The sequence below is a fragment of the Silene latifolia genome, chromosome 11 (genome assembly GCF_048544455.1).
Source record: "Silene latifolia isolate original U9 population chromosome 11, ASM4854445v1, whole genome shotgun sequence".
Lineage (NCBI taxonomy): Eukaryota > Viridiplantae > Streptophyta > Magnoliopsida > Caryophyllales > Caryophyllaceae > Silene > Silene latifolia.
This window is the reverse complement of record NC_133536.1, coordinates 20,842,584-20,986,762: the sequence shown is the minus strand read 5'-3', so window position 1 is coordinate 20,986,762 and position 144,179 is coordinate 20,842,584. Positions and strand designations below refer to the sequence as shown.

General features: G+C 38.9%; 5 protein-coding genes and 4 long non-coding RNA genes across 11 annotated transcripts; 7 read left to right on the top strand and 2 right to left on the bottom strand.

Annotated features, from left to right (window-relative positions):
* Positions 1 to 2,808: 2,808 nt before the first annotated feature.
* Positions 2,809 to 4,701, bottom strand: LOC141612875 (uncharacterized). Its single transcript, XR_012529205.1, has 3 exons — positions 4,531 to 4,701; positions 3,598 to 3,666; positions 2,809 to 2,886 (listed from the first exon to the last, which is right to left on the bottom strand). It is a non-coding gene; the product is annotated as an uncharacterized LOC141612875 (long non-coding RNA).
* Positions 4,702 to 31,249: 26,548 nt separating this feature from the next.
* On the top strand, positions 31,250 to 42,269 carry LOC141611336 (putative late blight resistance protein homolog R1A-4). The gene is made up of 4 exons (XM_074429856.1): positions 31,250 to 31,465; positions 31,548 to 31,630; positions 37,397 to 40,526; positions 40,821 to 42,269. Exons 3-4 carry the CDS (start codon positions 37,450 to 37,452, stop codon positions 41,932 to 41,934), a joined length of 4,191 nt encoding a protein of 1,396 aa, XP_074285957.1. The 5' UTR covers positions 31,250 to 31,465; positions 31,548 to 31,630; positions 37,397 to 37,449; the 3' UTR covers positions 41,935 to 42,269.
* A 30,328-nt stretch (positions 42,270 to 72,597) lies between these two features.
* Positions 72,598 to 74,983, top strand: LOC141613070 (uncharacterized). The gene is made up of 6 exons (XM_074431807.1): positions 72,598 to 72,744; positions 73,084 to 73,164; positions 73,271 to 73,533; positions 74,415 to 74,607; positions 74,709 to 74,813; positions 74,900 to 74,983. Exons 1-6 carry the CDS (start codon positions 72,598 to 72,600, stop codon positions 74,981 to 74,983), a joined length of 873 nt encoding a protein of 290 aa, XP_074287908.1.
* Positions 74,984 to 76,631: 1,648 nt separating this feature from the next.
* LOC141612841 (uncharacterized) lies at positions 76,632 to 77,359 on the top strand. The gene is made up of 3 exons (XR_012529204.1): positions 76,632 to 76,774; positions 76,902 to 76,937; positions 77,041 to 77,359. It is a non-coding gene; the product is annotated as an uncharacterized LOC141612841 (long non-coding RNA).
* Positions 77,360 to 81,687: 4,328 nt separating this feature from the next.
* LOC141612838 (uncharacterized) lies at positions 81,688 to 83,187 on the top strand. Its single transcript, XM_074431587.1, has 6 exons — positions 81,688 to 81,754; positions 81,842 to 81,928; positions 82,027 to 82,158; positions 82,253 to 82,359; positions 82,567 to 82,714; positions 82,826 to 83,187. Exons 1-6 carry the CDS (start codon positions 81,692 to 81,694, stop codon positions 82,832 to 82,834), a joined length of 546 nt encoding a protein of 181 aa, XP_074287688.1. The 5' UTR covers positions 81,688 to 81,691; the 3' UTR covers positions 82,835 to 83,187.
* A 907-nt stretch (positions 83,188 to 84,094) lies between these two features.
* Positions 84,095 to 85,524, bottom strand: LOC141613069 (protein FAR1-RELATED SEQUENCE 9-like). The gene is made up of 2 exons (XM_074431806.1): positions 84,391 to 85,524; positions 84,095 to 84,172 (listed from the first exon to the last, which is right to left on the bottom strand). The coding sequence occupies exons 1-2, from the start codon at positions 85,522 to 85,524 to the stop codon at positions 84,095 to 84,097; spliced, it is 1,212 nt and encodes a 403-aa protein (XP_074287907.1).
* Positions 85,525 to 97,535: 12,011 nt separating this feature from the next.
* On the top strand, positions 97,536 to 103,159 carry LOC141611334 (uncharacterized). The gene is made up of 3 exons (XR_012528593.1): positions 97,536 to 97,771; positions 98,537 to 98,698; positions 103,035 to 103,159. It is a non-coding gene; the product is annotated as an uncharacterized LOC141611334 (long non-coding RNA).
* A 7-nt stretch (positions 103,160 to 103,166) lies between these two features.
* LOC141611335 (uncharacterized) lies at positions 103,167 to 104,765 on the top strand. 2 transcript variants are annotated; one of them, XR_012528595.1, is made up of 3 exons: positions 103,167 to 103,302; positions 103,401 to 103,460; positions 104,522 to 104,765. It is a non-coding gene; the product is annotated as an uncharacterized LOC141611335 (long non-coding RNA). The 2 variants fall into 2 exon arrangements; XR_012528594.1 differs by having other exon boundaries at positions 103,167 to 103,320.
* Positions 104,766 to 107,944: 3,179 nt separating this feature from the next.
* LOC141611333 (putative late blight resistance protein homolog R1A-3) lies at positions 107,945 to 127,997 on the top strand. 2 transcript variants are annotated; one of them, XM_074429855.1, is made up of 5 exons: positions 107,945 to 108,029; positions 108,130 to 108,222; positions 109,609 to 109,946; positions 110,022 to 111,134; positions 126,642 to 127,883. In XM_074429855.1, exons 3-5 carry the CDS (start codon positions 109,609 to 109,611, stop codon positions 127,762 to 127,764), a joined length of 2,574 nt encoding a protein of 857 aa, XP_074285956.1. In that variant the 5' UTR covers positions 107,945 to 108,029; positions 108,130 to 108,222; the 3' UTR covers positions 127,765 to 127,883. The 2 variants fall into 2 exon arrangements, with proteins under 2 accessions (XP_074285956.1, XP_074285955.1); XM_074429854.1 differs by having other exon boundaries at positions 109,609 to 111,134; positions 126,642 to 127,997.
* The last annotated feature ends 16,182 nt before the right edge of the window (positions 127,998 to 144,179 follow it).

Here is a 144,179-nt window from a genome sequence, read left to right as displayed (position 1 = left end):
TCTCGTGATGCATCATTGAAACTTTCTTTGGAACAATTGCATTGAAGCTTTGATGGAGAAGTCTCATCGGAGTCTCTTTGGAGCAAGTCTTGGTCGCTTGCCGGATCGACTCTTGCCGGATATACTTGAGATAATTCTGCATCCCTACTCGCACCTGCAGTCGGTACCTTGGCCTGCTTGACTCTGCTGAATTGTACTCTGCTGTCCTTGTAGACCGATTTCTGGCTCTCCTTGGTTCTGCTGATCGGGAAGTAGATGTAAACTGATATTTTACTGATGTAGACTCGTGGACTCCTGTTAGCAGACTTTTCAGCAAGCGGACTCCAGGCGGATTTCTGCTGGAGGATGCTCAGAACAATTGGTGGACTCTAGGAACCCGATGGCTGACGTTGGGATCTTGACGGCTGGTGGTGGGAACCAGACGGCTGACGCTGGGAGCCAGATGGCTGGAGCCGGAATCCTGTTGGCGGATGCAGGGAATCAGACGGCTGGTTCTGGAATCTGGAAGCTGGCTCTGGGAGCCAGACGGCTGATGCTGGGAGCCTGATGGCGGATGCCAGGGAGCATACGACTCACTGGGGACCGGTGGCGGATGTTGGGATCGCACGACGCTCTCGGGAACCGTAAAGCGGATCTTGGGAGCCGACGATCGAGTCCGGAAACCGACGGCGACACCTTTGGAGACCAGACGCGTGACACTAGGAACCAGGTGGCGATCTTTGGGAGTCGATCGTCGAACTGAAACTCGGGACGGTGGCTCGGGAACCGAGGAAAGCGATCTTTGGGGGCGGGACGGTGAATCCTAGGAAGCACTTCCCACATGTCCTTACCATTCTCATTATCCGGTCACCAAGGGTGAATCGGTGGTCGGAACATCCGGCACAAGTTTCTTTGTGCATTTACTATGTAGGGGATACCTGCAAAATATTAGTAGCGCGATGTATGTGCATGGATAGACTCTCTAATGTATGAGGCAGACTATATGATGGTTAGATATGCTGTAGACTATCATATGTCGTGAATGCAATGTCAACCATGACTATATGCTCTGTCTCTGTGGTTTCGTTTGCCAGGAGTTTAGTTCCCATTTTTGATTTGCCAGGAGGCTGACCTGGTTCCAGGTACACAGCCTCTGCCCCTGGTGGCAGATGTTTGATAAAATATTTTACCCATGACGTAAAATATTTTATCACTAGGGTTAGCTTACTGGAGCATAGCTTCATTGAATGTTTCTGACTAACAAGGAATGTTGCGTTCCTTGTGGTTCCAGACGTTTGAAATCCGTGTGTGCACCCATTGATCTACGACATAGCTAGCTAAGGAATTACTGAGTTAACGTTAAGGTATGGGTGGTCTTAGTATGCCGAACCCTGCGCGCTACCTCGGCGTATGCTCTCCATGTGGCTTGACTTAAGATAAACGTCTTCGTGACCTCACATGGGGGGTGGACCCTCAAAGTGTGCCTCATCGACAAGCAACCAACATCAGTGTCAAAGCCTTTCTCCCTAGAAGCGTGGAAGATAACCAAATAGTACAAATACCTGGTGCTATCTCATGGTGTTCCAGAGCAACATCTGGATCCAGGAAGCCACAGCGCGTACCACTTGGGTTTTTAGAAATTATTTTGTTTTAAATAAAGAGGAATAAATAAAAATAAAATAAAACAAAAACAAATTTTGAAACTCAAAAGAGGACTCGATAAAAGATATTAGTAAAAAGGTTTTTGCTTCATGGACTGTCGAAAGGTACTCTGTACACTAAAGTTTTAGCATTTTGTCAGACAAAGTACGGTCGGGGATTATACAAGATTTGACCTTGCATGGTCATCAATCTGTACACCCTGTTATCTGGCGCTTTCAGCCTGTCATTGTTCTTTCCGATTGCAAGCAAATTGGTTGCAGGTAACTTTGGTGCTTTACATATTTCACTTTGGTACATCGTATGATTATAATCCATGTAGTTATCGTATGATTATAATCCATGTAGTAATGGCATGTTACCACATATAACCTCATATGCATATTGTGAATTATGGTCTGTATTAATTATGGATTCATTACCATGTTAATAAAGGTTAGGCAGACATCTCATCTAAGACCCCGTTTGGATACTTGAATTTCATTTTAAATGACCAATCTCAAATTATAAATGTGAAATCATGAATCTCAAATTCAAATTCTTTGTTTGGGAAACAAGGGATTTGAAATTTAGAATTTGAAATCCAATTTTTATGTTTGGCAATACAAAGAATTTGAGAATCCAAATTTGATCCAAACTCAATAGTTAACTCATATTGCAAGGTTTTTTAGGCTAAAATTTTCCGCAATACAAAATAGAATGCTCAAATTCGGTTTACAGTTTCAACTAGAATGCTCAAATTGTCCAACTATGATCAAATTCGGTTTACAGTTTCAACTAGAATGCTCGATTACGCTCATCAAGACAAAGCAAAATCCAATCTAATTTTTGATCACTCGGAAGGTCTTTGAGAACTTGAAATTTCACCGGCGCCTCCACGAACATATTTACGGCTTGTAGAATCTGAGGACGTAGGATGCCAACAACTTTGGAAACCTCATCAAATACCTCTTTTCCTCCCAAAGTTGGAGTTGATTTTAGTCTAGCTTCAACATAACTTTGGAGTGTGTTAGCAACTTGAGTAACCGCATCAGCTAGACTATCACTTTTTCGCTTCTTTTTGGAGCTTGTTGAAGTAGTATCGATGCTAGAAGTCGAACCATCACATGCTTCCTCATCTATCATAGTAGCACCCTCTTCATAGTGCTCCCCTCCATCACCAACAGCTCTATCAGGTCCGAGTAATATCGATATATCATCCCAATGCTCGATATATTTATTGGCATAAGATGAAGCAGGTGGGTTGGCCTACAATGAGTATGCAGAAAAAAGACACATACATACATGTTAGTCTGATAAACAATGAGTATGCATTAACTCTAACAAAGCACTCTGTCAGTTCTTAGACAATTTCGTCTATACAACAGCTTTAAAAGTATAACAGCTACAAGCTATGCTACTATCCAACAAGAGATCAGACCAAAAACTCAGACAATGATGTTAGCAAACCAGGGTACTCTATATTCCATAACAGGGAGAAAACAAATTGAATATGAGGGAAATTGACAGTGGATAATCTTATTGACGCAGCAGTCAGAAAGAGAAGAGTTACAATTAGAGAAGACCTACCATGAATTAATGACCAAAATATTTTTCAGGAAGTTAAGTACTGCATAGTACATAATTTACCAGCAAAGTGAGTGTGTAGAAAAAAGACATACATGTTAGTCTAGAAAAAAGACAGCACTGCATACTTGATTATACAAGAAGATGAAGTAGGTGGTTTGTTATAAAGATGAACAGAAGGTTATATAACATTTTTCAGGAAGTTAAGTACTGAATAGTTGATGATGCAGACTGTTATATACATCAGAACACTGTTATATACAGCAGAACACTGAGGTTCAGAACAGGAGCCACTGCAGGCAATGCTACTGCTATCCTCAGAATCATCAATGTACAAATACCAACCATAAAAGCAAGCAGTACAGAAAATAGAATAGAAGGCAGACGGATTACCTTGATATATGTATCCCATTCATCCTGATCGTCACGTGATACTAACACCATCTTTCTCTCCTCATCCCACTTGAATTTAGTTTTGGTTCTTATCTCCATGATAGTTCCATAGTGCCTTCTCCAAATCCTGACACGATTCCTCACATTTTCAGTAGTAACGGATACATTTAGCTTGCTTCTTACCTCATCTACCACCGCTTGGTAGGCTTGAGGCTTCCAATCCCCATCTCCCTTGTTTCCTTGACTTACTTGATTATACAACACCGAGATTAAAGCTGACAGGTACAAGATTTACCCCAAATTGACTAAACTGGGCAAAAATTTGAGGAAGATTTGCCTAGAGTTGCATAACTCTCATATTCATGTCAATGTTATTTACACTTTAACTAACCAAAACTAAAGCCGAAAAGTCAATTTCATCATCAACACACATGACCAGACAACTAATTCAGCGACGAAACTAACTCAAACTCTATCATCTCTTTCGTTCATTTACACCCAGAGATGATAGAACCTCTTCTCAAAATCTAACTCATCCCTATCATACACTCTAGCCTCAAATCAATGTTATTTACACTTTAACTAACCAAAACTAAAGCCGAAAAGTCGATTTCATCATCAACACACACGACCAGACAACTAATTCAGCGACGAAACTAATTCAAATTTCATCTCTCCATCATAAAAACATAAAATGAACGAAACAACTATAAAGAGGCATGGGTTCGTCCATTTCTCCATTATATCAACACTCAAAAATTGAATATCATCCATTCAATCAACTAATCAAACTATAAACTTCAATACACAAAAAAAATCGAATATCTGCTATTCAATGAACAAATGAAACGATAGATTTCAACACACAAATCATAATTTAGCAGAGTAATTAGAAACTTAAACCTAGAAAAATCGAAAGAGGCATAAACATACTTGAATTGCTCTGATGGATGTCGATGAGAAGAAAAACGATGATTATAACCCAGGAAAAATCGCAGGCTAAACTTTGTCGATGAAATCGCAGGCACGAACCCTAGAAATTGGGGATGAACTTTGTCGATGAAATCGATGTTGATGAATGGCGATGATGGAGATGTGAACTGTGGGCTGCGTTGTAATTTGGAATACGGGGGGTAAGGGTGTGGATTTGAAATGGGCTAATTTATTAATGTTTAGAATTTGATAGGATTTCTATCAAATCCAAATACAAATGTTGCTATGAGCCCAAACATTGTATTTGAGCCAAATCCGTATTTCCAAATGAAATGGCCTTTGCCAAACATGCCATAATTGGATTTGGTAATTTAAGGTCAGCCTATAAAAGATACGGTTAATTATTTGTTTCGGTATTCAAATAAGATAATACGGGTTTAGGTTTTGGTTGCATGCTTTGCTTTGGTAAGATGATAGTGACGTTAAGGAAATTGGTATGCTGCTATAAAATAGTGTTTTGGTTACCTATGAAATGGTTTGTAATTTGGGCTACACTTTGGTTATGGTTATTATTATATATTTATAATTGGACAAGTGAAAATTAAGAATATATACTTGTATGATCTATCAATTTTACGGACTTACATGACTAAGGAATTATTTTGATATAGTTTTTGTATATTATCACTGATGGGGCATATTCTGCACCCGCTGACCGAGTCAACATATTGAGCAAGGTCAAAGATATCCACAGCAAGTCAACATATTAGACAGCTTAGCCGACGCAGCCTGTCGGCCCGTCACTTGGGTCTCGGCTAGGCAACCAGCCAGCCGGGAGACATATCCGCGTACTCATATCCAAGACCCCTCGGCATGGAGTCAACCAGGTCCGCCGGCCTGCCATGGGTCTCTCGGCCGAGGGTAGATCAATCTTTCCACCTGCTAAAGCCACTTGGCCACTTGGCCACTACGTGACAAAAGGTGAAAGTCTATAAATACTCCTCAACCCTCATTGAGGAAAGGATCCGAAGATAATCAATTAAACACACTAATCTGGTATAAACTCCATTATCTCTCTACAATATACTTTGTGCCAAGTAACACACAACTTAATCCCTTTAAGTTTACTGACTTGAACGTCGGAGTGAGTACGCTCGGTACCCAGCCGAGCCCTCAGTTTGTTCATTATTTCAGGAGAGGCCGAAAGGAATAGTCAAGCAAAGTCATCATTCTACAAGCTTACGTGGTAACAAATCTGCTCTGGAATTACACCCGGAACAATTGGCGCCGTCTGTGGGAAACCATACTAAAAGCTAGTCAAAACCCCTTACAAAAAAAAAACACAAAACAAAACCCACCCAGCAAGCTAAGAAGATGTCAAAACAACAAGAGGTAATTGTGAGCGACGAAACTGCATTCTATCAGGATGACACAGTCCATAATTCCGAGATTGGGCAGTCCCCCACCGGCCGAGTCATTCAACCGGCATTCGGGATGCCCATACTACCAGAAAAACCGCTGCCCACCGGCCAAGTCACTATCATGGGACATGTGGTCGACGCAGCCAAACTGAAGCTGTTCCTGGACCTGATGGGTAATACGCCGATCACCCCCGCCGCAACGACGGTGACGGCAGCACACCCACAGGTGACTAGGGCCCATAAAGTAACTCCGATTAACTTGACCGGAGCAATACAAGGAGCTGGACATGCAAAGACGCCGGCGGTGCCCGTGGTGTCAGTGGCAGACCAAAGTCTTTCCCCACCTCGCGGGAGGACAGCGTCGCCGCGGCGCCAACGAGGCCACCCCCGGAGAAGTGAAGAAAGAAGCCCGACTCTCCAAAGTCGGACAACGAGAAGCCCTTCCCGCCACGGGGAGAGAAGCCGTACTAGGAATGCGAGGAGCCGATCGCCACATGTCATTCGGCACGTGGTCAGACAGCCCCTCAGTGCCTACGTCCTCGGAGTCTCCGTGCCGAGCAAACTGAAGCTGCCGTCCCTATCGTACAAAGGGGATAACGACCCAACCGACCACGCTGAGGCTTTCGAGTCTTACATGTCGGTGTGGGAACAGCCCGATGAGGTATGGTGCCGAGTCTTCCCAACAACTCTGCATGGGATGGCCCAGAGTTGGTACAAGGGGCTACCTGATGGTTCGGTATACTGCTACGCCGACCTAAGGGATAACTTCATAGCCCAGTACGCCTGCAACAAGAGAAGGGCCGTGGAGACATCGGATCTCCTCACTATCCGACAGGGGGATGACGAGTCTCTACGGAGCTATGTGAAGAGGTTCGACGCGAAAGCTCAGCAGATCCGGGAGCTGAACACTGAATTGGCGGCCTTCGCACTGATGAAGGGCCTCCCGAGAGGCGAGCTCAAAAACGAGCTCATCAAATGCGAGGACCTCAACCTAGACTCCGCCAGGAGGATGGCCGACCAGGCCGTGAAGGTGGAGGATTACCACAAGACCTGGGTAGGCCACAGCGAATCTGGGCACCCAGAGAGGAAAAGCCGCCGGGAGAACGTTGATGAAGGTCGCCGTGACGAGAATAGGTCACGGCCTGAGAGATTTAACAAGAAGCAGAACTCGGCGGGCGCCGGGGGGAGTTCGGGACCATACACCCAGAAGCGGTACCACGGTCTCACCCCCTGGTCAAATCACCGGCCGAGGTCTTTGCCCTGAGCAAGAATGAAGGGCAGAAGTGGGCAAGGCCCCCGAAGACGAAGGCGGAGGGCGACACAAGCCAATTTTGCGATTACCACGGCCAGCCCGGCCATAAGACCGACGACTGTCGGCATCTGAAGAACGCCATCGAGGAGCTGATCCGAAAGGGGGCCCTCAGCAAGTACGTAGCCGGGGCCCCGGAAGCGAGCTCCGACGGGCGAACAGAAATCAGTATTCCAGAGAATGGGAGTGATCCAGGTGGTTATCGGAGGAAACGAGAACGGAGGGTCGGCTAATGGGCACAAACGGCACCTAAATGAGCTTTACCAAGCCATCAACTTTGTGCCCACCATAGCGATCCCCGCTTCCACCGTCCCCGACATAACCATCGGAAGGAAAGACTACGAAGGAGTCGTAGCCCCGACAAACGATCCCGGTAGTCCACTGGACATATCCAACCACTTGGTTAAGAGGTGCCTAATTGATACAGCGCCTACACGAACATCATGTTCAGAGAATGCTTCCTCAACCTCGGCCTGAAGATTGAGGACCTGAGTCCCTGCACCAATCCACTGTACAGCTTCTCTGGGGCCGGCCTGGTGCCCCTGGGGTCAATAAGGTTGCCGGTGATGTTCGGCGAGGCGGATGCGGCCAAGAACGTTTTATCTGAGTTCGTGGTCATTGATGGTTCGTCCGCCTACAATGTTCTGATAGGCCGGGTTACTTTGAGCGAGGCGGTCTTTGTAATGTCCATCCGGGCCACGACATTGATGTATGTCTCGGACCGGGGGAGTCACAAAAGCTCGTCTCAAAGGACGAGAGGGACGAAATTGTCAATGTCCAAATATCGCCGAGAGGGTGTAACATGCAATCCCTCAAAGTGGCGAAGAAATCGGAGAAGGGGAAGAGCCCATCCTTACGACGGGAGGGTGATCCGATGAGCACCAACAACATCGGCATGGTCGAGGGAGCCGAGACCGAACAAATAGAAATTGACCCGGGGACGCACCGTAATCGTCGGTGTCGCCACTGGAGCCAAAATTCAGAGCCGACCTCCTGGACCGGTGAGGAAGAACAAAGACGTCTTCGCATACTCGGCCGCCGAGATGCAGTGTGAGCCGAGAGGTGATCGTTCACAAGTGAACGTACTCTCCAACGCTCGCCTGTCAAGCGGAAGATGAGGAACTCCTCAGCCAAGAAAGATGAGGCCATCAAGGCCGAGGTAGACAAACTGTTAGAGGCGGGCTTTATCATGCCTTGTACTTACCCTGAGTGGCTAGCAAACGTTGTAATGGTAAAGAAGTTATCAGGGGGGTGGAGGATGTGTGTTGATTTTACAAATCTTAATAAAGCGTACCCTAAAGATTGTTATCCCTTGCCTCGAATAGATAGCTTAATAGACGCAACGGCAGGCTACACTATGCTGAGCCTGCTCGACGCCTTTTCAGGGTACCATCAGGTATTCATGACCGAAGAAGACATGCCTAAGTGCGCATTCATCACCATACACGGCACATACATGTATAAAATGATGCCGTTCGGTTTGAAAAACGCTGGCGCAACTTACACTAGGCTGGTGGACAAAGTGTTTCAAGATCAAAAAGGGCGAAACATCGAGGCTTACGTCGACGACGCTATTGTAAAAAGCAAGTCTGACAGCGAGCACTTGGCCGACTTGAGCTAAACATTTTGTTCACTAAGGAAATACAAGATGAAACTTAACCCAATGAAATGCAACTTCGGTGTCCGGTCAGGTAAGTTCCTCAGCGTGCTTGTCAGCGCCAGGGGAATTGATGCCAATCCAGAAAAAGTCCAAGCAATACTGGACCTACCGGAGCCGAGGAATCGAAAAGAGGTTATGATGTTGACTGGGAGAATGGCGGCTCTCGCCCGTTTCATCTCTCGGTCAGCCGACAAGAGCACCCCATTCTTCAAAGTGTTGAAAAGGAATAAAGACTTGGTGGGGGGGAGGAACAGAGCACGGCTTTCGTGCAATCGAAAGCTCATCTTCAAACTCTCCCGACCCTGTCCGGCCGATCTTCGGGGAGACGCTATATCTGTACATAGCGATTACCTCGGCCACGGTCGGCCGTAATCATCGAGAGAAGAAGACAAGCAAAGCAACACCCAATCTACTTTGTCACCATACACTTTGTTGCCGCCGAAAGAAATTACCCGCCGATTGAAAAAGCGCCTTTCTTTGTCGTCGTTGCCGCAAGGAAACTGAAACCTTACTTCGACGCACATCCCGTGACGGTCTTAACCGACCAACCATTGGAGAAAGCATTGGAAAAATTTGAGCAATCCGGCAGGCTCATCAAATCGGTAGTAGAGCTATCCGGCTTCGGCATTCAATACAAGCCGAGGCCCTCGATAAAGGGGCAGGCACTTGCAGACTTCCTAGCCGAGTGCACATATCAAGAAGAATCACAGCCCGGCGTATGGGAAGTATATACCGACGGGTCCTCTACGTCAAACAGCTCAGGAGCCGGCATCCTTATCATCAGCCCAAACGGGGACGAGTTTGAGTATGCCTTGAAATTTACCTTCTCGGCCTCAAACAACGAATCCGAATACGAGGCGGTGATCACTGGAGTCGAGCTAGCTAGAGCTGCCGGGGCGGAACACATTGTGTTGAAGACAGACTCACTATTAGTGACCAATCAAATCAGAGGAGAGTATGAGGCTCGAGACGATGGGATGGTAAGATACCTGGAAAGAGTAAAAGCTGACACAGCAAAATTGAAATCTTTCCAAATCCAATGCATCCTCCGGTCTGAGAACAACCGAGCCGACGCTCTCTCAAAACTTGCCAGTTCAACCATCAAGAATGTCACCAACCGTCTTTGGTGGATATCGGGAATGCTAAAAGCATCACTGAGACCGTCGGCATGGTGGGCGACATAGAAGCCGAGACAACGTGGATGACTCCGATAATGAAATACAAACTGACAAAAGAGTTACCGGAGGACCGCAGTCTCTCTCAGAAGATAAAAAGGATCGCCGCAAGGTACTTGGTATTCGAAGGAGAATTGTATAGAAGGTCCGTAATAAGGCCACTTTTAAAATGTGTCGGCCCCTACGCGCGGGACTCATCTTGACGAGAAATTCACGAAGGCATCTGTGGACATCACATGGGGGCAAGAACGCTAGCCCACAAAGCTCTCCGAGCCGGCTATCGGCCCACCATGCTTGAGGATTCGAGCTAAGACCAAGAAGTGTAAGAATTGTCGGATGCATGCTCCGTGATACACGCACCTTCCCGAGACTTGCAACCAAGACTTAGCCCCCTACCATTTGCACAGTGGGGGATGGATTTATTAGGGCCATTTACGACGGCCTCCGGAGGAAGGAAGTATCGATCGTCGCCGTTGACTACTTCACCAAATGGGTCGAAGTGTCGCGGTACTGCCAAGACCACGGCCTGTAAGAAAGGTGATTTGGGAGAACGTCATAACTCGGTTTGGTTTGCCCCAAGTCATGGTATTTGACCACGGCCGAGAGTTTTGGAGCGACATGATAATGAACTGGCTAGAAGAGCTCGGCATCAAGTTTGCATACTCCTCCGTCGCCACCTCGAGCAACGGACGGGGGCGGAAGCGACTAATAAAACAATCCTAAACGGGTGAAAAAGAAGATTGAAGATCTAAAGGGAAGGTGGGTGATGAACTACCGGCGTCTGTGGTCCCTTAGAACCACGGAGAAAGAAGCAACGGGATACAGTCCATTCCACCTAGTCTATGGGTCTGAAGCCGTCCTACCAATTGAAGCGGCGGTGCGAGCATTGAACGCAAACCTTTAACCTGATCGAAAATGAGGAAGGCCGAAAGCCTCCCTGGACCTGGTCGAAGAAAGTCGAGACACGGCACGGCTCAACTTAGCCGTTTACCAAAACAGAATGAGAAGAGCCTACAACCGAAGGGTCCACAAAAGGGACCTAAGAGTAGGAGATCTACTCCTAAGAAAGTCGGCCGCCACCAACAAAGGAAACATCCATGGCAAAATGACGGCCAACTGGGAAGGACCCTACAAAGTGGTTGAAGAAATGAGGCCGGGTACATACCGGCTGACAGACATGGAGGGAATGCCTCTAATGAGCCACTGGAACACCGACAATCTTAGAAAATACTTCATATAGCGGCGGAGGTGTCCGAGACCATTGTGGGCACCCCAACACTTGATTATATCTAAGGAAGAATGTTCCAAGTTTTCTATCAAAATGAAGTGTCCCTCCCATAGTCATACCAAGATATTTACAACAGCAGTGAAAACGTAAACTCGATCACCTCGGCCAAAGCCGGGGGTGACGAGGGAAACGCGACTTGCCCCACAGCAGTTGATCCAACATGCTTAGGAACGTATAAGTACGGTTGAGAAACGCAAATCGGACGCCTCGGCATGGCCGAGAGTGAAAGAGGAAGCGATCAACACGTCTCTGAGATGACGACGCCTGTCGCGCCAGTAACCCCGATTGCCTCGGCCAGACCGAGAGTGACGGGGACACAACGACCGATACGCTAACATGTTCACAACGGCGGTTGGGAAACGCAAATCTGACCGCCTCGGGCGGTGGAGGAAGCGACCGACACGCCAACATGTTTAAAAACGTTAAGTACATTTGAGATACGCATTCTAACTGCCTCGGCCAAGCCGAAGGCAGAAACGGGAAAAAGCGCTCAATTAATAACGAAAGAAGACAACTCAGACAAAAATGAGAAAAAGACCTCGGCCAAGCCAGAGGCAAAATAAACAAACTCTTATTAAAAATGTTTACAGGTAATACAAGGAAGAAGTCGACGGCCGTCCCCATAGGGATAGCCTAAACACTACCTACCAAAGTTTACAAAAAGAAGGAACAAAGAAAAGGGTACGGACATAAGACATGAAGTGCCAAAAGATGGCAGGGAGGAAAGGCTTAATAATTGGCCCCCGAACAGCTGAAGCTATCCGAGATGCCGGGTGAACCTGGTGACGACCGCCCGTCTCCCTATGCCTGTTGCTGCTCGCCACCGGCGACATCAGCAACATCATCTTGGATGGGCGACTCAGAAGCCGACTTGGCAGCTTCAGCTTCAGCGGCCTTTGCCCTCTCAGCTTCCTCCCTGGCCGCCTTCACCTTTTCAGCATGGGCCGCCTTCTCCGCAGCCTCCTCAGCGGCCTTCTTAGCCTCTGCCTCCTCCGCGACCTTTGCATCCGCAACGACCACCTTATCATCAAGCGCTGGTCGAATTTTTGCCACGGGAAGGAGGAGTCGGGAAAGAGCTCTCGATTACTTCCATGGTAGCCTCTTCGGCCTGGTCCCGTATTGGGCGCACATGTTAGGGATGACGTCGGCTTGGAGCGTCTCAATGTCCTCCTCCCTCCGGGCGAGGATAGACCTTGTGTTCTGTGTGCCTTCGACCGAGCCAAATACGAGAGACTTCCATTCTTCCCTCTTCTTAACAAAGAAAGTCGAAAGCGGGTTGAAGCTTGTCCGGCTCCTCCCAGACTTAGCGGCGTCGGCCTCCGCAGCCTCAACCTTGGCCCTCGGCCAGGACCACCTTCTCAAGATCCTCCCGAGCTTTCGCCGAGGAAATCATTTTCGGCGGCCTGGGAGTCCTTCTTCGCCTTCTCGGCCTCTTGCTTTGAAGCATCAAGCTCAAGCCTAAGCCGTTCAAGCGCAGGGGCAGCTTCAGCCACGACCTTTTCTTGCTCCATAATGTGAGCACCGGCCACGTCAGCCCACTTCGCCAGCATCTTCCTAATCTGGGCGGGAGAAGGCTTCGGGGAGGAGGAGACAACGGCGGCATTCTTATCAACCGTCTGCGCAGGCCGCTTCTCTAATCGCCATTCAGAGGGACCGGTAGACGGCGGCGGTTGATCTACAAAAAATTCGGACAAAGCATCCATGTCAACATTCATGGACATACCAGAGAGCCTGTCATCAGGAACGCCTAATGAACCAGCTAAATCTGAGCCACAGGTTAGATTTGTACCAGGCTTGGCCTTCTTGGTTGGAGGACCCATTTCTTTGCCGGCCTCGGTAGCAGCAGCGGCAGCAGCAGTCGCTGTCTCTTTTCTCTTACGTAGAAGAGGAGATTCCTCTGCAACGGTGACCTCCTCATCGACATCAACAACGACCACCACCCTCTCCTTTTGGACTGCAGGGATCAAAGGTTGAACTGAAGTTGACGCCGTCGCCGCCGTAGACGTTGCTCTTGGCTTTCGGCGCGGCACGTTGCCGGCGATCTTCCTCTGAGCCGCCCCCGCATCCAAAACCTTCAACTGCTGATCCATAAGGTCGTTTGGGGCCGGTCTGCGATCACGTGTCGCGGCCTTAGGATGCAAATCAACAACTTTCCCATCCTTGTCAAGTCCCAACCTCTCGAGGACGTCAACAGACAGTTCCGGGCCAAAGCGGTCTGCAAAGGAAACGAAGCAAGAGTTAAGTAAAAGAAATAAATCAAACTTCAAAAACAGAAACATAAAAAGCAAAGATGGGCCTCACACCGACCCCACTCACCCTGTTCAAGGGCCGGTATGAGGCCGACGCGGCAGAGCAGCTCATCCTGAAGAATGATCTGCGTCGGGGGCATCCATCCCTTCGGCGTCCCGTCCTTCTCAGCCTCAAACAGCTGCATTGCCCGCTTCTCATCCTCGTTAAGATGGACCCTGCTAGCGTCCATCTTAAGCTTACTCCGGGAGACATATTTCTCACGCTCCCCCCGACTCTCACACCGCAAATTGACGCGGTGCTGGAAGGACCGGGGCAGTGGATAATCCTCCGGGACCTCGACGTATACCCACCGCGCCTTCCAGTCCTTGCAGGAAGTAAGCTTAGAGACGGTGATATAACCCGGCTCAGTCTGTATGCTATACCACCCCGTGCCACCTTGGACGTTCTGTCGAAGGTGATGAAGCCGGCGGAAGAGGTTCACCGTTGGGGCCTCCCCCTTAAACTGGCATAGCCACACGAAGCCAACAATCGTCCTAATGGCCAACGGATGCAGCTGTGCCACTGCGACGTTCATTGCTTTAATTATGGCAGAAACGTATGCATTCAGAGGAAACCGGAGCCCATACTCCAGGTGTCTGATGTATACGCCGATACAACCCGGGGGAGGGCAACAGACGGCCTGACCCTCTCTAGGAATAACAATCTTATACTCCCCGCCGAAGGAGAAATGATGTTCAAAAGTTGAACAGCAGCAAGCTGGTGAACTTGTTCGTCCAAGCACGATCAGGACCGATCTTACAGGCGTCACCATGATCCAAGAGATGCGGCCTCTCTTCATCGGGATGAGCCCTTTCCTCATCATCACCATCATCATCAACATCATCACCGCCATCATCATCATCATCCTCGAAACCCTCCAGAAATTTGGGATCAACCTCAGGAGAAGGAGAACTAGGGCTCCCGGACCTTATCGGGATGGCGGCCAGTGCCTCCTCTTCATCAGGGCGCAACGGGGAACCCCCCGGCGCAGGATTACTAGGTCCGGCATCAGCAGAAGACATGACAACGAATATTTAACAAGAAAAAAGATTGAAGAATTCGTTTGATTACCTTGGAAGGAAATGTTACACCGAGTAACGCTTCGAGAAATTAGAAAGAGAAAGGAACTCTGCGAAAGAAGAACTAAACGAGAGGAAATTTTTTGAAAATAAAATTTGGAAAGCCAAAATGAGGGGCTAACTGCCCTATTTATAAAGCAAAGCCCACTCAATCCGACCAATCAGAGCAAAGCCCATGAAGCGTCAACCAATCAACGCCGAGCCACGTGTCAAGCATGCAGCCATGGAATGTCAATCGACAAACAGTTACGAAACTTCTTCAACACGCTCCTTGACAGAATGTCAATCGACGTATCTTCTTCAACACGATCCTTGGTATCTACTTGCCAAACGGCCCGCTGTTCAACCGAGCTTGGCAGCACCGGCTGGGGGCAATCAAAAGCACACGGCACTCACAACCTCGGCCCCGGCCAGCGCCCTTTTCTTTTCCACATTTGATGCCCTTTACACATCCATGTGGAGGGGGGATACGGTACGGCCTTAGCAGAACCAAGCCGAGGAAGAAGAAGCCGAAGAAGAAGAAGCCGGGTTACAAAATTTTACTTGCGCAGAATACGCTCAACACTCATCGAAGGTCCATACCACGGCATAGACTACGCTGGGGGCAAATTGATGGGGCATATTCTGCACCCGCTAACCGAGTCAACATATTGAGCAAGGTCAAAGATATCCACAGCAAGTCAACATATTAGACAGCTTAGCCGACGCAGCCTGTCGGCCCGTCACTTGGGTCTCGGCTAGGCAACCAGCCAGCCGGGAGACATATCCGCGTACTCATATCCAAGACCCCTCGGCATGGAGTCAACCAGGTCCGCCGGCCTGCCATGGGTCCCTCGGCCGAGGGTAGATCAGTCTTTCCACCTGCTAAAGCCACTTGGCCACTTGGCCACTACGTGACAAAAGGTGAAAGTCTATAAATACTCCTCAACCCTCATTGAGGAAAGGATCCGAAGATAATCAATTAAACACACTAATCTGGTATAAACTCTCTTATCTCTCTACAATATACTTTGTGCCAAGTAACACACAACTTAATCCCTTTAAGTTTACTGACTTGAGCGTCGTAGTGAGTACGCTCGGTACCCAGCCGAGCCCTCAGTTTGTTCATTATTTCAGGAGAGGCCGAAAGGAAGAGTCAAGCAAAGTCATCATTCTACAAGCTTACGTGGTAACAAATCTGCTCTGGAATTACACCCGGAACAATCACTAAAGGTTAAGTCACTTGTCAATTAAGAACTTGTGTTTTCAGATTTAATAATTGGCCAATCGGATTTATAATAACGGGTCTAATATTTTAGGTTGTTTGATCGACACAATAAGTTGCCAAAGTAACCTCTATTGTGTAAGTTGAATGATTTAGAATATCATGACTACAGTGTGTGATTGAGTTTCATGCGGATAATGGTCGGCCCAAAGGAAGACTATTATTTGGCCGAAATTCAGTCATGCTTGTGGTGGTAAGTATGTAACAATTGTAAGGTTTCCATGTGAATATTAAGTCGGCCCAAAGGAAGGCTTAATGTTTGACAGGAATTTATTGTTAACTAGTTTTGGAACCCGTGCACTGCACGGGTGGTAACGAAAAATATTATTAAAAGTAAAACTTACGTATTTTTTTGGATTTAGTAAATTACTAAATTTTAGAAAATTTTACTTTGTCTACACATACACATTTAATAAGTTTATGTTGTTTTAATTTTATTCGAAGTACCCTGCTTTTTTTCTTCTCGACTTCTTACTTTATGAGCGATGAAATTTGAAAAGTGGATATAATTTTTTTATAGATTTCATAAATTGTCTATTTACGCAATATACATTTAATTTTACTCATTGTTTTGGAACACGTGCACTGAACAGGGCCTAAGTGGTAGTAATCCGATCCCGGCCCTACCCCATGCATGACCCCTAACCTTTCTCGTAACCTTATGCGACTTCCGACCCCATCATTACCCACCCATCGTGACCCCTCTGATCATATCACGACCTCCCACCATCAACACCGCCCATTAATTCGCCTTTTAAGTCGCCAAATACTAATCTTTTTTATATCTTTTTTTTTTATTATTATTGAGTCATTAATAACACGTGCCTCTCAACATTGTAAATCGTTTTTGTCAAGCAACACAGTTAATTTGGGATAATTTTAAAATAAGAGATTGAACAATAAAATTAAAATTGATAAATTATATTTTTTGCTAACACCGTATTTACTCATTACCTTCAATGTCATAATGTTATGTATTAGTTGTTAGATAATTTTTTAAAGTCACTCCAGCTTCATGTTAACTATATAAACCGTCTCCAATAATGAGAAACCATATAACCCATTTAGTCTTACTAAGCGGGTTCAAACTTAAAGACTGTAACAAAGAATTAACAGGCTCCAAATTATTACAAATAACCAATAGTAATCGATCAACAACATTTCTTTCGTCCCCGTCCATTGTTATGTTCAATCATTTTCTTTTGAATTTTTTTTATCATAGGTAAATAAATAATTAGAACACAGGGAGTAATGTATATAATCATAATAACTATTCTTATCACAAAAACTCGAGTACCCACTCCCTAGTTATTTAATATCGACTTTTAAATATTATAAATTATATAAGAGATAAGTATACAATAGGTTCGGATTAGGAATATACGGATGATTTACACCAAAACTTGGTTGAAATCTACTTATTTCAAATGATTTATGTAATTGCAAAATTGTTGATGTTATTGTCACATATAAAAAAGTATTATTTTTGTTACATGCTAATCTTACTAAACTAATTGTAATAACGGAATTATCTTAAACTTTAATTGATTTCACATGAGATTGATGTAAGTTTGGATATAAAATGACTAAGATCTTATTATTTTGATTAAGTACATACGGAACTAAAGTAAAGAAAAAAGCATGAATAAAGTTGAAATGAACTGAATTTAATTTGAATGTGATTGAACTGAACTTATGTTGAAATAAATTGAACTATTTTAACATCTGTCTTCGCTTCAACAGGTGGGTTTAATTTGTCTGTCACCGATAAATGTGATGTTCACCAACCTGCACATGTAACAAACTTGACATAGATAGAATCCTTTTCGATACGTTAATAAAAGACTTGTTAAAAATGACAAAGAATATTGGCTATGGACAAATGGAGTTAATAACAAATACAAAGTATGTAAAACTATATGAGTTAGCCAACCCGAGCGCGACCTATCCCTTCCCATTCCAATTTCTCCCTTCTCTGTCGTTCCTCAACGCCTTCATCGCCGTCGAGTGCGTCGTCTTTTGCAATATGATAGATTGTCTAAGTCAAATTAAAATAGAATTTGTAAATTATTAGTAGAAATAAAGGGGTATAAAACATGTGAAAGATACTATCTCTTTTTGAATGTGGTTTGTGTTGTGATGATATGGTAAAATGATAGGATGTAGAAATAGTTTCGTAAAATAAGATAAAACTAATCTCTTAAAAATAAAGTAGGGGATTAATTTTAATCCATAAATGTAAAAGTTTGGTAATTTTTTAATTTTAATCCATTAATGTAAAATCTTTGACTATATTCTTTCCGTTTTTTAGGGGATTGATAGACCTAAAATTATGTAACAATATTGTTTGTAGAATATATTGTAGAATATTTTTGGTTTATTTTGAGCGAAAATGTGTAGAATTTTTTTGGTTAATTTTTGTTTGGTAATTTTTTAATTGTAATCCATAAATGTAAAATCTTTGACTATATTTTTTCCGTTTTTTAGGGGATTGATAGACCTAAAATTTTATAACAATATTGTTTGTAGAATATATTGTAGAATATTTTTGCTTTATTTTGAGCGAAAATCTGTAGAATTTTTTTGGTTAATTTTTGTTTGGTAATTTTTTAATTGTAATCCATAAATGTAAAATCTTTGACTATATTCTTTCCATTTTTTAGAGAATTGATAGACGTAATTGAAGCTTTGATTTAGGAATTCGAAGATTTTTTTTAGTAATATTTGGTAACTCATAAAATACTTAAAAATGGGAAGAAATCATATATTTATGAGATATTTTTTTTGTAAATCTTAAATTTTCAACTTCATGTGATATGATTGCAAATGTTAATTTTTTTTTTGGGTTTTTCTATACGGTACCCTTCAGTTTTTTCAAATTCTATATGATACCCCTCGATTTTTAAATTTCTACGTGATATCCCTCGATTTTTAAATTTCTACGTGATACCCCTAAATTTACCAGTTAAATCCAACTGTAACCTTAAACTATGAATGTCGTTAAGTATCTACTGTATTAGATTTTCTAATTAAGTGGAAGAATGACTCTTATACCCCATGTTTAATGCTTAATCCACCTTCTTCCTCAATAAACAAAACTAATATTCTCTCTCCTACCTCCCACCATTTCCACCGTCAACACCATCAATAGTTCAATACCCACATTCCTTAACAAATATTCTCTCTCCTACCTCCCACCATTGAAAACTTATGTTCTTTCCACTTCACAACAATCCATAAATACCAACATCGACATGCTTGTTCTTAACATCGACAACGCCACTACCTTCAATTATCCCTATCAACTACCAAAACCATTTTTCACATGAGACAATAAAAGCTGTAAAAAAGGGGTATTAGAAGGAGCACAAAGGAGATAGACAATAATTGTTCACATAAGGAAATAAAAGCTGTAAAAAAAAGTAGGTATTAGAAGGAGATAGAAAATAATGAGCAATGATGTGATGGTGGTGAAGAAGATTTTGAAGGAAGAGGAAGATGATTGTTAATTAAATTTGTTTTATTGATAAGATTGTGTTAATTTGGGTTCAGCAAACAAATTTGACGGAAAGATGACTATTTAAGAGAAAAGATAACGGAAATTATGATAGAAGGGTACCATGTAAGATTTTAGATAACTCCACGGTACCTTGTAGATTTTCAAAAAATGAAGGGTATTACATAGAAACTGAAAAAATACAGGTGTAGTACATAAAAAATCTTTTTTTTTTAATTAAAAAAATGACACGTGGCGTTTTAAGGGGATGTGACACGTGGCAATCAAAGAGGCAACCGGTTGTTGCTTTAATATAATATATGATACTTGATCACTACACCAAGATGACCACTTACAAGTTAATTTTATGTCCAAAGACTAAACTTAATGTTGTGCTAGGTGTCTTGTGATGATGGGGATGCCAATATTGAATCTGAAAATCAAGTTAAAGGAGTGTCATTATTTTTATGACACTCATAAGGATTATGCCCATAAAGTTTTAAGGTGAATAAATTCAATTTTTTGGTCTAGTGTGTGTAGTTCATGCGAATAATGGTCGGCCCAAAGGAAGGTCATTATTTGGCCGAATTGCATATACGTTGGGTAATAAATATGTGACGATTATTTGGATTTTCATGTGAATATTAAGTCGGCCCAAAGGAAGACTTAGTATTCGACGTGAGTTTATCGTCAATATTTGATTACAATTACTAAAGAGTAGAGTCCTTAACTAGTTAGTATTTATGTCCAAAAACTAAATATTAGTTTTGCAAGGACACTTTAATTATTTGAATTTATTCAAAATACAAGGATATTGTTTTGTTCATTCAATTGACATTGATGCTCATTATATCTGTCATATTCGGTTACATTCTCAATTCGGATGAGACCATTTATTAAATGAATGGTAAGAGAATGTAAATACATTTATTTCATATAATCATATTATTATGAAGTATATTTTATGTGGCATTTTCGTGATGTTATATCAATACATGACAAATTTCGTGTTTTAAGTTGGTATCTTATCGACTTTTCAATACTCGATTACTCGTAAGTCGTAAACTAAACAAACTATTTTATAATTATTCAAGTAATTGTAGCGACTAACCACTTAAATTGAGTTTGTAAGACGATATTAGTGAACCTCATTTTAAGTGATGCACATATAATGTGTTTTCTTACTTGCCGGTAACTCATTTGTTAGATCTGAAATAATATATTTATACGTTAAAACGAGTTGGAGAGTTAAAATTGATGCTTATATCTTCACAAAAGAAAACAAGATCCAATACGCCGGTTGCATGGGCTAAAATAGACAAAAAATTAATTGCTCAAATGCATGTTCATATAAGATGAAAACGAAAACTAAAGAAAAAGGGGAGTGATAGAGCGACATCGGGTGTTACCGAGTTCGGTAACACTCTAATTAAAAAAATTGGAAAAAATAAAAAATAAAAAATAAGTTTTCGTTTTTGCGCCAAAATCATAGGGATAAAATTGTAATTCACAATCTATTATATTCATAAATTAAAATACAGTATAAAACATACTAATAAAAACTAAATTATACATGGCCTAATCATACATTCATAGTTTCATACGTTTATCTTCATCAAATAATAACTGTTCCGGGTGTAATTCCAGAGCAGATATTTGTTACCACTCGTAGCTCGTAGAATGACGTCTTTGCTTGAATCCTCCTTCCGGTCTCCTGAAACGATGAACAAACTGAGGGCTCGGCTTGGGGCCGAGCGAACTCACTCCGACGCTCAAGTCAGTAAACTTTGGGATAAGTTGTTGTTACTTGATTAAATGTATATTGTAGAGAGAAAAGGAAGATAATACCAGATGAATAGTGATTGTTAGGTTAAATTGTGGATCCTTTCCTCAATGAAGGTTGAGGAGTATTTATATACTTTCACCTTTTGTCACGTAGTGGCCAAGTGGCCAAGTGGCTAGCAGGTGGAAAGACCGTTCTACCCTCGGTCGATGGACCTATGGTAGGCCGGCCGAGGGTTCTTGGATATGAGTACGCGGATATGTGCCCCGGCTGGCAGGTTGCCATGCCGAGACCCAGGCTAACAGGCCGATGGGCTGCATCGGCTAGGCTGTCCAAGTCGTTGACTTGCTGTGGACATCTTTGACCTTGCTCAATATGTTGACTTGGTCAGCGGTGCAGAATATGCCCCATCAATTTGCCCCCAGCGTAGTCTATGCCGTGGTATGGGCTCCGATGTATGTTTGAGCGTATATTCTGCGTAAGTAATTTGTAAAAAATTTTCTGCATCGGCTTCTTCTACTGCATCGGCTTCCTCTACCTCGGCCTGGTCTTTCTTAGGCCGTACCATATTCCCCCTCCACATGGATGTGTAAAGGGCATCCGATGTGGAAAAGAAAGGGACGCTGGCCAAGACCAGGGTTGAGAGTGCCGGTTGTTTTTGATTGCCCCCGGCCGGCGCTATCTAGCTTGGTTGATCATGTGGCCGGCAGAGAACGGATGCTTGGGAATTTGTTGAGGAAGGTGAATAGGCGGAGAGATGTGAACGGGCGTGTTGAAGACGCTTGGTCACTGTTGCATTGATTGACGTTCAACTGTTGCAACGATTGACATCCCGTGGTTGCATGTCCGACACGTGTCTGCACGCTGATTGGTTGACGCTTCATGGGCTGTTCTCTGATTGGTCCCTCTTCATGGGCTTTTCCCTATAAATAGGGCAGTTGTTCCGTGAAATTGGCCACCAATTTCATTTTCTCCAAAATTTCTTCTCTCTAAACTTTCAAGGGCTTCTTTGTCTTCTAATTTTTAGAGTTGTTACTCCGGCGAGTGTTTTTCTTCAAGGTAAACAAACAAATTTTTTCACTTCTTATTTTGTTAAGTATTTATTGCTATTATGTCTTCTGTTGACGCCGGGACTAGCACTTCTGCGCCGGGGGGTTCCCCGTTGCGTCTTGATGGGGAGGGGATACTAGACGCCATCCCGATAAGGTTTGGGGGCCCTAGGTCTCCTTCTCCCGAAGTTGATCCTCAAATTTTGGAGGAATGGGAGGATGACGATGATGTCGACGATGACGCAGACGATTTTGGTGATGATGTTGAAAAGGCTCGTCCTAATGAGGGGAGGCGAGACGTTATGGATCACGCGCGCGCTGTAAGGTCCGCCTTGACCGTGCTTGGGCCCATAAGTTCGCCAGTTGTTCCGGCGAGACGTTTTTCGAGGGCCACTTCTTCTTCGGCAGGGAATACAAAATTGTTATCCCTGAGGAGGGTCAGGCCGTCTGTTGCCCTCCACCGGGCTACACCGGCGTATACATGCGGCACTTGGAGTACGGGCTCCGGTTTCCGCTGAATGAGTATGTTATGGCCATTATTAGGGCCATGAACGTTGCCGTTGCCCAACTGCACCCGTTGGTTGTGAGGACCATAGTCGGCTTTGCCTTGCTTTGTCTCTTCAAGGGGGAGGCCCCGACGGTGAATTTATTCCGCCGGCTTCATTATCTCCAGCCGTCAATCTCTGGCCGCGTCGGTTGGTACAGTGTGCACATGGAGAAGGGTTATGTCTCTGTTGACAAACTTACTTCTTGCAAGGACTGGAGAGATCGGTGGGTGTACGTTAAGGTGCCGGATGACTATATCCGCCCGCTCCTTTCAAAGACCAAGTGAATTTGCGGTGTGAGACTAAGGCGGAGCATGACAGATGGGTCACCCGGAAAAAGCTCAAGATGGATGCCAGCAAGGTCCTTCTTAAAGAGGATGAGAAGTTGGCGATGAGGCTTTTTGAGGCGGACAAGAGTGGGGTGCCGAAAAGATGGATTCCCCCAACGCAGATCATTCTTCAGGATGAGCCGCTCTGCCATGTCGGCCTTATACCGGCCCTAGCACAGGGTGAGTGGGGTCGGTGTGAGGCCCATCACCGCTCTCAATGTTCCTGTTTTTCGAACTTCGATTTATTTCTTCTACTTAATTCTTGCTTTATTTCCTTCGCAGACCACTTTGGACCGGATTTGTCTGAGGATATCCTCCGGAGAATGGGGCTGCACAAAGACAAAACCGTTGCTAACTTGCATCCCAAGGCTCTGACCCATGACCGCAGGACGTCGCCGAATGATCTCATGGACCAGCAGCTGAAAAGCTTGAATGTGGTGGAGGCCCAGGCGAAGGTTGTTAGTAACATGCCGCGCCATACGCGAAAAACAAATCCTTCGGCGGCGATGGCGTCGACATCGGCTCCACCTCCCATCCCCCCTGTTCAGAAGAAGACGGTGGAGATCGTTGATATCACCAATGGGGATGACTCCGATGAGGAGGGGTCTCCCCTTGTCCGTAAAAGAAAGGAGACAGCCTTTACCGCTGCCGTTGCTTCTGCTGCCGGCGAGGAAATGCGTCCTCCGGCCAAGAAGGCCAAGCACGGTACTGATCTATCCTGTGGCTCAGATTTAGCCGGTTCATTAGGCGCTGCTGATGACAGGCTCTCCGGCATGTCCATGTATGTTGATACTGATGCTTTCTTTAAATTTTGCAGATCAGCCGCTGCCGGCCGCCGCTCTTATTGAGCAGCAAGTGGAGGAGAACCCCGCGCAGGCTGGTGATCATAACGTCACCATTGACTCTTCATCCCAGAAGGCTTCCCTTTCCCGACTGCAGGCTAGTGATCGAAACGTCACTGCTGACTCTTCATCCCAGAAGGCTTCCCCTTCCCAGCTTGTAGCGGAAAGCGCGAGGTTGATTAAGAGGCTGGCGAGGTGGAACGAGCTGACCGGTGCTCGTATCATGGAGAAGGAGAAGGCCGTGGCTCAATCCGCTTTTGAGCTTAATGCCACTAAGAAGGTGGCCGCGAAGGCGAAGTGGATCTCCTCAATGAGCGAGAGGCTTAGGGGGGATGATCGAGAAAGCGCTCTTGGCCGAGAGAAAACTCGGGGAGGACGCTGAAAAGGAGGTCCTTGTTGAGAGAGCCAAGGCCGAGGCTGCTGCGGCCGAAGTTGAAAAGTCGCTTTGGCGAAGTGTGACCTTGTTCGAGGCACGCCGACCTTTATTTCCAAGAGAGGAATGAATTCGGGGAACGGTTTGAGATCCAGGGGAAGGTGATTCGGAGCAAGGAAGCCATCATCAGACAAAAGGAGGATGACATTGAGATGCTCCAAACCGTCATGCTCCCTAACATGTGCGCCGAATTCGGGATCGGCCGAAGAAGCGCCGGGGAAGTGATTGGGGAGCTCTTCCCTCTTGATGGTTCCTTTCCGTGGGGCAAATTTAACAAGCTGTTTGACGACAAGCTCGAAGCTAAGGAGAATGCCGTGGAGGAGAAAGCCAAGGAGGCGGTGAGGGTGAAGATAGAGAAAGAGGCGGCCGAGGAGGCAGCAGCCCTTGCTGAGAAGGCTAAGACGACCAATGAGGAAGCCAAGAGAATGAGGGAAGCTGAGGCTGCCGAGGCTAAGGCCGAGGCTGCCAAGCCGAGGTCGCTAGGAAAAGCTATTTGGGTTGCCCATCGAAGAAGATGCTGCTACCGCTGCTGATGGCAAGCAGCAACAGACATAGGGAGACGTACTTGTAACTTTTGTTTTTCTTTCCCTTGTTTTGTTGTAAAACTCTTGGTAGGTTGTGTTTAGGCTTATCCCTATGGGGACGGCCGTCGTCTGCATTCTCCTTGCTTGTAACCTGTTTATTACTTTTAATAAGAGTTCGTTTCTTCTTCCTCCGGCTTGGCCGAGGTTTTTACCTCACTTCTTTTTCTTGCGCTGGTATTTGAGCGTCTCAATCTGTACTTAGCGTTTTCACTCTTCCTCTGGCTTGGCCGAGGTCTTTTCTTGTCTTCGTCTGAGTTATTCTCTTATGTTATTAATTAAGCGTCTCCTTTGTTTCTGCCTTGGCTTGGCCGAGGCAGTCTAGAGTGCGTTCCTCAACTGTGTTTAACGCTTCTAAGGCGTTTTGATCGCTTTGCGAGTATCAACTGCGCTGGTCGTGACCGTCGAGGTGTTTGTTTCCTGAGGGTGGTTGCCATTCTTGCCGGTGTGACAGTGTGAGCCGGCGTCTGCTCCTTGTTATTGACTGCCGTGGCGTCTACCACTTGGGGTGACTGCGACGGCGTCAAACCTCTTGGGGTGACTGCCGTGGCGTCTACTTCTTGATGGAGACGGCCGTGGCGTCTACCACTTGGAGTGACTGCGACGGCGTCGAACCTCTTGGGGTGACTGCCGTGGCGTCTACTACTTGGGGTGACTGCGACGGCGCCTACTTCTTGATGGAGACGGCCGTGGCGTCTACCACTTGGAGTGACTGCGACGGCGTCGAACCTCTTGGGGTGACTGCCGTGGCGTCTACTACTTGGGGTGACTGCGACGGCGCCTACTTCTTGATGGAGACGGCCGTGGCGTCTACCACTTGGAGTGACTGCGACGGCGTCAAACCTCTTGGGGTGACTGCCGTGGCGTCTACTACTTGGGGTGACTGCGACGGCGCCTACTTCTTGATGGAGACGGCCGTGGCGTCTACCACTTGGAGTGACTGCGACGGCGTCAAACCTCTTGGGGTGACTGCCGTGGCGTCTACTACTTGGGGTGACTGCGACGGCGCCTACTTCTTGATGGAGACGGCCGTGGCGTCTACCACTTGGAGTGACTACGACGGCGTCAAACCTCTTGGGGTGACTGCCGTGGCGTCTACTACTTGAGGTGACTGCGACGGTGCCTACTTCTTGATGGAGCGCCGCTCTTGTCGGTATGACGATGTGTGAGCGGCGTCTGCTGCTTCCTAGTGACTATGGGGAAAATGAACGTTTTGATGGAAGACTTGGACGGTTTTTCATTAGATAAAAACATGCGTCGGGGTGCCCACAACTGTTTTGGACACCTCCGCCGCTACATAGAGTTTTCCCGAGATTACCAGCGTCCTAATGGCTTATCAAAGGCACACCTTCCCGATCGGCCGCTAGTTACATCCATGAGGTCGCCCTCTGTTGTAAGGATAGACTTTTCCCTTTCTCTCGATTTCTTTGACACTTTGAGGGATTGCATGTTGCATCCTCGGCGGCCTATCGGACGTTGACCACTTCGTCCTTCTCGTCCTTGGAGACGAGCTTATGCGCTTCCCCCCCGGTCCGAGACATACATCAGTGTTAGGGCCCGGATGGACATCACCGCGTCGGCCTCGCTCAGAGTGACTCGGCCTATGAGAACATTGTAGGCGGACGAGCCGTCAATGACCACGAACTCGGCTAGGACATTCTTAGCCGCCTTCCCTTCGCCGAACATCACCGGGAGTCTGATTGACCCCGGTGGTACCAGGCCGGCCCCGAGAGAAGTCGTATAGTGGGTTGGTGCGGCGGCTTAAGTCCTTGACTTTCGGCCGAGGCCGAGGAAGCACTCCACGAACATGATGTTCGTACGCGCGCTGTGTCAATCAGGCACCTCTTGACCAGGTGGTTGGATATGTCCAAATTGACTACAAGGGGGTCATTTTGTGAGGAGCGATGACTCCTTCGTAGTCCTTCCTTCCAATGGTCATATCGGGGATGTTGGAAGCGGGGATCGCTGTGTTGGGCACAAAGTTGATGGCCTGATATAGCTCGTTCAGGTGTCGTTTGTGCCCATGAGCGGACCCTCCGTTCTCGTTGCCCCCGATGACAATATGGATCACTCCTATCCGTTCGAAGACGGATTTCTTACCTGAACTGCCGGCGTCAGTCTTTTGGCCTTTGGCAACGTACTTGCCGAGGCTCCCCTTCCGGATCAGCTCTTCAATGGCATTCTTCAGATGTCGGCAGTCGTTGGTTAAATGGCCGGTGTGGCCGTGGTACTCACAGTACTGGCTCGTGTCACCGTCACTTTTTGGCTTGGGGGTCTCTCCCACCTCGGCCCTCGTTTTTGCTCGGGCGAAGACCTCGGCGCCGATACGACGAGAGGGGTCTTATCATTATACCGCCTCTGGTGATACGTTCCTGAACTCCACCCGGCGCCCGTCGAGTCCTGTTTCCTGGCAGACTTGTCCGACCGTGACCTATTATTCTCACGGCGTCTCTCATCGGACCGTGACCCGTTGTTGTCACGACGTCTTTCATCCGGGTTGTCCTCCCGGCGGCTCTTCTTTTCTGAGTGCTCGGCCTCGCTGGGGCCTACCCAGGTCTTGTGATAGTCCTCTACCTTGATGGCCTGGTCGGCCATCTTCCTAGCGGCGTCCAAGCCCAGGCCTCCGCATTTGATGAGCTCATTTTTTAAGTCTCCCCTTGGGAGGCCTTTCATCAGCGCGAAAGCCGCCAGTTCGGGATTAATTTCTCGAATCTGCTGGACCTTTCCGTCGAACCTCTTCACATAGCTTCGTAGAGACTCGCCCCCCTCCTGCTTGATAGTTAGGAGGTCCGACGTCTCCACGGCCCTCCTCTTATTGCAAGAGTACTGGGCTAGAAAGGCGTCCCTTAGGTCGGCGTAATAGTATACCGAGCCGTCGGGAAGCCCCTTGTACCAACTTTGAGCCATCCCATGCAGAGTTGTTGGGAAAACTCGGCACCAGACCTCATCGGGCTGCTCCCATACCGACATGTAAGACTCGAAAGCCTCTGCGTGGTCGGCTGTATCACTTTCTCCTTTGTATGATATGGGTGGCAACTTGAGCTTAGTTGGCACCTGGACTTCTAGGACGTAGGCGCTGAGGGGCTGTCTGACCACGTGTCGAACGGCACGCGGCGATCGGCTCCTCGCATTCCTAATCCGGCTCCTCTCCTCGTAGCGGGAAGGACTCCTTCTTCGACTCGGACTTCTTCTCCAACTCTGCTGAGTCGGACTCCTCTGGCTCCTTTGGGGTAAGCCTCGTTCGTGCTGCGGGGACGCTGTCCTCCCGTGAGTGCGGGAAGGACTCAGGTCTACCACGCCCACTTTGGGCTCCCCCGGTGTCTTGACTGGGTCCGCTTCTCCTAGTGCTCCGTTCAAATTTCTCGGAGTCACATTTCGGGTCCTGGTCTCCTGGACGGTTTCTGCCGCTCTTGTCGGCGTGACAGTGTGAGCAGGCGTATTACCAATTAGGTCCAGGATCATTTTCAGTTTTGCTACGTCAACCACATGTCCCATGATGGTGACCTGGTTGGCGGGCGACGGCGTGTCTGGTATTATTGGCATCCCGAACTCCGGTTGGATTACTCCGCCGGTGGAGGGCTGCATGACTCCAGAATTGTTGAAGGTATCATCTTGGTAGAGTTCGGTTTCGTCGGTCACGACAGCGTCTTGTTGTTTCGACATCTTCTTAGCTTTTTGGGTGGGTTTTTTTTTTTGTTTGGGAATGAATGTGACTAGCTTCTAGTATCGCTTCCCCACAGACGGCGCCAATTGTTCCGGGTGTAATTCCAGAGCAGATATTTGTTACCACTCGTAGCTCGTAGAATGACGTCTTTGCTTGAATCCTCCTTTCGGTCTCCTGAAACGATGAACAAACTGAGGGCTCGGCTTGGGGCCGAGCGAACTCACTCCGACGCTCAAGTCAGTAAACTTTGGGATAAGTTGTTGTTACTTGATTAAATGTATATTGTAGAGAGATAAGGAAGATAATACCAGATGAATAGTGATTGTTAGGTTAAATTGTGGATCCTTTCCTCAATGAAGGTTGAGGAGTATTTATAGACTTTCACCTTTTGTCACGTAGTAGCCAAGTGGCCAAGTGGCTAGCAGGTGGAAAGACCGTTCTACCCTCGGCCGATGGACCTATGGCAGGCTGGCCGAGGGTTCTTGGATATGAGTACGCAGATATGTGCCCCGGCTGGCAGGTTGCCATGCCGAGACCCAGGCTGACAGGCCGATGGGCTGCATCGGCTAGGCTGTCCAAGTCGTTGACTTGCTGTGGACATCTTTGACCTTGCTCAATATGTTGACTTGGTCAGCGGTGCAGAATATGCCCCATCAATAACAATCGCTTGTTTATCATCATCAAATTAGTCATACGTTTGTCTACATCAGATCATAACAAACACTTATTTATCTTCATCATATCATACATTCATATGTCTTATCAATTTAACAAAAAAGGAGAGAATTCAATTGTTAAATGACGATTGCCAAAGAATATTGTTAAAGGACAATTAGCCTACGATAATTTTCTTCAAATGTATCTCACCTCATAATACACAAACATCATGACCTTAAGGTGATTATGCGCTAATACCAGTAATTTGGAACCATTCATTATTCATATATAGATATGCATATATTTTTTTTGGCAATGATAAAAAAAGGTTCATTACATAGTGCTTAGCCGACTCTCGGAGCCAGCCTTTATTAGATATGCATATATAAATATGTTTTTGGTTGAAGATTAAGCAAAACTTTTTTTTTTTTTGGTGCGTAGATTAAGCAAAACTTTGGTGATGAACTTAATTTGCTCCACCAAAAACGCATGCATATCTTTCAATATCAGTTATTTTAATTATTATTATCAATTGTTGTTACAATTAATGATTATTGTTGATTTCCTGAATTACCCTTTGCAACTAATTACTTTGAAATTCGAATTTCGATAGAGGTAAAGCAAAATACTCAAGTAATTTCCAATAATATCCCGGGTGTCGCTCAATTTGAGTAACACCCGGTGTCGGCATCTCCAAAGAAAAATAAGGGCATAATATATACTAGTACATAATAAGGATGAGATTATTAGACTACCATCTACTTAAGTACAAAGGAAAAACGCTGAAAATGAGAATGTAAAAAATTGATAATAGACGCATCCAGAAAATACATGTAAATAATTGACGGACCGTGCCTTCCCTAATCTTGCAAAACTGGTCCGATCCAAATAACATGACCTGAGACTCGAAAGTGAGCTGAATTTGCTTAGCCAAATAGACCCAAAATCAGAATTGACCCAACCCAAACCTTTATTGAGCCAAATACCAATGTTGAGCCGACCAGAAACGACTTGACCCGTAATTAACTCGATCCGAAATGACTTGATGTGACACAAAAGATTCAAAACGACAAGAACTAAGTCATATTAATGCGATGTATTATATAAAGTCCTTATTACAGAGTAAATAATTAAATTTACAAAATACTGTAGTGTTTCTTAGTTAAAATAGTACACTAAATAAAGTGTGTAACAATAACCTGAAAGTAAAATCTAGACAAAATGACTCATGCCAAAAAAATGACCACATTCAAATCTACCCAAATTCAAAATAGGTTACTCGAAATTAGTCTGAAACCCAAAATAATCGACCTAAAACGAACTATATAGTTTTTGGAGTATCCCCTACCGACGGCTGGGACAGTCTCTTTCGGGGTATTGAAGATAATTTAATGAGTCGACCACTCCCAAGTTTGGTTTTTTCATTCGCAAGAGTCAGAAGTCGAACCCCTGACCACTTATTTAAGAGATAAGAACTTTGGTAAAACGAACTATATAGTAAACCTGAAAAAACGTGAGTCATAGTAGCTCGACCCGATTGAATCATGTGCCACTGCCACAGTGCCACCTCTACCTCCAGTTAATAGATCCTACAACCAGTTGTACCCAGTTGTATGCTCTAAAACTCGAGCTATATAATAAAGTTTTCGACTTTTGTTTTAAAGAAGTCGAGCTATACCATAAAATTTCTGAATTCACCCACTTAAACATAAAAAAAATTAACTTTGAAAGCTCAAAAAATTACACATAAGCTCGATAAGATATAACTTGGTTGTATGATGCTATTGTACCACCGGATGTATAGTGTTATTTGTGCTCTACCTCAGTACCTCCACAGCTCCACCGAACAAGTAATGTTATAACGTGGGATCTGAAGTCAACGCCTAATCTGAATCTCGAAAGTCAGGTCGTAATTGTTAGGTCATATATTTGCAATTGAAAGTCTTATTTTAATAATTAATCCTCAGCAAATTAAAGTTGGATGACTATAATACTCCCAACAATGGTTTCCTCTATTCCTCCATTATTACAATCAGCTTACATCTTTTGGATCCTCAAGATTAATCATCAGGTATTTCATATTATTGTATTTCGCTTTTACAAAGTTTTCCATTACAAGCACCTTCATATTTGGTTCTCTTTTTAATGTGTAGGATTTATACTCTGCATGTCAAATTTGGTACTTCAAATTGGATACCAAGTTCTTGATCCGCTCAAGGTTCCGTATCTTTCTCAGGTTAGCCGCATCCATCCACTACCCTCTGCAAATTCTTGTTTTTCAATTGTGTTTTTATCTACAATCTACATTATCGGAACGTTTGTTTCTAAAATAGGATGAACAACTTTCAACCTTTTTATTCCATCTGTATTAAAAAAACATTATATACGGTTTAATTAGTCCTTAAACGAATATTATTAAAAAACGGGTTAGAGTAGCGTGTTTCAAAAAGGGAACAACGTCATCCCCATGGCATGTTTCCTGTATTGGAAAATGACATAACGCTACTACTGGTATCGTGTTTGACTGTTCGAAACAGTGGATCCCGGAATTATTTTCCGTGGTACCGGCCCCTTTTTTCAATATATTATTCGTAGCCAGATCTGCTAACAGGTCGGATGGGCGGGTCACAAGATGGCTAATAACAGGTTCGGCTAGAGTGTGGGTGAAGTTGACTTTGGATTTGGAGAATACGGGTTCTAGGTTGGGTTAGGATCAAAATATAGGCAACTGATAATTAATTTTATATCACATAGGGTTGTTTGGTAAACATTAGATTGAGAAGTTTTTAGAATATTGAGTTATTTTAGCATGTTTAGTCAATGGTTGGGGTGCTTTGTAGAGAGCATATTGAAATAGTAGATTTAGGTGCAATCTACTCCCTTCTATTCTACATAACCGTCCCATTGTGAAAATGACACAAGAATTAAGAAAGTGAGTTTAGTCCACACAAAACGGACAATGGGACAGTTATGTGAATAGACGGAAATGGAATTGAATTTGGACCACACAACACTTACCAAAAATAGACAATGGGACAGTTACCCGACTAGACGGAAATGGACAATGGGACGATTATCTGGAATAGGAGGGAGTACTATTTTATACAATAGTTGTGTTGGTAAACCGTAGTTTGATGAAATTTTAGCATATTCAAGACTATTAGCATGTTTGACTTAACAATTTACTAAATTACGTGTTTGGTAAATGACATATTGAAACAATAGATTGAGCTCCAATCTACTGTTTTCCAATATGTTACTCCCCAGCATATTCATTTTAGTAAATTGTAAAAAATGAATCTCTCTATAATTACACATGTATACAACATTCTATTAAACTAAACCCACTAATTACCAAACACTTTTACTAAATCTACTAAATCTGCTAATTGTAATATACTCCTTCCGTCCCGGTCAATTGTTGTCCTTTGGTTTTGGCACAAATACCAAGGAAAGAGGAGATAGTCAATTACTATAAATGACAAGTGGAACAAATTGAGTGTAAATGATCAAATTGCTCATCAAGTTCACTCTTAAGATAGAAAGGATAACAAATGGCTGAGACACCCAAAAATGGAAAAGGATAACAAATGACCGGGATAGAGGGAGTACTAGTCAAACATGTCAATCAAATCTGTCATTTGTATTTGCTTGACCAAATTTGCTTCTGCTAGTTATTAAGTTATAGGGGGTGTTTGATAAAGAGCGGATTGATAAATTTTCAGCATATTCAAGGCTATTAGCATATTTAACTCAGCAGATTCTTACATTCCTTGTCACCTCCCTCCAAGAAGATATAGAATCATCAACAAATAGAAAGTGAGATATCCTTTGACCACGCCAACTTAGTTTAATGCCCATGATTTTTCCAAGTCTCTCCTTATTAAGATATTATGTGAAAGAACCTCTGTACATAGGACAAAAATATAAGGAGAAAGATTATCTCCTTGCCTTAAAGCACACAGAAAAAGTCATTTTGGGATAAGAACAATGAAAGTCTTATTAATTTATCTTAGAATGTGATCATTATTCAGAATTTCCAAAGAAGCATAAATAACATCACCCTTGATAAAATGACGACGACGATAATAATAGATAGCAGGGATACCGTTCGGACCTAGAGATTTCAAAGGTGGCAGGGATACCGTCCGGACCTAAAGATTTCAAAGGTCCAAGCTGAAAGACTGCAGCCCTAACCTCCTTAGCAAAAAAACGGTTTATCCAAATAGTCAATATCATCCGTGTTAAGGGAGCAATGGATCACGTCAAATAAATTTGATAACCTCGACCAAAAATCTTTGTAGTTTTCCACATTATGATACACTTTCTAAAGATTAGAGAAATACTTCAGAAATGTAATAGAGATCTCACTTCTGTCAAACCTCCAACTTCCATTATCCGAGGTTTTGATTCCATAGATGTAATTACTCCCAACACGGCCTTTGACCCAATTGGAAAAATATTTTGAGCACGTATCACCATCAATAGCCCATTTAATCTTAGCACATTGCTTCCACTATAATGCAGAATTTTTAGCAAATTCCGTATCTTTTAGCCGCGTTTGAGAATAATGGCTAAGTTCACCTTCATTCAGAACACTTTGCATTCCTTCTTCAAGAGCATCATCAAGATCAGACCATTTAGAAGACCATTCTTTCCTCTTATTTAACGACCATTTTTTCATTGCTGAATGAGAACGAGCTAACTTTCTCATTAATCTGCAAGAGCACGAGCCAGCAGGGGACTTTTTCCATTCAGATTGAATAATGTTCACACACTCTTGGAGCAAAAGAGCTTCTAAAACCCAGCCAAATACCTCCCTTGGATCCAGTGGCATCTACCCCTAAGCCTTTAACAAAGCCAAAAGAATGAAATAAAGGGTCGACACTATTTACGTTACATTTAGTTTCCATAAGAAAGATAAAATCTAAATAGGTAGACGATGTAATCGCTCTAACTTTAGGAATTGTAAGAGCGAGCGAGTTATTTAAACCCCTACGATTTCACCACAAACACGTCATGGCGACATAGGAGGTTGGATAAGGTCAACCTCCGCAACCCCTGTATCATAAGAATTAGAAGATGAACAGGACATTTCGACATCAAAGATCCTCATGCAAAAACTCACCTTACGCACTATTCTCAGTATGGAGACTTCAACAGAAGCCATATCAATAGTAGTAATAGTCAGACCCTCAGGCGAGGGAGCGTCAGAAATGAAATAATATCCTGCTGGTCAACCACGTAATCAGCTGTCCTCTTACAAACTCTCTTATTCATTTCAGCCATGAATTCCTTTGCTCCATTCAAATATGATAATGCAATGTCAGGAATATTAAGTTTCAGGTTAGTAATAGCCTTCTTCTTAACTCCAGCTTTAGTATTAGAAATATATTCTCATCTCAGATCCATCGAAGAACATGAGAGAATAATCAGAAATAAAGGAGATACCATTGTTTGAAAGACACTACGTATGAACTTTATTAGCATTAGTATCACCCTCTTTATAAGAGTAGAAAGTTTGCAGATCAGATTGAATATTGACTTCATTAGATAGATCTTCGACTTTATTAGCATTAATATCACCCCCTTCATTAGAGAACTGATATCATTAATATTAGCCTCGTAAACATTCTGATCAGAAGCATTCTGGTCATTCACAACATCAACGAGCAAAGAGTCTTCAGAGAAATCAGGAATTAATTCCCCATCACAATAAATTCCATTACCAGGAAGAGGAGGCTGATGAGTGATGATTATAATCTGTGTTGAGGTCTTCTTCTCTTACCCTACCATTACTTTCCAAAAAATGATTATAAATTGAATTCTGAATATCCTGAACATCATCAATAATAGGCTGACCTTGGTCACTATCACGAAAACCTTCCTTCTGAGGATTGCTAAGTGTATTGTGATTCAGTTTTGCACCATTAGTTTTTGAACTCGTTGCTGCTTGTGCTCATGTACAACTGAAAGGCCCGAGAAAGGTTTTTCACCTTGTGTAAATATCATTCCAGGTTCAATACACACACTCCTTCTGGGGGTTTTACTTTGAATCTTTAACCTTATGTTGGAATCATGCACCGGAATTCGACACTGTCTATTTCTAGAAGTAAAAAAATTAACACCAGATGGACCTGCATATAAATCCAGGTGAAACATGTAATTTGACCTTACCCGAGAAATTACAAACCCTCTTTCCGCTACCTTCTCGCTCTAATGCTTTATTAATTCTGACTTCAATGTTTCTTCTTGAATCCTGGCACCCCTGAACTTTATACCCAATCCTCCCACACCTGACGCAATATTTGAACAAGTTTCTTATCCTCAAGCACATTAAAAAAACCAGGACAAAGAGGATCAGACAGGCCAACTTTACCAACTTTTTTAACAGAAACTTCTCCGCCCAGCATTTTCCCAATCACAGATGCAACATGCATATTAAGATATGCAAATGGGAGGCCACAAACTCTCATCCACAACCAAGCATGGGAAAGCCGAACATCTCGTGGTACGGAGTAAGGTTCCCAATTTTTAAAAACCATTAAAGCCTCATCGAATGATCGAATGAGGCTACACTCTTATTCAAGATATCTCGATGATCAAGAGGATTGGAACAATGAAAAACATATATGTCCTGCATTTGAAGAAATATTAACTTGCCCGGCCCTTTAAACCCCAGCTACCAGAGATGAGCTACCAGAGATATTCTCCCTACATTTATCAGTCTATAATCGACAAAATATCCACGAAAACATTTCGTCTAGAAGACCTTAGATTGTGATATCATATTTGGGTCAAAGCCATGCATCCCATTACTCATCCTAAATCAATCAAAATACACAAAGTACTGTATGAGTGAACATTCATTGAGTTGATTAACTAGAAGATGATGCATGAAAGCTTGATTGAATTAGGCGACAAACTGATTGATATTGAAGATATTAACAATATTACTTCCTCTATTAACATATCACAAGATATTCATTAGTCTCTTCCTCAAGCAATGTATTATTGCATTTCTACTGTAAACTTAGCAAGTAAATATTATGTATATTCTCATAGCATTAGTATAAATACCTTGTAATTATCATTCAATAAAATCATTCTTTCACAATATCAAACCCTTGTCTTATATGGTATCAGAGCCAGTGTGACCGAAGGTCACGGGTTCAAATCCTGGCAACCTCAAAACTCCTCAAAAACTCGAAGTGGAAACCCAGCACACGGTACGGGGGAGCCGGTGCACAACTAACCACTCTTCAAACCCGACGGGCATTTGAGTGAGAGAGCGTAATAGGAATATTTATAATAGTTGGGCCTCAACCATCACCTTAAGGTTTTGGTTGAGATGGTTCATCTATCATGGTATCAGAGAAACCCAAAGGATAAGGAATTAAATTAAAAAATTAATAAAACTTCCGTGAGACAACTGATTGAGAGAACCCGCAGAACCAAAATAGCACTTTAGCTGATCAGTAGCAGCAGTGAGTAGCAGTAGCAATAAGCTGTTAGTTAGAGCAGCAATAAATCTGTTATCAGTAACAGAATTAGTTAGCATAACACGTCAGCATTAGGTGTACTCTAACAACCTATAACTAACTCTGTGTACCAACACTCTGTACACACATAATAATTAAGTCACTATTCTATTTTGTCTTGTGTTCTAAAGCTACTTTTATCACTTTCCCTGGCAAGATTTAGATACGACGGAATAATACAACCTTATTTGGTATTATTGATAATATTGTGATATGATATGAATACATAAGACCTGTATTTATAGTACTGGACTACTGACTCGGACCTTAACCCTGATATTCTCATAATATACCATATCTCTTATTTCCTTCCTTCTTAATAGAAACACACCAAGCGAAGTAATAAAATCTAAAACTACATTTCAACAAATTCAACGTGACAAAACTTTACACATTTATCGGTGCGATAGATAATACTCCGTAGCTGTTGGTGGTAACTATGTTTTCTTATTCATGCGCAGGTGATAGCCTGGATGTAGTATCTGATGCTGCCTGACATAAGAGATAAGGAAAAATGAGCTTATACAGGAGAATATTGCGGGACTTGGACATAATAGAAGCTGATGTCGAGAGATATTTTGGATCTTCCACGCAAGATCTCGAAAGTAAAATCGCGTCGGTCAGGCATGGGTTGATGTACATCATACCATATTGGGATTCGCGTCTTGGGGAGACATACTCTCTTAGACAACTAGAAGATTTTAAGGATGGTAATGAATTCATTGATTATTGGTTGCGAAAAGTGGACTGTAGCACCGAGTCCTCCTGTGAAGGAGGTGAGTGTCTCTGGCACACGGCTGATTACTTTTACTCATGTAGCTACCCCGAGGATGGGAAAAATGATTGGGTGAAAGGCGTAGAGAGAGTACTGGAAAGTCTGGAATCTGTTGAGCATGTTGATGAAGTAACTCTTTCAATGTCAGATGAGTGTAGAGCCATTAAACAAGGACTTGGACTCTTGCTATGTTTTCACAAGTCGATGGCGAATTGGAGCTTAGAAAAGTTGGAAGAAATTAGGCCACTGACAGATGATATGTCTAGGCATATGAAAGATTATGCCCAGAGAGTTATGCTCATCTTTAAGCTACTGCCATTGACCAGCGTAGATGGAAAGAGCGACATTTCTACATTGGCGGAGGAGATAACAAATTATGTAAGCTACTGGCGGAACATTAGGAACAGCAGACTCCTCAATATAACCTTGGAAGACAGATGTGGACCCGAGTATGAGACTCTTGTTTGCCTCACTGATGATCTGCAATACCTTCTGATCAGACTACTGGACGATCTCCCTTCCCAAATGGTATTGGACATTAGACGCTTTGTAGATGAATTGGACGATATTCGATGTGTACTTAGTCCTACATGGATTAAAATATTTGTGGAGGGTGACATATCTGATTTCATTGCAAGCGATATATATAACTGCGCAAATCTGGCGAGTCATGTAATTTCAGATCTCAACACACACGATCAAGAGAAGATTGCTCACATTACAGATGTTGCCTGGAAGATCTACATGAAATACAATGAAACTACCAGTTCAATTGACGATTTCTTCAGATATGCGAGGCTGATATTGGAGGAAGTCGTGTTAAGTAAAACTCTAGCTACCAGATATGTAAGGGAGCTCAGCGTACTCCACACATTTATCAAGGACCACGGAAGTATAAAACTCCAGGATAAGTATCAAGAAATTGAACTAATCTTCTATGACACTTGGATGCAACTCTGGTCACTCTGGTTAAGAAAACTGAAGAGTAAAAAGGAATTTCTTACTCTAACTCTTGACATCTTCAAAGATATTACAGCAAACATGCTGCAACTGGACTTGATTGAATATTTAGTCCAGATGCCTAAAGCTAATGAGCTTTTGCGTGATCTTCGCATATCTCTCGTCACAGCGGAAGCTGATAACCTATTTGTAAAGTTAGTTTACTCCCTTGAGAAAAATCTAGTGGAAACTCTCACGACGGAGGGAGTAGGTGATGTGGTTGAAGATGTAGAGGTTGAGGTTATTGAAGCAGCACACAATTATATCTTATTTTTCAGGGAATTTAAAAATGATGGTTGTTCTGGTCTGAAGGAAGGAGTTGACGGCTTCAACGCATCGCTCAGACACGCTTATGATGAATATATCAAGTTGCCAAGCATGGAGTTGTCCATGTCTGATTTCGAGTTCTGTGATATGTTACTGAATTTGACAGACTTCATGGAAACCGATACTCACATTTCAGATCAAATTGGAATACTCCATGATGATTTATCTATTTGCCTTTCTTTTCTTCAACCTTATACAATGAGGCACGCTAAACAAGAGGAAGTCAAGCAGATATGGACTCAGATTATGAAATTGGGTCGCAAAGTGGACAACATGATACACACATTTGAGGAGTTTCCTACATGGTATAACAAACTACGAGTTTCTTATGTCTCAAGAGAGGTTAAACTTATTAAGGAAACTTTGCCGAAAATTTCCATGACTGAAGTTGAGGGTCCAGATATACATGCTGAATACCAAATGGGAAAAGGCCACGCAACTGAGGATTCCAAAGATGAAGTCAGTTTTGAGGAGGAAGATAGACTGAGGACACAACTTACCACAGGGTCACGGAATTTGGAGAAAATATCGATAGTTGGTATGCCTGGTTTAGGCAAGACAACCCTAGCCATGCGTCTATACAAAGATTGTGCCAAGTTTTTCAATGCTCATGCTTGGTGTTATGTTGGGCAAGAGTTTCGAAGGAAAGAGCTTCTCCAAAACATCATTGGTCAGATTAGTGAGCGACCCAGCAGTGAAATCAATGTCATGGGGGTGGAAGATTTAGCTACACTCTTGAAGCAGTGTCTACGTCAAAAAAGGAACTATTTCATAGTCTTAGATGATGTATGGGATGTTGCTGCTTGGGATGCTCTTTGCAAAAGTTTTCCATCCAGCGACAATGGAAGTAAAATACTAATAACAAGTAGGTACAGCATCGTCGGAGAGAAAGTTTGTGGTGATAAAAATGTAACAAATGTTATAAAACTCAACCTCCTAACTGCAGACAAAAGCTGGGATCTATTGCAGAAGAAAGTATTTGGGACGAGGAGTTGTCCTAAAAGATTATGTGAAGTCGGGAAAGGAATCGCAGAGAAATGTTGTGGGCTGCCACTTTCAATTGTTATGATAGCTGGAGTTCTTAAAAATAAAAATGAGACGGAAGATGGTTGGAAGGAAATTGAACGGAGCCTGGATGGTCACCTCTTAACCGAGGGTTCTAGTACGCTAGAACTAAGTTACAGACATCTACCAGTTCGCATGAAGCAATGCTTTCTATATTGCGCAGCATTCTCTAAAGGTACAGAAATCCCTAGGTCGAAACTGATACGACTATGGCTTGCAGAAAGATTCGTAAAGACTTCTTATGAGCAGGAAAGTTTGGAAAGCGCTGCAGAGAAGTACTTGCACGACTTAGTTGACAGAAGTTTGCTAATGGTTGCAAAAAGTGGTTCTAATCATCAAATTCAGACCTGTAGGATTCACGATTTGCTGCTAGATTTTTGCATACAAAAAGCAAAGGCGGAGAAACTTCTATTCACAATGGACAGGTATGAGCTATTATTCCCCCATTTTCATTACTTAACATGTCTCTCCAATTCATCTACTTTTGGGAAATATCGTTTCAATAACAAAGCCGCTATATGATCTGAGATCCACCGCATGAATTATAGTTTTTCAGATATGAGATTTATATTAACTAGCTCGTCCGTGACTATGAGAAAATAAAAAGAAGCCGTAGTGCTCACAAATCAAAGCAGTGAAATATACTCGACTGTTCCCCTCTCATTCATGTACTTTATACTGTTCATAGTCTTGCATTGCTTATGTGTTTTACATTCCAGGTTGGATGATTTGGGGAGTTTTCAACAGCGTGGTCGCGTATACTTTTGCTCAATTGGCGAACACTTCGAGAGAGACATATTTGATAAATTATTAACACCTCTAAAACCGCGTTCCTTGATCTGCGCTGTGCCGTTATATGTACCATGGGACACCATCCCGTTTGTGTTTAAGAATTTAAAATCACTTACTTTGCTGGATTTAGATAAATGCGAGTTTAATGATGACCTTTCTGCAATTGTAGAAGAACTGACATTGTTAAGGTACTTGGCCTTAAGGGGTTCGATGACAAGAATCCCATCAACAATTAGTGGTTTCTTGAACCTTGAAACGCTTATTGTGAGAGGAACCCGCGGTGAGGTTGAGGTTCCTCACACCATTTTCAGTCTGAGCAAATTAAGAGAGCTCCTGGTGAATAAACGTGCACGAATCTGTATGCATCCGAGTAACGACAACTCTGTAAGTAGTCTCCAAAACTTCTCTACCCCTATTCTTTCAGGGAGAATTGCAGATCAGATAATTGTAAGGTTACCAAATCTTCGAAAGCTAAGATGCATAATATTGGAGCCATTCGACTGGTCTATTCTTGATCGCCTTTGTCACCTTGAATGTTTGAGAGTGTTCTATCAAAGCTGGAGTCCATTTTGTGGCAAGTTTAGATTTCCCTCGAATCTGTACAAACTAACACTTTCTGGATTTAAGTCACCCTGGTTGGAAATAGAAAAGATTGCTGTTATGCTGCCTCGGCTTGAGATCCTCAAGTTACAGTTGAGAGCCTTTGAAGGGGAACAATGGAACACAACGGCGACCTTCAAAAACCTGAAATACTTGAGAATGGAGGGGCTTAATATTAAAGAATGGGAAGCATCAGATGATAACTTTCCAAGTTTAGAGCGATTAGTTGTCCGCCGATGCAAGTCGCTTCATAAAATTCCGGAAGAATTTGGAAGCATTGGAGATTTAATGGGCATTGAAGCACACTGGTGTGATGCCTCTCTCGGGAAGTCGGTTCTAAAGATCAAGAGGGATCAGATTGATGGAGGTAACATGAAGTTCGAGGCCATAATCTATCCCAATGTGATCGACCTTAGCGATGATGAAGATCTTAGTGAGTAGGTAACTCCCCGTTTTCTCAAGGAATCAGTAACATTCAAGAAACAAACATTACAATCAAACTGATCCAAGCAAAAACTTCGTGCGATTCTTGTTTACGAGTATTTTATAGTGCTTGAAGTTTCCCATTGCTATCTGTAATTTCACATGACTGCTTCATGTCGACAGATTTTCAAATTAATTTCGGATTGAATTCTGTTTTTGTATTGTAAACTTCAACCATTGTTTTATCACTCTATCCCAGTTTTACAGAACCATACAAAGAATTTGAAGCATAGATCAGAAGTCAGAACCGATAATGTATTTGATTAACCAAGAGTTTTGGTTTATGACCTGACCATGGTATTGATTAAAGCAGTTATCAGCGTATCGCTTTCAGATAAAAAGCAAAAGGGAAAATGCAAGCGACTTGATCCCAAAACTAAAGTGACCATCACGCATCGAGACATGAATGTTGGCGGATGGATTTTATCATCATAAATTTAAAAAACGTCAACAAAATGTATTATAAATGGTAAATGTAAGAATTAGACAAGTCAACACAATTCTATTTTTATAGAAAATCAAATTTAGAAGAAAACTTAGTTCGTCACTTAAGTCAGGGACTCAGGGGTCGGGTACCAAAACTATTTCATAGTATTAGTGTATACTAGTCTAGATATCGCGCAATGAATGCAAGATATATGTAGACTTTTTACTTTTTACTGGATTACTTGTAGATTTTAGATTAATATTTCATTAATTTCATATTTCAGCTCATTGAATTGTATTTTGATTTGAGGAAAAAAAAGTTATTTCAAAATTAATCAAGACCGTCCCTCCCCAACCTTGCAAAACTGACCCATACTCGAGAGTGAGCTGAACTTGCTTACCCGAATATGACCCAAAATCAGATTGACCTAACCCAGGCTAGACCCAAAGCTTTATTGACCCAAATAACAATGTTGAGCCGACAAAAAACGACCCGACCTGTAATTGACTTGATTTGAAATGACTTGAAGTGAGACAAAATGATCCGAAATGGCAAGTACTAAGTCATATTAATATTATTAATATACTTCATCCGTTCAATTGAGTTCTTTTTGTATTCCGTTTTGGATCGTTCCATTTCTTTGTTTACGTTTCCTTATATGAACATCCTTTAATCTACTAAATGACCTAAATTTTCCCTATTATTACTTCTCTTTAGTGATTGTGACATTAAAGTTGTTAATTTGGTAATCCAACATATGCAAACATTAGATACCGCACTTATTTGGACTTTCTTAAAATTTGTGCAAAAAGTAAACGTAAAGAACTCAACGGAACAGAGACAATATACATCAAAGTAAAAGTTCATTTGATACAACAATCCCTATTAAAGAGTAAATAATTAATTTTGCAAAATAGTACTCCGTATTTCTTAGTAAAAATATTACTAATAAAGTGTGTAACATACTAAACATTAACCCGAAAGTAAACCGAGACAAAATAACTGATATTCACAAATGACCTAATCCGCAATTACTCAAATCCAAAATAACCCAACAAAAGATCATTCAAAATTAGCCGAAATCATAATGACCCGACCTAATGCGAAAGTATATAGTAAACCGGAATAGATGTGAGTCATACCAAAATCATCAGGGCCGTCTCTGGGGTTTTGGCGGCTCTGTGCGAGATTGTAAAACGGGGCCCAATTTGTCACATATATTTTTTTTTTTGAAATCAACAGCCCGAGGGCCTTACTCAATTACTAATTTATCAAAACGAACAGCAGAGTTTGCAGACGATGGTAAACCATCATCCCATACAACTTTACCCATAACACGAGGGAAGCAATGAGCTAAAGCATGAGCTACACAATTATTAGTACGAGAAACATGTAGCCAAATGACCGACTGAAACTTGGAACTACACTCGAGGATGTCTTCGATGATCAAAGCGAATCCACTTCGTCCCGTCTTTCGTTCCTTAAGAGCTTCGATGACTTGCAAGCAATCACTCTCTACTTCAACGTGTTGTATCCCTCACCTCACGGCCTCCTCCATTCCATCCAAAATAGCACACGCTTCCGCCATGGGAACCTCCCATTGTTGTTCTCTACCCACAGCCACACCCCACATCACGACCCCATTACAATCCCGACACACCACTCTTGTATGCACCCCTTCACCTTCCTTCACTCCAGCATCGACATTAAGCTTGGCAAAGCCGTGTCTTGGTACTTTCCACCCACCATCCTCCTCCTCCCCCTCTCTCGGCCTCCCCACTACAGCCCTCACTCCCACTCCCTCACTGTCCCCCACCCCCTCCAGCAAAACGTCCCTAGCCCTCCTAATCACCAGCTCCGGTTCAACCTCAACATTGTCGAAGATGACTTTGTTTCGGTGTTCCCAAATAGCCCAACATCCAACCATTAGTTTGACACTCTCCGTCACGCACAACTCTTGCCAGCAAGCTTACACCCACTCCTTCACATCGCCCCCTTGTTTTTCCGTGACCACCTCTATTCCCAACCCATCCCAAACCCATCGAGCCACCCCACAATCCCGGAATAAATGTAAACTTGATTCAATAGAAAACTGACAAAAAGGACAGAAAGAAGACTCACCTCCGATTCGCGACACAATATTTGCCCTCGTAGCTAATGCTTCGCTACACAGCTGCCAAAAGAAGAGCTTCACGCGAGGCCAAATCGAAAAACTCCAAAGTCTATTCCAGAGCCGCTTCAATCTATTTCCATCCGAACTATCCGTCAAGTCCCCTACTTCACCAGCCAGCATCTTATATGCACTCCGCACCGTATACAGCCCGTCACGTTCCAGCCCCCAATACCAGATATCACGCGGTCTATTGGGGCTAATCCGGATATCCCGTATACGTTCTCGCTCAAAGTCCAGAAAGAAATGGGTCAGCTTCCCCTCATCCCACTCATAACCATTCGGCATCAATAAATCCGCGACCTTCATCACCTCATTCCCCGGTCCACATGGCGAAATAACACGTCCAGTATGTGAGCTTGGAATCCACGCGTGACCCCATACATTCGTGTCCATCCCATCTCCAACTCGCCGTCGAAGTCCCTGTTCCATAACTACTCGTGATTCGAGAATACCACGCCACGTATAGCTAGGATTGTGTCCAAGCTCAGCTGTCATAAAATCCCCAGTCGGGAAATACTTAGCCTTTATCAGACGGGTCCAAAGGCTATCCGGGTTAGTTATAAGCCGCCAAGCCTGTTTACCAAGTAAAGCGAGGTTAAACAGCTGAAAGTCTCGGAATCCCATGCCACCAACACACTTAGGCCGCGCTAATTTCCTCCAAGCAACCCAATGGATACCCCGTTTGTTCTCATCGTGTCCCCACCAGAAACGGGCAAGAATCGATCTCAATTCATCACAAAAGTTTACGGGAATTTTGAACACACTCATCACATAGGTAGGGAGCGAATTGGCCACAGCCTTTATGAGAATCTCCTTACCAGCCCTAGACATCATCTTCCCGCGCCACCCTTGTAGACGTTTGCAAAGTTTATCCCGGATAATATCCGTTATAACTTTTTTAGACCGACCAATCACCGTAGGTAAGCCCAAATACCGAGCTTGCTCCTCGACTTGTACCACACCCAGCCTCGTCGCTATAAGATCACGCCTCCCCCTATCAACCCTACGGCTAAAGGACACCGTGGTCTTGTCGAGACTCACAAGTTGACCCGACGCTCGCTCATACTTTCGCAAAATATCGTTTACTACCGAAGCATCCTCCACTGTAGCTCGTGTAAAAAATATACTATCATCCGCGAAGAGTAGATGAGAGATGGTAGGGGCCGAACTAGCAATACGGATCCCACGCAGCACATTATCCTCCACAGCCCTCCTGATCATATTAGACAAAGCTTCAGCGCATAACAGAAAGAGATACGGAGACAGAGGATCCCCTTGACGCAGTCCCCTAGCCGGACGAAATTCTTCAGATGGGGAACCATTGATGAGAACTGAGAACGTCACCGTCGATACACACTCCATAACCCGATCAATCCACCCTTGGTCGAAACCCATGGTGTACAACACTCGGCGTAAAAATACCCACTCCACTCTATCATAAGCCTTGGCCATATCAAGCTTAATCGCCATGTATCCCTCTCTCTGTTTACTATTCTTCATGTGATGAAATAATTCAAACGCAGTCAGAATATTATCAGAAATCAATCGGCCCGGAGTAAAGGCGCTTTGATTTTCTGATATAATATCCCCAAGGAACACTTTTAGACGGTTAGCAAGAACTTTGGATACCAGTTTATACGCCACGTTGCACAAGCTTATCGGTCTAAAATCACGGATTTTATCAGGCGCCTTCTTCTTCGGGATTAGGACAATATTGGTTTTGTTCAAACTACTCGGGGATATCTCACCACGCAATATGCCGAGGACCATAGACACCACATTAGGACCAATAAATTGCCAATAAGATTGATAAAAAAGGCCATTCATACCGTCGGGATCGGGTGCTTTCAGAGGATGCATTTGGTTAAGAGCCTCCACAATCTCAGCTTCGCTATATTCCGCACGCAAACCACGATTCATATCAGCTGTGACCTGCCCCTCAAGACCGAGAAGCACCTCATCGAAATCAGTGGGCTCGGCGGACGAAAATAAGTCCTGAAAATACGAAATAGCAACTTGTGAGACCTCCTCTTTTCCAGCCCGTTCTCGCCCTTCATCATCTATCAACATACCAATAAAGTTCTTTCTTTTCCTCTCCCCTGCTTTATTATGAAAAAACTTTGTATTTCGATCCCCATCCCGTAACCATAGAGCCCGTGATCGCTGTCTCCAGTACTGTTCTTCCTGCTTATAAAGACCAGCTATTTCCGCAATTAATTTCCTCCTTCGCTTAACAGCCTCCTCCGTGCGGTCACCTTCATTTAAACGGGCTAATTGTTTACGTTTAACTTCTAAGGACCGATTAATCTTACCAATGCCGATCTTCTTCCATGCTCGTAATTCCCGAGTGCAACCACGCAAAGCCTTCACTAAGTCCCCATTTCCCCGCTCCACCCCACGGATTACGGCCTCCTCACACCCCTCTTCCCCCACCCAAATTTGTTCAAAACGGAACCTAGCTCTCGTTTTACTGCCAATTTCACGTCTGTCAAAAACCAGTTTGAGTGGTGCATGGTCAGACCATTCTCTATCAAGGTTAAGCAGCTTCGCATACGGGAAAAGATCCTGCCAAGAATGAGAACAAAGAGCCCGGTCTAGACGGCATTGACGGTTATCTGTGCCGGCTTGCCCATTATCAAAAGTAAAGGCATATCCCTCCCACGGTACGTCTCTCAGCTCACAGTCGTCAACTGTCGCTTGGAAATTGTTCATTTGCCATTGAGCCCGGCTCCCCCCCTTCATTTCAGTAGAAAACAGTATCTCATTGAAGTCCCCCACGCAAACCCATGGTAAAGAAGATTGACCATGAAGAAGACGTAAAAGCTCCCATGAGAGATGACGGTCTGATACAGCAGGCCAACCATAGAAGCCCGTGATTCGCCACTCCTTCTCCCCCTCCCGTATATGGAAATCCATATGATGAACCGACGCCGAAACAAACCTATAGTCCACCTCCTTCTTCCATAAGAATGCAATACCCCCCGACCGTCCCATACTATCCACCTCAATCCCATGATATCCCTCCAATTTCTCTCTCACCCTCCGCATATCACGGCCACAAAGTTTTGTCTCGCATAAAAACATCATGGCCGGGGCTTCCCTCCGTACCAAAGTACGCAGGGCATTCACCGTGTCGGGGTTTCTAAGGCCCCGACAGTTAAGACTTAGGAGATTCATTGGTCCTGGCGGGGTTGAGCTCCCTCAACCTCCGCCTCAGGTACTAAGACGCCCCCGTCTGCAAGAGTCCTCATCCGCTTCTCGCCTCCATAGTCCACCTCCTCTCCCTTTCCCCTCTTCGCTCCACTTAACGCACCCATATCCCCAGTCTGTTGTCTATCTCCCTCCCTAGCCAACTTCTTCCATTCTCGCCTTTTACCCCCCTACCGATAGTTTAGACCCATCAGCCTTTGACCCCCCATCCAATCCACTCACACCAATCCCCGACACCGTGCTCCCTGTTTCCGCTTCCTCACTCCCCCCTGCCTTCCAAGTCTCCTCAGAACAACGACCCTCCACCAGCTCACAAACTTCAACAGGATCTCCCTTGCTTCCACTTCCCGCACTCTCCTCCTCGCCTATCACCACACACTGCCGCCCAAGCTGCTCCTGTCCAGACTCTTCATTCCCCACTTCCTTCTCCTCTCCTCTATTAGGCTTTCGAGCTTTCTTCAGTTTAAGATCAATAGCTATCGATTGCAAGCGCTCAATCATCAAGCTAATATCCTTTTCCTCATCCCGCTTTTTCTCATCATCGAATAACCCATTCAAATTCCTCTTCGCCTTACCACCTCCATCAGCAGCTTTCGTTTTCGTAACCTTCCAAGGAGAAGCCCTAAGCCATTCCCCAAAGGGGAGCTCATCCTCCTCGTACGGTCCCTGTTCGCAATCCTTCTCCCCATGTCCCATAACACCACACCCATAACAAAAAATAGGCAATCTTTCATATTTCACATCAAAATTCACCACCCTGCCTTCCTTAATCATAATTGGGATCGTAGCTTTAAGAGCTTTTCGAACATCATGAATGACTCGAATACGAACTGCCCTACCGAGCTCGTTGTATTGTCCCTGGTCAGTCTCGATAAACGTACCCAAAGTAGCCCCAATTCTTCGTAAATTGACCTGGCTCGTCCTCCCCGATATAGGAAGGTCGTAGACTCTAGCCCAAATAGGGAAATGGAATAGAGGGACATCAGTGAGCTTACCAGAGCGGTTTGGTTCGTTGAAACACCATACAAACTTCTCAAAGTGCCAAGGTTGTCCTTCGAGAACTCGTGCTTTATCCCTTTCCCCTTCGAAGCGAAAGACGAAGGTCTTCTCCTTCGCATCCACCACGTTGCCCAGAATCGATTTTGAGGGATTCCATAATCGAACCATAGTATCTATGGCTGCGCGCACATTTAGAGCCCTCGATGTCCATAACTTCCCTACCAGAATCTTGCTATCATCAATCGAACTCGCCTCTTCCTCCCATACAAACACCTCATGCCCATCTTCTTTGTCGAAAGAAATCGGCCCTTTGTCTTTTCGATTTACCTCGCGTGAAGAACTCATCCTTTGTACCTGCATAGAAAACAAACCTACAAGAGAAAACAAAGTGGAAAGACCTCTCACACGATCACTGATCGTGGGAAAGAGCCTCGATCGAGAGGATGAACCCTAAGATTTTTAGACGGAAACCCTAGGAACCCTAGACTCGAGTCCATCTTAGTTCAATTTGTCACAGATATTTGGAAGACCTTATTTAATTGCCGACCTTAAATTCATATAATAATAAACTAATAAAGGTATTGTTGTTTAATTGCTTTAAACGAAATATTACAAAAAAAAAGAATTTATGTAGTAAGAAAATTAAGCCAACACTTTTAGGGAAAGAGAAAAAAAAGCATCAACAATTAGAATTCATTAGACAAAGAAATAAATCAAATACCCACTTGAAGTCAAAGATAAATGCAATGGATAAAAAGTAAACAGCTGTGGGCCCTATAGCTAGAAAATTAACAAAAATGCCTTAAATGGGGAGTCGAACGCGGATTAACGCTGCATCCAGCCATTCAGCATAGCTTAGTTCAATTGCCACTGAGGGGGTGTTTGGTTCACGCGTGGGTATGAGTTTGGAATCAGGAATCATATCTGGGTGATATCAGGTTGGAACTTAATACCTCATACCTTGTGTTTGGTTCAATTTTGGGAGTATGGGGTTAGAAATCAATCAAAGCTAAAAAATCTTCAAAATACAATATTAAAAAATAATAATTTTTATATTATTAAATCATGTAGAGAAAATTTAATCAAATAAATATATAAAAAAAATTTACAATTGTGTTTTTATCACTTTTCAGTATTTCTAATTTGATACCATGCGTATGAATCTCATACCCACCCCTCTCCCTGGATATGAGAAACCCATACCTCATGGGGTTTGAGGTATGAGTATGAAACCTGTTTTGGCAGGATTTTTATTGATCTAGAGCGTCCTGCCAGGGATTTATATGTAGGGTGATCTAACTCGAATAACTTGCCTGATTGGTATAATTAAATGTAAAACAAACTAATAAATAATGACACAAGGATTTATACGTGGAAAAACCCTGAGAATAAGGGAAAAAACCACGGGCACCAAGCCAGGAGTGATTGTTACTATGATTCTGGATAGCCTGACAGAGTATTGTTATATCAGGCGTGACAGGCGAATATATTGCTTAAGAATACAAAGAATATGAGTAAAAGTGATGGTCTTTCAGATAATCCTTCTTGTCTTCTCTTCCTTCCTATTTATAGGTGGTTGCTTCCAATTGTCTTTGTCTTAGTTTAGGTTTTCTGGTAAATAGGGAGTGTGCCCTATTTACCCGGAGATGGTTGCTTCTTTCTTAGCCGTTGCTTTGACTGCTCCCTATATCTTTGCTTTCTGGAATTGGTCTTCCTTTTTTGTAGGGAACATATATAAAAGCGCTGTTTGTTGCCTGCAGTAGCCTGGTGCTTTTCCTTTTCGTTTCTTTGGTTATCTTTCGCCTTTGTCTTCTATCAACTCTGCTTGGTGCCTATCCGTGTTGAAGTAATGCCCGATTTTAGATATCTTTTCCTGGAAGTTGTCCTTGGTCATTACCAGGCTATACCGATCGGCGGGATAATTTAGGGCCCAACAATTGCCCCTTATCCGCTTATTCCTTTATTGGGTCCGGCCAGGAATGAGGAGATAAAAATTTGGGCCAGGCAAGTGATTTGTGCAGGGACTTTCTATCGGATTCAGAATTTGTGTTTGATTCAACTTCTTGTAACGGTTACTTACCATAAATAGGGTAGGTTCACAAAACCCTAGGAGAGTCATGATTGATCTTAACCACTTGCTTTCCTAGCCGTTATAGTTTTGCGGCTATAAATATCCTGCTTATTCCGTGTATGTCTTCACATTCCAATCTCTAATTTTCTTCTTTCTCTTTCTAAAAAATTCTCTCTTTGTAAAAAATTCATTTCCCAGAAAAATAATATATGGCTGGTGGCGGGGAGAAAGACAATGACTTCAAAAGCTCGCCGAGGTTGAAAAAGTTCTGTTGAAGTTGAAATGGTTTCTCCGAGGTTGAGGGGGTCCCGATGTCATCCCCGAGGATGATGTGGTGGAGGTTGTTCCTCCTCCAGAGATTCTGTCTATGTCTTATAAGGGGGTTGAGTATTCTCCTAATAAGGCTTTGGCGATCTCTTTCCATGAGGCTAATCAATTGAAACCCGCTTTTGAGCATTATATAAAGGCGGGGGTCTCATTCCTCATGGGGTGAAGTTTGGATTCCGAGAATGGTCCTATCAGGGCTAATTGGAGTAGCCCGGGTTGGTTCTGTATTTTTGAGTGGGCTTTCAGGGGTGGTGGTCAACTTCCCCTTTCTCCTTTTATGGCTGAGGTGATTAGGGCTATTAGGGTTCCTCCGTTTCAACTCATGCCAATGGTTTGGAAGATTGTCCATTCTATTGAGCATTTATGCTCTAAGCATAAGTTGGTTATTACCCTGGATGATTTTAAGAACGTCTATCACCTGAAGAGTCATTCTACTGGGAGGTTTAATTTTCGAGTCAGGTCAAAGATGGCTCACCTGATCACCAATTTTGATTCGGGGGGATGATAAAGGTCGGGCTCAAACTTATATGTTTATCAAGGCCGACTCAATTGCCCCCGACTGGACTATCTTAATTACCCATTGTTGAAGGAGGTAATCTTTCTTTCTGCATTATTTTTTGGTTTGGTAATAATATTTTTGGAGAGTTTACTTACTTTGCCCGTGCTTTCTTTTAGTAAATGACTGGGTGAATGATCCCGATCTTTGAGGGTGGTGACCGGATAGCGGCGTTTATGGCGTTGCTCGAACAGGGAGAGGGCTTGGCTGCCATGGGGGCAAGTGCTATGCCTCGTTTTAAGAAGGCTAAGTTGAGCACTTATAAGCCTGTGAAGAGCACTAAGGTTCCAGGGGCATCTTCGTCAGGGAGTAAGTTCTTTTGCTTGTTTTGTCATTCTATTTCCTGTATTGGATTCATGCTTATATTCTTTGATTTAGAAACTCGTCGTGCGGCTACCGGGGCTTCTGCCAGAATTGCTAGTTTTGGTCTGTCTTTGGTGAAGACAGGGGTTTCTCAAATTACAGGGGAGAAGTCAAAGAGTAGTGAGGCAACGGGGAGTGATAGTCTTTGTTCAAATTCGGGAATCGTGCGGGGGCTCGGTTGGTGTCGCTGAAAAGATTGTGGATGAAAGTGATCGTCTGAGAAGAGGAAGAGAGTGGATGAGTCTTTGGGAGGAGTTCATGAGGTCAGGGGAGTCGGGGCTCGTATGGATGAGGTCCAGTTTGCTAAGGATCAAATTCAGGCTCGGGCTTTTGTGTGGTTGATGATCCTTATTTCAAGTACCGGGCAGAGGAAGCTTTCGCTCGTGCTTTGGCCGCTATGTATCGTTCCGGGATTATCTTTGCCAACCTGGTTACCATGCTTCGGGAGGTATATATTTTTTGTCTTTGTTTGTTGTGGGTTTTTGTGTGTGTTTTCTTTTTTGTGGCTTAGATGGGCATTTTCTTTTGTTTTAGAATGTTAATGATGTCTTTGAGGAGTTCTGTCAACTGGAATCGGTCCATGGTCTAAAAAATGCCTTGGATTTGGAGGTACAAATCTTGAAGAAAGATCTTTGACAAGTTTAAAGCGATTTGGAGGTGTCCAAGGTGAGAATCATTCGTTGAAGGAGGATAATGAGGCGGGGAAGGCTCGGTTCTTTGGTGGAGTCTGCTGCTGAAATCGCTCGGGATGCCTTGAAAGCTCTTGAGGCTAAGTTTGATATTGCCCGGGGAAGAATTGAAGGTGAAAAACAGGCTATGCGGGAGCGATTAAAGGTAAATGAGGAGTTGGCTGTAGAGAGGGATGAGGTTCAGGCCAGGTATAAAGATCTTTGCATTGTATTTCTTTGGCAAGGGTCGTGTGGATGCTATGAAAGAGCCTCTTTGCCAAGTCGAGGCCTTTTGGAATCCCGATCGGGAATTGGTGATCTCAATATCACTTATCCCGAGCTTTGTAAGTTGCATCTTTGACGAGGAGGTGGACTCTCCTCCATCCAAAGAGAAAAACAGTGATGGTGAAGGAGATGAAGAAGAGGAGGCTGCTGATGAGGGGATTGGTTCTGCTACTGTGTCCAAGGTGGGCTAGTTTGATTTTTTCTGTTTGTGGGATTTTGTGTTGTTTTGGCCTATTCAGGGGGGGATGTTCCCTGAACAAATAATTTAGGATTTGTTTTGGTTTTTGTTGGTTTTGCCTGGATAAACGGTGTGTTCTTCCTGCCTGGGAGGGGTGTATTCCTGGGTAGGTTTTAATATATATATCCTTTCCTTGATTTTCTTCTTTTTTTTTGACCGGGATTTGTACTGTATATTCATGTGATATTTTTGTTAGAGTAATGCTGTCGGGAGGGCTTATGGCCCTCATTCCGTGTTTATAGGAAATGGTGACTTTATCTGCCTGTCAGGAGGGCTTATAAGAATGAGGGTGGTTGCCGGTCAGGAGGGCTTATGGCCCTCAGCCTGTCAGGAGGGCTTTTTTGACAAGTACTATGGTCTATTCCACCTTTGTACTTGTCTTTTTATGTACTGAGCTCAGTTTATTTTTCGGGTTAGGCGGCGGTGCCAAATTAGAGCATTTTTAGAAATCTTTGTTCGGGTTGGGTGGAGTGGCCTCAATCCGAACATTTGTTTAAGCCTAAAGTGTAACATATAATAAGTGAAAAGAAGGCGTAAAACAAGTTTTCAGGATTTGAAATAAAGTTTTGGATAAAATTAAAAATAACATGTAAGCAACTTAGCACATAGCAGGTATGAAATAGTTTTAAGTGGTAACTTAGCACATAAGCGGTATGGAATTTAGCACATGTATATAGGGTGGGTGATTTTACCTGCTTCTCAAATATGAAATAGTTTTAAGTGGGAAATGTTCCAAGATCTGGGATCATTTCTCCTTCCAAAGTTTGTAGCCTGTAAGCTCCTTGTCCCACTATTGAATCAATTAAGTACGGGCCTTCCCATGTAGGGGCTAGTTTGCTTGCGTTCTTTTCTCTGGTGTTGGGGAAAACTTTCCTTAGTACCAGGTCTCCTTCTTTGAATACTCTGATGTTGACATTCTTGTTGTAACTTCGGCTCGCTGTTGGTAGGCGGCTATCCCGACTTTGTTTGCATCACTCGGTTCTTCCGTTAAGAGTAGGTTATCTTGTAATAGGGGCATGTTCTCTTCTATTGTGTTGCCGCTTACGGTAGTTGGCGCATGAATTTCTGCTGGTATTATCGCTTCGTAGCCATAGACCAGGGAATATGGTGTTTGGCTTTGTGGTCATTTGTTTTGGGTGTGGTCTGTCGCCCATAGGACTAGGGGAGCTCTTCCGCCCATCTTCCTTTTCTTCTTTTGAGCTTTTTCTTGCAACCGATTACTACTTTGTTGCTTGATTTCGCTTGGCCGTTGGCTTTAGGGTAGCCTGGTGTAGATGTGACTAGATTGATATTCCATTGTGCATGAGAAATTATTTGTTCTTTTTCCCACAAATTGTGTTCCATTATCACGAGACTATTTCGAAGGTATTCCATATCTGCATATGATGTTCCTTTTGATAAATGATATGACATCTTTTTCTTTGACTTGCACTGTAAGAGTCGCCTCTATCCATTTGGAAAAGTAGTCGGTCATTGCTAGCATGAAGACTTTCGTCCGGGCGCCCGAGGTAGCTTCCTACTATGTCCATGCCCCATTTCATAAATGGCCAGGGGGCCGAGATGGAATGTAGTAGTTCTGATGGTTGATGGATATAAGGGGAATGGATTTGACAAGCTTCACATTTTGAGTGTATGCTATGCGATCGGCTCTCGGGTTGGCCGAAGTAGCTGTCCGAGAATTTTGCTTGCCAGGCTCCTTCCACCTTTATGATTTCCGCAGTATCCATTATGTATGTCTTCTATGACCTGGCTGGCTTCATTTGGTTCCAGGCAACGTAAGTAAGGTCCAGCCTGAGACTTTTTAAACAAGGTGTTATTTATAATGGTATAAGTGGATGCTTTGATTTTCAGGGCCCTTGCTTCGTTTTTATTTGTAGGGAGTATCCCCTGTAGGAACCAATCATAGTAAGGTTTAGTCCAGGAATTTGTATCTTCCTGGATAGGGCAAATTTGTTCAGGCCTTTCTATGGTTGGTTCCAGCAGGTGGACGATGGGTATTTTGTCAAACACAAAGCAGGTGAAATTTGATCCCAGGCTGGCTAGGGCATCCGCCTGGGTATTTAGGTCCCTTGGTATTTGGTCAATGTCAAAGGTTCTGAATTTTTTGCAAAGGTTTTTGACATATTCCAAATAGAGTATCATCTTTGAATCTTTTGCAGCATATACTCCTTTAACTTGATTGGAAATTAAAGAGAGTCGAGTTTTACCTTGAGGTTTGCTACACCGAGTTCTATACATACCTTTAATCCAGCAATCGGGGCTTCATATTGACCTCATTATTCGTGGCTTTGAACTCACAACTAATAGCTGTGCAATCGGGTCTCCCTGTGGTGATTTTAGGACTAATCCTAGGCCAGTGCCTTTCATATTTGTTGCCCCATCTACATGGAGAGTCCATTCTGGTCTACATTTTTTGGGTGTCAAGAAGATTGACCTCTTTTATGAGGTCTGGTTCTAGGGTAGGACTGAATTCAGCCACGAAGTCTGCTAATGCCCGAGATTTAATTGCCGTCCGGGTTCAAAGGTTATATCATAGGTCTTGATTTGTCTTGACCATTTTGCCATTCTCGCTCGATAACTCGGGCTTTCTCGGACAGATTTGATAGGCAAGTTGGTTCTTACAACGATTGGGTGGCTTTCAAAATAAGGTCGAAGTTTAGTGCAGGACATTACTAAAGCAAGTACATATTTTTCAAGTAGGCCATACCTGGTTTCTGCATCTAGGAGACTTTTACTTACATAGTAGACTGGATGTTGTTGGCCATCAATTTCTTTGGTCAGGACTCCACTTACTCTTTGTTTTCGTGTGAGATAGGTAGGCGTCGGGGTTCTCCTTTGTCGGTTTGGCAAGTAGCGGAGGTGTAGTCGGGTATGTTTTGAGCTCTGGAAGGTGACTCGTGTTCAGGCAACCATTTGAATGTTTTGTTCTTCCTGAGTAGGTCATAGAATGCCTTGCATCTTGCGATGATCCGGAAATGAATCTATTCAGGGTCGCAACTCGTCTGTCGGTTTTTGAATATCTTTGGTCGACTTGGGGATTCAGTTCTAGTATGGCTCTTATTTGTTCTGGGCTAGCTTCTATTCCTCTTTTGGTCACCATGTACCCCAGGAATTTTCCTGAGGATACCCCGAAATGGCATTTGGATGGGTTGAGTTTCATATTGAAATCTTCTAGGATTTTAAAGGTACATTTCCAAGTCCCCGACATGATCTTGACTTTCTTTGATTTAACTACCATGTCATCAATATAGACTTCCATGGTGTCCCCTATTTGGTCTTTAAACATTGTATTGACCAGGCGTTGGTAGGCCCCTGCATTTTTCAGGCCAAAGGGCATTCTTTGTGTAGCAAGATATGCCCCTTTCCGTGATAAATGCAAAGTATGTTCTGATCAGATGGGTGCATCTTGATTTGGTTGAATCCACTTGAGGCATCCATGAATGTCGGGAGTTCGTGTCTCTTTGTAGCATCCACCATTGCGTCTATGTGTGGGAGTGGAAATGGGTCTTTTGGACAGGCTTTATTGAGGTCTGTGTAATCTACACAAACTCTCCACTTGCCATTCTTCTTTTGAACCACCACTACGTTGGCTAGCCAGCTAGGGTACATGACTTCTCTTATCATCCCCATGTCCAATAGTTTGTCTACTTCTTCATTAATGATAGCATGTCTTTCAGCGGCAAACTTTCTTCTTTTCTTTGGGGAGGCTTATAAGACTCATCAACATTTAGTTTATGTGTAATAATATTGGCATCTATTCCGGTCATATCAAAATGTGACCAGGCAAAACATGAAGATTTACCTCTAAGAAAATTTACTAATTCTGGCCCGATATGATCGGGGACATCGATCCTACCAGTATGTACTGTCAGGGTACTCGTGGTCTAAAATTACTTGATCGGTTTCCATTTTGGTTTTCGCCACATGAGTTGTCTGACAGTGGTACTTCGTAATTGCTAGGCGAGGGACTTACCTGTCTTGGAAGGCTTCGGTGACTCAAGTATAACATTCCTGGGCAGATTTTTGTTCACCTTTAATGGTTGCTACTCCCATTCTCGTTGGTATTTTGATGCATTGGTGATAGGTGGAGGGTATGGCTCTTACGTTGTGGATCCATGGTCTTCCCAATATGGCATTATAGGATGACAGGCAGTCCAGGACTCCAAATCTTTCATATGAAGATACTCCTTCCACATATGTGGGCAGGTGTATTTGTCCCAGTGTGTTTCTTGTTTCTCCACTGAATCCTACTAGGACATTAGACTTCTTTATGATTTGGCTTTCATCAATCTTCATTGCTTTAAGGACATCAAGCATGATCGGGTTTCTTGAACGCCTCCATCTACCAGGATTCTCATGACACGTGCGGTCCCTATTTGCATGGTGATTACCAGTGTCATGGTGGAGGTCTGGAATGCCCTGCATATCAGTGTCGTCAAAAGTAATTTGAGGTAAATTGATAGATTTAAAAGGAGATTTCATTTTTGACTCCCTGGCAATTTTCTTAGCAGTTGAACTGGTCAGGCCACAAATTTCCGATCCTCCATTGATGAATTTGACTTCATAAATGGGTGGTGCAGGGGGTAGGTCACGCTGTTGCCTTTCTGTGTTTCTTCTTGTTCCGTCATCTTCCCTGTTCTTTGTTTGCATCAAGTCTTTCAGGTATCCTTTCTTTAGCAGGTAAGCCACTTGTCTCCGTAATCCCAGGCATTCTTCTGTTGTGTGACCTATGTCCATGTGAAATTCACACCACCTGGTGGTGTCCTTTCTTGAGTTGGGGTTGTCTGACTTCTTTGGCCACTTGACAATGTCTCCCATATGGTCAAGCCTTTTGATTAATCCTGCAATGTCAACAGAGAAGTTATATTCCTGGACAGGAGGATAAGTATAGGAGTTACCTCGTTGTTCATGTGTATAGTTGACTTCGATCCGTCGGGTCTTGTGTAGGGAGATGGCCTGGAACCGCTTCCTTTGTTGTTAAAGCTTTTCTGTTGGTTTTGTCATATCCCGAGTTGTTGTCGATATTATCGCCTTGTAGCCTTTGTCTTCCTCCGCCTGATATAGCCTATGGCTAATGCTTGGACATCTTCAAAGGTATGACAGGGCTTCATGGTCATTTCATCGTAGAAGTCCTTTGTCCGGGGTAGCCCTTGCACGAAAGCTTCAACGGCTGTTCCAACATCACATTTGGGGATTGAGACTTTTTCTTTGTTGAATCTTGTCATGTATGATCTGATGGATTCTCCAGGCTTCGTTTAACCTGTACAGTCACTTGGATCTCTTTTCTAGTTCCCTGCTGCTGGCAAACTGATGATTGAAAGAATTGACCAGGTCAGCAAAGGACTTGATGCTTCCATTTGGCAGGTTTATGTACCATTGCAAGGCAGGTCCATTCAGAGTTGTTTCAAATCCCTTACACATGCATACTTGACGTAGTTTACGGGAATTGATCTTTGCCAAAGCATCCTTTGCTTGTAATAGGCAACATGGTTTTGTGGATCAGTGGTTCCATCATAGATTCTCATTGAGGGAATCACAAATTTCTTTGGCAGGTCTATCTTTGCTATTTCATCCACGAAGGGTGAATCGGCATAGCTTTCTGGATTTGCTTCTTCAATTGGGGTAGGAACTCCTGGGATCTTTTCAAATCTCTCGTGAAGTTTTTGGATTTCCTGGAGCATAGCCATCATAATGGCCGTGTTAGTCTGATCTTGGAGTTCTTGATTTTGGAGTTCTCCTGAGTCCATTTCTTCTCCTGCTTTGGATTTTGATGGAGTTGGAGTACCAATATTGGAGAAGTCAATGTTCCTTATGATGGAGGAGAATGGTGTGCAGGTGGACTTTCAATTTTGATCCTGAAGCTTTTTCTCCCATTTGTATCTTTAGGTGGATTTCGATTCTTTCAATTTTGCCACTTGACTTGGCAACTGGATCATTTTTTGTTTCAGTTGTTCCATCTCCAACAACTGTTGTTTGCAGACATGACTAATTGTTGCTCAATGCTATCTCCTGCCATTTTTTCTTAGTTTTTTGTGGTATTTGATGGTGGGCTTTTGATTATTTTTGAGTTAGATGTCCCACGGTGGGCGCCAATTGTTTTGGCAGGATTTTTATTGATCTAGAGCGTCCTGCCAGGGATTTATATGTAGGGTGATCTAACTCGAATAACTTGCCTGATTGGTATAATTAAATGTAAAACAAACTAATAAATAATGACACAAGGATTTATACGTGGAAAAACCCTGGGAATAAGGGAAAAAACCACGGGCACCAAGCCAGGAGTGATTGTTACTATGATTGAATAGCCTGTGAGTATTGTTATATCGGGCGTGATGCGAATATATTGCTTAAGAATACAAAGAATATGAGTAAAAGTGATGGTCTTTCAGATAATCCTTCTTGTCTTCTCTTCCTTCCTATTTATAGGTGGTTGCTTCCAATTGTCTTTGTGCCGTTTAGGTTTTCCTGGTAAATAGGGAGTGTGCCCTATTTACCCGGAGATGGTTGCTTCTTTCTTAGCCGTTGCTTTGACTGCTCCCTATATCTTTGCTTTCTGGAATTGGTCTTCCTTTTTTGTAGGGAACATATATAAAAGCGCTGTTTGTTGCCTGCAGTAGCCTGGTGCTTTTCCTTTTAATTTCTTTGGTTATCTTTCACTTTGTCTTCTATCAACTCCGCTTGGTGCCTATCCGTGTTGAAGTAATGCCTGATTTTAGATATCTTTTGCCTGGAAGTTGTCCTTGGCTGTTACCTGGGCTATACCTGATCAGGCAGGATAATTTAGGGCCCAACAAAACCTTCATTTTTGTCAAAGAAACACATGGTATGGATTTGGTTCATTCCAAACCCATACCTCATACCTTTATTCGGTGAACCAAACACCCTGATTCATGTACATGCATTATGGTTGTGTGTACAACGTTAAAACTTTTAACTTCTTCTTGCAATAGAGATGGCCCCCAAAATTTGGGGGCCATGTGCGCCCGCGCGAGTTGTACATCCATTCGGGTCGGCCCTGAAAATCATGTGCCACTTTTACCTCCACAAGAGTCCAATTTCTCTCCATTTCCTAAAAAGAAATGGAGAGCAAGTTCCTATAATGGTCCAGATCGCATTTTGGCAATATCTAACGGTTCTAAATTTACGCATAAAAATAAATGGGAAATGAGAATAAAAGGGTAATTATTATTTAAATAGACTAGTATTATTGCCCGATTTCGCCCAGGCTACCTCTATTTACCATTAATTTTTTTTCATTAAATAAAATTACTTAAAGTTGCATAACTCAGAAATTTATCATTAATATATTTTTTATAACATATCCTAAAATTACGATGAAATAAATCTTGAGACAAATTCGCTACTTCCGCTATTAATATTTTATTCTTATTAATGAAACAATAGTAATAACATTTCACTACTTGCCACTAGTAGAAAAAACCCCTATCACGACGCAGTTATCGTGGCGGTTCTAATAGAAACGACACAAAAAGCCCAATAATTTGGCGGGAAGGAAATATTTTTGTATGTAGGAGGTCTATAGTGGCGGTTAAAGTAAGAACCGTCGTGATAATATAAGTGTTTTATGGCGGTTCTAAATAGGAAACGCCACCATAGCTCAATAATGGCGGTTCTATTAACAACCGACGTTAAGAATGACGCTAAAAGTTAATACAAAGTTATAATTTTTTGGGCTAAAAACCGCCACGATATGTTTTTGTGTCGGTTCTAATTAAAACCGTCTTTAATAGAAAAATTAAAAAAAATAATTAAAAAGTCAAAACCCTTAGCGCTGGGTTCATTCAATCAACCGCCAAAATATACCGCTGTTTCTTCGTCTTCTTCACTTCACCGCCAAAACCTCGCCCCTCACAATTCAACTCTGACAAATCCAAAACCTGCTTTCCTCACGCCGCCCTCTGACATAGTATTGATTAAGTTCCTCAAAACTTGTTGCTTCCGTTTACACCGACTATTGTTGGACTCAATTCAATCATCAATTCGAATTTAACACTGGTAATCCTATTTGTTCGAACTCGCATCCTCTTTATACGGTTGTTTCCGTCTACACCGCAGAAGCAACGATACAAAGGCACAGCCCTTTATCCGCAACAACTTCAAAGGTACTTTTGACCATATTTAATTGCAATTTACAGTATCTTCATTTAAAAATTCACTATCATCAAATTAATTGTTATTGTATTGTTGTGTTATTGAATTATGAATTATTGAATTATACAAAGTAGCATCTCCATTAGTATAATTGGAATACTTGTTTTAGGTTGGTAAAATATCGAGTTTAAAGTCGGGTATTTGCTGCCCCTTGTTCGTTTCAGTATTAGTCGTTTTTGGGGCTTATTTTGTGCGACTTGTAATGTGTTGATCGAGGCTGTTAAAGGGTTTGAAGGGTATGAATCTAGGATGGGTTCATTATGTTTAGAGTTGAAATATAGGCTGGTAACATCCCCTGTTCAATCATGAAATATAGGCTGGTAACATCCCCTGTTCTAGTCGGGTTCATTAATACAGAATACATTACTAGTTTAGCGTAACGATCACAATTCTCTACGGTTAAATAATCGCCAAAATCATGATTGGACAAGATTATTAGGGCTTCAATGAAGCAAAGTAAATGGCGATTATTAGGGCTTCACCTGAGTTATCAAACATTCAGGCCTCTGCAGTAGTCCTTCAAGTCTGGCCAAGTTTCGTTGCTGCCAAACACTACTACAAAAATAGGCCACAAGCATGGTTGAGTTTTAGAACCGTCTTCTTTGTAAAAAAAACAAGAGCACGGTTGCTTGTATGAACCGTCTTCTTTGTACCTGTTGAACTGTGCTATTTTGCCTTGTTGAACCGTGCTGTTTGCCTTGCTAAACCATGCTCTTATGCCACCAGATCCCCTGCCTAATTGTCTTTCACCGTCCTCTTTCAACATAGCTTTTGTAATAACAATTTTTGTTTCATTTTAACCCTAAACAATATTACTCAAAGATTTTATAACTCTTACAATTTGATGATTTCACAACATCTGAATATGCCAAATCAATAAATATCAAGCCTCAATTATCCATAATGTAAAGATCAAATCTTGAGGAAAGAAATACAAAGTAATGTTTGAACTCAAAATATAAAAATATTGGGAAAATATACACTCATGGCACAGTAACTAATTACAAACTTGAGTCCTTCAATCCCCAGCCGTACATCTAATTGCGAACGGAGCCTGAATACTTTAAACCTCATCATTACTTACTGTTGCTTGTGACTCTAATTTATTTCTTTTGCTTGTGGTTCTACAAATATGGGCATGCACACTTGCATAATGTAGGTTCCCCTGTTAAATTCATATTGAGGTGGTGTTGTATAAGAGAGAACACAATTCAATAACAGACAATGATGTATTTGGATTATAAATATAAGTGAGCTAACCTGAACATATCACGACACTGATTGTAATCGATCCACATGTTTTCCATCCACTATCCCTGAAACAAGTTTAAAATGCTAGATAGATTAAAAAAACACTAGTAAAAATATAAAATCATCGACAGTCATACAAATGACGAGATTACCTAGTCCAAGGTCAACAAGAAACAACTTTCTGTCATGAGTAGTGGTTGGTTGACTAAGTAAAAGTTCTCTGGTTACAGGTCCATGTATAATTTTGACATTGGCACAAAACATGACATCCTATAGAAAGAATGCAAGTAATATTAAGTTCAGAAGCCTTTCCCCTGCCAACAAATAATATTTCTACATTCCCATCCCTCTAAAAGTATAGTTTGGATTGAGAATGAAAATGAGTGTAGTGATAATAACTTTTTATATAGCACACAAGGATATGAATTTGGGAGCTTTATGAGTCATTGAAGATGGAAGTATGAAACACATTTTGGTAACTTGATGTCATTAACTAATGCAGAAAAAATGTAGCATATATTAGACACACTTAAAATTTCAAATTCGGTGCAAAATAAGAGTGTTCCTTCGGCAATTTTCATCTTCTAAAGAGTCGCAGCATGATGTGAATTATATCTTTAGTTTAAGTTGGGTGCTGAAGTAAGCAACCTCTACAAATCAAGAGTTTGTAGTGTAAAGAGGCATAATTTATATTCCTCAACCATGAGTCCTTCAACAAGTGTCAGAAAAGGCAAGAGACTATATTTCTGAAGGCATGATGGAAAGCCGAGTTCTTTACGCTGATCCAAATCAGGAAGCCACTTCTATTAGGTGTATATCAGTTAGTTTGTCAAGTAAACCACTTCTGAGATGGTCATAGGAGAACAAAAAATTAATTTTTTTTCCTACACACTCAACATATGTGAGGACAGATACATTCAGAACAGTGAAATTATTTAATTAACAGCAGGTCGCTATAAGCATGCGGTTTTATGAATCACTCAGAGATCATGCTTATTCAAAAAGTTCCAATTCTATAATTCTCCAGATTAATTTCTCGATGGAAACCAAAATGTTATCCACAAGTGCATAACAAAAGAATTCTCATCTTGGTAGCTTGCAAACATTATTCAAAATTACTGAAATCATAAAATTAACCCATAACTTACTGAGAATGCTCAAATCAACCAAATTCTCTGCACAAATGGAAAATGTATTGTCCTTCTTTCATCAACTAGAATTCATTTTAACCCCTTGAAAAACAGAATCTGACAAAGTGACAATCAGGATAGTGAACTTTTAATAACTTGTTAATGACTTTTAATAACTTGTTAATGACAATAAGAATATGAACTTTTAATCCCTAGAAAAACCAAATTAAATATGAAATACACCTTCGGAACTTTTAATAACAACAAATTATTCCCTAAATATTGGTCCTATAATTAAAGCATAGTGAACTCAGTAACTTAATGACTTATTTTGATGTAGTGAACAACATAAAATCAGAAAATGAACAACATAAAATTGAGGGAAACTTACCCAAAGTTGATGAAGACGATGGTTGGACGATGGCAAAGATTGAGTTATATGTTATCTGCTTCATTGGTATCATATCAACACAGCTACACAGTACTTTTCAGGTATCTACTGTACAAAAACCCCAATTACAAGAGAATACTCAGTTAAAATTTTGAAGCCATGCTAACTCTTTAGGCGTAGAATTTTTAGTATTCCTTCCCCAGAACCTTGTTTTCACCAGAGGGACAGAAATCTGAACCTTGTATTCCTTCCCCAGAACTCTTTAACCTCTGCTTCTCTTCCATCTCCATCTCTGCTTCTCACCTTCTCTATTTTATTATCTTTCCTTCTATGTTTTTCTCTTCTTTTTCTTTTTTCTCTTCTGCTCTGTTTTCCCATTTTTTTTTAATTCTCTTCTCCTCTGCCTTGCCTTGTAATTATGCTGCTGGTTCTTCTCACATTTTTTTTTCTTCATATAAAGAAACTCCTACACTATTAAATAATTCTTACTAATTTCACAATACGTATGTTTGAATTAATTATAGCATGGATCGAAGTTGGATGTATGGAAAACGTGATTTTGAATATCTTAAAAGGCTCAATGAATTTATTACTCAAGCTGTTGAACATCAAAGACGACACGGGGATGATGAACAACTCATCTGCCCGTGTAGCGCATGTAAGAATCGAAAGAAGGTGAATTCTGGAAGTGAAATGCGAGATCATTTGATATTAAAGGGATTTAAACCAAATTATACTGTGTGGATATGGCACGGAGAGAAAGAGAATGACAATCGTAATTGTCCTAATGCCGTAAATGTTCAGAAACAAGTTGATAATATTATGGTTGATTTTGAGGTAACTGGAGAGGATTGTAATAACAATGAGGTTAATGAGCAGAGTGATGATAAGGATTGTAATATAGAGGCTGATAATGTCGATCAGATGATGGATGATCTTGAAAAAGATTTTGTTGATTGTCCGGAAATTTTTCAAATGCTTGTTAGTGATTCAAAGAAGCCGTTATTTCCGGGTTGCTCTAAATTTACCCGTCTATCAGCGGTGTTGAAGTTGTACACCTTAAAAGCTGGGAACGGGTGGAGCGATAAGAGTTTTACTGCTTTATTGAAACTCTTGTCCGATATGTTGCCGAAAGGTAATGAGCTTCCCACTAACACTTATCGATGTAAGAAAGTGCTCTGTCCCCTTGCTACGAATTATCAAAAAATCCATGCGTGCCCGAGTGACTGCATTTTGTACCGTAAAGACTACAGCGACTTAGATGAGTGCCCACGATGCAAGAAGTCGAGGTATAAGCTTAAAGAAGGTCGTAAAAAAGGGGGGCCTGCCAAGACCTTATGGTATTTATCAATAATACCATGGTTTAAGCGTTTGTTTGCAAATCCGAAGGATGCAGAGTATATGTTATGGCATGACAAAGTGAGGAAAAAAGATGGCAAGTTACGACATGTCGCTGATGCTCCTCAGTGGAGAACATTTGATAGAGATTTCCCGGAATTTGGTAGTGAACCTAGAAATTTAAGATTAGGGCTTTGCACGGACGGAATTAATCCCTTCGGAACTCAAAGTACCCAACATAGTACTTGGCCAGTAATGTTGATAATTTACAATCTCCCTCCTTGGCTTACTACAAAGAGCAAATACATTTTATTGACCATGTTAATATCAGGTCCTAAACAGCCTGTGTAATGACATTGACGTGTATCTAGAGCCACCTTTGGTAGAGGATTTGAAAATGTTGTGGAATGTTGGAGTGGAGGTGTTTGATGCAGCTAGCGGTTCAAAATTTCAAATGCGTGCTATGTTGTACTGCACTATCAATGACTTCCCTGCGTATGGTAACCTCTCGGGTTATAGGCTGAAGACCGATAAGGGGTGTCCTGTATGTGGTGATGACACACAGGCCGAATGGTTGGAGCACTCTGGGAAATATGTGTACATGTGTCATCGTCGAGGGCTTGACCCGGACCATCAATATCGCAAGAGGAAGAAGGCATTCTATGGTAAAACTGAACACCGGTCAGCCCCTTTAGCTCTAAGTGGAAAAGAGTATCACGCACGGGTTAGAAACATCAGTACAGATTTTGGAAAACCGTACAAACCTCCACCAAATGGTGTATATCACACAAAGAAGTCCATCTTTTGGGACCTACCTTATTGGGAACATTTGTCAGTTAGGCATTGTATTGACGTCATGCACGTAGAAAAGAACGTATTTGATAGTATTATTGGGACTTTGTTGAATATGCCTAATAAAACTAAAGATGGTGTGAAAGCGAGACTTGACATGGTTGCTAGGGGTCGTTCCGAGGTAAATCCAATTCAGAAGGGGAAGCGTACCTACTTACCCCCAACTTGCACGACATTGTCCAAAAATGAGAAGAAGGTGGTGTGTGAATCTTTAAAGGGAGTGAAGGTGCCGCATGGATATTCCTCCAACATAAATAGTCTTGTTTCTATGAAGGATTTGAAGTTGGTGGGATTGAAATCTCATGATTGCCATGTTTTGTTAACCCAGCTGCTGCCTATAGCTATCCGATCTGTTTTGCCTAAGCATGTCAGACAAGTCATCACAAAGCTTTGTAAATTCTTTAGTGCAATAAACGCGAAAGACATTGATCCAGATTCTTTGGATGATTTACAAGCTGATGTTGTTGTGGTACTTTGTGAGCTTGAAATGTACTTTCCAATTAGTTTCTTTGACATTATGGTTCACTTAATTGTTCACCTAGTGAGAGAGATAAAACTTTGTGGACCGGTATTTCAGAGAAGCATGTGGGCGATGGAGCGAGAGATGGGAACCTATAAGAGACGAATGAAGAATCGATATCGTCCTGAAGGCAGCATTATTGAAGCAACAATTGCTTCTGAGACACTTGGATTTTGCCAAGATTATTTGAATATTGTGGAATATCTTGGACTTCCTACATCTCGGCATGAAGGAAGGCTTGAAGGGAAGGGTACTTTGGGAAGAAAGGTCATTACCGTTGAGCGTGCTTTATTTGACAAGGCACATATGTATGTTTTGCAACACATGACGGAGGTTCATCCATATTTAGAGAAACACATTGCCATATTGAAAAGACAGTATCCAAATACACATGAAGCTTGGTTAATAAGTGAACACAATCGATGTTTTGCAGAGTGGTTTAAAGAAAAGGTAATGACGGAGTTGTCAAAGAAAACACACGAGGTAAGTGACAATTTGAGATGGTTAGCAAATGGACCAAAGACTACCTTATTTTCTTATGAAGGATACGATATCAATGGGTTTCGCTTTTACACAAGTCGCCAAGATCGAGAAAAGAAAAGTACAATGCGAGAATAGCGGAGTCTTGTTGTTGCATCATCGTAGAATATGTTGGAAGGGGTAAGCAACCGGTGGACATAACACGATCGTATTACGGGGTAATTTTTGATATATGGGAGCTTGATTATGTGGATTTTTCGGTGCCCTTATTTCGATGTAAATGGGCTGATTGTGAGAAAGGCATCAAGGTTGACGAGATGGGATTTATTTTGGTTGATTTCAATGTTCAAGAACATATTGATGATCCTTTTATACTTGCATCTCAAGCGAAACAAGTTTTCTTTATTCAAGATCCTTTGGAAAATAACCGTTCAGTTGTCCTTTATGGTAAAAGGCGCATTCTCGGGGTGGATGGTGTTGTTGATGAAGAAGAGTACGACGAATTTGATGAACCTTCTCCTATTTCTACAAACTATCAAAATGTGCAAGTAATACGTGATGAAACTTATTTGCGTGAAGATCATGATGAGGGAATATGGTTTGATAACCCAAAATAGTTGTTTTTCTTTTTAAAAGATTAGATATTCATTTTATCAATAATGTTTGGTACATTATATATGTCCCTTTCCTGAAATGGCAATTTGCTGTTTGCTTTCTTGGACTTTCTTGTAGCTTAGGATATTAGGATTGATGGAAAAATAATATGGAGACATAATTTGAGCAATTGCCTTAAGAACTCAGGTCATTTTCTTGATGGTTCAGAAATATAACATTTCAGGATTCAACCTTGTCTTCAAAAATTCGTATCTCTTGATCCAGGTTGAAATAAATGGCTTGTGATGGCTTGAATGAAAGCTAAGGATGTTAGCTTCCATTCCCAGAAGGAATTAGCCCTTGAAGTAGGGGTGTTAATGAGACGAGACAGCTCGCGAGCAACTCGAGATCGGCTCGGCAAAAGCTCGGTCAAAGCTCGGCTCGTGTGAGATCGGCTCGAGCTCGGACTCGGCTCGAGAGCTTAACGAGTCAAGCCGAGCAAAGGCTGGTTCGGCTCGAAAAGCTCGTGAGCGGCTCGAACTTGTGTGATTATATAAGATATTGCTCATATTTTATAAAAATATTTTATCATGATTATATCTTTGTATCACGTATATCAAATGTCTCACTGATTTGTCAAATATTTTACATTTAACCTTCGAACCTTGTTATTGAAAATATCGGAAGAACAAAAATCAAAAAATTAACCATTATATATAGGCTCGATTGAGCTCGAGTTTGGCTCGAGCTCGCGTTAAAGCTCGCAAGCTTGATATCGAGCACATTTTCTACAAGCTCGGGTAAGCTCGAGATCGGCTCGAGATCGAGTTTTAGTTCTTGAGCACAAGTCGAGCAAGGCCAAGCTCGGGCTCGGCTCGGCTCGTTAGCACCCCTACCTTGAAGTGGCCTAGAACTTGAGATATGATTTTCTTACTAAGAGCAGGTCAGAAACCAACATTCAGCATTCGTCTTGAACAGCTGCAGTGACTTAGAAAAATCATAGCTCATAGCTTAGGAAGGTTAAAAATGCCCAACATGCATCAAACGAAAGCTAATGATGTTAGCTTTTCCTGACAAAAAAAATTACCCAGAAATACCCAGTAGATTTTGAGTTATTCAAGTCTGAACACAGACATGTCAGTTTCAGAAACAGCATTGCATTCAATCGTGACAGTCTTTGAAGGCTTATTGTGAAAAATCCACAGATTGAATCTTGTCGATTCCAACTCCATAGGAAAGTAGACTTCTTCAAGATTTTATCCATGTAAGGAACAAAAATTTTCACCGTCTAAATCCTGAGATATGGCCATTTGAATTCGGACTGATATTCTGAAACTATTTGGAGTATTTCAGATCTGTGCGATTCATTTGAAAAATGCATTTCTCTCAAGATAAAATAGCTTTTGGTCCTATTCCAAAGCTCATAGCTAGTTAACACCTTAAACTTTCCAATGATATAAGAATCAAAGGTTTTGCATGAATAGAACTTTAGATATTGAGCTTCAAAGTCAGGTCTGTTGGATTTGATGTTTAGAGTGCAATGTAGAAACTTGTTTTTCTTCCTCTGAATTGCTTTCAAATGTGGCATTCCCTTGGGCAGTACCATGGACTATTCCTTTGGCATGGAAATGAAGGACCCCTCACCCTAGCTCCTGCTGCAGGTGTGTTTAATGAGTTTGGTCAGCCAGAGCATTAATTGTTTGATAACTCCGTACTCCGGAGACTTGGGCCTTGTTTGGATAGAAGGATTCTGAACCTGAAACTCAAACAACCATAATTTAAAAATGAGATGAACTATAATCTGATTGTCTGATATTATTAAGAGGTTAAAAAATATAGAAATTCGAAAATTTGGGCCTGATGTCACTCTTAATTTCAGTACTCAAGTCTTGATAGTATGAGTTGAACCTTCATCTTCTTCAGAGCTTTGTCCATTTTTGCCTTATGATATGCTCAACCTTTATTTATTTCAGGTACTCGACATGAGTCAAAACGAGATGACTGAAAATGAGATGAGTGAAAATGAGATCAATGACTCTCGTTCGGAGCAAAAGACGAGAGGCGTCACTACCGGAAAGCACTTAAAAGAACTAAATCCAGAAGACCTATGTATTGACTTTAATGAGTTTGGTCAGCCAGTGGGGCAATACCAGGCGCCATTTGTCACTGACATCGGAGTTTTAGTTCGAAATATCAAGATCACATACAATGATTGGAGAAAGGTACCACTGGCCGAAAAAGAAACAATTTGGCAAGAAGCAAAGGTATAAAGAACAAATTTAACAACTTGAATGTTTATTTAAATTCTGAGCTTTGTATATGGAATATTATCATTTGGATATTGTTTTTATTTTTCTGTTGCAGATCACTTGGAAGATTAAAGATGACACGAATAAAGAGCATGTTCTAAAGATGATGTCAAAAGCATTCAAAGAATTCAGGTGTACGTTAACACGCACTTACATTACCAAGACCATGAAACATAAGGATGGAAAAGTGGTCGGGGATACTCCTGTTGGTAAATATGATCAAATCAGGGCAGATGTTTGGGAAGAATTTAAAAAGCAACGCATGGATAAGAGCTTCTTGGTGAGTATGATTTATAATGTAATTAGTCTACTGACCAGTGGGATTTGCAGTCAGAAACCTCCAATGTATCTTCTTCTTATTTCCTGTGATTAGTCTACTGACCAGTGGGATTTGCAGTCCTATCCTTTGCTCCACTTCTGTAGTCAGCCTGCAGCTATAATCACAGGCCAGAAATAGATGTTCAGTTGTTTCAGTTTCTCTGTAACATAGGCAGCACAGTTCGTTTTCACAGCACCCCCATTTGTACAGTTTTTGTTTAACATTCATCCCATCATTCATGATGAGCCATGTGATGATGGAATGCTTAGGAATATTCCAACTGTTCCAAACAATTCTGGACCAATTTTGAGCAGGGTAGGAGGTCCTAAGACTGTCATACCCACTCCTGATTGTGTACCCTTTAGTGTTAGCAGACCATACAGCATTATCATACCCTTGCTTCAGTGCTTCCTTCACCTTGCAGACATTCTTCCACGACCAATTTGCATCCTTATTTACCTCCACATGTTGAGTATTTGATTCATTTAGTCTACCGTGATAGTTTTCATGAGCTGAACAACACCTAGCATTTATTTTTGTGGAGGAGTCTTTATTCAGGTATTTAGGATTATTATTATGTATTGGCCTTCTTTCTTGTAAGCAAAATTGAATGGGCAGTGGCTGTAATTTTCCTGGAGATGAGCTTGTTTCATATTTGCAGAGTCATGTATTTGTTGGCCTGTATCTTGTATCTTGTTTACAAAAGTAATTTGTGTAGTGACACCAAATTATATGTGACCAAATTGTAGGAAAAAAGTGCCAAGGCTCGAGCCTCCCAGAGACATAACAAACATCCACATTTTTTGGGAAGAGCCGGATATGCTGCAAGGAGAGAAAAATGGTTTAAAGAAGAACTTTCGCAAGAACTTAAGCAGAAGAAATTGGATAATGATAATGTTGATCCCAATCTTGTCAAAGAATCAGTTAGTTTAGTAACTAAACGCATCAATGAGCGGGGTTATTTATGGATTAAAGCACACACCCCATCATCTAATGCTCCTCTACCTCACACACAGAACGTGATAGAAGAATACGTAAGTAAACTTTATTGTTCATTAATTTAGTATCATTCTATGCTCCATTGGTCATTGGTAAATAATTAGCTAACACACACAAGCAAGTTAACCTGGTACTTTCACTGAAACTTATATTTAATTGCATGTCATGGTCCTAATTAACTTTTTGAACTATATTCTTAGAAACATTGGAAGGAAAAGGAGCAAAAAGGAGAGTTTGTTCCTACAAGATTTGAAGATGCATTGGCCAAAGCATTAGGAAACCCGGAACACAATGGCAGAACAAGAGGAGTCGGAGGTTTTGTTGGTCTCCGAAGTTTTTGGAAAACCATCAAGCCAAGTACTAATGGAAAGAAATTTTCTGAAGATGAAATTCAATTGGTAATTGAGAAGGCAAAGACGGAAGCAAGGGAGGAGTTTAAAAGACAAACCTTTGATGAGTTGAGCGTGATGATGGAGAAGAAATGGGCGGAAATGATGGGAAAAAAGTCTCAACTAGATGATGTTAATCTTTGAACGTTCATTTACGGATCCATCAACGCATCAAAGTGATCCAATCAGTCAGTCTACTCATCAAATTACTACTCACCAAATTGACCCCTTTGTTGAATTAAAGGTAATATCACCACTTGGTGTCGCTTGATGATGTTGCTTCTGTCTAAACCAGTTGCTTATGTTTGTTTTTCAACTTATTTTAGACTCAAACCTCCAGGTGGTTTCACAGGAGTTGACAATTAAAAACCAACTGTTCTCATATAAAATTTGCAGGTTACTAACTTGCAGCTAACTTTCTAATCTGTCTGTTAATGATTGTAGGAATCGGTTTGTTGTTGGCTTCTTTGTACATGTGAACGAGGAGTTCACCATTGTTCTTTGAAGGATTGGTTTTCCCATGGGTAGAGGGTAAAATGGTACACAACAAACTATTAACCATGGAGAATGCTCATGTTTCCATCGATAAAATCATACGAGGGGATGTACCACTTCCGTTGCCATGGACTGGATTCACAATGGTCGGTGATGCACAGGGTAGCTTTGCTCAATGGCCCAAATCATTGGTTTTATTAGATGAAAATGAGGTAATCACTATATCATGGATGAGCTCACTTGCAATTTATAGTGCCATCAGGTCCTAAAACTAAAAGTGATCTGTGGATATGACATAGTCATTCAATTGTGTAAGGCCAATTACGTTGTAACATGTCGGGCAGGCTGTGAACAGTTTATTGCATCGTCTCATGTCAGACAACCATGGCTGAGTAATTTTTGAACTATGTCAACATGTACTCTGTCTAAAGTAGAACAAGCCTTTGTAAAGCGCAAATGTAAGAAATAGGTTTATGATAATCCCTCTATTATTAATGTACATACTAATGAGTTAATTCTACGTTGTCCATGTTTTTTTTTCGGTTATTAAGGTCAATTATAAGACTCGAAAGTCCAAGAGGAAACACAACTCCAAAGATGCGGGGGATTCCGCTAATAAAGTTCAAAAGCAAGTAAGTATCATCATTCCTTACTAATTAATTACTATATCATGGATGAGCTCAGTTTGACTTGTTTTTATTTTAAATGATAACTCCGTTGAAAAGGCTATGGTAAAAGGTAATCGAGGCGTCATGTGTTGAAGAAGAAGATCATGTTAGACCTCTAAGCGTGGAAGAGGTTGAGAAATTAGGTTATTTTGGTCGTTCTTTAGAAGAGAAGTTGTGTTCCTTATCCAAAAATGCTACAATCGAGATGGTGATAGATGATTCCGTTTATAATTACCAAGAAGGTAGCGCAAGGAGCTTTTTGACGGTTATCGAGATTAGGGAGATGTTGAGAAATAAATGGCTAAATGTTGTTATGCTTCAAATTTGGGGAAGGTATGTTATATGTAAAACCTTGTATTATAATTTCGTATGCTCTGACTTTTTTTACCAGTCGTTATGTATCATTCTTTGTTCACTCATTCTTCGTTTACTAATATAATCGATGTAGTTTCCTATATCAAAGTGTTTTGAAAGCAAAGAAGGAGAACCGACAAAAGTAGTTGGATACATGTGTCCGGTGAAACTTTGTGAATATATACATAGGGGGCGACAATGTGAAGATTATATTGCTCATGTTTGGAAGAGTCAAGAAAAAAAGAATTATATCATTGGCGCATTTCACGAGAGGTAATAATTTTATTTGTTTTTAATTTTTTTTTTCTTGCTAAGAGGTAAGTTTCATTAATAATTAAAACCAGCATAAAGCTTACAGTTTGTGCAGATAATAGGCAATTTTAATTTCCTAACAATTGGACACTACTTAACCATTGCCTATCTCTACTCATTAACCCATTACATAGCTCATATTGAAAACTATTTTTTAGCAAATTCTGAATATTCCTAACTACACAGTCAGGCCTGAGGAGCTTTGCATTCAATCGTGCTTCATTCCTCTGAATCCAGATGTTGTACCAGATAGCGAAATGCACAGCCCTGACCACCTGTTTCTTTACTCTGGACCATCTCTTCTTCTCGAATCCGTTTTAGGTTGTCGTACCTTTAACCTCACACCTGACCCAGTTATGAGCGGCTTGATAAAGTTGTAGTTACATGCCAACTTACATTAGATGAAGGTGTATAATCCAGCCATTGGATGTTCAAATTTTCCCATCGCCTTTGCACATAAGCCTTCCTTAAATATTTGTTTTTAATTTATTAATTTATTAATATATGGCTTATTAGTAGTAATTCTAACAATGAACCTATATGTGCAGCAACCATTGGATGTTGATCGTTACATGCTTGGGGTTAAACACTATTTATATTTTGGATTCGGATCGAAAAAATCCAAAGAGATTGGAGATAAAAAAAAGACTCCACAACGCTTGGTTCATACATTGCGCTCATGGCGGAAGGCGTAATTTCAATAGAAAGAATAATAAACTCGTAATAAAAGACGATATCCTGGTAAGTGAAATATGAACTCATTTTATATTCTAATAACTTTAAATTATAATTACATTTTATATGTTACATAATTAATATCATATTTTTTCTATAAATTTTAGTGCCCTCAACAACCAAAGGATTACGAGTGTGGTTATTATGTCATGAAATGGATGTATAACATAACTTTTTACCTTTCGAGGATTAAAGAAGAAGAATTTGTAAAGGTATATCTTATTTCCGTTCTTGGTATTGTTTATTTATGTAGTTGTATATTTATATTGTTACTAATTGACCTATTTATTAACTATAGCATATGGAGCAATCAACCATGTCAAGTGCTGATATTTATGAGATCAAAGAAGAGTGGGCTACCAAATTTTTAGACAACTTCTAGATTAGTTTTTCAAGTAAGGCGTGTATGTTATTCATACATTATATTGGATTTATCTTTGGTAAGAATGATAGATGTTAATTTTATGTTTGATGCATGTAATGCAAGATTCTTGTAAGTTTGTTGGACTTGTGTTGTTGCAAATAATATAAATGTGGTTACATTTCTATTGTGAGTTTCATTTTGTTCGTATAATATTTGGATTTATCAAATTTAGGGGGAGGTCTTTGCCGAAATTGCGAGTAGAAAATTATTATTAAAAAAATATAATTTTTTTAACGACGGTTCTTTTAGAAACGACGTCAAAAATTTAAATATTTCGAAAATAGTGATTTATTTAATGACGGTTCTTTGTTATACAACCGACGTCATAAGTAACTTTAGTGGCGGTTCTGTAATCACAACCGACGTTATTTTTACCTTTTACAACGGTTGTGTAAAAACAACCGCTGTTATAGAGGAAATGTAGCGGTGCACTACCATTATTGAAATATCTAACGTGGCGGTTTTCAAATAATAACCGCCACTATAGATGAGTTATAACGGCGGTTGTTGTCTAAAAACCGTCGTGTTATATAAGGTTATAATGGCGGTTTTGTTTGGAAAACCGACATCGTAAACTAGCTATAGTGGCGGTTGTACAACCGCCGCAAAAGTATATACGACCCCGTGATAAACGACGCACCCAAAACCTTTAAAAACCGCCATAAAAGGTCATTTTCGACCGCCACCATAGGGGTGTTTTCTACTATGCCTGTAATCATTGTTATGTTCACTACTCCCGCCGTAATTATTGTTACTGTCACTACTTCCGCATTAATATTTATAATTTCATTACTCCCGCCGTAATTGTTGTTACTTTCACTATTGCCGCATTAATACTGATTATTTACTACTCCCGTTGTTGTTTCTACCACTCTCACTAATCTCGTTGATAATATTGTTATTACTATTACTATTCAAATGAGTAATTACTATCATATAACTATATCTAATGTTTCTACAAAATTACTTTTACTACTTAAGCATGTAATTTTAAGAGAATTATATATTTATATAAATATATTAGATACATGCATTAAATCATATCGAACTAATTATGCAATATATATATATATATATATATATATATATATATATATATATATATATATATATATATAGATTTAGGATCCGGTGAGAACGATCACTCGGTGCAAACGGTGAGAACGACCTACAATAGTAGGATTTTATAACAGTTATTATACGGTTTTGTTAATTTTTTAATTTTACGCGGTTCATATATATTTGTGAGATTTTTATCATTTCCTTCTCTCTCCTCTCATTTTTTCTGTTTCGCTCTTCTCTCTACATTTTTCCCCCAAATCACCATAAACCCTAATTTCTTCCCCAAATCATTTCGTCATCAATTTCCGGTGCATTTCTTGTTGTTAACAATGAATGATTATGATTCGTTTGCCGTTTTCTCGTTCTAATTCCTTTAATCGCTGTATTTCCATGGATTTCGCAAGTAATTAGGTATGATTTGATCTTCAACTTTTAGTTGTTAATGTCTATTTCTTCTTTTTTTTGTTTTATTAAGCTGAGTTATCCTTTAATAAGCTGAATCTAACTTCGTATTTGTCTTTCGAAATCATTAATGCAGGTTTACCCTAATTTCTTCTCTAAATCAGTTGTTCGTCAATTTGCGGTGGATTAATTGTTGATAATGATGATTGATTATCATTCGACTGCCGTTTTCACGTTCTGCTCTACTTAATCGCTCTATTTTCTATAAAATTCGCAAGTATTCTGGTATGTTTTGATCTTCAACTTGTAGTTGTTTATGCCTATTTCTTCGATAATTTCTTTTATTAAGCTGAATTATCCTTTGATAAGCTGAATCTATGTTCGTTGTTGTCTTTCGAAATCATCAATGCAGGTTTATCTGCGTTACGGTTGAGAATCTGTTAATTAGGTATTTGTTATTACTGTCGTGGTTAATTTTAGGTATATTTTTGTTTATGTTCGGATTATTCATTGATTTTATTTGATACTTATTTCCGTTCGGTTGCATGCAGGTTTTTGTTTTGTTTCAACTTAGGAGCATCGTCGTCTTGGTGTGATTTTACATTTTTTTCCTCCTTGTTTTGCTGTTTAGCACTCTAAGTTTAACACGATTGAAGTTTTGATGTTTTTCTTTCTGAGATTTGTGTTGTTTACAACCTTCTAGTTGTTGTTTTTTCTTGTTGAGCTAATTTTATGTGTGTTTTCCACGTTATGTCCTTGTGTTTACTTCAGATTTAAGCTTGTGTGTGTTATCTGCCTTTTTCATACGTTTTAATGGTACCGTATCAGCTAGGTACGTCAGAACTGTTATCAGTCACACATTGTCAGTTCATAGGTACATTCATGTGGTGTTTGTCTTTCTGATATGTCCTACGTATTTGTGGCATTTTTGTATGCTTGGCATAAGTTTGTGTGTGCGGTATATGATTTTTTTGACTGTTTGTATTATTTTATTTATTTGTTTTTGTTTTGTTGTGTGTTTCAGTTGGTGTTTTACACTTAATGTGTAGTTTAGGGTGTAGGTGCACTTTAATACTCGTTAATCACGTCTATTTAGCCCATACGTATGTTATTTTTGAGTTTAATAACAATGACTACATCAGTGCCCTTTTCATGAGGGGGACCACATCTTCATTTGTTTTGCATTTTATTTTTTCCCGCTTTAACATATTTGTGATGCCCTTGGTATGTAGGGAGAGTTTTTTTTTCATGGATTGTTTGTGTGTTGACGTGAGTTTTGTTCATTTATTGGGTTATGTGCCGGTCATGTACGTCATTACGGGCTATATGTACGTTGAATGAGTTCTTTGGATACGTCTTTTAGTTTATGTTGTGTGTATAAATGTACCTATGCATATTGTTTCTGGAAACCTTTTTTCATGGCTTATTTTTGTTTCGCTTGATCCTTTACAATGAGGTTACTATGTGTTTTGCAGACTTTGTGATATATAGGTTGATTTATCACATATGTCCATACGCATTTGTTGTTATTTAGGTACATTGATTACATTTGACATCTACATTTTTTATGATAACAGGTGTCATTATGAAGAGAACACGTTTAGAAACATCGGCACTTGATGGAGAAGGGACAAGCAGACATCGAGCAGTCCCTGTCTCAAGTATGCAACAAGCTGGATGTGATCCTTCCGAAGATTTTCCGGTATTGAAAACAAGGATGAGTCCTAGTGGTCTTTTAAATTTCATCAATAGTGGCCTCTCCGACAATCAAATCTCAGATATTCAAGAGATGGGCTTTGGCGGTATACTGTGCCTTAAAACGGATATGCTTCCCGGGCAGTTAGCACACTGGCTTGTCTCCGGATTTGATCCATTCACGTCTTCCCTATTAAACAACCAGTTGCCTATTCGGGATGAAGATGTTCATCTTGCCACAGGGTTACCTATGGGTGAGGTAGAAATAGTGCAAGCCACTCGTTTTGATCAGACCGAGGTGTTTGTAGAGATGGTTCTCGCATGGAAGTCTCGGTTTGAGGGTGTTGACAAAGTTACCTACACCCACCTATTGAATAAGATGGCTGAACAGAGACAAGGTGGGGATGATTTCAAGAGAAATTTTGTCGTATATGTTGTGTCTGCGTTTCTTATGGGAATTAAGGGAAGTGTTCCAAGTGTGCGAATACTCAAGTGTTTGAGTGATGTCTCCGTGATTCCAAAACTGAGATGGTGCGATTTTACCCGAAGAAACTTGATTGCAAGTGTTGAACAGTGGAGAGATGATAAGGAGAAGGAGGCCAATGGGAGCTGTAAGAAGATCTATAAAGGTCCTATCATGGTTTTAATTTTCATTTACCTTGATAGGTCGGTTTTTAAGGCTAGATCAGTTCCGCGGGTGTTCCCAACATTATGTACATGGACGAAGGAAGCGATTTCTTTGCGAATATCTAGAGAAAAAAGGGAAGCTCATCGGTTTGGTTCTGGTTTTATTGATTTGAGTTGGTAAAGCACCCAGATTGCTTTGGTCCTGGGTATGTGGAGAGCCGTGGCAAGCGTAACAAAGATTTTGATGTTGTGTCTGAGGATGATGATATTGTTGGTAATGACGAAGATGACGCGGCTGACAACAATGGACATGATGGGCACGATGCCAACAGATCACACGTCAGTTCTTGCATTGAAACGCTGGCAAGCACAGCGAAAGCCCTTGCTACTGCATTTCAGAATTTCGCAGATTCTATTAATACGCAGCGTATAATGCCGGGTCTGCGAGTTGTTTGTCACCTGTCCGCCATGGCGACTCTCTACTAGGGGTTTCAGTTAACACCACCTGGTGTACCTGAAGATGAGGTTGGGACAAAAGTGGATCGCGGACGGGGTGACCCAGTTGTTGGTGGCAGTGACAAGCGCACTGATGAATCTGCTGCTGCCTCGGGTTCAGGATCAGATTCACACACTGTTAAGGATACGTCTACTACAGGGGGTAGGTCAGCCTCCGCGGTTCATGGCGGTCGTGTTCCATCTACACCAGAAGGCAGCAATGACGATCCTTGTTGGAACGATCCTACCTTTGTGGCAGCGGCCATCGCGTTGGGTAACGCGTTCAACAAGGATCCAGTGGATGTACCTGTACCAAAGAAAAGACGAGTTGCTCCTGAGTTCCCGACCTTCAATCTATTTCAATCTCAAGATAAATCGCGCCACCGGTGGTTCTCCGGATTGTCCTTCGCAGAATCGTTGTTTCCCCGTCTCTTGCTCCTAATGCACTGTTGCTTCTCCCGATTGTCCTAATGAACTGTTGAATCGGTTCACGTAGTCCACCATGCTGCTAACATAGAGACCAAGAGAGGTGTAGTTGTTCCAAACGTATACAAGTCACCTTTTATTCAAAGGAATATATCCATGTTTTTCGAATTGAGCCAACCGGAGAAAGATGTTTCTGACTTGGTTTTTGAGGAAGGATCTGATGAAAGGTATTTATAATCTTTTTTTTTACAACCTATTTCAATCTAAAGTTAAATGTTTAATCGTGATCAGTTTGTGGGGTAATTCGTTAGTATATCAGAACGTATCTATATTTTTTGTCTATTGTTTCTGACTGTCTTGTTATTTTCAGCGAGGTATTGTTCAGGAATCGTTTGTTCCAGCTAAGAAGGTACGATTTAGTGTCCTTTATCTCAGACACAAAGATTTCTACAAATGTGATAAATGCATGGGCTAATCTATTGAACAAGCGAGAGGAGTTAAAAGCTGCCTCATCCCCTTTGCGTTTATACGCTTTTGTGACTCATAATGTAAGTTTCCCTATGATTGATTTATCTTTGTTTTAACCTTCAGTTTTAATCAATGTTATGTTTTCCTATATAGATATTCTTGCTATCGTCCTACCTGACTTTATTTTGGTTGTTAAATATGTTTAACTTCAGGGAATCAAATGTGAAGATATTACCGAATACGATAACGTCAAATTGGTGAGCTTTCAGCATCTGTATTTTTTTATTTTTAGTATCATTTGTCGTTTTTCTGTTTAGGTTTCTACTAAGGTTAATATATGTGTTTCAAAACCAGATGATGTTCCCTTTTACACTCCGTGAGCCGCATCTGGTCTGTGTTAACATGGTGTCTCGAAAGATTGAAGTCATTCATCCTATGCTTCCTAAATCAGTGGACTTCTCTGATTCTGTTCGCATGGTGGTGAGAACATGATTTTTGCGCACACCCGTTCACTTTGTCAAACGTTTAATTTAGTTTTCTTACTCCGTTGACGTTTCTGATTGTAATCTGACTTTTTTCAGAGGGATTTTGTTCGATGTGACATGGTCTCCAAATCATTCAGATTTAAGACAGTCCAGTTTTTCTCATGTGAAGAATTCGTCCCCAAAACGCATGCGTGACGTCGTTGATGATGGCATTTATCTGATGTGTTACATGGAGACATATACGGGGTCCCGCCAATTGCTCAAATCTCAGTTCATAAATGTAAGATACGTCCTTTTTTTTGGCTATGTACGTTTAGTAAATAAGCAATCACAACTTTCTCATTAACAATTGTTTCACATATTGAACCATCCAGTCTAGATCAGGGGCTGCAATTGGCAAGACCCTTCTTAAACAGAAGATGAAGTACTGTTTTGCGGTTTTGTCGTGTCCTCAGAACGAATTATCAAAACAAGTGTTGATGGTCGCTAAGCGTCTTAACGTCAAACCGGGCAAGCACCCATTTTTTTCTTTTTCTTTTTTTTTTTTTTTTTTTTTTTTTTTTTTTTTTGTTTTCTGTTTTGTTTGCAAGTGATTGTTAACCTTACTAAATATATTGTCCTTTTCGTTTTTAAAGGAAACAAGCGGTAAAAGAAGTGGAATATCTTGACACGCACCTTTGTTAGACTACGTGTTCCTTATACGTGCGGGAGAATCAGCTAAAGAGTAATGTTTCATCCTTTTTAGTATGTTTACCTTGTCAACTTTATATGTGTTGTTAGAAGTAGCACATAATAAGCTTTTTTTCGTTGGTGTATATGTTATTTTTGTAGTGACGTAGTCGTCAAGACAAGCTTTGGTCAAGTAACAAAGGAAGGCATGTGCTCTTTGAAACCCCGGAAGTGGGTTGCGGATATGGTATGGTGACTACTTAATTTTCGTACGTGTTTATTTCTATTTTTATGTAGTATAGAACAACACTCGTTTTTTCAATTTTAGGTGATCGATATGTTCGGGATCTATTCCACTATGCTAAAGCCAGATTTGTTGTATATCCCATCTACTGCACGTGTGAGTGTTACCCTTCTCATCCGTGATTAACTTTCTATTATCAATTTGAATGTTTGTCTTAATAATCGATATGTTTGTCTATTCTAGCATCTCAATCCTCAACGAGATAAAAATCTTGGTCGCAATTACATCAAAACATCATATATGCCTACAGATGGGGTGTGTGTGAAAGCCGTAAGTATATTGTTCTGTTTTTCTAACCTGTATTTTTTTCGTTTATGAAGATCAAACCCATTTCATTCATACCATACGTCTTTTATTTTTGTCAACAGGTTTTTATACCCATCATTGATAATGAACACTGGTTTCTTATTGTGTGTGATCTGGAGATGAAGACGAACTATATTCTGAACTCACTACGTCCTAAGGATATCCGGGCTGACACTGAACTTGCTGCGGAAGTGGTATATTTTTAAAAATATTATAATTGTTCTCGTTCAGATAATGCTTTCCTTGAGGATTCATGACTAATAGGTTCAATGTATCATTTTGTTTTAGGTTACTAATGTCTTCCAGATCTTATGCCGGTCCAAAGGCTACAAGCATCTTGTAGGGGTGCCTCTAGCTAAGTTTTCGACTCTGACTGTTCCTCAGCAGCAAAATCTGTAAGTACTCATCTTTTTTAATTTACTTTTCAGCTGAGTATGTCACACTAGGTCAGTTGTTAGGTACATTTAATGCAGTATGTGCGTCGCGACGAAATGTCCCATGTTTTTATTTGATTTTTGTATGCTGGACATGGGGTGACTTGTGCACGGATGATAAAGTAAGGCCGCCTGTGTTGGTACTTATTATAGTTTTGTTTGTCGAAGGTTTGATTGCGGCGTTCATGTCCTCAAGTGGTTAGAAGCTGGCCGCAACCGAGGTCTGTGGGAAGACAAAAGCAACTTCAAGGCGTTGGCTGGATTTAGGAAGGACGTCGCGCTCAAATTGTTACGTTGGCAGGAGAACAATCGTAAGGTATTCAAAATAAATCTCATTTTTCATTATGTCTTTATTGTTAGTTTTAATCGATCACATCGTACAAGTGCAAGGTTTACATTGTTTTCTTTTCTCATGTGTGATATGTAGGCTTACTAAAAGTCATGGGAGCGGCTTTGCGTTTGGCAGGATTGTGGCTGACATGTAGGCTTAGTAAACGTCATGTACATCTTATGGACTTTGTGATGGTGTAATTGGGGTTTTGTTGCATTGTATTAACTACCTTTACGTTATTTGTGTATCTGGTTTTCTAAGTACAAGGCGTCTTTTGAAACGCCTTTGGTTCATGCTGTTTTCATTTGTGGCATCCCGTTGGATATGGAATCATGATAGCTTTGACCGTTTGTAATGGAAGGGCATCTACTTTTTGTGGATAATATGTAGGATATGCATCCCATACCGTCTGTCTGTGTTTAGACAAATGGTGGTGTCTATGTGGCAATGGGCTAGGATTCGGGCAACCTCTTTAATTACTAAGTATGTTGATCATGTATAACATGTGCACCAATCGTGTTAATACTCACGCTCATCATGTATAACATGTGCATCAATCATGTTAACATGTTTACCAAACATGTTAATAACCACAACATCAATTGTGATACCATACCAATACTATATTCTTTAACAACCCACCAACAACCTTTTTTTTTTTTTAAAGACGCCTTGTACAATATCATTTGTGACTATTGAAATCAATCGTGTCTAATGAAATCATCAGGTAATAGATAATTAGATGTCATACAATATTAGGATTTTGTCTATGTAACTTGAGTTCGCGAATCTTTGTTTATTAATATGTTACGCTGCGTTTTTTCACAATTAATACTAATGTGTACGATTTTCATGAAAAACATGTGCAACAGTCGTGTTAATAGTCACGCTTTTTGTGAAGAAATCTGAAAGCCTACTTTTTACCATTTCACATATCAAAAAATGAGCAGATTCATTAGCTCTTTAATATCTAGAACGCAAGCCTTCCATAAACTTTCACTTGTATATGATATAACAAGTGTTTCCTTCCGACAAAAAAAAAAAAAAAAGTGTTTCCATTCACAATTCTGACAGATACACTTTCAGCCTTGCCAGATGCACATATAATCCATGTGGATACGCTATTATGTTGTGCTATAAAACAAATGCTATAAAAAAAAAAAAAAAAAAAAGATCAAAAACAAAAAAAAAAAAAATGTTCAAAAATCCCATATAGCAGAGCAAAAATGAAGTCTCAATTCCTCCCGCCATTATTCATTATATTTGGGTATGTGTTCCGCATCTCTTTTCCGTTGTTCATTCCTGAAACGAACAAATGCTATAAAACATTAACGGTTACAAATTTGATTAGATACAACAATCGATCTAAACATATTCAATCTGCACAGTCATTAATACAGCATGAACTGAAAAGGCAACATCATTAGCAGCAACAGGTATCATCTGCAATTGTCATCACCAGAAAACAACTCAATTCCACGAGTCAAAGGATAGACCAGAGGCTAAAGAGGCGTTTTAAGACTCCTCGTAGGCATCAGATATTCAGATCAAGAGGATACATAGATACTGTCAATCATCTACCACCAGAAATATTAAACAGATGAAAGGAAACTATTTCAGCTTGATCAAATTAATAGCGTACCTGTATCATGGAATCATACTCTCCCAGGACAATTCCGACTATCATGGAATCCTAACTCTCCGCAAGCATTGCATTTCCTGGCCGCTTTCTTCTGTTCTTTTGTAGCTTTTTCCCTTTGGGACATCATTCTTTTTCCAGACCCTTTTGTTTTTGACTGTACAGGAGGTAAGACAACCACTTCCTTTGGTATTTTTGTTCCTAAGAGCATCTCAAGTTCCCTATTCTTCTTTCTCAGCCTATCACCCGTGGTACTACTACTACTACATTCCGACGTACTGGTTTGTGCGTTTATCTTATCTTTAAAATCTTTCAAAATTCCCAGCAATTCGTCAACATACTCAGTTTTTTGTTCAGCGAGCGTCACACACGAGAACACCTCGGACCATAAGGTACCAATTTTGTGCCGTCTAACATCTAATGAGTTACAATCTTCAATTAAAGTATGTGGCACATTACTACAAATCGGCTGACATGTTGCCAATTTGCTCCACCGACTTAACAGATACTGTTCTGGAACACTGTCAAGGCCTTGTTCTTTCAACACGTAAAGCGCATGACGGCACAAAATTCCATGTCTCTCGAACTTTTTACAGGTGCAGTTCACTTTCATTTCGTCAGAGATAAAGATAACATTGTAAACCTTGTCTTTTTCACGATCAATAATGGGGATGCTGTCACTGGTAGTAACCCCTAATATTTTAACACCACAGGTGAAACAGGCAGCCACCCACTCGTTTTTAAATTCAGAAAACATCACTGGGGTGTAGAACTCAGAAGCGTGTTTTTCCAAAGGGTGAGGCGTCTCTAGATCAGGGAAGGAGTTTTTTGATTCGGCTATTAATTTAGATTGTTTCCATCGCTGAGCATCCATAGCACTCTCATACCTCATAAGAAACTCAACCAAAGTTAAGTGTGGGTTCATGAAATTTCCGAAAAAGCTATTCTCGGACTCAGACCTGGACGTGGTTCTCATTAGTCCACCCATAAATAAATCCCTGAAATAGGCTGGGATCCAAAAAGCCCTTTTGTCAAACATGGTATCTAACCATTCATTGCCGGTCAGCCCGTATGAAGATATAACTGAGCACCACCGTTCCTCAAACTCAGACGGTTCGATATCTTCTGCCCAAACACAGGAGCACAACTCTTTCATGAAGTTAGTTTCCCGATATAGCGTAGTTCCGATCTTGTCTGGCAGCTTTTTCATGATATGCCACATGCAATATCTGTCTTTGAGTTTTGTCCCGAACACTTTGTTTTAACCCCGATCTTATGCCCCTATCCTGATCAGTAATTATGCATACGGGATACTTATTGCTCATTGCACTTAGAAAATTCTGAAACAACCATACGAAATCCTCATCAGTCTCTTTCCTTATAAGTCCTGCTCCAAATGACACGCATTTTTTGTGATGATCAACCCCCGTGAAAGGGGCAAATATCATTTTATACGTGTTCATATTAAACGTCGTGTCAAAAGACGTCATATCACCAAAAAGACTGTAATTCTTTATAGCTATAGGGTCAAACCAACAAACCCTAGATAGTCGACCACGATCGTCAACATCAAAATCAAAGTAGTGCGAACTACACATGGCTTTTTTGTGCATGAAATTTTCAATCATCATTTGCGCGTCATACCCTTTAATAAATTTTTTCACATCCCTCCAAAAATTTTTGAAGTCCTCAAGTGATGCCCCGACATTTTGATACCCTTTCACGTATTCTTTGAACATTCTAAAGCTTTGCACAGGCCCTTTATTCACCTTAGAATTCTCAACAATCATGGATTTATGTATAAGGGTTAACTCTCTGGACTCAGTCAAATGCAACACGGTGTTTGGTGTTGAGAGGAGATGGGTATGTCCTTCATGAAAGTCAACAATAACATATTGACCTTTTTCATTTCTACGGAAAAAAATTTTTGCATTACATAAAATTCTAGTTCTTTGTCTCTTTTTTACCTTCCCTCTAGGCTTACTTTCTCCAATTTTTTTCGCACACACAAAGACTTAGTCATGACAACCCCATCCACGTTTCGTTGTGTCGACTTTCGCATTTTAAAACCAGAGTTAGTAGCATAAGCCTTATAGAAATCTAGCCCATCATCTAGTTTATCAAAGATCATACCCAAAACAGGCTTCAATTAAAGGCGCACATACGGGTATTCTTTCCTTCGGGTTTGTCTCAATGATTGGTGAGCCTGCATCTATGCACGCTACACAGTAGAACAATAAGGGTATAAGCAGCAAGCTCAAATAACTAATGCACAACAAATATAATGTTCAGGTACGCTAATTTAGTCAAAAGCACGAAATCAATTAGAAAACAAAAAAACCACAGAAATTATCTCAGAAAGTTGTGCCGATCGCTGAAATTTCGTATTTTTCATTCTTGACTACTTAACGTAGACGTCAAGATACATCAATCATGTCTTATAATCTTGTCACAGGCAGAAAGTCAAATGTTTATTATGACACGAATCGGTATATCCCTTAATTATAATTCTAGATACGCTGCTGACAAAACACAAACGCATCAACTATACTAATATACATGTCTTTTATAAACGTTGGTCTATAAAGGGCGGTTTCGTTCTTCTACCAGACACGTTTTCCATATAAGGCATATACATCAATTATACTAATATTCATGATATTGAAACACACGGAATACTGTATAGCGTGCATAAGAAATTTGATCAGCAAGTGTAATAATCAACTCTAAAACAAAGCGCATATCATATACACTAACAGGACCGGTAAGATAACTGTTCATATCCATCAGACTCATCAATTCATAATATCAATCAGGCTAACGATACACGTGCAGCAATCGTAATAATTTGTCTTCATATGTTTAAATTAGTATGAATACGCATCAAAATGATCAATAAATACATCAATCAGACGATTTTATTGCAACGATTAACATAAAAGACTTATCTCATCTGATTTTCAGATGTACATACCTAGATGAGACGGTGACTGCACGATATCATTGCTAGCAGCTGGAACAATCGCATCAGTATGTTCCCCCAAATCGCTAGAACCCTCAACATCCATAATTTTCTACGATTAAAATAATTCTGGAATGCCAATCGAAATCACAAAATCGATTGTTAATGCATCAATCACACCAAAACAACCAGAAAAGTATTATATCAGTACATCAATTAGATGATCAACGCGATTGATTACGATCAATTTAGTCGATTTTGGCGGCTATAGTCTGTGTGTTTTTCGCGGAATTTCTTGTGTTTTCGCGGAAAATATTTGATTAGATTTGGGGGAAAAGTTTTGGAAAGTAGAGAGAGAAAGAGATTTTTTGGATTTTTTGGTCAACGATCGTGTTTTGTGTGCTAGCTTTTGTCGAAATCACGCGTGATGTTTTTGATTAAATTACTATTGTAGGTCGTTCTCACCGTTTGCACCGAGTGATCGTTCTCACCGGATCCCGCCTCTATATATATATATATATATATATATATATATATATATATATATATATATATATATATATATATATATATATATATATATATATATATATATATATATATATATATATATATATATATATATATATATATATATAGAGGCCGGATCCGGTGAGGTTGTTAATTATGGCGAGGCGGACGACCTCACCAAATTCCTTAAACTTGGGCGGACTGATTAACATGGACTGATTATCAATGTTCATTCATTTTGGATATTTGGGGTCATTCTTAACTTTTCATTTGGCCCAAATATTTTCTCTATCTAAAATAGACAATTAAGAGCACAAATACTTTACTCTCTCTCTCTAAAAAATATAACACACAACGTTGCAGCGATTTTCAAAATCTCGTTTCCAAAAATCCAATCAGCAGCATCAATTGCAGCGATTTCCGGCAAAATTGTTCGTAGATTTCATCAGAACGACATACAGCAACGCGATTTCAGCAATTTTCGAAGAATATTTTGATTAATTTCCAGGTAATTTCATAATTTCCTGGTAATTTCATAATTTTTTGATTAATTTCCAGGTTAAATTCCTAATTTTTCTCATTGTCTTCATTCCTTTATTGGTTTTGTTGGTCATAGATCCGAGAAGTCTGTTTGTTGGTATCAGTGAACATATTGACATGACAACCTTGAATCCAATATGTCATATTCTGTTAAAAGCGATTCGAAGTCCACGTGATTGCTGCCTGTAGGCAGAAATCGGAAATAGATTGATGATTTTGAGCAATTAATCAAGTGGTGGCCTCATATACATACCTGCATTTTTGTAAAAGTTTTGGTTTTATTACCTTCTGAGTTCTTGTTGATATGTGTATGGAATTGATTTGATTAGGTTCTTCCTTCTGCTGATGCAACCTCAGATGACAAGGCGAAGGAATCTTCTTCATTGGCCCGAAAAAGGTGTGCATTGTTAAAATTGTGATGCTGATAAGCTTTAATGTATCATTCTCTATTCTAAGTCTTAATGCCTTGTTGATCAACTGCCTCTTCCATATGATGTGTTTATAGTCACCCACCACTCGCATTTGGTTCATCCCCGAACCTGGAAGCGCTTGCCCTTGAAGGAAACCAACTACATTAAGATGATGATGAGGAGGATGATAATGAAGCAAATGCTAGTTCAAGGCTTTTGCGGTAATTGCATCATTGTACATTTACTTTTTGTCTTCTGCAATGGTGTGAACATATTATGCTCGCGCGTGTCCTTCACCACTGTTGAATATATCCGAAATATTGTGATTTGAGTAATTTTTGTTCATCTGGGCCGCATTGATTTTAGCTCAGTTAGTCAAACCTGAAGAGCGTAGTAGCCTAGTAGGTAATCAAATTCAAAGGATTGGGATTGGGATTGGAGATTGAGTTTGAGATTGTATGCGCATCATTGTTGTTAATCTCAAAGCTACATTAACTTTGTATGTAAGTTTTGCCCATTATTCCTTTTATTGGTTGTGGTGTTCATACATCCCAAAGACCAAGTTTGTTGGTTGTAAATATAGTCCCTATTCGCTCCAAGAGCATAAATGACTAATTAAGGCTACAAATATAGTCCCTATTCTCTAGGACGTTTGTTAATATATTAGAAAAATTGTGATCAGATTTATGTTCGTTGGTCCTGGCGGTGACATAATTTCAGCCCACTCAAAGATTATAGTAGATAATCGGTTTATAGACGACTTTAGGAAATGATTTTGAGCTTCTAATTCGTATGCATCATTGTTGGTATCTCTCACTGCTGCACAACTCTCATCCAGTCCTGCTTAAATTTGTGAATCCTAGAGCTTGTTTTGTAAACTTATATGTTAATTTTGTGAAACTTGATCATAAGTGGTTGAAATCATGTACTTTGCTCTTTTTCTTATTTTGTGAATCACAGACCTTTTTTTGTGAAACTTAGAGCTTGATTTGTGAAACACAAAGTTAATATTCTTAAACTTGGTCATAAGTTGTTGAAATCGCCTGTTTTCCTATTTCTCTTATCTTGTGAATCTGAGACCTTGTTTAGTGAATCTTAAAGCTTGATTTGTGAACACAGAAGATAATACTCTGAAACTTGATCATAATTGGTTGAGATCACGTACTTTGCTTTTTTCCTTATTTTGTGAATCATAGACCTTGTTTTGAGAAACTTAGAGCTTGTTATGTGAAACGCAAAGCTAATATTCTTAAACTTGGTCATAAGTTGTTGAAATAACCTATTTTGCTATTTCTCTTATTTTGTGAATTTTAGGCTTTGTTTTGTGAATTTCACAGCTTATTTTGTGAATCTTAGAGCTTGTTTTGTGAAACTAAAAGGTAATATTGTGAAACTTGGTTATAAGTGGTTGTTGAAATCACCTATATTCCTCTTTTCTTATTTTGTGAATCTTGGACCTTGTTTTGTGAATCTTAGAACTTATATTGTGAAACTAAAAGGTAATATTGTAAAACGTAGTCATAAATGGTTGAAATCACCTATTCTGCTCTTGTTCTTATTTTGTGAATCCTAGACCTTATTTTGTGAATCCTAAAGCTTGTTTTGTGAATCTCATACCTTATGAAATCACCTTTTTTGCTCTTTTCCTTATTTGGTGAATCTCAGACCTTATTTTGTGAATCTCATACCTTATTCAGTGAATCTCATACCTTATTCAGTGAATCTTAAGGCTTATTTTGTGAAATTTGATCATCATAAGTGGTTAAAATCACCTATTTTGCTCTTTTCTTTATTAGGTGAATCTCAGACTTTGTTTTGTGAATCTCATGCCTTGTTCAATGAATCTTAGAGCTTGTTTTGTGAAACTTGGTCATCATAAGTGGTTAAAATCATGTTTCTTGCTTTTTTCCTTATTTGGTGAATCTCAAACCTTATTTTGTGAATCTCATACCTTATTCGGTGAATCTCAAGGCTTGTTTTGTGAAACTTGATCATCATAAGTGGTTAAAATTACCTTTTTTGCTCTTTTCCTTATTTGGTGAATCTCAGACCTTATTTTGTGAATCTCATACCTTATTCAGTGAATCTTAAGGCTTATTTTGTAAAACTTGATCATCATAAGTGGTTAAAATCACCTATTTTGCTCTTTTCTTTATTAGGTGAATCTCAGACTTTGTATTGTGAATCTCAGACCTTGTTCACTGAATCTTAGAGCTTGTTTTGTGAAACTTGGTCATCATAAGTGGTTAAAATCACGTTTTTTGCTCTTTTCCTTATCTGGTGAATCTCAAACCTTATTTTGTGAATCGCATACCTTATTCAGTGAATCTTAAGGCTTGTTTTGTGAAACTTGATCATTATAAGTGGTTAAAATCACCTTTTTTGCTCTTTTCCTTATTTGGTGAATCTCATACCTTATTCAGTGAATCTTAAGGCTTGTTTTGTGAAACTTGATCATCATAAGTGGTTAAAATCACCTATTTTGCTCTTTTCTTTATTAGGTGAATCTCAGACTTTGTTTTGTGAATCTCAGACCTTGTTCAGTGAATCTTAGAGCTTGTTTTGTGAAACTTGGTCATCATAAGTGGTTAAAATAACGTTTTTTGCTCTTTTCCTTATTTGGTGAATCTCAAACCTTATTTTGTCAAACTTGGTCATCATAAGTGGTTAAAATAAATGGAGGTATGATTTTCTTCCACATTCTTTCAAGATGGAATGAACTAAAGCAGCACATATTCAAAAAAACCGCAATTAATTTTGTTCCTCAACATGAATGTGGAAAAAGATCAGAAGCTATATACACAGCTGTAACTATACTAGTACAGAGCAAAATACCAAGTGACAACTATTTCTTTTCAGCGTAGCAGTTAACCAAAAAATGAAAAGTTCCAAGGTAAGGACTAGAGCACACCTCGAGAATCAATTTCTTCAATCGTTCCTCTAATGGCAGGGGGAGCAGAGATAAGAGAACAACTCACATGATGAAAACTAGTTTAATGATTTAATTATTTTAAAACCAATTAGCTCAAATGACAGAGCGTTGTGCAATGCACAAGGTGTGGGTTCGACTCCCATGTTGGTTATTGACTGCTACTGTTACTTCAAAGCCTAATCCGTACTCTCATTATTATGCCAATAAGTTAGAAGAATATGTTCGAACATCTTATTAAAGGAGATGCATAACTCCAACACTCACCATATTGTATCAAAAAAAAAAATAAAACTTTGCCAAAGTGATATTCATCTGATTCATTCTAATCCACATATACCATATTCTAGCCACATACAATTTGCGACCCGAGTGACTCAATGACTCTCGCAAATTGTAGGGTATGGGGAGTCTGATATACTCAAACAATAAACTCAAACAAATTAACAAATCCAAAATTAGGAAAACATTAACATTAAAAAAGTTGATTATTACCAAGTGGGGTCCATCTTAGCAGTAAGAGATTTGAGGGAAAAGAGCAAACCAAACATAAGTTTATGATCTTGTTGAGGATCTAAAGTATGAAGATGACGATTCCATTCCCTGTAAAGCAAACAAACACCATTTCTATTGAAGATATAAATCATATGTGCATTGTTTCACGATGTCATATCTGCTTTGGTGGTGATGGGTTTATCTCTGTTCCCCAAAAACGCATCTTTCAACCTTCCTTCTAATCTAATCATCAAAACTAAAACACAAAATTAATATGGTATATGTGCACATCTAAGTTTGAGCTTCTTCTACTCATCCTCAATTTTGCACATCTGAGTACGGATTTGGCTCACTCATCCTCAATGTTATTGTATTTAAGTTTAATACACTAGATTCTTAAATTAACTAGGCTATATGAGATTTGAACTCATACCTTTGTGCAAGATTTGCACATTGCTCTCCCATTTGAGCTAATAGCCGTTAAGATATACGAGTACATAACAAAGATTAAGTAAGGGGAACCTTAAGCTAATAGCCTTTAGATATGGAGTATTTAACTAACCTGTAACAAACTGAATCACCTTGCCAAAATAACAGAAACACGAACCTGAGATTGCTTTTTGTCAGATCCCAATGGACTAAACGAACCATTAAGCCCTTCCCACTTAAAAGCTCCTGGTGAACCTAGCAAACTCAGTGACTGGGCTTCTAGTCCTGGTTTCCTTGTCCTCCATTAGCTAAACTACGCAGATGAGAAACTTCTTTCTGCAAAATGGTGAACTAGGAAATTAGCTTTTTTTGTACAAAATATCTTAAAATTGCAATGAGCTTCCGAGACAATCTCATTAACCCTCAATATACTTTCCTATCGCTACCATTTGACATATTCCCTGATATTGATGCACGGAGACCAAAACGTTCTAAATTCTCAATAACATTGTACAAAGAGCAAGGTATGACTTCTGTGCTTCATAAAGAACTTGAATTGACAACTTAACTAAGATAATATGGCCCCAACTGAGCCTAGAGTATCAAAGATAGGGAATCCAAACAGCTAAATTATCGAGATTTACACTAACTTTTAAGAAACAACATTTGGCCTGCCCTATACTGAAAATGTACATTTTGAGTCCCAGGGTTGGTATAGAAGACAATTCAATACCTTTAGCTGCTGAATTTGCATTCTCAAGGCAAGCACATCACCAGAGGCATCTTCGTTTATGATTGCCTGAAAAGGAATAACAACCAAACCATAATTGCTAACAAGAATATGTGGAGCAGTATTTTTAGGACGAAAACGTAGTTGGTTCATGGTGCTACAGAAAAAAATGTCAATATAACATACATTGTTCTTTATAAATTTAGCACGCTGAGCAAACTTCAGAGTGCTTAACGTCTCCAGTGAGCAGCTGCAAGAAGACGGGAAATAGTAAGGATTATTACAAGTAAAAAATAAATGTGCCATTAAAAGACTTGGAATTTGAAGAATGTGAAGAAAAGGCGAGCGATGAAGAAATGACTAACCCATTAGAAGGACTAATATTAGCAATGATAATTGTTTTCGAATTTCCTCCCAGTGAATCATGACCAAATTTGAAAGTTAGGGTAACTATGTTATGGCTTTAATAGCGTCCTTAGAAAAATGCATTCAAATAAAATGATGTTGACTTATACCTGAAGCAAGAAGGTTAATTTTGAATCTCGATAAGGCACATGAAGAGATTTTTCGTTGGACATGCTCACAAGGTTCAAAATCACCAATCTGCATGAACCAAAGACAAGTTAAAAGAGAAACAACTTGAATTAGACGTGTAGTTGTGCAATAGTTACTGTGACCAATGTGAAGAACTCAACCGAAAGTAAGGACATACCCAAGAGTTGAAAGTGACTTGTTAATATTCGTAGCTTCCTTAAGTCGCTCACCTTCTGCCCCAGAACTCTTTTGCCTATGGTGATCATCTTTTGGTCAGAATGAACATTAAAAACGAATCTAGCAGCATGGAACAATATATAACATATACGAGTAACTTCCTTCTAAAATCACCTTTCAGAGCCTGCCAGATCTACAAGATTTAGTCGAGCAAAACGATGATGGGTAACATCTTGAGATTCCCACTGTCAATTTCAAGTTATCAATAAAAATAGCATTCATTATTGAAGTTTATATACTATACTGCCTCAAAAACATCACGCCTATGGAGGGAAACTCTATTTACCGTACTCTCAATCACACATGTTAAAACACTATGGGAACGACTGCTTGCACGATTCATATTCGTGGCTGCCACCTTCCTGTTCATGGAACCCAGACATAGCGCAATAATTCTGCATCAATCACTTGTAGAAAGAAGAAACAGGAAACGTGGAACATAACTTGTGCTGGAAGAACTAATTCAATTTAGTGGATTACTACCTCAAGCAATTTTTGCATTACATCTCGAGCACTTGAAACCTTTAGCTCTGTGAGGCTTTCCACATAAATGCCTTTCTTTAAATCTTCTCTAATCTGCAGAATAAGATTGATAAGGTCTACAAGTTAGAGTAAGAGCAAAACTTCAAAGGGTTTGAAACGTATGCAGTAGAAAAACCGCAAGCTTATTGCTGTTACCGAGAGCAAGGTCTAAAAGGCCTAAGCTGCTATAATAACAGTCTTACGATTAGCCAGTTTGCTCATGCCGCTTACACCGTAAGTTCGATGAAGAAGGGTTCAAAAGATCAAGAATGTGCTCGTTGTAAATTTCCAAAAATGAGCATTTACAAGTAAACCAAAACTTTTCTTCTCTGCGAGCCTCTTTTTCCTGCAATGGAACGTGAAAATTGCCCTTATGATTTTGCAAACAAAACTAGAGAAATACAAAATGAGTGCACCAACAAGAATTAGGTCTAGGGTTCACATAATATACTCCAAGCTTCACAAAATCAAGTCCAGGTTTCACAAAAATGGAGAGGTAGTGGAACACAAGACGCGACACGCAAATGAGATGGAGAATCCGAACTCCCCCAACCATTCAGAAATCAGTGATATTCATAACATATACTAACATATAAGCATCATCAGCATAATTAATAATGTTCCACCACATTATCTCTCACAGTTTAAAAACCTACAATCACACATCAAATTCAATTACAAACATTCATATTCATAAGCTGTTATAGAGTAGCATTAGCATTTGCTTTCGCATCTGCATCCTTCTCATTCACCAGCGCAGCGGCAACAGCATTAGCAAGGATAGCAACATAATGAAAACACATCATCATCCGTCATCATCCGAAAACACATCCACATTAAAAGAATCACCGTGACAGAAATTCAAAATTGACCAAATCAAATATTTAACATATTTTATTGATGATTTGAGCATACATGTGGTCTTTACTGGGACCAAAATGTAAGGAACATATTTGTTGCTAATTCAAAGACAAAATCTCGGGCATGATTATCGCTAGTAAGAACAAATTGGTATGCATCGGTAGTAGAAGATCTTTGTAACATACATACCTTGATTAGTTCCGCTCTTACGGCGGGATCTACACCTTCTACTCCAAATATCATTTTCTCAAAGAGAAATATTCATCTCGTATAGAAACTTCAAATCCAAAGCAAAAGCAACATCTCGCTTCCACCGCACCAATAGACATCACTAACACACATAAACCATATAGTTCGAATCACAGATGTGTGTTCTCTTGATTGATCTAAGAACAATAACTCATATAACATTTTCGATTAAACAGTCATCTAAAACATAGAATATATGTTCTCTTGATTGATCTTGCGATGATTCGATTATGCTCGTAAACCGATCAAAACATGCATAAGAACAACGATAAATTAACGAATTAAATAAGTCGATTGAAAATTAGGGTGAAAAATAAGGAATGATAACGGAGGTCGAAAATCTACGCAAATTGAAATTAAAATGAGGTGATCGAAATTACCTAACTTATGGATGATAACGGAGGTCAGAAAGCTCAGTGTTAATGGCGGAACGGAAGCTTAGTAGTAATGGCGTCGAAATCTGAGTGAATGGCAATGAAGGAACTCATTGTCTTAGACGGCTTGAAGAGAGAGAGTGAAGGGAGTAAATGTGACGGAATAAATGTATGAAGTGAGGGAAATTTGGAGTTTGTTAGGGGTTATATTAGGGGACACGTGTCAACATCTGATGCACTTGTAGTTGTTTAATCCAATGGTTTAGAAGGTGTCCAGCCGCCTCACCCTAAGAAGGGTGCCTCACATGATTCAATCTCTCTCTCTCTCTCTCTCTCTCTCTCTCTCTCTCTCTATATATATATATATATATATATATATATATATATATATATATATATATATATATATATATATATATATTATGGAATCTAACTTGAATTATTATATCCTACTTATTATATTTTTGTATGTTAAATAATTAACATCTCTATACATCTAATAAACTATAAAGTTTAATAAAATTGCATAGATTTTAAATTTAATATATAATTTTATGATGATAATAGTTAATACCATAAGTGTGCATGTTTATACTAATTAATTATTTGATTTTAAGCAAATTGACCATCTTCTAGTCTTCTATAAATATTTAGGAAAATTACCAGACATCTTTTTTCTTTTAGTCTCCTCGAAATTGACCATCTCAATTAGTTTTTTTATTTTAAGGAAATTGACCGTCTTAATTAATTATTTTATTTCAGGGAAATTGACCATGTTTAGGAAAATTACCAAGCTTCTATATAATTTAGTTTTAACCCAAACTATACAATATTTGTATTTGAGATCCCTTAATCGGGTCTATCATACGATGCTAGTGATTTAAAACTATATAGTATACTTAATTTGTATAACTATCTTTAATTACTTATTTTCTGAATTTAATATATAGTATTAATTGTGAGAGGAAATGAAAAGAAAAGAAATAAAGAGGATCTATTTTCTCTCCATAGACCACACTCCACAACTCCGCCGAACAAGTAATCCTCCCCTTAACTAAAAGTGAGCAAGAGTAGCTACTATTCACCAATGAATAGTAAAGTGAGCAAGAGTAGCTACTATTCACCAATGAATAGTAAAGTGAGCAAGAGTAGCTACTATTCACCAATGAATAGTAAATTTCTAATGAATAGTAGATGCCACAATGAATAGTTGAACTCTTGGCGGGTGGGTTTGGAGCTCGGATAGGCGGGTCTGTGTGCTGGGCTCAATTCTTTCATAAAAAATCTCGGTTTCAGTCCAATACTCACATTATTCCTTTTGGGCCTATTTTATTTGCCAGTTTCTTCCTCCAACGTTTCCTTCATACCACTCATTCTCCGTCTTTTCCTCTCCATCATTCATTTCCCCTTTTACTAATTTCTGAACTCCGCCTAATAATTGTCCTTTTTTAATTCAATCAATTCATCATCTTTCTTGGATTGTTGATTGTTTTGTTTATGTTTGCGACTGATGATTGTGCGGAAGGCAAAAAAGGAGATGATGACGATTAATGACAATGAGATCAGGATTACTGCTCAAGATCGTATGCGTAATTACATCACATATGCCTCAAATCTTCAGGTATACTCATTTCTCATATCTTTTTAATCAATTTGTGATGTGAATGATCTTTGTTTTCATATGCGGTTTTGTGATGTGGGTATACTTTGCCTTTCTTCACCTGAAACTAAGCTCATCTATGGCGACCCGATTAGATCTTAATAGTAACCTGATTAAAATAATGACGATATGCTTGATCAGCGTTGGCGTATTCGTCAGATCACCCCTCCACGAGAAACTGATTTCTGAAACATCTCATACAGTTCTTGTCATCTAAGTTTACAATAACAAGGTTAAGCATCTTCCACTCACCTGGGCGAATCATATACAGTTTCATCGAATCAATATTAAGCATGATTATCGTCTTGAATGAAAGTCTCATCTAAATGACATATATATGGTACATTTTTATCTTTTTCTGTAGTTTGTTAGATAATTGTTGTTTATGAGATTGATTCTGTGATGCCTATATTTTCAGTGGTTTATTGGTGTCGTTATTGTATTTTCATCCCCAATCCTTATATTACACTCATCAATTGGCTTGACAAATTTAAAGATCATAAAAATTAGGGGTTTTGATTTGATGAAATACAAATGTGGCCCTTTCCATATACTATATCTTTTATTTTTGATTAAGTTACGTGCTTTATTGCGATTAGTTCCCCTGGATTATGTGTATTTGTTTGAGTTAATTTGTTCATGTATTTGATATGTTTGATATTATATTGGGTTATGGTTTGACCTGGGTTTCCATTGATACAATTTGATTTATTATGTTAATTATAGGAGACTAAGGAGAGCGAGGCGAGGAATATGAACTTATTTAATTTTTCGATAAGTGGAGCAATGGGTATTTGGATTATGCTGAAATTGAGGCGGGTATAAGTGGGCTTTATAATCAGTTTGATTATAATTATGCTAGGGATTTGGACCTCCTTCGCCTGTATGGTAAGTTTCTGTTTTTGTTTCTTCTTTTTTGTGTGTTAATTTTATTTGGTCTGCCATTTGGTGGCACTGGCTAACTGACGAGGTATTGGAGGTCGAAGTTCCAGATGACGGCGCCAATGGTGGTTGAAAGTGGTGGCGTTGTCTATTCTTTTGGTGTTTAAAGCTAATAGTAAATAAGTTAGGAATAAGAAATGATTGACCTCCTTCGCCTTACTAATAACTCATTCAGTAGTTTCTCCTACCAAAGTAAGACTGGACATTCTGCAACATATATTGTAAATAATAGGCATGTCTTAATTCATGTAACTATGTAAGTAGAAATTTTAAGTCATCTTCTAACACCTACCGACATTAATATCCATAAATATGTCAATGCCCAAAACCCAATAGCAAGAGTACTGGAATCTTTTCACCCACTGTGTGAGGCACATGTCCATGGCCCTCAAAGCACCTTACTAAGTATGGAGTAATACAAAACCAAGCTATGTGTAACTGTGTAAGCCAAACCTTGTTTCCATTCCCAGATTGTCTGTCAGTAGCATTAGTTACAGTTTACAGTAGAGAGGTAGAAGTGGTACTGCATAAACTATCCTTTTGTATTTTCATCGACCTTTTTGACAAGCCTCAGTATGCATCTTAGCTATCACTTGGTATAACCATGCTCTAACCTCACAGGGTTTACTATTTTTTGAGTGAAACATAGTCAGGTATTCATCTGATTTCTATTAGTTTACATTCCATTTTCTCTTGTCGACAGGTAGTTATTAGAAGAAGTAAATTTGTTAAATGTAATATAAAACCCTCCTACAGAAGAATTTGTGTTTGATGTTTTCTTGACTGAATTCTCGCATTTTCACATAATCCGTTGTGAATTCTACATGTGTGTTTTTCCAGTCTAATTTAGGAAAGTGGAGCAAGTTACTGAGTTTGCAAGCTTGCGATATAGTGATGTTGAAATGTGGGAGCGTAAACTTGAATTAATTATTAATTAGACAAATATGGTCTCGATAATTAAGGTGGTTTGTGCATTATCTTACCTAGCAGCATAACATTGTGCATCAACAGTCTTCTGCCAGATAAGAGTTTCATCTTGCTGATCAAGAAGACTCCGGTAAATTTTTTGAGTGAAATCTTCAACTGGTGTTAACATGTTTCCTTTCTTCGTTGCCAGCAAATTCCCTTCTGGCTTGATCATAGGAGAAGTAAGAACAAACTAACCTCCAGGCTTGAGGACGCGATCGACTTCAATGATGAACATTCCATCTGCATCACAAGGCTACTGTTACAATTGATAACCATACAACCATTTTCAAGAAACATTTCACAAAGTCCAGTGTTTCCATACACAGTAAGCACAAAGTCCTTATCTGGCAGAAGACTGCTGATGCACAATGTTATGCTGCTAGGTAAGATAATGCACAAACCACCTTAATTATCGAGAACATATTTGTTTAATATAGGGTTTATGTAAATGTATCTCCTTATATAGATTGTCTTAGCTTGGAGTCTTCCTCTAGTAATTGACATCCTCCTCTTTCCTTGGTTTTTATGCCAAAACCAAAGGTAAACAAATGACCGAGACGGAGGGAGTATATCTTAATCTCATCACTAATCCCTTGAGAGGTACAATGTATTTTAATCTAATTATTAATTCCCTTGAGAGTAAAATTTGTCTGCATAGTTTTAGCTTACTTTGGTTCCGTATCTGTCTCATAATCCTTCACTTTCTACAAGGATGTGTTGACTAGAAAGTTACATTATATGTTTTTCTCAGTTGGTTGTAGTCTAAATTAGCATAAAGTATTATATTAGCCACATTATATTGAGTCTCCGTCTCCACTCCATTTTGTCCGTTATTGTATCCTGAATAAATGTATGTTTGAAACTGTGTTACTCAGACTCCGCAGAGAAGTGTCGTATCCGACGCGTATTGGAGTGTCGGACACGTGATTCTAAAATTTAAGTGACACGGGGATGCGGTCAAACAAGTGTCTTGACCGACTTTAGAGACACCGATACGACACTTCGAAATTAAAAGCTTACAAATAAATACTAGTAAATATAGTTTATTAATATCATTTTTTTTACATGGGAAAAGACAAATTTATTTCAAAAGTCCAACTTTTCATTTTTCAATTGCATGTGAGTAATTTTATGGGGAAATAAAATAGATTAATAGACCATTAAATATGCATTGTTGCCTCTCTCTTCTTTTATATTTTAACATTTCCCCACATTTCTCTCCCTTCTTTAACCCTTTTCACCTTTCCCCACGTTATTTCTTCATCTTTTCTCGCTCTCTCTTCTCCATGTTCCTTGAAATACTTCTGACTATCACTGTGTAAAAGTGTCGGGAGTCGTGTCGTACTGTGCAGTATCCCAGACGTGTCAGGTGTCGTGTCTGGTGAAGTGTCGTGTCGACACTCGACACGCCACCTACCTGGAGTGTTGAAGCTTCTCTGGTTTGAAATAGTAGTTAGTAGTTTAGTACTATACGACTATTGAATTTGTAATGATCTTTTCTTCTCTTGTCTGAGTCTTCAGCACTGAATCCGGAAAAGTGGCTGGAATTTGAACTCCATGAAAATACAGATGTCAGCTGTAATACTAAGCAGTCAGCTCTACAGGTTATTAGCTTTTCGGAAGATTGTTGATTCATATGGGTGAGTCATCTTTGATGTTGAAGTTTACTTTTCTATGGATGCAACTGTTTTGTAGTTGATAGATATTAGTGACATGCGTAGTGTTTAACTTATGAGCTAATCCTCATCAATTTTCGTTGCTTCGTTAGAACTGTGAATATGAAATTATTACTGAACAGTTTTTCAGTAGTGAATATTGATGAGTGGTTGGGAAACAGCGTCTTCTTTGTATTGCTTACTCCTGGGTATGGTTGCGTACACTTGGCCCCTCCTTACATTACAATTTTCGCAAGCCATTGAGGCACTGGGGTAATGTTGTTGTTGTGTGTATTGATGAGTGCAACCTGGTGAGTTCCAGTAGCTTGAGCAAGGTGAATAGTAAGATCATGTAATCTTTGCCTCACTTGCCTTTTCGTTGGATTGAATGCATCTTAAGTGTGAATTTAACTTGTCTTTAAAGAAGATATTGGTAATTAGTTATTAAATTGTCCCTTGGATGAAATTTATGTGGAATAAAAGTAAAATATTAATGCAATTGCGAGCTCTACAGATTAGTCGTGGAATTTGAATTTCGAGCATTAAGAGTTAGGCTCATGGAGGAGTCTATGCATTCAATCAGTAATGCTGCCAACTAATTATCTCCAAACTAATAACTTGCTTGGATTGGTGATGGAAGTTTCATTTTATATTCTGGATAATAATAGCTTTTTGTATGGAAATTACATGAATAAAGAGTTGTTATGTTAACGGCTTGCTTCTACCTCCATATCAGGCTATCAGACGTAGTATACTGGATCATTTGTGACAGAATTAGGCTGTGCGAGGGGATTGTGGCAGTGGTTTATCATTACTTTTTACATAACTATTTCACTTTGTGTCTCTTTGTGGCGTGTATAAGAATAAAGCAGCACTATAATATATGGTTGAAAGTAGAAGTCGGCGAAAGAGTTGGGGTCGGGTCACTGTTAGTAATGATCGCATTCACAAATGACATTTTACAGCACAAAAAAAGATAGATTTCACATCAGGAAATTTGAATTTAGTCAATCCAAGAAGAGAAGTAGTTAGTTTAAAGGTAGTTAAGGACTTAAGGGTAATATTTATTAGTATGGTGGAAGTTGAGATGAAGTCTCCCCCTCTTTGTTTTCGGCCATAGCAGGCTATTGAACTTTCCACTTCCAAGATCAGTAAGCATGGTCACTCTAAATGTCAGTTTGTCATTGTCACTATTTTCAATCGCAAGAAGTTTGTAGATATTGTTCCTTATCCCAACAGCCGTAATGTAATAGTCCTCTGGAGCCTAATACTTTTATTTCTGATTTCAATGTCTTGATAGCGTCATTCTGCACTGTTTTTAAAGATTGTACCTTTTATTGTTGATCTTAGGTTCCACATGTTAATCATATTGACGTATCCAAGGAATGGCTTTGTTGCTTGAACTGTATCACTTTCTTTTGTCCTTTGTGTGACATCTTTAGTATTTCAGTTGTAGGTTAGTCTGCTGACTGTACAACAGTTCTTTTGTTTGTTAAACACCTCACTTTCGATAGTAAAAAGTGTGTGTTTAACAAATCAAAGGGTCATCTAATCTCACGGCTTAAGACGGTCTTATTTGTTTCATTATGAATATAATTGGTAGGATGCATATTGAAATGTGCAGATATTCATGTTGTGTTTTTCGTTTGATATATCAGACATCAGGTGACAGACTCCAGAGGATTTTCTCACAACAAAGGGAGGGAATAATAATCAGGGCATCTGAAGAGCAAATCAGAGCTCTGACCCATAATGAAGGCAACATTAAATGGCCTTTCGGAAGCAAGAGACTTTAGTCCGATAAACCTCTTAAGGCAACGTCTTAAAGAGGCCAATGAATTTGGAAGGCTGTTTGAAATCGATACCAGTGGTCACAGAGTGCTCCAAGACTTTCAAGTAGCCGTATCTTTCGCCAACCTCACTCAAGTTAATTCCTTGCGTAAGGTACCTCTATCATCTTTCATTGCGTATGTATAGCACTTGAGTTAGAATAGTATGTTTAAACAATCCTTATATATGTGCAGGTTAAAGACTTTCGTATAGCCAAGAAGAGGCGTGCATAGGGTATTATACTGGTTTTGTGGGTAAGTACAATTCTTTCTCATTTAGCTTTTACACAAGGATTTTATTTTACATTCCCACTTGAAGTTTAAGAGTAAGAACTTTTCCACCTTACTGTTTCACTCACATAAACATTTCAAAGAATGTTCGATTATGCTTGGTAGGTCATTTACATCTGTTTTATAGGCGATGGTCGCTGATCGATATGGCCAAAGGCCCGTTATTATCTTCGGAACAACAAATGTATTAGTATTATGAACATCCATTTTCGGAAAGTTTTCATTATTGTTTGTTTATCAAACTATACTATGTAATCTCTCTTGGCTGGTGATGTAATTTTCTAAATTCAAGGTCGTTTTTAACACACTTTTTGGTCTAAGTACAAACTTTTGGATAGCAACCACAAGAATAATTTTGTTGGGAATTTTCAATGGGATATTAAGGCGTGATACTTTGATTGGTAGCGGATTGGGAATGTTTGTGTGCAGCCCTTAAGTTTTGTGTATGTATTTTATAATGGAACTTTTGTTTGGTTTGAAATTTGAACGACCTAGAGTTGGACCCTTGACCTTGCAGTATAACTAAAAGGCGGTGGGGTGGGACTTGAGAGGGATCATCACTAGGATTCAGGTGACCTAATTGTATGTTGTTCTCCTTCACACTTTTACAGTAGTTTCACAAGAAGGGAGAGTGAGAGGGAAAGGGAGAGGGAAAGGAAATGGGCGAATATGTGAACAAGCGAGATAAGGAGGAAGGGAACACATGTTAGAATTACAGAACATAAGACTCGAGTGAATGTCCCATAGATATCATGTACTCGATGGGGCTAAGTAGCTAACATGGTCACATTTGCAGAAATAGGTAATAAAAAACCATATAAGCTTACTTATGGAGTATAATTACTATTTTGTTTCATACTTTTGTCAGAACCACGACGGAATTAGATTGTAAAATTTGGATTTTAAGATTTGGTCTTTTATACTTTTGTTTCCAATAACTTGCCAAGTATAATTACTATTTTGTACCATGCTTTGTAGTAAGTCAATCAAGCTCTAACAATTGAAATGAAGTTTGTTTTATACAGGTTTGTTCATGATGTTAACAAATGCTTCTTGGAGATTAACTACACATTTGACATTCGCGAGGACTCAAAGGAATAAGAGTCTCAAGCTGTTGATTGATTCTTTCTCGAGTAGCTTATTAGTTCCATGTAACATTGAGTTTGACCTCGTCCTATATCATTATTCATGTCTCGTGTTTTGATTACATTCTATTCCCAGTGTGAACTCCGTGAGTTTGATGAACCCATTGTGGTGAATCTTATTAAATTTTGAGCATATGGGAATACTCAATGGAGCAAGTAGGTTTGATGATTTAATCGTGTTAAAGTGTGTTGATTGAATGTCATGATGGTTACTATCTATAAACTACAAGACTCCGGCTCAAAGATTGCTATGTGCTCTTAAAATTTTTGATAGTAATGAACCATACTATGTTGGACACCAAACATACATCAATACTCTATAGTCCAAATGGATTGGCACGGATCAGATTGCTATGTGCTCTGAGAATTTGTAAGAGTAATGAACTACCGTATGTTGAATACCAAACATACATCAATACTCTATAGCCCAAATGGATTGGAACGAATCGACGACATGCTCTATAAATGTGGATCTAACCTTTCACTTGCATCAATACTCTATAGTCTAAATAAAATTTTGGGTTGAATGTAACCCCAAGAAATGGTTCCCAAAAATTAATCTCAATTACGCGTTGTTTTTGTAGTGACTTTTGTGAGTTCGCTACGTTTAAAAACTCAAACTATGTTAGTATAAAAATCAAGGTGCCTCGCGCATATAAGTAACTACCCTAGCATCTTTCTTACCAAATGTCAAACTTTGTATAATCATCAACGATTCACAAATCACCAAAATTATTAAGAGCAATTTAAATGTAGGTTCTTAGCAATTAGGTTGTCAAAAGAAAGCACTAAGATAAAGTTCGTCCCATTGCAAATAAAAGTTTGTTCTTAAATGAACAAACTTGGTTTGATATTAAGAATTAAGTTCTTTGAAAAAAAAATACTATTTCTGGACCCATTAAGTAAATTAACCAATTAATTTCATTAAATAATTAATATTGATTTTATGGAAAAACATCAAATAAAATTCTTGCATTGTAACAAAAAATTTTTAATTCTTGAGATTGTAAAAACATGACGTGACAAAGGAAAAACTTTATAAAAAAATCTTTAATTGCACTTGCCTTAAGAGTGAACAATTTGACGCTTCAGATAAAAATACTCTGTGAACGCCATTTCTCACCTCCAAATATATCCACAAGTGACAAAATATAGAACCCGATAATCATAAGTGAGATGCTGATTTATATAGGACAACGATAAGTTCACAATGAGATGCAACTTAGTAAAGCCTATGTACCAGAGTACCTGCCGAAAGTCATAAACGATAAACATTATGTACAGTACTAAACTATAGGGGAGGAGCAAGGGAAAAGGGAAGGAAGAGGACCATTAAGATGAAATAGAAAGGCGGTATAGAATGCAACGACGTTGGAAATAAAGAGGAAGACGAAGGAGCTGAAACAGGAAAGGAATAGGAAGGAAGGAAAGAGAACGAGGAGTAGGATAGGGTCGGGGGGGAAGGAGAGTACTATAAGGAAAAAGGGGATGCGGAGAGGAGGTGGTTGAGGACGTGAGAACATTAGAGAGAGAGAGAGAGAGAGAGAGAGAGAGAGAGAGAGAGAGAAGTGATTATAATGAAAAATGTTGAAATTTGAAGAAAGGTAGACTAAAAAATAGAATTTATTAAACTTTTAGGACTTTATTTTCATTTGTGTTGAGAATAGATAGCCTGATTGCAATCATTATCTAATCAAGTTAAATAGTAAAAACACATAAATAATTTATCGTTAAAAATTAAAAGTTAACCAACTTTGACAAAAACAATTAACAATGATTGGACTCAGACGGAAATGAATACTTTTGACAAGCGCAATTAAAAATTGATGTTAAAAACACAAAAGTTACATTCGTAAATCTAATTAAAAATTGATGGTAAAAACGCAAAACATAACACTAATTGTAAAAAACTTTCGGCTGAGGTTAAATGTACTTCATTCATGTGAGGGTTATACACACTACATTTAATGATTTCATGGCAGTCTGTCGATTTCGGAAAGTAAATGAATTTCGATTTTAGACATTATATGTCATTAGGGTTTCCAAAGACGTCAGGGGAAGAGATAAGGGGAGTAAGACAAATAGTAGAAGGAGAAGGGAAAGTCATAGAATACAAATGGGGAGAGGGTAAATGGATGTAGGTCAACGAAAAGGACAACGGGAAGTAATAAGATTCAAGGAGAGGGAGATGGAAGAATGTGAACGATAAGTGGAAGGGAGGGGGATGAGTAGTATGCGGAAAAATTGGAGGAGTGGAGGAGGAGGGAAATTGGAAGGTATAAGGGAGGAGAAAGGAGAAAGGGATGAAAGTTGAGAAAGAGAGTAAGGGTAAAGAAGAGGAGGCAGGGAGGGGAAAATGAAAGGATGCGGACGATAGGAGAAAAGGGAAAGAGGAAGGAAATGGGAGGAGAAAATGAAAGATATGGAAGACGAGTACTTGGAAAAATGGATGAAGTAATATGAGAGTAAGTGGAGGAGAAGGGGAAATAAAGAATACATAAAAGGAGGATAGGGAAACATAGAATGTATAGGGAAGGAGAAAGGGGAAAGGGAAGGAGGACTAGGAGGTTGAAGAAGAGAGGATAGTTTAGAATGCGACGGCATTGAAGAGAAAAAAGAGAGATAAAGAGAATGAAGAAGTAGAAGGTGATGAAGGTTTGGAGAAAGGAGAAGGAAGAGGAAGAGTAAGGAAGGCTAAGGGGAGAAGAACGATTAGTATGAGAAGGAAGGGGAGGAGATGTGATATTTACGTTACTTCGCAAAGTACAATATAATACTAATATCTTATGTATTCCATGTAATTGTGTTCTTGAACAATTAACCATCTAAGCAAAAAATGTAGTTATATTCGGATATTTATGCTCACAACAAAGTTAATTACAAATTATTTATGAATGATTATAATTGTTTCCAATTGATTCAACCATCAAAATAAATAATAACAAGAATTTTATTGTGATCAACACTCAAAATGTTCAGACAACTGAATCAGATCGTATATTCATGTTCCCAACAAAGTTAGAGATGAAATATTTACGAATGTGAACTTGTTTGCAATCGATTTGAACCAAAAAAAATATAGTGACAAGAATTTTATTGTGATTGTCACTCAAAATGTATAGAAACCAAACCAAATCAAGATTCGCTACTACGCATTTGAAGTCGTATTCTTAAAATAACTTGGGGGACGATGCGCATCGCGCGCCGTGCAACCAACTAGTAATGTTATAAATGTGAATCTCGAAAGGCTGGTCGTCGTTTTTATTATATATCATAATATTTGCAATTGAAAGTCATATTTTAATAATATTTTTTTTTGTTGGTTTCTTCTATTGCTTCATGATTACAAGCAGCTTACATCTCTTGGATCCTCAAGATTAGTCATCAGGTATTTCATATTGTATTTCGTTTTTATTAAGTTTGAGTTTCGATACCACCCTCTCACAAACATGATACATCTCATATTTTGTTCTCTTTTTAATTTGTAGGACTTGTACTCTGCATTGTGAAATTTGGTACTTCAAATTCGATACCATCATACCAAGTTCTGGATTCGCTGAAGGTTCCATTATCTTTCTCAGGTTAGCCGCATCCATCCTCTACCCTCTGCAAATTTTTGGGAACATTATTTGTTTCTAAAATATGGTGAACCAACTTCAAGTCTTCAACCTTTTTATTTCAGATCCGTTTTATAACTAAAATGAGTAATGGATTACACTATTTAGATACATGGAACGAACCTTTGGTTATCCCACTTGACCCGTTCTAGCTATGAGAATTTATACTCCCTCCGTTCCGGTCAATTGTTATCCTTTGATTTTGGCACAAATAACAAGGAAAGAGAAATGAGTCAATTACTAAATGATAAATGGAACAAATTGAGTGTTAATGATCAAATTGCCCATCAAATTTATTCTTAAAATAGAAAGGACAACAAATGACCAAAAGGGAGGAAGTACAAAAATTATACTCCCCCATCCAACCAAAGGTAACATTGTCTTTTTCTTATTCAAATTTCAAAAGTTTTGACCAAGAATATCGTTAAAAGTATGAAACTTTGAAAGACAAAACTTATATACTTAGATTTGTTGTGAAATTTTTTTCATAAAATTAATTTTCTTCTACGAAAAATCACGTATAAATGTCAAAAAATACGATCAAAGTGCCGCCTTGAAGATTATTTAAAAGCAAGTGTTACCTTTGATTTAGATACTAGAGGTTAAAAAAATTGACCGGACAATTCCTCCACCGAAAGTCCTAAACCACCTTACACTTGTCATTGTCTAAGTATGATTTGAATCTCGAAAAGGTTTTAATAATTCATCCTCACCGAAGTTGGATGATTTATGATTATACTCCGTAAATGGCTTCTACTATTGCTCCATTAAAAGCTGCTTATACCTCTTTTGAGTTTCGATACCACCCTCCTATGTATATTCTATATTACAAATTCTTGTTTAAGATAGACACGATCCGTTTTAAGCTTATGACGGGTCAAATATACCCACGTGGGGATAAATAAAACAAAAGCAAAATGCGTTGGAAATGGTAAAAAATTTGTCCTATATAGCCATGTGGGTGATATTTGATCCGTCTTAAGTAAGAGAGTCGTTTTAAGCAAGACTAGCTGATTTTTATATTTTGTTCTTATTAGATATTATTTACAGAATATAAAACCGATACCGATCCTGGGACTCCAACCATAACTTAAGAGATGGTTTCTTGATATGGTATCAGAGCCAGTGTGACCAAAAGGTCACGGGTTCAAATCCAACCCCCCTCAATTCTAAAGTGTGGAATATGGGGAGCAGGTATGGGGAGCCGTTGCATCCACACTTTGGTTGAGATGGTTTCTTGATATCACCCATATAATACAAATCATATGAAATAATAAAGATATTATATTTATTATTTACATATCTAATAGAGACTTCAAGTCACATTCTAACACATATGGTTGATCATAGATGATACGGAGTCTGAAGGAAGGAGTCAAGGGCTTCAATGCATCACTCATACATGCTTATGGCGAATATACCAAGTTTCCAAGCATGGAGCTGCCCATGTCTGATATAGAGTTCTTTGATATGCAAGTGAATCTGACAGAGTTTAAGGAAAGTGATACTTATAATTCAGATCAAATTGGAGTACTCCATGATGATTTATCTATTTGCTTTTCTTTTCTTCAACCTTATATAATGAGGCACGACAAACCAGAGGAAGTTAATCTGCTATGGACTCAGTTTACAAAACTGTGTCGCAAAGTGAACAGTATGATAGACACATTTGAGGAGCTTCCTACACGGTATAACAAATTACGAGTTTCTTATGTCTCAGAAGAGGTTAAGCTAATCAAAGAAAAATTTTCAAAAATTTCCAGCATCGAAATATCCAGGACTGAAGTTGAGGGCTCAGGTGCATGTGTTGAAAACCAAATGGAAAAAGGCCATGCGACAGAGAATTCCAAAGATGAAATCAGTTTTGAGGAGGAAGATAGATTGAGGACACAACTTACCACGGGATCACGGAGTTTGGAGAAAATATCGATAGTTGGTATGCCTGGTTTAGGCAAGACAACCTTAGCCATGCGTCTATACAAAGATTATGCCAAGTCTTTCAATGCTCATGCTTGGTGTTATGTTGGACAAGAGTTTCAAAGGAAAGAGCTTCTCCAATACATCGTAGGTCAGATTAGTGAGCGTCCTAGAAGTGAAACCAATGTCATGGGGGTGGAAGATTTAGCTAAGTTCTTGAAGCAGTGTCTACTTCAAAAAAAGAACTATCTCATAGTCTTAGATGATGTGTGGGATGTTGATGCTTGGGATTCTCTTCGGATATGTTTTCCACCTAGCCACAATGGAAGTAGAATACTAATAACAAGCAGGTACAGCATCGTTGGAGAGAAAATTTGTGATAGAAATGTTCTAAAAGTCAACCTCCTAAATGCGGACAAAAGTTGGCATCTATTGCAAAAGAAAGTATTTGGCAGGAGGGGTTATTCTAAAAGATTATGTGAAGTTGGGAAAAGAATCGCAGAGAAATGTGGAGGGCTGCCCCTTTCAATTGTTATGATAGCTGGAGTTCTTAAAAATAAAATTGAGTCGGAAGACGGTTGGGAGGAAATTGAACGGAGCCTGGATGATCATCTATTATATGCGGCTTCTAGTGCGCTAGAACTAAGTTACAGGCATCTATCGGTTGGCATGAAGCAATGCTTTCTATATTGTGCAGCATTTTCTAAAGGTACAGAAATCCATAGGTCGAAACTGATACGACTGTGGCTTGCAGAAAGATTTGTAGAGACTTCCTATGAGCAAGAAAGTTTGGAAAGCGCTGCAGAAAAGTACTTGCGCGACCTAGTGGACAGAAGTTTGCTAATGGTTGCAAAAAGAGGTTCTGACCACCGAATTCAGACCTGCAGAATCCACGATTTGCTGCTAGATTTTTGCATACAAAAAGCAAAAGCGGAGAAGTTTCTGTTCAAAGAGGACAGGTATGAGCTAGTATTTCCCTGTTTTCATTACTTTACTAGGTAGTATCCCGCGTTTCGCGTGATCTGTTTTAAAATTTAAATATTATCATTGAAGAAAAATAACATAATTTATATATGATCTTTAATATTTTTACTTATAAATAAAAATAAATTAATTTTTTTTAGGTTTAACTTCAATATTTTAAAATAAAATACATACAATTTTAATTAAAACGAATAAGTGATAATTAATTATTCATGATTAACATTTTATAAATTATTTTGCGACTGATCAAATATCATATTAATTGAAATAAAATTTATTCGAATAATGCTACAATCAACATTTAGTTCTCAAATTATATCATTTCACAATACGTTATGTTCCAAATAAATTATTATTTGTTTAAAATGATGTAAATATAATTTTAGGTAATTTTTAATTTTTATGTATAACGTGTGATATTTATATATCAAACATATAGAGTTCAAACTCAACTTATTCAAATATTTTGATTGTGTCTTGCATGTGTTACGTGTCAAACATATCTATAAGATTGCACCTTTTGTATTTTTAAATAACTATATATAAATGATGTTTAAGAGTTTATCTATAAATAAAATAGGTTAAACTTTCTCAAATAATATTTTTTGAGGTTTAACTTCAAAGTATTTAAAAGATGACATATAAAATATTTAACTAAAAGTAATATTTAGTTAGTCATAATTAATATTTATACTTGACGTATACATATTTTAATTGAAGATATTAAATAAAAATGTAACGGCTTTTTGTACCTTTTCATGTCGTTTATAATACTATATTATTTAATAATCATTACTTTTGTTTTGATTATTCAAATGCACTCGCGATTACATACATAATCGTACACATACTCGTTATCACACTATTTAAACTTATCAAAATCTCATATTTATTCAATTTCTCGCAATATAATTTTTTTTCATTCTCACATAAAACTTTATCTCTTAGTAGTTTTCTTTAAGTTATGTTTTGAAGAAATACAATGACTCTTCTAAATAATTTTTTCTTAGGATTCAATAGTCTAAGTTTTATAACTTTCTCAAAATGTCTTTTTACGTAGACATAAAACATTATGAGACATTCACTTTAATCATCTCTACATATCAAAATAAATATTTCAATAAATATAATGAAAATTATACTCAATTGAAAGCATTTTTCACAATGAACATAATTATTTACATTTTAGAATTTTTATCAAAATAATTTTTTAGTAAATTTAGAGTCAAATCACCGTAATTATTTAATATAATTTTATAATAAAATTTATTAAACTATAATTAATACTTTCCTGAGAATTATACAACATTTATTATGTTTGTATTTAATTTCAGTTGTAATTAATACGTATATTTAAGGCTGGGTTGATCCGTGACGCATCCACAGCGTTTCAACCCAATTTTATATATATATATATATATATATATATATATATATATATATATATATATATATATATATATATATATATATATATATAGAGGAAGGATCAAGTGAGTCCATCCCTTTTCATTGAGTCCATAAGTCCCATTTAGAGCCCTTAAAAAGATGGGATGAATGGTTGAGATTGAAGAGGAAAAACAAGGGATTAAGGCTAAAATGAAGGGATTGATGCTAATTAATTAGTTTCCGTCACTACCATCACTAATCCAACCCTAATTTCACTATAAAAACCTTCTTTTTCCACTCACTTCTCTCTCATCTCACAATTATCATCCCCTCATCTCTCTAAAAACCAAAAGAACTCAATTTCTCTCAAAAATCCAACAAAATTCAAAAACCAAATAATTCAAAAAAAAAAATTTCCCCCCTCTTCCTCTTCCTCACCTACCCGACCCCACGACCACCTCCACCGCCACCTACCCACGCCCACCAACCGCACCACCAGCTCCCCACACCGTTGTCTCCACCAAACCACGCACCCCAACAGCCCCTCCCACCACCACTGTCCCTCTCGGATCTCTCCACCGCCACGACGACCCACAAACTCCCACCACCGCCACGACCTACAAACCACCCGCCACGACCCACAAATCACCCGACAACCACCCGACACAATCCACACCACCATTCTTACAACCCGACCATAATAACACCACCGCAGCACTCCACCTTTCTCACAACCCGACCACAACCAAAAATAACCAACCACCACAACCTCTCCAACCACCCTCCCGAACACCAGATCTACAACCACAAACAAAAAAAAAACAAAAAAGTCTACAACACCACCACCACGACGCACACCACCACCACGCACCTCATTTACCACCCTCCACCCATGGCCTTTTTTTCAGATTTACCACGGAGCCCACCACCAGTCTTCCTCTTCACGCCACCTTCCGCCGCCTCCTCCTATTGTCGCGGCTGATTTCATTTTTTTTTTGGTTTGTTGTGTTTTCACGGTTTCAGTGTTATGTAGATTTGAGTTCTCACATTTGAGTTCTCATATTTTCCTTTGTCTGTTTCTTTTTTTTGCCTTTGTCTGTTTCTTTTTTTTTTTGCCGCCTCCTCCTTTGTCTGTTTCAATTTTTGCCTTTGTCTGTTTCTTTTTTTTTTTTTTTTTTTTTTTTTCTTAATTAATATGAGTAAGTTATGGTTGTTGTTGAGTTTGTTGTATTTATATTGGGGTTTGTTGTTTTGATTTTTTCACAAATCCCGTCTTTTTTTCAAATATCGTCTTGTTTTATATTTTTTCAAATATCGTCTTATAAAAAATCGTTTTGTTATATATTTTTTTTAGATTTATGGGTTCAGATCTGGTTTTGTTGGCTTTTTTTTTCACTTTTGTTTTTGTTTTTTTCGAGATCTCACAAATATCATTTCGAGATCTCACAATAAAAACACTTGTAAATCAATTGGAAGCTTGTTCCTTTAATCTCACAAATATATTTATTATACTCATATTTCTTTACATTTACACTCGTCTTCCTTTACATTTACACTCATATTTCTTTACATTTACACTCATTTTTCAGATTTTCACTCGTATTTCTTTACATTTACACTCATTTTTCAGATTTACACTCGTATTTCTTTACATTTACACTTGTATTTCTTTACATTTACACTCATTTTTCAGATTTACACTGTATTTCTTTACATTTACACTTGTATTTCTTTACATTTACACTTGTATTTCTTTACATTTACACTTATATTTCTTTATATTTACACTCATATTTCTTTACATTTACACGCATTTTTCAGATTTACACCCTTATTTCTTTACATTTACACTCGTATTCTTTACATTTACACTCATTGTTTTTACATTTACACTCGTATATCTTTACATTTACACTTGTTAAAATTATATAGATTTGCACTCATAATTTTTGTGGATATGAGTTGGCGGTGGAGGACGACGGTGGTGGTGTTTTTTGGTAGTCGGACTAAAGTTTTACTCGTAAAGGACAAAAGTGACACTTATAAAGGACCAAAGTTACACTCAAAGGACCAATTTACTCTTAAAATACTACATTTACACTCTTAAAATATTACATTTACACTCGTAAAACCTCACATTTACACTTGTAAAATGTTAAAATTATGTAAATTCAAAATTTCCGTCACAAAAAAACAAATTTACACTCTTAAAATGTTACATTTACACTCGTAAAACCTCACATTTACACTTGTAAAATGTTAAAATTATATAAATTCAAAATTTCCGTCACAAAAAAATCAAATTTACACTCTTAAAATGTTACATTTACACTCGTAAAACCTCACATTTACACTTGTAAAATGTTAAAATTATATAAATTCAAAATTTCCGTCACAAAAAAATAAATTTACACTCTTAAAATGTTACATTTACACTCGTAAAACCTCACATTTACACTTGTAAAATGTTAAAATTATATAAATTCAAAATTTCCGTCACAAAAAAACAAATTTACACTCTTAAAATGTTACATTTACACTCGTAAAACCTTACATTTACACTTGTAAAATGTTAAAATTATATAAATTCAAAATTTCCGTCACAAAAAAATAAATTTACACTCTTAAAATGTTACATTTACACTCGTAAAACCTCACATTTACACTTGTAAAATGTTAAAATTATATAAATTCAAAATTTCCGTCACAAAAATCAAATTTACACTTTTAAAATGTTACATTTACACTCGTAAAACCTCACATTTACACTTGTAAAATGTTAAAATTATATTTCCGTCACATTTACACTTGTAAAACTCATACAACATTACATTTACACTTCTGAAATCTAAAACTCAAAACTGATTAATTAGGGGCTAAAGAGAGAAAGAAAAATTAATTAGTGTGTAGAAATTTGATTAGTGGTAATTTTTTTTGGTAATTTTCAATCTCAACCATCCATCTCAATCCAACCATCCACATTTTTTTCCTTTTCTTTTTAATGGCCTTTAATCAAATTCATCTCAACCTTCCATTTAGTCCATCCAATGGCCCTTAGAGAGACTTATGGACTCAATGGTAGAGGAGGACTCATTAGATCTTACCTCTATATATATATATATATATATATATATATATATATATATATATAGAGAGAGAGAGAGAGAGAGAGAGAGAGAGAGAGAGAGAGAGAGAGAGAGAGAGAGAGAGAGCTAGTAAGGCCCTCATATCAAATGAGTCCCTAAGTCCTTATAAGGGCCTTTGGATGGAAGGGATGGAGGGATGAGATTACATCTCATTGAAGGGTCACAAATCTCCCTCCCTAATCCTATATAACTCCATCCTAATCTGTATAACTCCTTCCTCATTCTAATTCTCCCAACTCACTCACTCATTATTCATTCTTTCACACTTCTCTCATCCCTCTTTCTCTCTCATTTTTCTCTCATTCTCTCAAAACAAAAAAAACCAAACTAAAAAAAACCAAAAAACCAAAAAACATAAAAACCAAAATCAAACAAATTCAGAAAAAAAAAAATGACACTCCACTGCCACCCCGACCACAACGCCGCCTCCCTCCACTGCCACCCCCGCATCTCTCCACCACCGCACCTCCCTTTCTCCTTTTTTTTATTTCAAACCACCAAACCCGACACAGCTCTCCAAACCCAACACAGCTCTCCCTCCTTCCTCTCCTCCCTTGCCGGACCACCAAACTCGACGGCGGATAACCGCCACACTTCCTCCACCGGACCCACCAGCTCCCGCGCCCACTACTCCTCCAATACCGCACTTCCTCTGCCGCCTCCCTACTCCTCTCCTCCTTGCCGCCCCCTCCAGTCCATCCTCCTTCCTCCTCGACACAACCACGACAAAAACCCACCATAAGAAACCGCCACCACCACTCCTCGACACAACCACGACAAACACCCACCCAAATCTGATTTTTGGTTTTTGTTTTTTTGTTAATTTTCAGATTTACGGTTTTGTTGTCATTTTTTTGTTTATTTTTGCAGATTCAGTTTTCTTTGTTTATTATTTTTTTTGGTTATTTTTGTTATTTTGGTTTTTGTTATTTTTGTTTTTTTGTTTTCAGATTCAGATCTTTGTTTTTGGTCTAATTTGGTTTGTTATTGTTACATAATTTTTGGTCTAATTTGGTTTAATTTTGTTATTGTTACATAATTTTTGGTCTAATAGATAACATTTTTAATTTTTTTGGTCTAATTTGGTTTTGTTATTGTTACATAATTTTTTTGTTTTTAGATATTGTTACATTTTTGTTATTGTTATATGGTTTTTATTATTGGTATTTGGAATTTGGTATTTGGTTATTTGGTTATTTGTTATTTTTCAAGTTTTTTTTAAGTTTCATATTTTAGGCTAAAGTTATACAATAATCAAAATAGAGTTATACTGTTAATGTCTAAAGTTATACATTGTATAAATTGAAGTTACACAAATTTTGGACTAAAGTTATACATCTTGTCTATTAAAGTTATACACTGCGTGCATTAAAGTTATACACACGATATATAAATTTGTCATATTTAAATATTTAAATGTTTAGATCTGACGTTTTTTATTTCAATTATTGTTATTGTATTGTATTTCATTGTTATTTGGTTTTTTTAGTTATTTTTTTTTTTTTTCTTAGACGGGTTTTTTGGTTAGATCTAGTATTGGCGAGATTTACGGTTTTTTCTACTTTATAGTTTTTGTTTACAATTTACATTTGTGTTCTTTTTTTTATTTTGAATTTTCAGATCTATATGTGAACACAACTAAAGTTATACTATCTACTACTAAAGTTACACTACTTACTACTAAAGTTATACACTTCAAACATTAAAGTTACATAAACTTGGATTATATGACTAAAGTAACTTTAATCTCATCTTCTTAATGTGTTTGTTTTCAATCTGAATTTATATTCCTAAAGTTATACAATTTTGGACTAAAGTTATACAAATTTGGACTAAAGTTATACAAAAAATGACTGAAGTTATTCAAAAAATGATGTTAATTGGACTATATGACTAAACCTTACACAAATTTGTCAGTGAAGTTATACGATTTTGGACCAAAGTTATACGATTTTGGACTAAAGTTATACGAGTTTGTTGGACAAAAAATTTCTAATTACTTGTATTTGTGTATTTGTGTGTCGGTGTTGTTAGACAAATAAGGACTAAAATTATACAAAAATGGACTAAAGTTATACAAAAAAATGGACTAAAGTTATACAAATAAGGACTAAAGTTATACAAAAATGGACTAAAGTTATACAAATAAGGACTAAAGTTATACAAATAAGGACTACAGTTATACAAATATGGACTAAAGTTATACAAAAATGGACTAAAGTTATACAAAAATGGAGTAAAGTTATACAAATAAGGACTAAAGTTATACAAAAATGGACTAAAGTTATACAAAAATGGACTAAAGTTATACAAATTAGGACTAAAGTTATACAAAAAATGGACTAAAGTTATACAAAAATGGACTAAAGTTATACGTTTAGTCCATTTTTGTATAACTTTAGTCCATATTTGTATAACTTTAGTCCATTTTTGTATAACTTTAGTCCATTTTGGTATAACTTTAGTCCATTTTTGTATAACTTTAGTCCATTTTTGTATAACTTTAGTTTATTTTTGTATAACTTTAGTCTTTTTGTATAACTTTTTTGTATAACTTTAGTCCAAAATTGTGTAACTTTAGTCCATAATATTATAATTTTAGTCCTTTTTTGTATATCTTTAGTCCAAAAATCGTGTAACTTTAATCCATGATAGTATAACTTTTGTCTAAATGTAATTAAGATTTGAAACTAACACAATGTCATTGTTGTACATAATGTAAGTTAAAGTTATACATAATGTCAGTGGAGTTATACATAATATCAGTGAAGTTATACATAATGTTCATTGAAATTATACATAATATCGGTGAAGTTGCACACAATATCATTGAAGTTGTACATAATGTAAATTAAAGTTATACATAATGTCAGTGAATAAAGACTAAAGTTTCAAATATCTTCTTTTTAGATCTAATAATTTATATAACAAGACGAATTTTAAAGAAACGACATTTGTAAAAATAAAAAAGTATATCACCCAAAAAACGATATTTAAAACCCGATTTTTTTTTAAAAAAAAAAAGTATAACAAGAAGATATTTGAAAAGAATAAGTAACAACAAAAACCAACAAAAATTTACAAATAAAATAAACCGACCCAAACAACAAATTTAACACAATTTTTTTTAAAAAAAAAAAAAAAAAAAAAAAAAAAACTGGCGAAAATAACCGAGTAAGATGTGCAAAATCTGGAAAAAAAAAAAAAAAAAAAAAAAAAGAGTTTGCCGACGACGGTGGTGGAGGTGGGTGGCGGTGGGGGTGGGCGATGGGTGGTGTCGGGTGGGATAGTGGTGGTGGTGGTGGTGAATGAGGAAGAGAGGAATGAATGATTTATTTGAGTTTTTTTATTTATTTGGATTTTTTGGGTTTTTTATTTATTTGGATTTTTGGGTTTTTTTTATTTATTTGGTTTTTTTTTAGAGTTTGAGAGAAGAGAGAAATGAAATATGTAAGATGAAAGAGAAATGGATGAGTGGAAAACAAATATATAGTAAATTAGTGATTAATTAGAGTGGATTAGTGAAGTAGGAGAGAGATGGTGAGATTAGCTAATAAACACATTTTTTGGGGTTGATCTTGGCCATCCATTTTGCACCCAAGTTTCCAACTCCATTCCCCCATAGTGTAAAAATTAAAACATATCAAACATGTTCAGAGTGGTATGAGGATCTCAATCTATACCTCTATGATATGAGATTCTAATCCATTCCATTCCACCTTCTTAAACGACTCCTTGTAATAAAGACTAAAACTTTAAAGTGATTACACTAATTAAAAACATATAACAATAGTGAAAATAATACCCAACTTGTATAAAGAGGAATGAAAAGAGATAAAGACATCCAACTTACCATTATTATGAACTAAAGAGATAAACTAAATCTTAAATCTAAACTAGAACAAGGAAGAAAAATGGGATTTTTGTTTGATTTTATTGAAGAATAAACCCTAACTATACTACTACTTCTCCTGCTTTTCTACTCGTTCTTTGCCTAAGACACGAAACAAAAATGAAGCTGCTTCTCCTCTACTGCCAATCCCCCCATTTTTTGCTTTTTGCTTCTTTTCTTTTTGTTCTTCCGGTTTTCGAGCCCAACTGAAAACCAAATGAGGCAGGCTCTTCTCTTGGACATGTCTTTTGGTGGGTAATATAAAGAAAAGGCTCAAATTGAAGAATAAAGCAATAGCTGTTATGAATAATAGAGAGTTATGAGAGAATATAGAGAGCAGAAAAGTATTCAGCTTTATTCATATGAAGGGTATATATAGTACAAGAGTATATCTATAATATGGTAATAGAATATCTCCTAAAGATACGGTAATATATGGACATCCATATAATATCTCTAGATATTTCGTAACACTCCCCCTTGGATGTCCATCATCGGAGAAAATGCCTCGTTAAAACCTCTACTAGAAAAACCCTATGGGACAAAAATCTAATAAAGGAAAAAGAGTACAATAATCTCCGTAATACGCACTAAGTGTTGCCTCGTTAAAAACCTTGCTGGAAAACCGGTGGGACAAAACCATGGCTAAGGGAAAAAGAGTGCAACGCGTATTTACTCCCCCTCATTAAAACATCGCTTGACGTCCTTGAGACGACGTAGCCCAAGTTGATTGATTAGCTTCTCAAATGTCTTGCTTGGAAGTGCCTTGGTAAAAATATCTGCGAGATTTTCACTAGAGCGGATTTGTTGAACACTAATGACACCATCTTTTTGAAGATCATGAGTAAAAAAGAATTTCGGCAAAATGTGCTTCGTTCTATCACCCTTGATGAATCCTGCCTTGAGTTGAGCGATGCACGCAGTATTATCTTCATGTAAAATAGTTGGTGACTTATTTCTTGGAGATAGATCGCATGATCCTTCAATATGATGAATAACTGATCTCAACCATACACATTCTCGACTAGCTTCATGAATTGCTAACAACTCGGCATGATTTGAAGAAGTGGCGGCTATAGTTTGCTTTACAGAGCGCCATGAGATAGGAGTATTACCACATGTAAACACATAGCCAGTTTGCGAGCGACCATTATGTGGGTCAGAAATATAACCTGCATCTGCAAAACCAACTAACTCTGTTTTGCATTTATTAGAATAATATAAACCCATATCGACGTGCCTCGAAGATAACGGAGTAAATGTTTGACTCCATTCCAATGCCTTTGAGTTGGAGAAGAGCTATATCTTGCTAAGAGATTTACTGAAAAAGATATGTCGGGTCGAGTATGACTAGCAAGATACATCAAAGCTCCAATTGCACTCAAGTATGGTACTTCAGGACCAAGGACTTTCTCATTTGCTTCACGAGGTCGAAACGGGTCATTCTTCACATCAAGTGTTCTTACAACCATAGGAGTATTCAACGGATGTGCTTTATCCATTTTAAACTGTTTTAGCACTTTATCAATATAGGTCCCTTGATGTAACAAAATTCCACTGTCAAGATGTTCAATTTGCAGACCAAGACAAAATTTTGTTTTTCCTAAATCTTTCATCTCAAATTCTTTCTTCAAACATTCGGCGGCTTTTGTAATTTCTTCAGAAGTTCCAACAATATTCAGATCATCAACATAAACAGCAATAATCACAAATCCGGATTTTGACCTCTTTATGAATAGGCATGGACAAATAGGGTCATTTTTATAACCTTTTTTTAACAAATATTCACTAAGACGGTTATACCACATACGCCCGGACTGTTTCAAACCATACAAAGATTTGTTTAGCTTGATTGAATATTGCTCTCTTGGACTTGATTTTAATGTGTCGGGAAGCTTAAAACCTTCAGGGAGTTTCATGTATATATCACTATCAAGTGAGCCATATAAATAAGTGTAATAACGTCCATAAGACGTAAATCAAGTCCTTCCCTTATAGCCGGACTAATCGGGATATCGAAAAGTAGTTGCATCCATTACAGGAGAATATGTCTCTTCATAATCAATACCAGGTCTTTGTGAAAAACCTTGTGCAACTAAACGAGCCTTATATCCGACTATCTCGCTTTTTCATTTCTTTTTCGCACAAACACCCATTTGTAGCCTCGGCTTTACTCCACTGGGTGTGCGCGATTCATCGCCCAAACACTTCTCGTTTAGCCGGTGATTTTAATTCTCGCTTCAATAGCATCTTTCTATTTAGGCCAATCAATTCTACGCCCCTGACCGATCAACAGACTTTGGTTCATGATCCTCATTTTCATGCATGATATCAAGCGCTACATTAAATGCAAAAACATCATCATCGACGTCGATTTTGTTTCGGTTCCATGTTTTTCTAGACATGACATAATTTATCGAGATCTCTTCACAATTTTTATTTTCGTGTACTGAATCTCTTCTAGATTAATATTATCAGTCATGTCTCCAAGCTTTTCAAGGGGCTTTTCAAAAGCTATCTTATCCTCAACATTGCCATTATCAACTTTTGCTCCTTTTTGTTTTCGAGGATTTTTATCTTTGGAACCAATAGGTCTACCACGCTTCATGCGTGCTTTAGACTCATTTGCAATTGAAAGTCCTTCAGGGACATTAATTTTAGCTGGAGCATTTACACTTTGGTATATGAGATTTTATCACTCCTTTTGGATCGGTGAAGGCATTTGGCGGTTGGTTTGCTAACCGTTGTAAATGAATTATCCTTTGAACTTCAAGTTCACATTCTTTAGTACGAGGATCTAAATGAGATAATGATAATTCATGCCAACTTATCTCTTTTACCGCTTGCTTATTTTCTCCCCTAACGTTGGGAAAAGTGATTCATCAAAATGACAATCAACAAAACGGGCCGTAAATAAATCTCCTGTAGATGGCTCTAAAAATTTAATAATTGATGGAGATTCGAACCCAACATATATTCCCAACCTTCTTTGGGGTCCCATCTTTGTACGTTGTGGTGGACTAATTGGAACATATACACCACAACCAAAAATTCTTAGATGAGAAACATTTGGTTCGTGACCAAAAACCAACTTTAGGGGAGATGATTTATGATAACTCGTTGGTCTGATGCGAATTAGTGCTGCTGCATGTAAAACAGCATGCCCCCATGCCGAAATAGGCAATTTAGACCTCATAAGCATTGGTCTCGCAATTAATTGAATGCGTTTTATTAATGACTCAGCAAGACCATTTTGAGTGTGAACATGTGCTACAGGATGTTCAACACTTATCCCAATAGACATACAATAATCATCGAAAGTTTGTGAACTAAATTCACCAGCGTTGTCAAAACGGATAGTCTTAATGGGATAATCTGGATAGTGAGCTCTTAATCTTATCAATTGAGCTAATAATCTTGCAAACGCTAGGTTGCGAGTTGATAACAAGGATACGTGTGACCATCTAGTTGATGCATCAATTAATACCATAAAGTATCGAAATGGTCCACTTGGTGGATGTATAGGTCCACAAATATCACCTTGTATCCTTTCCAGAAATGTAAGGGATTCATTCCCTATCTTTGTAGGTGATGGTCTAATAATCAATTTGCCTTGTGAACAAGCAGCGCATGAAAACTCACTAGTTTGAAGAATCTTATGATTCTCTAATAAATGTCCACGTGAATTTTCAATGATTTTTCGCATCATTAATGATCCGGGATGGCCAAACCGGTCATGCCAAACAATAAACTTGTTTTTATCTCAAACTTTTGGTTTACTAGTGCATGAGATTCAATCGCACAAATTTTCATATAATACAAGCCTTTAAGATAACGCTTGTAGTTTTTCCAACACACTTTTCTTGTTCAAATTTGAACGTGTGATATATAGGTATTCAACCCCATTCTCATTTGCTGTCTCAACATGAAATCCATTTCTACGGATATCATTAAAACTCAGCAAATTTCTTTTTGACTTAGGAGAGTACAAAGCCTCCTGTATTTCAATATTTGTTCCATTAGGTAACAAAATATTAGCTCTTCCGGAGCCTTCAATTAATTTTGTACTACCAGCGATTGTACAAACATTTGTCTTTTCCTCTTTAAGACAAGTAAAATATTTCTTATTTTTAAGAATTGTGTGCGTAGTCGCACTATCCGCGAAGCATACATCTCCATGTGTAGCTCCCATAATCTTCATAAAATAAATGACATGTAATAAGACACATGCGAAAATAAATAAATGAGAGAATGTAGTAGTCTTAATTAAGCAAACACAGAAGCCACAAAAATTTAATGTCTTGATAATGTAAAACTAGTCACGTATTATGCATAATATACATGTAAAGTGATACCATCAAGTTAGTGCGCATGTACATACATGAGCTTCGTATTTTTTTATTTTATTTTATTTTATTTTATTTTATTTTATTTTTTTTTTTTTTTTAGTGTTGTGAATGTCAAAATCATACAGCGTACTTGTTGTCTTAGGAAGTTAGAAATGCTTTACAGACCACTATTTCAAATATCATCATATATGTACGTATTAATTTTTGTTCATTGTGTCATAATGTGTGTACGTAACATTAAAAAAAAAATAAACAAAGTTCATTGAACATAAATATAATTATTTGTAATATCCATTAAATAAACTTAACACTCATGCTTGATAATAAAATCCGAAAACAAAGTACGACTAGTAGCTAAATTGAATGAAAATAAATAACTTAAGTAATACAAATAAATTTAGTCCAATTTCGGGACACTTCCATCGCCAATCAAAGGGCCAACTTCTCCATTAGGATCAAAGGTCATAAAATCTGAGATGTCCAAATCCATAAATTTGCCAGATACGAAAGGTAGATTGTTATCACCATCAGCATAATTTGTCTCAAAATTTTCATGCTCAGCAGCAAAATTTGCTTCAATATTCTTCCCTTTATTATTTTTCTGAGACTGCTTGTAAAGATCAACAAGATGTTGCGGCGTACGATAAGTATTAATCCAATGTCCTGTACTACCACAACGGTGACATGGATTTTCACCAGTTTTCTTTATCTTATCATGTGGACGATCTTTTGGTTCCCCCTTTCGGTGAAAATATGATCTTTTAAATTTTCCACCTCTACCACCACGAAAATTGTTTCGTCCTCGTCCACGTCCACGTCCAGGGCCACTACCTCTAGTGTGACCCGAATATTTATTTGTCGCATTCTCTATATGGAATGGACGTAAACCGCCGCATTCACTGGGAATGGAATGGATCAGTGCCAGCAGGACGGGACTGGTGGTTTTTTAACAGGATTTGATTATTTTGCTCAGCCACCAATAAGCATGAAACTAGTTCAGAGTATTTTTTAAATCCTCTCTGACGATATTCTTTGTGAAAGCGCAGCAATTGTGAACTATGAAAAGTCTGATATGTTTTTTCCAACATATCTGCATCAGATATCTTTTCTCCACACAAAGTTAACTGTGAAGCGATTCTGTGCATGGCTGAGTTATAATCAATAACGGATTTGAAATCCTGTAGCCTTAGGTGAATCCAGTCAAATTTTGCTTTAGGAAGAATTACTGTTGTAAGATGGTCATACCTTTCTTTCAGATTTTGCCATAAGATCAAAGGATCTTTCACAGTCAAATATTCATATTTGAGTCCCTCATGGAGGTGACGACGGAGAAAAATTAGGGCCTTGGCCTTATTTTGTTCGGATGCTGTATTCCCATCTTTAATAGCATCACCAAGGGCATAAGACTTAAGATACATCTCGGCATCTAACACCCATTCAGAATAATTACTTCCAGAGATATCCAAGGCCGCAAAATCAAGTTTGTTCAAATTTGACATGATTAAACTATCAAAGAAAATAAGATAAATTAGGACACAATTATAATCAGACGTATATAATGATTGAGGAAAAGAAAAACAAAACAAATAAGATGCAGTGAACAATTAGTGCTACTGGCAAGTATTAATAGATGTAGTGAACAATTGACATGCACACATATGTCAAAGAATAAAGGATGAGTGGCTAACACGTGTTGTATACATATGCAAAGTTTTGGTTAATCTTAACAGAGGAAAATTGCAGACATGTTACACGCAAATCAAATAATTGTGGCCGACACTATTTGTTTAGATTTTAGATTGTGTAATGAAATCGCTGCCTAATACCTGTCCTCCCGTCAGATGAGTAAAATTAGATTAGGGTTAGAGATTCGTGCTGATAACGTGTTATGAATAATAGAGAGTTATGAGAGAATATAGAGAGCAAAAAAGTATTCAGCTTTATTCATATGAAGGGTATATATAGTACAAGAGTATATCTATAATATGGTAATAGAATATCTCCTAAAGATACGGTAATATATGGACATCCATATAATATCTCTAGATATTTCGTAACAATAGCCACATAAAACAACGAGTATGTGTACCAAGCCTAACAAGATAGACCACGAGATACAACATCGAGGCAGTCTTGATCCATTAGTGTTACTTGGTTTTCATTCGAGTCGAGTGCCTACACAAATAAAACATACGAGGGAAGTACCAAAATCCCGAGAAATAATATACATTGACCAAATAATCACAAAACCACTAGTAATCTATTTTATTCGTAAAATGGGTGAATCAAGCTAAATCGAGTTATTAATTGAACCAAATAAGAGATAAAATGTGGACTTAAAACAACTAGAATAATGTGTTACACTTTACATGTCTCTCCAACTCACCTTACCAGGCACGATCAGAATGTCATCGGAGCCAGAGTTAAGTGGATACGAAAAACACAGCTTCAGCTTGTCCTGATAATGTCATTTTGGGAAATTTCAATTCAACAATAACAAAACCGATATGATCTGAGATTTACCAACATGAATTATAGACTTACAAGTTTATACTCAAATATGAGACTGATATTAATTAGCTCGTCCATGGCTATCACAAAATGAAAAGAGGCTGTAATGCTCGCAAATCGCAGTAGTGAAATATATTACTCGATTGTTACCCTCTCATACATAGTCTTGCATTGCTGATGTGTTTTACATTCAAGGTGGGATGATCCTGCGAGTATTCAACAGCGTAGTCGCCTATGCTTTCGCTCAACTAAAGATGAGTTGATGAAATTCAATTTTGATGGATTAACACTGCTAAAACCGCGTTCCTTGATTTGCTCTTCAGCATTATATAAAACATGGGAAAGCGGCGTGTTTATGTTTGAGTTTGAGAATTTCAAATCACTTACTTTGTTGGATTTGGAAAAACATGAACTGGCCGCAAGCTTTTCTGCAAGTTTAGGAGAACTAACACTGTTGAGATACTTGTCCGTAAGGGGTTGGATAAAACGTATCCCATCATCAATTGGTTGTCTCTTGAACCTTGAAACACTCATTGTGAGAGGAACCCTCGGTGAGGTTGAGGTTCCTCCCACAATTTTCGGTCTGAGCAAATTAAGAGATCTCCTGGTGGATAAACGTGCAAAAATTGTTGTGCATCCGAGTAACGACAACTGTTTAAGTAGTCTTCAAAACTTCTCTACCCCAGTTCTTTCTGAGAACGTTCTTGTTGATCAGATAATTTTAAGGTTACCAAATCTTCGAAAGCTAAGATGTATAATATTGGAAAAGACATTCGACTTGTCTATTCTTGATCGCCTTTGTCACCTTGAATCTTTGAGAGTGCTCTATCAGAGCTTGAATCCATTTTGTGGCAAGCTTAGCTTACCCTCAAACCTGTACAAGCTGACAGTTTCTAGATTTAAGTTACCCTGGTTGGAAATAGAAAAGATTGCTGTTATGCTGCCTCGGCTTAAGATCCTCAAGTTACTGCTCAGAGCCTTTGAAGGGGAACAATGGAACACAACCGCGACCTTCAAAAACCTGAAATACTTGAGAATGGAGGGACTTAATATTAAAGAATGGGAAGCATCAGATGATAACTTTCCAAGTCTAGAGCGATTAGTTGTCCGCCGATGCAAGTCACTTCATAAAATTCCGGAAGAATTTGGAAACATAGGAGAGTTAATGGGCATTGAAGCACACTGGTGTGATACCTCTCTCGTGAAGTCAGTTCTCAAGATCAAGAGGGATCAGATTGATGGAGGGAACATGAAGTTCGAGGCCATAATATATCCCACTGTGCTCGACCTTAGCGATGATGAAGAGCTCAGTGATTAGGTAACTTCCTGTTACCCCGTTTTCTGAAGGGATCAGTAACATTAAAGAAACAAACATTACAATCAAACTGATGAGTTCGAGGATTCCAAGCAGGAACTTCGTGCGATTCTGGTTTACGAAGTTTCTGTAGAAACCTCCTCTTGATTTATTCTTTTAAGGTATATTTGCTATCTGTAATTTTTCCCCTTATTTGTATGACTTCAGTGTTGTACTTTCACGTGACTGCTTCATGTCAACAGATTTTCAAATTATTTTCGGATTGAATTATGTTTTTGTATTGTAAACTTCGACCATTGCTTTATCGCAATATACCAGTCTATCCGAGTTTTACAGAAACATACAAAGAATTTGAAGCATAAATCCCCTTGAAGTTTTTGTTAGCATAGATCAGGAAGTTAGAACCCATAATGGCATAATGTATTTGATTAACAAAGAGTTTTGGTATATGACCTGACAGGGTATCGATTAAAGCAATTATTAGCTTATCGCTTTCAGATAAAAAGAAAAAGGGAAAATGCAAGCGACTTGATCCCAAAACTAAAGTGACCATCAGGCATCGAGGACATGAATGTAATCCACAATGTATGAATTAGGCAAGTAACAATAGCACCAATGACACTATTGAAAGTGTCTCATAATTCGGCGGATGGATTTTATCATCATAAATTTAAGAAACATCAACAAAATGTATTATAAATGGTAAATGTAAGAATTAGACAAGTTAACACAATTCTATTTTATAGAATAATTAGTCTTGCTGAAGACGGGTCGGAACAAGTGACGTATAATGCCACTCACAAAACGGATAGGGGGGACAAGGTGGGGGTACCCCCATGTGCTTCCCTCTCTCCTCTATTTGGGTCATATGTGAGGGAAAATAGTATCCGTCACACCAAAGTGACGGATACGTGCCGTCACAAATGAGATTTTGTGAAAAAAATCAAATTTAGAAGGAAACTTAGTTCGTCACTTATAGTCAGGGACTCACGGGTGAGTATCAAAACTATCCCCTTAAAAATTCTCAATTGATTTCCCTCTAAAATGAATCTGGCTAAAAAAAGGAAATAAGGTTATATTTTTATTAAATTATTATCTTTTAATCAATAATATTTAATCATTATAATCTTTTAATTAAAATAAAACAAAATTGGTATAAATTTAAAATTTATATGAAAACCGATAAATTGATATTATTAGTTTCTATATATATAAAAAAACAATTACCACGTACTTAATTCGTATAAAAAATATTTTGAACTAATATTATTAATTTCGTGACAACAAAAATCTTTAAAATTATTTGAGCAAATTTATAAATTGATCATTAGTTTTGTGGCAATTTTTTTTTATTAAAATACACATTTTATGACTTTACTCAATTCTTTTCATTAATTTTCCATTTCAACTTTTTATAATCATATTAAAATATGAAAAACTAATAATAAGTCAATTTTAAATTTACAAATAATACATTATAAACTAAAAGATCTAAAAATACCGCGCATGGCGCGGCATTTATACTAGTTTCATAGTATTAGTGTATACGGAGTACTAGTCTAGATCTCGCGCAATGAATGCAAGATATATGTAGACTTTTTTACCTTTTATTGGATTACTTATAGATGTTAGATTAATATCACATTAATTTTCATATTTCAGCTCATTGAATTGTATTTTGATTTGAAGAAAAAAAAAATTATATCAAAATTAATCAAGATCGTTCCTCCCCAACCTTGCAAAACTGACCCATACTCGAAAATGAGCTGAAGTTGCTTACCCGAATATAGCCCAAAATTAGATTGACCTAACCCAGAGTAGACCCAAAGCTTTATTTACCCAAATAAAAATGTTGAGCCGAAAAAAAACGACCCGATCTGTAATTGACTTGATTTGAAATGACTTGAAGTGAGACAAAATGATCCGAAATGGCAAGTACTAAGTGTTTGTTTGGCCTAGTTTATAAAAGTGTTTTTAGTCTCAAAAATACTTTTTGGTCAAACACATTATTTTTTAATAGTTAAACAAAAATTCTCAAAAGTTAAAAATCCATATTTTTGCCCATAGAAATAGAGTAGCTATTTGTTGTTTTTGCTTTTGAAAAACACTTTTGAAAAATTAAGCTTGAAAAACAAAAACTCATTTTTGAGAATCAAGGCCAAACATGCTCTAAGTCATATTAATATTTCGGGTGCTGATTTTCGCAGTACACTTTTTTCTCATCGTAGTACGACAATTATACCCTTTTATTTTCCCACCTATTTCCTCTCTCTAATTCCTCTCTCATGTATTCTAATTAAACTCCTCCATCGTCCTCTAGTCTCACAAAATCCTTAAACCCGATTACTAATGTCGACACTGGAGGAGGGGGTTTGCTGGACGACTAGGTCGACGCCGTCCGGTGGAGAGCCGATGATGGTGTTGAAGTGGTAGGTCGGAGAGATTGGTGCATAAGGGTGGTAGAAATTGGAACACCGGTGGCGGAGTAAATGTCGCCAGCGGAGAGTGAATTGACTGCCGACCAGACCGCCGGCGTGAGGAGAGCGGGGTTCCAGTCATCCAGTGGTCGGTCAGGTCAGAGTGTGGATACCCAATTTGGTTGAATGTTACGTACAGTAGTAGTACTGTGTACTATGAATTGTTTTTTTTTTTTCTCCTTTTTTGATGTAGTACGTACATACCAGTACACCACAACCATGAGCGGCCAATACCACAACCGCCGGCGATCACCTGCACCATGTGCCTCCCATCATGACTCACCGGCCAAACCATCGACCACACGGCGACAACCAAGAACAAACCTTTCTCTCTCGCTCTCTCCTTGACTCACACTCCCTCACACGCCTGCACCGTCGATCGATCGATGACTGTGCTTGCCACCGTCAGACGGCCGGCCACCAGCGACAAGCAATATGCCTAAAACATCCAACCCAAATTAATTAACCCCTAAATAATTTCACATAAACCCTAATTAAAAATTACATCCAAAATTATAATAAAAACTCAATTTGATTAGGATTAATGTTTAATGAATTAAAAAAAACTGCTCTACGGTGAAATAAACATTCATAATTGAAGAATTTAAAGGAGGTAAATGATTGAAAATAAGAGAGAATTTTTGATATTTTTTTAGTGAAGGGTAGAGTAATTTTTTTTTTTTTTTTTTTTTTTTTTTTTTTTGATTAGGTAAGAAAACTAGGTTGATCCTCTAGGGTAGGACCAACCTATCTCATCCTTTCGAATGAGGGAGGTAAGTTGAAGCCACCGGCTATCAAACCACCTCGAAAGAGTTGGACATGAATGTCCAACAGAAGCCATGAAGTCAGCAACCTTGTTGGCTTCACGAAAGCAATGTTTAATTATCACTTCATCGAAAAAATGAAGGTCTAATTTCACATCCTTGATAATACTAGAAATTTCCCACGGAATTTGCCAAGTACCTCGAATCGAGTTAATAACACATAAGTTATCACCCTCCACAATCAACTTTGAGATTCCTAAGTATTTAGCTGCTAAAATACCTTCTTTTAAAGCAAGTGCTTCCGCAACAAGGATACTGTTGAATCCGCACATTTTTGCTCCCAACAAAACGACTTTACCATTGTGATCTCTTATAGAATATCCTAAAGCAGCTTTATTACCTTCTATTCTCGATCCATCAAAATTTAGCTTTAGAAAACCGTTTGTAGGTTTTTCCCACCAAATCTCTTCCTTACTGGAATTGTTTCTAGCTGACTCTTCTACCTCGGGATTGTTGAGATCCTTAAATCCAATGTTGTCAGGATCGAGATCCTACTTTGGATCGAAGAGGGGTGGTAGGATCGGATCGCAGGATCAAATCGTAGGATCGTAAGATCCTACAAATAGCTTGGATAAACACGTTTATGTAAACTATTTGGTATAATTTGTGATGTATAATGTTAAAAAGTTTATTTAATGACATAAATGTCTTAATAATCATATCAATATATTACATATACCTTTAATTTAGAGCTGTAAGTATAGAAGAACAACCAACTCACAAATTTGTTGCACAAATAAGCATTTTACGATCCTGAACGATCCTACCATCGATCCTACACGATCCTGTACGATCCTATCCGATCCTGACCGATCCTATAACGATCCTACCACCAAAACGATCCTACGACGATTTGAATCGTTTTCCACTTTTTGGATCGTAGGATCGTACGATCCTACGATCCGGATCGCGATTTTAACAACAATGCTTAAATCTAGTCACATTCCATGTCTTAGTGCTATTAATACATAAAGTAATAAGTTTGTTGATACATAAATTAACATTATTAAAGATGATATCATTTCTATGGAACCATGCATTCCACCAAATAAAAATAATCTTTATAAAGTCATCTTTTGGAATTAAATCCTTGAGATAATTAAGTTTCGTTAGAAAACTTTGACTTGTAATAGTACCATAATTTGACAAAAACTCGTTGAAACTAATAATGTCCAGGTCTTGGATGACAGACCCAATCAAGGGACATTCGTAAAAGAAATGATCTTTGTTTTCAATAGGATTGTTGCACAGAACGCAATGAGGTGGGACATCAATATGACTCTTGAGAAGTCTACTTTTTGTTGGAAGGCCGTCAACACAGGCTTTCCAAAGAAAAAATTTCAATTTAGGAGGAATATTCAATTTCCAAATCCTTTGAAATTCGCATTTGTCAAGAGCTTGATCGAACAAACCTTGCGCTAACCAAGTTCTTTGTTTTGGTAGAGAAATTTCCATCTACGGACAACCCCAAACGAGGGTATCACGGAATATCATTATGTGGCACATGAATGTTGGTAATCCGATTAACAATATCATTATTCACTAAATGGATAATTTACAAACATCCCATTGCTTGTGCGAGGTTATGAAATCTTTAACCAAAAGATTAAGATCACGGTTACTATCATCATCAACCATACTACTTGTAAGTGGGTGTGAAAAAACCCAATTATCAGACCAAAACTTAATGTTGCTACCATTACCTACCCGCCATCTCAGTCCTTTTCTAAATAGAGTCCGAAGACTCATTAGTTTACGCCATTGCCAAGAAGAGGTTGCATTAGGCTTATGATCAAAGAGTAAACAATTTCTCAAGTATTTTTTCGATACCACTTTGACCCATATACTTTCCTTATCCATAAGAATTTTCCATAAAAGTTTCATTTGAAGAGCTTTATTAGTCGCTTGGAAGATTTAATTCCTAAACCACCAACCGACTTTGGTAAACAAACTTTATGCCAACCAACCAAGTTAGGAGAACTTATTTGGGAAGGATTCTTATTCCAAAGAAAGTCTCTATTAATTTTATCTAATCTATTATGGATCGATGAAGGAAGGAGGAAGCTTTGCATCCGAAAAGTTCCTTCGCGGCTAAATTAGCATTGACAAGAACTAGTCTACCCGCTTGGGATAAAGAATTCGCTTTCCATTTCGATAATTGAGTGCAAGAAGATTGAATAATGTTTTCAAAAGTATTTTTAGTCACTCTGCTATCAATTATAGGACATCCTAAATATTTACCCAAATGAGCTTCCTCGTTCATATGAAGAATGCCTCTAAAGGATTCACGAAGAGAACGCTCAATATTTCTAGTGCATTGAAAAGTGGATTTGTCAAAATTAACAAATTGTCCGGAAATCGTGCAAAATTTATCTAAAATAGACTTAATAGTTCTACAACTCTGGTTAGAGGCTTTAGCGAAAATGATAGTGTCATCCGCAAAAGTGAGAAAAGGAATTTTCTCCACTCCGGATCCAATTCTAATACCAATATCACTAGAGCTAACATCACTATTTTTTTGTAGAGATCTTGCTAAAATCTCGGCGCACATAATAAAAATATATGGCGAAAGTGGGTCTCCTTGTCGAATACCTCGAGTAGGTCTAAAAACATCTCCCGGTGTTCCATTTACTAACACTGAGTAAGAAACGGTGTTTATACATGCCATAATCCATGAAATCCACTTAGCATTAAAACCCATTTGTTTAAAAGTTTCCTCGATAAAATTCCATTCTAGTCTGTCATATGCTTTCTCCATATCAAGTTTGATTGCAATCCAACCTCCTTTGCCTTTTTTACGTTTAAACGAGTTGAAAATCTCATGTGCTAAAAGAATATTATCTTGAATGAAGCGATTAGGTGTAAAAGCACCTTGAAACGGATGTATAATCTTATGCAAGACACTTCGAAGACGATTAGTCAAGATTTTCGCAATAATTTTATAAATTGTTGAACAAAGACTAATCGGACGAAAATGGTTTGCAGTTTGAGGATTTTCAATTTTAGGAATCAAAGCTACGAAAGTATGATTTATTTCTTTTAGTAATTTCTCAGAATGAAAAAATGCTAAAACTGCTTTAGTGACGGAATTTCCTACAAAATCCCAGTATTTTTGAAAAAACTCTGCAGGAAATCCATCGGGACCTGGGCATTTATCTGCGGCTAAACTAAACACAGTTTGTTTAACCTCTTCCCTACTAATATTACCTGTAAGAAATGTTGTTATCTTTTCTCGTAATTAATCCACAAACAGACTTAAAATCCTCATTCTTGTCGAAATTACAAAGATGATTTTTCGCAAACCTAAGTTTAAACTCATCGGATATTTCTTGCTTAATAAGGTTTTGATCAGTAATACAAGCACCATTCTTATTTATAAACTGTTTAATACCATTTCTACTACGTCTAATCGTGGCATGAGTTTGAAAAAACTTGGTATTATTATCTCCAAAATTTGCTTTGTTTATACGAGCTTTTTGTTGCCAGTAAACACGTTTATAGTCAAGGAGTGCATCGCGCTTTTTCAACCATCTCAATTGCGCGACTTCTAAATTGGTAATATGAGATGTGCCAAGTTGATTTTGTATATTTTCTAATTTTTTTTCAGCAATTGAAAGTTGTCTAAAGACATTTCCAAAAGTAGACCGGTTCCATTTCTTAGCCTTTTGTTTTAGCAATTTGCATTTTTGGGAGAGACAGAACATATAAGATCCCTGAAACTGATATTGCCAACAACTTTTGACCATTTTACTGAAATCATTCCGGAGGGTCCACATGAGTTCAAATCGAAAAGGAGGGGCTTTCTTCTGAACTTGGTCATGAAACTTCACAGAGATAGGACAATGGTCGGAGCTAGTGAAAGCATGATGCACAAACTGCAAGTTTGGATATCTACTAATCCAATTAGGAGACGCTAAGGCTCTATCAAGTATTTCAAAAATATTTTCAGAACCACTTTTCTTTTTTCTCCAAGTAAAAAAATTACCGGAAAAGGGGAGATCTATACAATTTGTATTACTTAAAAAATTATTTAATCTCATACAACGCGCATTCGTTACCGTTGCACCCCCTTCTTTTTCACTAGGACTCTTAATCTCGTTAAGATCTCCTAGTAATAAAAAAGGTAAATCAAGATTAAGGACAAAATTCTGCAATTCATTCCAAAATTCCGACTTTTCAGACGGTTGAGCCGGAGCATAAACAAAAATAAGGCAAAAAACAAGATTCTTCGTTAAGTCGCACACTTCACAAGTAATAAATCTTTTCGACTTAAAAGTGACATTGAAAGAAAAAGTCATGGAAATAGACTCTTTCCAAAATAACCAAATACCACCGGATAATCCAGCGCTAGGAATAAAATCGCAATTATTAAACCCAAGGCTAGCTAAAAGAAAAGGTTCGGGCTTAGAACTCGATTTTGTGTCACATATTGCTAGGATTTTAATTCCATTTGACGAGCAAAAGAAATTAAGTTCTTCAGCAAAATTCTTTCTTTTGGTACCCCTAACATTCCAAAAGGCAATATTCATGAAAATTAATTAAGACAAAGCGATACACAAGTGACTTTAATATGTCAGAAGATGCTAATTTTATAAAAGTAAAAAGCAAGCATAACCAAATAAGGTTATGTGCAAATTTACATGTAAGATGGATTGTTAGAACACATGTACGAGTTCCGAACCCACACTTGGTTAAAGGCGAGGCGATAAAACCCCAAATAAGCTTCAAAAAAGGAAGGAACTGAGGGTCTGCTCTGCACAAAATATGAAAACAAAGTCTAAACCAACCATCAAAGCATAGTTGATGGTCATTGACAATCCGATTGTGTTCACAAAGAGCCACGGAAACACTACCATAACAGAATTGGTTAAAACATTGAGACGACTTGCAAAACATGTTCCAAGCGAATATTTTATCAAAAACCAGGAAAGGACTCGGAAATCGAAAACCAAAGGCTTGACTTGTGCTTGTAGCCAGTAAAACCATACTCCTTAACTTAAGGAGACAGAATCTAAACCAATGGGCAAAACTGAATACTAATTTTCCAATGTAGAGAACATAATACTCACATAGGACTCTGCCAATTTTGCCTACAACATCACAAAACCAAGGATAACACCAGCATACTATAGTTGTGGGACAATAAAAGCATAAAAATGCTAAAACTAGAGCACCTGGGATAATAAAATCATTTCTAAACAGAAACAAATTACTAAACTTGCACTGATTATAGAAAAGAGGCAAATGATACAACAAGACTAGCAAATTACAACACTTTTTCCGCTGGGCAACGATAGACAAGCTGGAAGAAATTTCATGACAACATCCAAAGGAAGTGGAAAAACCCATCCAAACAATATCCGAAATAGATATTAAGCAAGCGTAGGACCAAAGAATACAACTGAAAAAAGGGCTTTTAGACTTGGGATAGAATATATCTAGTATACTCTCACAAGTTAAGGCTATTAAAATAGTGACTGGAAACGATCGTTGATCAAATCCTTCTTCAAAGTAGGCACAGACCTGGATAGAGCTCTCCTTGGCTAAAATGGAGAGCAACCAAGTGTCTACTAAGAAAGAAAGAAAAGAATCAAGATAGACAACTCTACAGACTCGGATTGGATTCACAAACAAGGGTAGATTAAGAAAAGATCGATTTACCCCATGACAATGAAACAGCAAAAACCAGTCGGAACTCGACCCAAGCAGATTCGTGAAATCTCCGTACAGCAAGAGTGACAGCGACGGTCGAAAAGGTGGAGCCTCATAAAAATTCTCAGACGGGAGAGAATAGTTAGATCTTGGAAGTTCAAACCAGATACTAACCAAATAAAATAACTTGGTTGTTGGAAAATTTTGTGCATTAACAAGCTCTAAGTAGTGCACTTGAATTGTTAATTGCTTGGAAAAACTAGAAACAAACAAGGAGCAAGAGAGATTGATTAAAAAAGACTTTAATGGAGGCAAGTTGTTCAAAAGAACAAGGGAAATATTCCCATCCAAGAGTAGATCTGGGAAATACTCAAAGAAATTGAGGGAAAAGGACGGATGACATTGTTTTTCTTTTTTCTTTTTTCTTTTTTTTGGTTTTTCCATCTCTCTAACTTAGAGAGAGAGTGCTTGGGTGTTTTTTTTAGCTTCTCTCCGTTGTTCGAGTTGAGATGTGCCTTCATATACAAACCATTTGATTCACTTGGTTTCTTTATTGACTTTTGGTCCGCTTCTCTAATTTGCTCCCACAATTCGCAGGGTCTTACTCTTTCGTTCCATCAGCCCATAATTCATGGGCTGCGTGAGTAATTAATTTAAAGATTACGACGCGTCTTTTTCTTTGCGTCTTCTTTATTTTCTTGTCTTCTTTCTTATTTTGTTTCTCTTGGTCCATTTTACACATACTTGCGTCATACTTTTGATCCATTAAGCGCGTCATTCAGCCCATTCTCTTCCGTCTTGTAATCTGCTATACCAAAACACACTAAATAAGCCCATTTGCATTTAAAATAATAATAACAATAATTAAATCTCGAAACTAACGAATATATAATAATTTAGCTCAAATAATGCGAAAGGCGACACTAACAATATACGGATATGGGATAAAAACATATATAATTACGCTTATCAAATTCCCCACACTTAGCTTATTGTCGCCTCGACAATAACAAATCATGAGCTATAAGTAAATTATCAACCTCAAAAATTCTTGACATAAGATAGAATATAGGGATAAATGGCATGGTATACAACTCATAGCTATCCATACTATTGACTCACTTAAATAGCATTTATGCAACAAATCAACAACAATGCTAAGGAAACAAATTCCAGAGCGGGAAAAATACGAACTCAGATGCAAACGAATAGGACAATGACACTACTACTGAACCGTCGACCTTGCCAGACTTATATATGTTGGACTCTCGCGGTTCGCTCATCACTCGTTATAAGAATAGGTGAGTATAATGTGAAAGAGAGAGAGAGAATATAAGTCACTCACCTAACTCGACTTATAAAAACATGCATGCAATCTAACATGAAATCGATCTCTACAACCATACATACGCATCCCAACCAAACGAGGACCAAGACACATGCCGAGGACTTACAAGAGGTGCGAGATGAGGTAATTGGGTAAAAAGGGGCAAATATTTTTGGATATGTGGAGGTAAAAGTCAAGCTAGTACCGACCGTAACCAAGATTACACGTATTCCGCTTAGAAACCCAACTTACAAAGTGATAAACGATGCCATACATGGCATAAACTCGCGCACAACAAAGATAACTCCTCATATGTAGAATATACTGTCAAGAATAGGAGTTTAATTATAAGGGATTTTTTTTGTTTTTTCTGTCAACAATTCTCATCTTTTCCTTTTTTTTTTCACATCGATTTTTCTTATTTTTCTTTTTTCATTTTTTTTTTCATCTTGTTTTTTTTCTCTTTTTCCTTCCATTTTTTTTGTCCAACTCCCCTTTCTAGATAATAGCACGATACCAAAAATGACCAATAAAGAGCGTGCCAAACACATCAACTAGACTAGCTTGACTAGGGTAGGCTATTTAGGAATGTAGTTGATCGAATGGGTCAAAACAAGTCAATTTGGCTAAGTGAAGTTCAATGGTAAAACAAAAGGGAAATGTTGCCTCTCCACATGTGTCACCGCCACAAACCCGAATGCATACAGGTAAAGAGACAAATTTCACGCTTATGCAATTTGATGTTACATGCCTCATAAGGAGTACTACTCTCATCCTATAAATAGAAACCGATCATGAATGTCATCGGTTTTGAAGGCTCTAAATCTCAGAAATTTTAGTAGTTTGCCAACATTTTAGTCAAGTCTATTCGTTCAGTAGTATCGGTCACACACTCGTAGATATGCAAATGAGTATACAAAAGATAAGTGTTGTTAATGCAAGGCTAAAGTGAGAATTCAAAAGCATAAAAGCAGTTTTATCATCGTTGTACCACCATTCCGACTCCCTTATCCTAGTTAGTCTTATAAAAGCAGAGGTTATTTTTAATTCTGACCAAATTTTGACAAAGACCTCCCTTAAAAATGGTCATATCCAAAAATTTTTAAAACCTGTAAAACACATTAAAGACCAATGGCCACCCGCCAACTCCAATTTCAGCATCAAAAATGCACAATTTACCTCTCCCCCACACTTAAATTCGACATCGCCCTCGATGTTCCAAAGATATATAAATTCAAAGCATATAATAAAAATAAGAGGGAAGAAGGAACTTAGCGGATTCATGTGAAGTTCACAAGAAGATGCTCCAGGTTTGGTTATGATAATGTTCGTCCCGGCCAACTAAGCTCTCGAGAGCGATCAGACGGCAAGTACGGGTAAGGAAGGTGCCCATTAGTGAATTTTTAGCCTCCAAGTAGTACCGATCAACGTAGGACCATGGCTTCCAAAGAAGGCAAAGAAGTGCCTTTTTTAATCAAGTTGAAACCCAATCAGCTATATATATCCCGATTCCTGAAAAATGAAACACTCGACCAAGACAAGTGAAACAGAAAGCAAGCAAAATACCCAGAAAATCAGCAGGAATAGTAGTAAAATCTCTTTTTGTATTTTTATATTTTTTAATTTTTTTGTTGCTACCGACACTATTAACATCCCCCTACAAAGGTAGCGAAACTCGGGGAGGCACTTAAGCCGACTCGACGAAAGCTATAAAATAAACACACATGAAAACAATAAATAAGTAAACTTGGGTTGCCTCCCAAGAAGCGCTTAGTTTTATGTCGTGGCTCGACATACTTCGGATATCCTCAAGAATCAATCAGCTCCTAAACAAGCATTCTAAGTAAATTCACCCAGCAATATTTGAGCACTCATCAGCTTGTATAATTTTCACACACTATTTCTCATTATTTCCGACAATGAAACTAACTACTAGTAAGTTAGTTTCTTAAAACCACAAATCTCTCTAATTCTTCTAATAAATAATTAGATTCCTCAATTGGTCGCTCAAGAGTCTAAAAAAAAAACCCAATATCTTTGACGATTTTCTTAGTCCATTAACATCAACTCGTATATTCCCGAACAATATCGCATGCATGGCTAGCTAACTACTAGAAATGTAGCTTAAAAGTGTGAAATACTCCTCCCCCACACTCACTTTGAACCATATTGTAGATTATAGAAATACAGGGGAAGGCTAGCCACCATAAATCCATAATAGTACTGACTTCTGACTTCTTATGCCATTAAAACCAGTTATCCACAAGTTCTTATTCCATTAAAACAAGTAATAACAAAGCCGCAAGCAAACGTAGACAAAAGAGACATGTAGGTAGCTAGACTGCATGTCTTGATTATAAGTTCATCCGTTTACGAGTTGGGTGCCAGACAGTAATAAACATCCTAACAGTGACCATCCTATAACCATAATAAAGCTATCTACTTATAAATCCAAAGGTTTAGCAACTTTCACCTCATAGAGTACACCAACATCTATCTCAGGTCAATGCAACAATTCTCTCAGAAAACGAGAAACCAAAAGCAACTGTCATTCCGAACATATTATAGCATCCACTTTATCATTGTTTATTTCTCACCCAAATCAGAATGAAAGAACTTCAGAATGGCCAAGTTTGTTTCAAGCTCAAGGTTTAACCACAAAATCTAACTTAAAATATATAGACACCTGACTTGCAAGTTGCAACCTCATACATGAGTATTGTTAACCTCATCAGGAAGGTTAGGCGGAAACAAATAGATTACTTAAGAGAGAATGCTACACACTTCACTGGTACTCCAACACATATATGAGTATATTACTACAAGTACACTAGTTTAGGAGAATTAGAATAGTTGGACAGTAAAATAGGAAGAACATGAAAGCAAACAACATGCAAAAAGTAGTTAAAGAACATGTTATCAACTTAAAATTCCACCCGAATAAAACGTCCAGCCAAAAAAAAACTAAAGTATACATAAATGAAATTAGTGTTTAATTATAAACTATATAGAAAATTAATTCTAACATCAATCTCTCCGGCAACGGCGCCAAAATTTGATACGTGTCGTTAAGCGTATACAAATTAGTAATTTATAAACCTATCTTAACCTCAAAAATAACAACGTAGTAAAGGATAAGTAGGGTCGATCCCACGGAGAGACTGGAAAAACTAATTAACTATATAGTACTTTTATTCACTAACTTACATATATACCATTTATTTACATATTTACGGCTATTGACATTATGTACGATTAAGGGGGGGGTTTCATTTGTGATTTTAAGCAACCTAACACTAACCATTCTATTCTAGTAGGTGAAACAAGCAACTCAATTAAGCTCATAATATTCCAGTTACATGTCGATCGTCTAGCAAATATTCAGTTTAACAATAGGTTAATTGTAGAGAATTTAGCCGCTAAAAACTCCCTATCTTTCCTTACTTTTAATCGGTAGCGAGCCGCTCGACTACCAATACTAACTAACCAATTACACGCAAGTTTCAAGGTTCCGCAAACTGACTAGCCGCGTTAAGAATTAGAAAGACCTCATTAACCATATTAATTACCTAAGTGTTGTCAATACTCAAGCAATTAACACATCTAATTATACTCCCAGTTTAGTCTAGTGACATCATTGCAGTCCTAAAATAAACTAGTCGCTACTCGGTTAATTAATCTAACGCCGCGCCAAATTAATCAACTAGCAATCGGTTTGTACCATCCACGATTAAAACGAGTATAATGAGAATACCATAAAACGAATATAGCTTAAGACGAAATTAACGATTAATAACTGAAAGATTAGTTCAACAAGGTTCCAAAATCCACAGCAACAAACTGAAATTAACTAGTAATTAAGATGAGAACTAATAAATTGAGTACAGAAAACCGTCCCTTGTTTCGGTTGCAACGCCTCCGCAAGTCAGGCCTCCTATCTTCCTCCGGGTCGGAGCCGCTCCACCCGTTGGACTGCTCCATCTTGAATTACATCATCGTCGATTCCCGTCGCCGGATTTGGGGTTTATTCTGCGTATACTTTCTTCTTCCCCCCTCTTTCTGACGAAGGAATCGGGTATTTATACTTATCTTGGCATTATACGGGATTAACTTTGGGAAGTTTTGGGATAGATTTTGTATAGGGGAAATTATTGAAGTAGATAGAATTTGGAAAAGGGAATCCGAGATAGAATAGAGTTTCCGTTGTATGAGTTCTCCGTATGTAGCTTCACACTTTGTTCCTCGGTCTTGAATTTGTTTATGGCTTTTTCCTTTGTTCACTTGGAGTTTGATCCACGTACAAACCATTTGATTCACTTGGTTTCTTTATTGACTTTTGGTCCGCTTCTCTAATTTGCTCCCACAATTCGCAGGGTCTTACTCTTTCGTTCCATCAGCCCATAATTCATGGGCTGCGTGAGTAATTAATTTAAAGATTACGTACGTGCCTGCTTGCGTGCTTCTTTATTTCCTGTGCTTCGTTCTTATTTTGTTCTCTTGGTCCATTTTACACATACTTGCGTCATACTTTTGATCCATTAAGCGCGTCATTCAGCCCATTCTCTTCCGTCTTGTAATCTGCTATACCAAAACACACTAAATAAGCCCATTTGCATTTAAAATAATAATAACAATAATTAAATCTCGAAACTAACGAATATATAATAATTTAGCTCAAATAATGTGAAAGGCGACACTAACAATATACGGATATGGGATAAAAACATATATAATTATGGGCTTATCACAAGTCGTCTTACCCTGAAATCGACGAGAAATATCTCGAGGATTTTGATGATAATGATGAGGAAAAGACCCAATCTGATTCAGAGAGGCCGCATTACTTGTGGCACGGTGAAGCCTGCTCGATTAAACCTGATCGCGTTTGGACGAACAAGTTCGCTTCTGTCTCCGGGCCTGAACTTTTTGAAGACCACTACAACTTCGGCAGGGGGTATAGAATTTTTGTCCCTGTGGGTGATCAGGCAGTCTGTTGCCCTCCCGAAGGTTGTATCGGCGTATATATTAGGCATCTGGAGTATAAGCTCCGTTTTCCTCTTAATGAACACGTCGCGGCCATAATCAAAGCCATGAATGTCGCCGTGGCACAACTGCATCCGTTGGCCATTAGGACGATTATTGGCTTTGTATGATTTTGTATTTTTAAGGGGGAGGCCCCAACGGTGAACCTTTTTCGCCGGCTCCACCATCTTCGGCTGTCTGCCCAAGGCGTCATGGGGTGGTACAACGTACAGACCGAGCCGGGTTACGTGACCGTCTCCAAGCTGACATCCTGAAAAGACTGGAAGGGGCGGTGGGTATATGTCGAGGTTCCGGAGGACTATCCACTGCCCCGGTCCTTCCAGTGCCGCGTCAACTTGCGGTGTGAGAGTCAGGGGGAGCATGAAAGATATGTCTCCCGTAATAAGATTAAGATGGACGCCAAGAAGGTTTATCTTAAAGACGACGAAGTGCGGGCAATGAGCATGTTTGAGGCTGAGAAGGATGGCACGCCGAAGGGATGGATGCCTCCGACGCAGATCGTCCTTCAAGACGAGCCGCTTTGCCACGTCGGCCTCATACCGGCCCTCAGCCAGGGTGAGTGGGATCGGTATGAGGCCCTCCTTTGCTTTTATGCTTCGTTATGTTAGCCTCGGTTTACTTCTTTCGCTTAACTGTTGACTTTGTTTCTTGCAGATCGATTTGGCCGGGATCTCTCTGTCTCCATCCTAAACAAGTTGGGACTTGACCAGGACAGGAGAGTTGTTGAACTGCACCCTAAGGCTGCGCCGCGTGATCGCAAGCAGGCCCCGTACGAACTCATGGAGCAGGTGTTGAAAGCAATGGACGTGGGGGCGACCCAAGCAGAGATTGGCGGTAACGTGCCGCGCCGAAAACCAAAAGCAATGTCTTCGGCGGCTACGACGTCAACTCCAACTCAATCTCCAATCCCCGTAGTCCAAAAGGATAAGGTGGTCGTCAATGTTGACGAGGACGTCACCGTTCTGGAGGGTCCTCCTCCTTCAAATAAGAGGAAAAAAACAACGCCTGCTGCTGCTGCTGTTACCGAGGCAAGGAAAGAGGAGGGGTCAGCCGGCCCTCTATCCAAGAAGGCTAAGACTGGTACGGATCTAACCC

Coding starts and splice junctions, on each gene's coding strand:
- LOC141611336 (XM_074429856.1), top strand. CDS start 37,450: ATGAGCTTATACAGGAGAATATTGCGGGACTTGGACATAATAGAAGCT. Junction 40,527..40,820: donor CTTCTATTCACAATGGACAG/GTATGAGCTATT, acceptor TTTACATTCCAG/GTTGGATGATTTGGGGAGTT.
- LOC141613070 (XM_074431807.1), top strand. CDS start 72,598: ATGGAGAATGCTCATGTTTCCATCGATAAAATCATACGAGGGGATGTA. Junction 72,745..73,083: donor TTTTATTAGATGAAAATGAG/GTAATCACTATA, acceptor TCGGTTATTAAG/GTCAATTATAAGACTCGAAA. Junction 74,608..74,708: donor TAATAAAAGACGATATCCTG/GTAAGTGAAATA, acceptor TATAAATTTTAG/TGCCCTCAACAACCAAAGGA.
- LOC141612838 (XM_074431587.1), top strand. CDS start 81,692: ATGTTCGGGATCTATTCCACTATGCTAAAGCCAGATTTGTTGTATATC. Junction 82,159..82,252: donor CTGAACTTGCTGCGGAAGTG/GTATATTTTTAA, acceptor ATTTTGTTTTAG/GTTACTAATGTCTTCCAGAT. Junction 82,360..82,566: donor GTTCCTCAGCAGCAAAATCT/GTAAGTACTCAT, acceptor TGTTTGTCGAAG/GTTTGATTGCGGCGTTCATG.
- LOC141613069 (XM_074431806.1), bottom strand. CDS start 85,524: ATGAAAGAGTTGTGCTCCTGTGTTTGGGCAGAAGATATCGAACCGTCT. Junction 84,173..84,390: donor GTCGGAATTGTCCTGGGAGA/GTATGATTCCAT, acceptor TGACAATTGCAG/ATGATACCTGTTGCTGCTAA.
- LOC141611333 (XM_074429854.1), top strand. CDS start 109,609: ATGATACGGAGTCTGAAGGAAGGAGTCAAGGGCTTCAATGCATCACTC. Junction 111,135..126,641: donor TTTCTGTTCAAAGAGGACAG/GTATGAGCTAGT, acceptor TTTACATTCAAG/GTGGGATGATCCTGCGAGTA.